Source organism: Crotalus tigris, unplaced genomic scaffold (assembly GCF_016545835.1).
Source record: "Crotalus tigris isolate CLP2741 ecotype Arizona unplaced genomic scaffold, ASM1654583v1 scf7180000017666.27876245, whole genome shotgun sequence".
Taxonomy (NCBI): domain Eukaryota; kingdom Metazoa; phylum Chordata; class Lepidosauria; order Squamata; family Viperidae; genus Crotalus; species Crotalus tigris.
Genome location: NW_024096551.1, coordinates 3,502,846 through 3,647,024, shown reverse-complemented (window position 1 = coordinate 3,647,024; position 144,179 = coordinate 3,502,846). Strand labels below are relative to the sequence as shown.

The following is a 144,179-nucleotide window of genomic DNA, read 5'->3' as shown; positions in this document are numbered from 1 at the left end:
CAGAGGTCCCCAACTTTTGAGCACCAGGGACCGATTCTGTGGAGAGAGGTTTTTCTGCAGACCAGAGTGCGTGGTTTTGTGTGCTGCCTGCATCCTGCAGATGGGGCTTTGCTTGTTTGTGCGGACCGGTTGCTGGCAAGTCGCGGTCCAGTACTGGTCCACGGACCAGGGGTTGGGAACCCCTGGTCTACAATACTTCCTAGTCAGAGCCTCAGCTCCAATTAACAAAAGTGTGCCACAACACTGCTCTCCTCCATCAATGGTCACTATCCCATAAAGCCATTTTATCCTAGGCTACAAGTCTATATGCTTTCTGCTAGTCAGCATCTGTGATTTTTTAAAAAAGTCTTACAGTTGATCTAGGGGTAGCTGATTAAATCAATTAACTTTTCTTATTTTGTATTTTCCAATTTCCCCTGAAGGTCATCACTATGTTCAACTCTTATACTCTGCAGTGGGCAATCTTTTGGTTTATGTCCAGCCTGGGTAAAATATGCTTTCTTTGCTTTCCTAGCCCAGCCTATAGTACTGTGAAGGTTTCTTCTTCTTGCCCCATATCTTTAAGTTGTAACATTAGAACCAAAGAATTATACAAATGGAAGAGATTTTCTAGTCAAGCTCTTGACCAAGGCAGGAGTTCTTATTCCAGACAAATGGTTGTCCAATTTTTTCTTGAAAACCTCCAGTGATGGAGCACCAACAACTCCAGGAAGCAAAGCTGTTCCATTGACTAAATTTTATCAGGAAATTTCTTCTCAGTTCCAGCTCCTGCCCATTGCTTTTTGTCATGCTCTCAGCTGCTTTGGAAAATAAATTGACCCTCTTCCCTATGGCAATCTTTTAAATTTTGGAAGATGGCTATCATGTCACGCCTAAGATTTCTCTTTATTAGGCTAAAATATTTACTTCCCTTAGACATTAATCATATGGTTTAGCTTCCAGACTGCTTGTTGCTCTTCTCTGCACTTTTCCTAGAACCTCAGCATCTTTTTTGTATTGTAATAACCAGAACTGGATGCAATATTCCAACTTATTGCCTTATTGCAGCATAACTATCACTTTTATGCTACCCCTTGATGTTGCTTTGAATTTCATTGGCTCATATTTAAGCAGTGATCTATCAGGACACCTAGATCATGTCACAAGTATTAAAGCCAGGTACTGCCTATTCTATACCTGTTCATTTGGCTTTCCCTGTCTCAGTGCAGATCTTACTTTTCTGAACTGTATTTTTTTGGATAGGACACTCAATTCAATTTAATGCCCAGTTGAAAAGTTAAAATAAAGTTACAAGTTTCAGCAAATACCTTTTTGTTTCTATGAAGTTGAGTCATCATTCTTTCTTAAAAAAATAGTTTATGGACCTTCAATGGGACATACAAAGAAAAGAACAACCAGTTCCTATTTTGTTTGATTCTTGTTGCATTAAAGCAATGATGGTACAGTAAGCGGGGAGAAGGAGGGAGGTAGAGAGAAAAAAAGAAACAGTTTGCATTAGTGTCAAAAATGAGAATGTGGAAATGTGATGTGAAGGCATCCATGTATGCAAAGATCTGAGAAAACAAAGGAGAGGCACAGGGACTATTGAGAAGGTTATTATATTTATGGTCCATCAAATCAACCCTGACTCCTGGTGAATATAGGGATAAATTTCCAGTTTCCTTGAAATATTTTCAGCAAAGGCTTTGCCAGGACCTTTTTCCTATAGCTGAGAGAGAATGGCTTGAATTTACAAAGTTGGTTTCCTTACTTGTGATGGGACTAGAACTCACCATATCCATGGTTCTAATGCAGCACCTTAGTTACTAGACCAAATGTGCTTTCAGTGAAGAGATAACAAAACTAATATTGGTAAGGTTTACCACGCCTGCATGGATCAAAAAGGCTAGAACAGTGATGGCGAACCTTTTAGAGACTGAGTGCCCAAACGGCAACCCAAAACCCACTTATGCATCATCGAGTGCTGGGTGGGTGTGGCCCATTGGCTAGGTGTGGCCAATTAAGTGGGTGTGACCAATTGAGTGGGTGTGGCTGCAGTGGTAAAAGCAGACTGGGTGGGACTAAAAAGTTCAATCAATCAATTCCAACTTTGCAAGATCTTTTTTTTCCCGTGAGAAGTTGAAATTGACTGATTGAACTTTTTTTTTTTTGCACATGGCGACGGAGGCCTAAAGCGAAAAGGTTTTATAAAAACCCACTGAAGGCCTAGGACTGGGGTGATGGTGCGCATGCCCACAGAGAGGGCTCTGAGTGCCACCTCTGGCACCCGTGACATAGGTTTGCCACCACTGGGCTAGAAGCAGTGAAACAACCAATAATCTTACTTACAAAAGATTACTTACAAAAAACTTAGAGAGGAAAATAACCTTCTGCTGTTTTTTTTTAAGGAAGTAAATGGAACAAGTCTTGGCTATGTTGCCTTTTTTGGAACTATTATATCAGGCTGTGTTATGTGTGTTGTGTGTATGCACACACAAATAAGGATTAATCTGCTTTTATTTTGGTTATTCAATGGAATTGGTTTTTCAGAGGAGGTCACTTTACAGTATGATTTTCTTATTGGTATCTTGTGGGTTCTTGTAATCACTGGCAGGCAGCCAAGGAATGTGATAAGTGACTTTTGTGCAGTCATCTTTCTGCGTTTTCCCCTGCTTCCCATGCCACATTTAAGTTCCCAGAGAAACCCAGGAGAGAACTTTTCTCAGAGAGCTTTTTACGATCAAGGCATATAGGCATATAAAGAGGCTGTAAATGGTAGAGGAAAACAGAGATTGGGGAAGAGAGGGTGTAGTTCAGCCTTTTTGGCCATCTCATAACAAGAAGACTCAGGCAAAATAAAGATGCACTTGACTTCTGCTGACCACATGGTATAATCAGGTGGTGACTTTTTGGCAGTGGTAACTTTTCACTGTCACCTTCTGAGTTTTTTTTTTCAACAACCTGTTACCTTGATACTCTCTGAAATCATCCCATTTAAATACTTTCCTACTTAGCTTCTGAATTTAGAAAAGGTCTACAAGATGTCATCACAGACTGAGACACAAGTTCAATAATACTGCCAAAATAATTTTAAATGGGTACCTCTTTTAGGCCAGTTCTGCTTGAGATATTGGTCTTATATTCTGGGTGTGAGAGAGGTGCTTCTCAAGTGACATGTTGATTAGCGTTTTGAAGTATTTTGATTAGCCTTCAAAATACTTCATCTACCATTAGATGGAGAAAGAAGCCCATGCTTCAGCTACATCCTTGAGTTTTGGTTGGGGAATGGGGAAAATATGACTTGTCACATGTTCTAGCAAATTTCTCAAGGATACAATGTTTGAAATGTTCCAAGAGATTTCTGAAAAGGATGTCTCATGAGAACTTTATTATTCATTTCCTATGTTTAATATTTTATTTTAATATTGTAACCGTTATCAGCACTGAGGAAATGAGCGAATAAAAAGAGTGGAAGGAACACCCCAGTATACTTGTAATATAAAAAAATACAGAGTAATCAAATCTATCACTGTAGAATAGAAAAGAAATATTGCAGAATTTAATTCTCTAATCTATTTTTCACAAAAAATTATAAATCACATTTTTAAATGAAAATTTGTCTGATTTCTCTCATCATCTTGTCATAAGGGGTTATAAATTCCTATGGAACATTATGTAAAAGAAATTGAAAGACAGTCCTTAGCTTCCATTTTTCTCCAGTCAAAGAAAGCAAACTTTTGCTTTCATATAAGCAATGAGCATACTATAGATACCTATTTATTTGTGTTTTTTTTAGTATACAAAATATATCAATTGAATAAAATTAATTTAAGGTATTTTTATTGTGCGCTATCTAAATGTATTATAGATACATTGTAGAAACATATATAGATACAATTAACTGAAATGCAGAAGACCAAGTGAAGTACATCCAATTAGGAGTAAGGCAAAAATAAAATTACTGAAGGCAGACAACCAAGTTACATTGTTTCTCACACTCCCTCTTTCTCTCCTCCTCTGCCTCTATTTTACCTCCAGGTTTAACCAGATTATTTTTGGAATACATCCAGTTTTTCTTCAGCAGCACAAATACACTCCTGATCTTTGCTTCTGCTTATCATGAGTTATTTCTGATTTTTTCTTTTAAGAAATCGTCAGAGCATTTCCTCTTCCTCCATCACTAGTTTCACCCTAAATAAATCTAAGACAAAGTCACCTCTGTCTTTAAAGACTGAAATGAGCCTTATGAATCTTCAACCTTTTTCCTTGGGGAGGTGATAGTGGGAAAATATGATCTTCATTGAATGGACTTAAAAATCAAACTGCCACAAATATTATATGGTAGTTTAAAACTCTGACACTTAACAGAGATACTGCCATTTAATTTTAAAAAATAAATCCAATGAGAATGAGAATGCTTGTTTTAACTTAATGGATTCTTTCCACTGTTTCACTTTCCAAATAAGGGGCAGGAGGGATAGTAGGCAAAAAAGCATTTTAAATCATGTAAAAACTTTTAAAAATAATTTGAAACCAATATTTTAATCCCACATTGAATTTATGATAGAATACTGTCATAATTCTTTTGAAGTGTCTTAACAGTATGAACAATTTACAATTGCACAATGCTTAAACTCTAACATGAGACACGATACATAGAATCATAGATTATCAAGCAAAAGTTAACTGGTTATCATCCAACATAGATTTCATTTTGTCCCATCCCATCTGTCCAAGTTTAGAAGTAATTAATGAAAATATGAAGGATTGCTTTTAGCAATCTCCTGCAAATCATTTTCAGCTTGATTTTAATGGCAAATCATAGCTAGAGAACAACATTCTTTGTCCAAAGAGATAGAACTATTTTGTGCTGATCCCAAAACCTTTTGCAATATAACCAGCATGTGACACAAAGACAAATAATGCATATTTTTCACATTGTTTATTCAGATGCAGGGATGAAAAATATGAGATCACCCCTGTTGTTTAAGGTGCTTAGTCAATATTTGATTAATCCAGTTGCTTACAATTACAAACGAAGTTCATTTGTTTTAGTTTAACGTTTTGTTACAGTTTTATCTCAGCTGGAACAGGATATTACTGAGTATCACAGTACATATGAACTGCAATGGAAGATGTTGATTAGAACTTCATGAAAGAATAGTTAGCACTTAAATTGCATGTGGGACTCATGATCTGTGTTACATGATCTTTGTTAAAGCTTTTAGAAAGACTGGCAAAGCAGGGTATTTTGCTCACTTACTTTTTAACTATGAGTCACCTTGTTGACATTTTAAAGAAAAATACTCATTGATATGCCCTGAAGTTCCTTTTGTTTATTTTTCAAAAAACAAAACTAACTATTATAGAGTTAATTAGAGAGCTACATATATTTAGAAATTAATTGCTTATATTGCAGATACAGATTTTTAAAAATTGTTTGGGTTTAGCTTCTTGATTTTTATAACCCAGCCCATGCTTTTTTTGGGGGGGGGGAATGGACTGAAAGTAAATGGACAAAAAATGATCTGGGCTAAATGTGGAAAAAAAGGCAATGTTCCAGAGTACTACTGTTCTGTCTTTAGCTCTTCAGGCATCTGAAGAAGACCATGAATTAAAGCAATAGCCTTATATTTAAAAAATGTACAATTGTTATTGTTGTTGTTTTTAAATAGTTGCTAAATTATTTAGAATGTATTAGAAGAAAATTTTGGTTCGTTCTGAACCAGGATCAGAACAAAAATGAAGAACATGGGCAGTTGCTTGAAACAGAGATGAAATTTATTTCTGAAAACAAAATAAAAAATGAATATTTAGTCAGCAATCAGAAATAGCCACTCTAAGCCCTTTCCAAAAAACACCTGCCTTTTAGGAATCCTTAGAAAGCATAATTGACCTGTTCTCCAGAATGGGACCTGTTCAGTTAGCATTATAGATTAAGTGGCAGTCTCATGGAAGAAAGGATATTTTATTTATGATTGGGTAAACCTCTGGCATCCTGAAAGGATTGTTTATCTGAATGGTAACAAATCAATATTAAAGACTTAAAATTTAAAGTGTGTGGATGAATTTGGATATTCCCACACTAATTCTCACGATACTATTCTGAGTTTAGTTCATTGCAACCAATACTCTAGATCCATTGTCTCATACTAGACTTGTAACTAAACTTCCACTTGTCTACCTCCATTAGTAAATCAATCCATTTTCAATTTTCAAGTTTTCCAGGGAAGAAACAGAAAACAGTTGCAGAATGAAGAGTCAATGAATAGACTGGGTCTTACTAATTCTGGTCTACAAGGAGAGTTCACCCACAAGTGTTTCAGACAGTTGCTTCTCATGAGAAAATTTCAAGACTGTAGTCTCTGGTAGGTTTAGAACTCTAGGTTATGAGGGAATAACCATCATACTCAAACCACAGTTGGTGCCTTCACAAGTCACGGGTTGATATACTTTTTTTTAAAATCACTTTTGGAAATTGCATATTATTAGTTACTGGGAATCTTTGGATTGACCACTTTGAAGAACACTGGGTGACTTTCTTTCAACCCTTAGCGAAATAAGTTTTAAATACAAGTTTAAGCACTTAAAAGTTTTTTTAAAATAAACAGCAAAGGGGTGTTTAGAATTTTGATTTTGGAAAGTTACAAATGAATTAAGAGTCCAGATGGATTTGATTTAGGAATTAATTATAAGAATAATTTCCATGGGAAAATGTTTTTGTTTTAAATTCTTTTAGAAAAAGAAATATATTTTATTATATTTTTGAATAATGGACCTAGAAGTTAATTTTTACAGTATCTGCCTCTATAGATAGACTGCATTTAAAAGATGTTATGGAAGAAGAACAAATTTTACAGGGCATGACTTGTTGTAATGAAGAGGGAAGTTATTCATTATGTATTACTTTTCTTTTTCTTTACCAAATTCTTATTTTTTTCTTTTCCATTTCCTTTTTCTGTTACGCCCCTTCTATTTTTCCTTTTTTCTTAATTTTTAGTTTATATTAGTTTTTATTGCTATAATTATTATTTTTAATATCATCACTATTACAAAACATATTCAGTTTTACAGTGTTAGTTTGCAGCATCAAAGCAGCTGACTGGTAAAACAAATCTCAAGTTAACTAAATTGTTGACTTGATAATTTTTGGTGGGGTTTTGTTTTGCTTTTTTTCCACTTACTGTTTAATTGCTGAATATTCTTTTCTGAACATTGACACTTTTTGAACAAGGATTTTTTTTAAAATTTGCTTTTCTATTGCCACCCATCTCAACAAATAGGTAGGTCACAGTTCAAAAAACACATATTTCAGTTAAAATCTTAAAACCATTTTAAAATAAAAATAGTAAAAACCATTAAAATACTTTAAAAATCATAATAATTCGAGTACATACAAAATAAGACATCTGGCCTGTTAACAATATAACCAGGAGGCGGGACCTTGTTGCATGTAGCACTCCAGACTCAGGAGCCTAGCCAGATCTTTAAAGCTTTATGGAAGGCTAACAGGTTTAGGGCCAATCTAATATCCAAAGGGAGGATGTTCCACAGAGCAGATGTTGCTGCAAAAAAGCTCATCTTTTAGTCCCTAGCAGATGACATTATTTGGCTGATGGGATCTGCAGCATGCCCATCCTATTTGATCTAATTGGATGGGTAGAAGCTCTTGGAAAAAGGTGATCCCTCAGGTACTCTGGTCCCAAGGGCTGTGCGATTGACATTTTGCCAGGGGCCAAACTGCCAAAGCCCCGGATGTACACAATGATGCCCAAGGAGATGGAGGAGCTGCGTCAGTACATTTACAAGAACTTGGCAAGAGGATTCATCCAGCTGGCACGATCACGGATTACAGCTCTGGTGCTTTTTAAGGAGAAAAAGGATGGATCCCTGCACCTGTGTGTAAACTTCCACGGCTTCAATGGGGTTTGTGTTGAGAACATGTACCCACTACTGCTAATGAAAGACCTATTGGCCAGTTTGACGAAGGGGAAGGTGTTCACAAAACTTGACTTCAGAGAAGCGTATTACAGAGTCCGAATCAAATGAGGAGACAAGTGGAAGACGGCGTTCAACTGCCCACTTGGAAGCTACCAGTTCTGGGTGATGTTGTTCAGCTTGCAGAGGGGCCCTGCAGTGTTCATGCAGCTCATCAATGAGGTATTACATAAACACCTTTACCGTGGGGTGCTTGTGTATTTGAATGATTTCTTGATCTATACCTCCAACATGACAGAATATGTCCAACTGGTAAGACAGGTGCTAGAAAAACTGCTGAGGGCATACCTGTATGTGAAACTGTGTTGGAATATTCATGAGCAGGAAGAGTCACGTGGTAACTCAGTCAGCCAATGTGAAGAAAGTGCTACTGAGTCTGTGCAAAAGGTATTGAGTTAGAAGCTGGATTTTTCTAGTCTCAGGTTTGTCTCTGTACTCTCTGTAAGAAGTCTTCATTAAGCTATGTTGCTGTAAAGAAGAATGTATGGTATTGTAAATATTTTGATATGAATATAAAAAGGTTATTTGAATCAGCTAAATGCAGTCAACTGTGAGAGTTTCTGATTTATTTTTCACCAACAGATAAATTAAAATTCTCTAACAGGTTATGGGCCCAGAGCTTACTAAGGACTGCATTGTAATTTAAAGCTGGAAGAAATTGCCTGTGTTTAGAAAGTATAAGAACAAGGCAGAATTAGCAGAATGGCTGCAATGGAATTTAAGGAAAGCTGTGTGCCTCCTTTGGGCCAGAAGAATTACATTGTGTGGTCTGCTAAAATGGAATGTTTGCTCAAAGCAAAAGAGCTGTGGTATATCATAGAAAATCCACCACAAGTGTTTGCAGCTGCTGATCAGAAAAGTCATGATCAAGCAATGGCTTATCTCATCTTGAATTTAGATGATGATCAATTTCTAAATGTTGCAAATTTAAAGACTGCAAAGGAGATTTGGTTGAAGTTGAGAACTGTGCACGTGAATGTTTATGCATGCAATTTAGTGCAATTGTCAAGAAAACTTTACAGGGCCTGTTTGCAACCAGGTGAATCTGTGGAACAGCATTTAAATAAAATGCAAAGTTTAATTTTGGACTTAGAACAACGTGGGATTAAATTCCCTGAGTCCCAGAAGATTTTATTGGTGTTGAACAGTTTAGATAAAACCTGGGACACAGTTTCTGTGATATTTGAATGTAAAGAAGAGCAAGACTTAAATTTTGAGGCTTTAAAGGCATGTTTGCTTAATGAAGAAGAAAAGCAACATTTTAGGAACAGCCATAAGGAGGTGAAATTCCTGAGGAGGGAATCCAAACTGCAAGTCTCCGGAGAAGAAACAAGCAGATGGGACCAAGTTGCATCAAAAGAGAGATTTTGCAAGCAGAGGGCTCAGCAAGAAAAGAATTGCTACATTTGTGGAGCAAACACACATCTGAAAAGGAACTGTTTGCAGAGGAACAATTTACAGCAAAGGACATTTGTGCAAGCAAAAAAGACTGATTTGCAAAAGGAACATTTTGGTATTGCAAAAGTTTGCTATAGCAACAACAGAGACAAGTGGCTAATAGATAGTGGGTCATCAAACAATTGTTAATGACTCTGAATTATTTTGCAGGTCTGTTCCAGTAGCACAAGAAGCTGTGGCTTTGGCAAATGGCCAGAAAGCAAAATCATCGGAAGAGGCGATGTAAAAATTCCATATTTGGAATCAAAGTTTACCAATGTGCTTTGTGTACCTGAGATGTTAATTTGTTAATTTAATTTGTTAAGTGTGTATAATTTAGACAAACAAGGTTTTGAGATCATTTTTGTAAATGGGAAGTGTCTCATCAAAACGAATGGAAATATTTGTGCACAAGGCATAAAGGAAGATAATCTATATGTATTGCAGGGACAAAAGGTTCAATGTTCCCATATATTTAAGAATGTTGCAGAGCATGATTCATGTGTTCATCTTCGACATAGAAGACTTGGCCATGCAAGCTTTAAGGTTTTGCAGCAAATGCAAGAGTTTGCAGAAGGGCTAAATTTGAAGGGATGCTAAACATATTTGGACTGTGCAGTATGCAAAGCATCGAAGTCAAAGGCATTCCCAGTTAGTAAATATAGCACAAGACAAACAAAAAGTGTTCTAGAGTTGGTCCATGCAGATCTGGTGGGACCTTTGCAAGCCAGTTTGGGAGGAGCAAAATATGTACTGGTAATTGTTGATGATTATAGCAGGTATTCGTTTTGCTACTTAGAAGCTGGATTTTTCCAGTCTCAGGTTTGTCTCTGTATCTCTCTGTAACAAGTCTTCATTAAACTATGTTGCTGTAAAGAAGAATGTATGATATTGCAAATATTTTGATGAATATAAAAAGGTTATTTGAATCAGCTAAATGCAGTCAACTGTGAGAGCTTCTGATATTTTTTCACCAACAGATAAATTAAAATTCTCTAACAAACTGTCCAAGTGTGAGTTCCACCAAACCTGGCTGGACTATTTAGGGTACTGGATATCGGGGGAAGGGATGGCTATGGACCCTGAAAAAGTTAGGGCCATCCTGGAATGGCAGGCACCATGGACCCACTGCCAGCTGAGTTTCCTGGGGTTCGCCAATTTTTACCAGCAGTGTCCCTGTAAGTCGGGGGGGGGGTGTCAGATGAACCATCCGTCACAGTGGGTGATTGATCACATGTTTCTCCTTGCCTTCCAGGTGGAACCCTGATAGAGGGGGCCGCCCCTCAAGCCCCTGGGCTTGCCAGTTACAGGAGGGAAGAGGGAGATGGCAATCATCGGGAAAGCCAGTGACACTGCCGAACAGCTGGGTGGTTCCCTGGCTCGGCGCTGGAACAGGGACAATGCCAAATGCCTAACCAGCCCCTCTGCTCAGCTGCCGGATAGCTGATGGAAGCAGGAAGCTCCGTCAGAGGCTGATAGTAGGGATGACATCTGGGGAGAAGCTAGGAATGGTCCTACCTGCCCTGTGGAGCTACCAAACAACTGAGCGGCGCAGAACTGACAGCTGGCAGCAAGGACTAAAACAACAGACTGGAAAGAAGAGCCAAGGGCCTGCATTACTGTCTTTCTAGGTTATTCACCGGATGCTGGCTAACTGGATAGGGGGGTGGAGCTGAGGGGAAGGACTGTATGTAAGGCACTGGGAGAAAGTCACTCTCAGTGCTGACTTTGTTTGCTATGATTAAATGCTGTTCAGATCATTCCTGTTTTGCCAGCACCCTTGTCGTCCATCACTTGTCTTCTGTGGGAACCAGGGCTGGTAAGGACGCTGACAGATAGGCAGTCATCAGCATCTTGAATTGCATTCAGAACACAGGTAACCAGTGCAGCTCACACAGGAGTGGTGTTATGTGTGCAATATGTCTGGTACTGATTATCAACTGTGTGGCTGCATTCTGCACCAGTTGAAGTTTCCAAATGGTCTTCAAAGAGTAGCTCTATGTAGAGTATGTTTCAGGAGTCTAATCTGGAAGTTACAAGGCATGTGTTACTGTGAGCAAGGTCTCCCGATCCAGGTACGGGTGCAATTGGCACACCGCCTGAAGGTGGTGCAAAGGCCTGCTCTTTGAGTAGGAGCCACAAGTTGAGGAGGACCCACAGATTGTTCACAAGGTCTGTTTGGGGCAGTGACACCCACTCCAGAACTAAAGGAAAACCAAGAAGATCCTTGGTCTCAGAGTGGGTGGGTGTTCCAAACACCCACAGCTACTCCATCTTGCAAAGATTGAGTCACAATCTGTTTTTCCCCATCCAGTCCCCAATAGCCTCAGACATTGATATAGGACATCCATGGCATCGCTCAAGGGGCTTGAGATAGAGATATAGAGCTGAATGTTGTCCGCATACAGATGATATCTCACTCTAAATCAACAGATCACCTCACCCAGTGACCTCATGTAGATGTTAAATAGAAGGGGAGAGAGAACAGAGCCTGGAGATATCCCACAAAATAGAGGCCATGTGCTAGATCTCTGTTCTTCTTCAACACTGACTGGAATCAGTCCATAAAAAGGAGGAAAACCAACACATTTTCTAATGTACCATACTCTATCTTATTAAGCAAGTATCTGGCATATATTTTTATTATTAAATTGATGGTGTTTATGGGATTGTAATTGGCTGTGGCTAATTTAAGATATTGGAATAAGCACAGTAACATTGTAACATTCCAGAAGACTTATTTTCTTGCTTATGCAACTAATAGAGCAGCAGAACTATCAACTCACATTATTCCTGAATATCTCTCCATAGATCCCATCTTGACTTGGAGACTTTTTAGGAAGAAGAACATCAATCTAGGATTCAGTCTCTGTTTCTTCCACTTTGGGCCATTAATGCTACTCAAGATTCTTGTTTAGCTACAGTCTTGAGACAAAATACAAAAAATATAGTTTACTCCATATTAATTTAGTCAAATTGAAATTTAAAACCACATTGTCTGCAAAGTACAGGCAGTTCTCAAATTACAACAGTTCATTTAATGATTGTTCAAAGTTACAATGGCACTGAATAAAGTGATTTATGACCTTTTCCCACAGATACAACCTTTGCAGCTTCCCCTTGGTCTTGTGATCAAAATTCAGAGGATTGGCAACTGACCCATATTTATGATGGTTTTGCAGTATCTGGGTTCATGTGGTTCCCTTTTGTGACCTTCTGACAAGCAAAGTTAATGGGGAAGCCAAATTCATTTAACAACCAGGTTACTAATTTAACAGGTCAGTGATTCACTTAACAACTGTGTCAAAAAGGTCATAAAATGGGGCAAAATAAATGTCTCATTTAACAACAGAAAATTTGGGCTCAATTGTGGCCATAAGTTGAGGACTACCTGTACTGCTGTTTTTATGAAATATGTGCTTTATTGAGCATATTGTCATACTATCTCCCAATAATTGATTCTGTATTTAGGTATTTTACCATATGGTCTCTAAATAAATTATTAGTCATTTCATTCTTTGGATAGAAGGGCATTGCTGTTGTTCAGTCATTTTTTTTTTACTCTTTGTAACCTGTATTTTACCACTTCTTTGCTTCTTTGAGTACTTTTGGTAATCAATGATAATATCTCACAAATTTGACTTTTCTTTTTCTTGATTGGTTTCCTTTTTTTCCAAGCATCAGCATCTTTTCCAGTCATTTTTGTTTACCCATTTTGAGTCCAAATATATATAAGTTACAGTTTCTTATTAATGTTTTCAGTGAGCAGTTTCATTTTATATGCATGTGTCAGATGAAGTCTTCGCTTTTATTATAAAAGTGGTTTTCCAAAGAATCATGATATCAATGTCTCATAATTAGGGCTTCCTGAGAAATGTTATGAATCTTGAGGGAGTTGACCTATCCAGATGTGAGGATGTCCTTTGGAAGGATATCATGTTCTCTAATGTCACAGCCTGCTCATGCTTCTCTCAAGGACAAGAGTGAGATAATACTACAATTTAAGATTATTTGGCGTGAACTTTCATTTAATATATCTTTTCTTTTTTAACCAACAAAACAAAACAAAACAAAACATAACACACATACACACGCATATACTCCTCTCTCTTTTTTTTTAACAGCAATTACATATCGGTAATCTTCTATTATTTACATTTCCCCCCTTATTTTTCTTTAGAATATTTGTCCTTATTGCCCCGTTGTTTCTTATTTACATTTTTCTTCCTTCATATTCTACTTTTTACTAAGAATAATTCATATTATTATTATTATACATTATTATACTCATATTTTCACTTTTGACCTTTCCATATTTATTCTCCTCTATTATTTCTAGTCTCTAACCAGTCATACCACTTGTTCCATGTTATATAGTACTCTGTGTCTTCATTTTCTTTTATCTCTTTTGTTAATTTGTCCATCTCAGCACAGTCCAGGATTTTTCTTATCACTTCTTCCTCTGATGGTATATTCTCACTTTTCCAGCATTGTGCATATGCTATTCTTGCTGCCGTTATTGCATGTAAAATTAAGTACCATATTTCTTTGCTATATTTCCTGTTTAAAATACCCAACAAAAAGATCTCTGGTTTCCAGTCTATTATTTCTTCGATCCATTTTCTTATTGTAGTCCAGTATTTTTTTGCAACTGGGCATGTCCACCATAAATGATAATATGTTCCATGTACTTTTTTACATTTCTAGCAAGTTGGCGAATTGTTCTGGAACATCTTGGCAAGCTTTGCTGGTGGAAGATGCTATCTATAAAACATCTTCAACTGGTTTTCCTTGAATGCCGCCAACATAGTCAATTTCTCTCAAGGACAAAAGTGAGATAATACTACAATTTAAGATTATTTGGCGTGAACTTTCATTTAATATATCTTAATTTATATATAAATTTCCTTTGGCCTGCTGGCTGAAGCTATTTTTATTCTTGACTGTTGCAGAGCACTAATATTTTAAGCAAAAAAGTGAATGGGACATGGGCCAATGTTTAACTGCATTGTCTTTTATAATATTATATTATTAAGCAATATCCAGTAACATTTACAAACAAATTGTATTTCACATTATTGTACTATAAACCCAATAGAACTTGTTTCTGGTTGTGTTTCTAATATTTTAAGAAAGCATTGCTAGAAAGTTGCTTTCTAGTTTTTGTATTTAATTATATCTGTGTATTCCTAAACAAGGTGAATTCTTCCACCCTTTTTATTTATTTGCTAGGATTTTTTTAAATCAACTTCATTACTTTATAAATAACTCACGGTGGAAAACATGCGTAATACTCCTCTGTTTTCCACAGAACAACAACCCTATGAGGTGAATTGAGCTGAGAACGAATGACTGGCTCAAAATCACCCATCTGGCTTTCATGCTTAATACAGGACTAGAACTCATAGTATTTATTCATTTATTCTGTACTGTTTTTATAGCCTGCCCAATTCAAAAGATTATGGGCAACATAACAAACAAAATGATAAAGGCAACTGTAGGGTTAAGTCAGAATAATAAAAAAACTAAGTTAACATCAATAATAAATGTACCTTCCCCCAAAATGGGCACTAATAAGTAAGGATGTATGCTATCTATTTGGCTTAAGGCAGTGATGGCGAACCTTTTAGAGATCGAGTGCTCCAAAACCGCCCCATCCCTTGGCCCGCTCCCACCCCACTCCCTTCCCTGCCTGCTCCCTCCCTGGCCCACCTGCCCCCACCCCCACCTCACAGGACCACCTGTGGTTGCTGATCGCCCAGTGGCCTTGCAGCCCCATGGCAACCACACCCTCCATCGGTGCCCTGCAGCATCATCTCCATGTGACAGGGCACGAGGGCTGAGTTTTGTCTGCCATGTGTTTGGCTGTGCTGCTCTGTGCAGGCCGTGCCTGGGGGTAACTCTCCTCCAGGGGGGGCTGCTGGTGAGGAGGGGGCCATGGGGGAGGCGGGGCTGGGGCAACAGCATGTGTGCCCACAGAGAGGGCTCTGAGTGCCGCCTCTGGCACACGTGCCATAGGTTTGCCACCACTAGCTTAAGGTATTTATAGCTAAATGTATAATTATATAAGGAATATTTATGGTAATAATAGAAATGTGTAGACGGGGATGTAAATGCATGTACACTTTTATATGCAAATGTTTCCATTCATTTTATTTTATTCATTAGGATTTAATATATTGCTTCAGTAGAACAAGACTCTAAGTGTTGTTGGCTGGGAACTTGAATGATTTCAGGTGAATGCTAGATGGTATGATACAATGAAACTAATGAATCTGAAAATTAATGCACCAGAGACAAAGGTAATTGTGTTGGACAGGAGAAATGTTAATCTTTAGAAGTTGGATTTGAATGCCTGAAGTCAAGGAGAGCAGGAGATGAATTCATATATTTTGGTTCAATAATAATTAAAAAATTGAAAATGAATTGAGAAATTTTAAGATGTATAAATGGGTGAAAAATAGAAGGTAGTAAGCAGCCTACTATGAGGAATGAATGTGTTAATAAAAATAGCACTATAAGAGAGTATACCTCTACCCACTTTGTCATTTAAAAGTGAGACTTGGATCTATCAGGAAAAATATGAAAGCAAATTGAATGCAGAGGGAAGCTAAATGAAAAATCTTCTGTTATTATAAGTACCAAGTGAGAAACACCATTTGGTAGTTTAAGTATAAGATCTGTGATTACTCTATAGGGACCCAACCCTGATACTAATATTCAGGGCTTTTTTTCTCATAGAATGCCCAGAACGGAGTTCCAGCACCTTTTTTGGATGGAACCTTGTAGGGTTGGCAAGGCACGTTGTATGACGTGTGTGAGTTCCGGCATCTTTTTTTTAATAGAAAAAAACACTCTAATATTGATTACAGCACTCTTCAGCTCCTGTATTTTCCTTCAGATCTTTGGAGTTATAGTACTAATGCATTCAGAGCACAACAGGCTGGAGTAAACTGCTTTAAAAGCTGATAGCTTTGGATATTTTTTTAACGAAATGAGATCTTTACAACTCTGACCAATAGCCTGAGGGGGGAATATAACAGAGGAGGGAAAATTATCTTCCTCCACCATGAAAGAGTTGTTTAAGCACTTTACTTTTTTTTCCTATGGAATTTTATAAAGAAATGTCCTCAAGATTTCACCTCCTTTGGGAATTATATTATGAAGCCATCTTGTTAGAAAAATTGCTATCTTCTGCTTGAAACAAGAAAGATTGTGGAAGACAATAAGGGCATTTTGTTGCTGAGGTGGAGCTCTGCAGTATTAGCCAAAACATGGTGTGAATCATGTGCTGGGTTGCCCAAAGGAACTGTTGTCTACCTCGGTTGATTGCTTTAGGACACTCCACCAAATAATTCTTTGCCATTCTTCATTCTCTCTCAGGACATTAATGGGTATAATTTTAAATCTATTTATGAAGAATGGCCACCACCTCCATCTTCCGCCTATGAATTAGCTGATGGTATCATTGATTACTCTCCATACCAGTACTCAGCATTCTCCTACTGCCCTGATGGGAAATTTACATAAAATCTGATTAGTACAGGAGGAGAGAGTAAGATCTGATGTGGCAGTAAGGTTTTGTGCAAACCTGCTCTTCTCTTGGCAGGAAGAAGCTGAGAGCTAATATTATGGGGAGATTGCAAAAAATAAATAATTGACAAGAAATTCAGTTCACTTTCTAGGTAGAAATAAATTCCAATTCTGGAAGTAGGCTTTCTGAGGAGAAATATAGGATTATTGTTTGAGGATTGGTTTTTTGGGGGGTTTTCTGAGGGAGTGCCCTTCCCCCCCTCTGTGTTAAACTCACTTTCTGCTGATCATAAAGCAAGAATAAGTCTGGATGGGAAATTTAAATTTCTCCATCCTAGCTATATTCTCTATGTATGTGAAATGGGCAGGATGATTATATTTCTGGAACTGGAGTATTAGAAGGAGAATCACTGAATTTTCATGTCATATGTTAAGGCAGTGATTCTCAACCTTTTTAATGCCGTGACCCCCAACCAGTCGTAAGTCGAGGATTACTCAACCAGTCGTAAGTCGAGGACTACTCAACTAGTGCAGCACCGTTTGCAGAATGGGACTTTTGACGGGCTCAGCAGGGCAGAGACAGCCTGGACAATTCCTATTGGCTTTTGAAAGCCAATAGAATTAGATTTTATTCAAGAGAGTCTATTCTATTGGCTTTCAAAAGCCAATAGAATAAAAGGGAGTAGCACAGATAAGGAAAAGGGGGAAAAAATGGTGGACTGCGTTGTTTGGCGACCTCCGTGAAATGGTCGTTCGACCCCAAATGGGGTCCCGACCCACAGGTTGAGAACCACTGTGTTAAGGAGTCTGGTGGCTCATGTGGTTAGGATGCTGGTTTGGATGGCAGCAAGCCCACATTCAAGACCCAAGTGCAGTTGCATGGTGGGGTGAGCTTCCATCATTTGTTCCACCTCCTTGACAGAACATTAAAGGACCCCCACTGGGCGTCACCCAGGCAACTATCTTGTCACTGGCTAATTCTTTCAACCCAGAAGCGCCTTAAATAGTGTTTCCAACATGAATGGGATATCTATGCTCAGTACACTCTATTTTCTAACATACAGAGAAGCTGAGTCTATGATTACAACATAACTGCATAACCCTACTCTTATTATAATTGGGAAATAAAGAAATAATCAATTTGATCTTCATTTTATTTCTGGCATTATAGCAAGTACATAGTGACTGGGATATGGAGATTTTAGTTTAGTGAGGCCTGGGAGGAGGCTAGTGTTCAAAGTTACGAGTTAGGATCCATTTGGAAGTAACAAAGGAAATAGAGAAAGATTATTTAAAGAAAATTTGATATTATCATTTATAGTAAGCAGAGATATGTGAGCTCATGAAATTTCAATTAAAATATGGGCTAAAGAAAAAGAATGATAGCATCACTACTTTCCTTGATGGCATTAGATCTATCATTCCTGTCCACCAAATTGTTTTCTTTCTGATACAAAATAAAAGTAATTTCATCTGGTATTTCCATCCCTATCTTGCTATTTTTGTGCACTGAAAAGTGTTAAGGTTGGAATAACCAAAGGGTGCTCTCTTTGGAACTGTCCATGCTAATGATCCCAGTATTGTTTCCAGTGACTCTGGAAAGATATGTGTCTTTTCAACATAGATATAGATGATGTAAATATTTGCCTTGTTTTTGGCAATTAATTATTTTGTTGTTTGCTAATGTTAAGCTTCTTTTTTTATATATATAAGCTGGATGTTTTGCTCTGATCTGGACACAGGCATTGACTCAGAGGGTGTTGGTTGTAAACAAATTTGGAAATTACCCGCAATATTTTTCCCAACAGATGTTGTTGAAGAATTCTAGCAAGTAGTATTCATTGCCTTAATTCCTGTTGCTTTATATATTAAGATTAAAGATGAAAGAAACAAAATACTTGGGAAGTTGTCTAAACTTAAAAAAAATCCAAATTGTACAATGTTTATGTCTGTGGTTTGCAGTTACAACAGCTATCCTCTAGCCAAAATCAGAACATAACATTATGATGATCAATTCTCAAAAAGTAAAAAAGAATTTGAAAGAGCTTTTGTCCTATATAAGATCTTCTAGTCGATCACTGGAAAATGTCTAGAAATAGAAGTGATATCTGGAAAACATTCAGCAGAAAACTGATAAATATACAGTGTCCATGTCATTAATAAGAGAATGATCAAGACTTTCTTGTGTCTAGCTTATTAATGGTGACTACCTGGACTACAGGTAATCCTGGCAACAGCATAGAAGCAATCTGCCACTGGTTCCTTTGCAACGTTATTTGATCCCCCTAGTCTAGTCTATAATCCAGGACTTTCCTGGAATAGTCCCACCCAAATACTAGTTAGGTTATACCTGCTTGTCTTTTTCAAGCCTGTGGAACAAACTGATTATCTATAAGAATTGAAAGGTAGAGTGTTTTCTGAGATCTTCATTGAGTGTTTTCTGAGATCTTCATTGATTTTCTGCATTTTCCTACAAATAAGTGGGAATGAACTGTCCCCAATCATCCGCAAATGTTCAATGCAAGCTTGCACAAAATACAGTGTTGATGGGCCTGAAGATCTTCTTTGATTCTTCTTTAGCCAGCAGGCTTGTGAATGAATTTATCCTAAATGACCTCTGCTGCTTAAAAGGAAAGTTTGTAAACATAGAATATGATTGGAAACTTCCTCTTTTTTGTTCTCTGTTTCTTTCCCCTTAAGCAAGACTGAATGAACCATCCCTGAACTTCTGTAATCACTACCCAAGCAAGTGACTGTATGAAAGATCTATGCTGAGGAGAAGGTCATACAGAATTAATGAAGTTCAAATTGCAAACATGAAAAAATAAATAAATTTGAAGGAAGAATAAATGGGTCAAAAGGAAAAGGAAGACTGATAAACTAATGGTTGGATGGAATTGATGAGAACTTCAAAAATAGAGTTGTAGATAAAAGACAATACATGAATCATATTTGGGTAGAAACAAAGAAAGAAAGGTATGGAGAGTTTTGTATTGGTGTGAACTAGATTTAATTGGGTTTTCTTTCCTTTCTTTTTTCTTATGTGCACCCTCAATAATTTTGGTTTACTTCTTCTTCTTCTTTTATGATCTATATAATGTTGCATATCACAAAAGGGAAGAATGATGAGTGGAAAGACAGTGTTGGGTTTCATTTGTAAAGTCATCTTGCATTCCATGTCTTTGAATGGCCATTTCTAGAAATTCCATGCATTGAGCCAGAGCATGACTGCAAGAAGGCATCTCATGATCCAAAAGTCTCTCATTTAGGCAGGCCACTCATGGGATGTCTCATAGGAATTCAAAAGTAATAAACGTGTGGAATTTTATTTATTAATTTATTAAACGTCTACACTACCCATCTCACCCAAGTGATTCTGGGTGGTTTACAACAGCTTATGACCTTTCTACATATTTCCTCTCTGCCATTTCCACATTCAGATTGTGATAGCAGATTATCATTTTTGTGAGTTTTGTATCCTTTCCAGAAAATAGGACTTTGAGGAAGTTTATAGAAATGTTTACATAGTTGTTATTTATAAATAGTGCAAAACTAATTAAATCTTAACATGTATACACTGTTTGTGCCATGTTTGCATAATCATGATTTTTAGGGTCCTGAAAACTAAATATGTCTACGGGTGGGTAATAAAATTAGTTCAATATTGTTTTTTTCCATCAGCTTTAAAATAAACCCCATATTTTTTCAATATCTCCTTCACCATTTTATGGCTACAACGTTATCTGCATTATTTTCATAATATAATAAAGGAGGACATGTTGCATAAAATAAATATTATTTCTTCTGGCCTGCATAAAATAAACAAATGCTATTTCTTCTGGCCTATCTCAGCTTATGTGAAAATATAAAATCTCAGCAAGGCAAACATTTACAGTATAATTTTTCAGGGGATTTTAATTTTTATATATCAGAGTATTGAGAAGGGGAAAGTTAGAGGCTAAATATCTACTTTTTTCAAGGCATTCCCCTCCCTTTTCTTTTCTTGTGTTCATAAATAATAATACATTTAGAGACTTCAGTATTAAACTCAAAGATCTAATTTATTTTCTGTATTGCAAAAAATTCAATGTACTTTGAAGTTTTTAAAACTTTCTATTTTAAAAAGTTGTTTCTTACACTCTTAAATACATTAGCTTAATATAATGGCTTTGAATATTCCTTGTTATTACAGTATTCAATAACAATACTAGTCCAATACAAATCAGCAAAGTAAAAATTACCTCAAATTACTGGGTTTCTGAACTGTTTTTATGAGGCAACAGCTATTTCTGTAACAAACTCTTAATTACCTAAAGTAACTGATAAAGTCACACTCCATGTTCAGAGATTGGAATTAATGAAATTCAGTTTTTGATTCCCCCAAAGACTTTCCCATGTTACCCTGATTCAGGGTGAGCCTGAGGGCACAGATAAACCCTCAAGTGGCCTCAACAGCTCTCAGAGAATGCTAACAACCAGATGACTATATAAAAAAATGCAATCCTTCTGTCTATCTCCAACATCCTATCAGAACTTATCCTTCCATTCTCCCCCCCATCCACTCTCAACTGTCAATATCTATTCTTCCTCCCCTTTCCCCAAGAAAAAGCACCTCCCAGACACTCCTGTGTATTTACCAAGAAAACCACAACATGGATAGAAAATATCCATGCCAGCATGTGGCAAGATGGGAAAAGAAGAAAGAAAGAAAGAAAGAAAGAAAGAAAGAAAGAAAGAAAGAAAGAAAGAAAGAAAGAAAGAAAGAAAGAAAGAAAGAAAGAAAATATATGTTTCTTGATTATTGGCTCCTCAGATCAGATGGCATTCAGCATGCTACTGAGGAAGAGCAACAGATAATTCAAACTACTCATAGTGTTTATTATCTGGATAGATTAAAGCCTGTGGAATGTCAAGTTGCAGGAAAAGAAAATCCAGAACTGCAATGATAGAATTACAGCAGGAATATAGAATATAAGAAGTGGGAAAGTTGAACATAGCGGAAGATGAAGTGACTACAAATTGACATCTTTGACATCAGCAAATAGAGATGGACTGGGATCAAATGCCTTTAGGTAGAACAGTGGTTCTCAACCTGTGGGTCGGGACCCCATTTGGGGTCGAACGACCATTTCACGGGGGTCGCCAAGCAAGGCTGTCAGCCATTTTTTCCCATTTTCTTTGGCCACGCCTCTGGCACCCAGTGATGTATAAGTGTTTGGGGGTCACCACAACATGGGGAACTGTATTATGGGGTCGTGGCATTAGAAAGGTTGAGAACCACTGAGTTAGAAGGTCATATTGTTATTACTCAGGACATAAAAGAACAGATAAATGGTATGAAGGAGTATGAGAAATAGAAGTACCAGGCTGAAGGAGGAACTAGAGCAGATGTGGAAAGTACTATCACTGGAAAGTAGTGGGGATAGGAGCACTTGGGGCTGTAACTTCAAAGCTGGGAGAGATGCTCCAACAGATCCCAGGAACAATGTCAGAGTCCTCTGTCCAGAAGAGTGCACTGCACAGAACCCTCAAACTCCCAGGCCTCTCCTACAGATCCCAAGATTGAGGGAGACACAAACCACCCGTAACGTTGAGAAGGGTGTGTGTGTGTGTGTGTGTGTGTGTGTGTGTGTGTGTGTGTGTGTGTTCTCCTTCTCTAAACTTATCTGCCATGCTTCAAAAGTTCAATTTTCCCGGAGTGGTTAGAGACTTAAGAAATTAACAACTTGTTTGTACTTTTATAAAAGATTTTCAGAAAGACATTTTTCCCCAAAGAAGTGCATTGCCTTATCAGCTGCAATATATTTGGGGGATTATAGCAAGAACTTACAAATTGAAAACCACACTCTCTAGAGGCAACAAATTCTAGCTACATATCTGACATATTTAGAATGGGTGGTGATTTCTAGGAAGCCTAATGAAGCCTAGTTTTGAATTATGATTATCATCACTAGTTGCATTTTTCTCATTGATTTCCCTATTGCATGAAGAAAGATTTTAGTCAGAAGCCTCAGGGCAACAACTGTTTTGATTTATTAATCTTATTTAACTCACTGAAAGATGTTCCAATTGAACAGTGAATTAAATTTGTTAAGCTAATACAGAGTCCTTTAAGCAGATGCTACTCATCCAACTTGGACCTTCTATCTTAATTCTAACTGCCAACATATTTTTGTTTTTTTTATCTCTTGTGTCTTTCCTGGGAACTACAACAATTCCTTTTCTCTCCCCAATAGTTTTGAATACTTAATTTTAGTTTTAGTTCCCCAAAGTCATTGTATTGTTCACTTTAACTGCTTTTAATTATTTTAACTAGTAATATTCCTGAAATCAAAAGCAGGACAACCTTAGGCCACACAGTAGTGGTTAACACAAATAAGATCTGGAAAAGCAGAGATATTGATACAAAAAGTTAGAGCAATAGTCTTTTCTATAATGTTGCATGGATGTAAGAGTTGGACACTAAGAATGACTGATCGAAGAAGGATTGATACCTTGATTATTGTAAATATTATATTGACAGCCAGAACAACCAACAGAGAAGTGTTGGATTGTATAAAACCAGACGTATCACTAGAAGCCAAAATCACAAGCCTATGTCTGATTTATTTTGGCCATGTCATGTGTGAAAATTCATTGCAGAAGTCAATGATTTTACGAATGGCTAGTGGAACAAGAAAAAAGATAAGCAAACAACACGATGCCTTGATACCTTCAAAACTGATACAAAGATGAACATCCAACAACTGAAAGAAGCTGCATTTGACAGGGTATCAGGGAGAGCACTTACCTATAAAGTTGCCAAGATACCACTGAATAGGTTTCAAATATGGTATAAACTAGGGGTGTCAAACTGCTGGCCTGCAGGCCGGACACGTCACCAGGAAACTACGCCCACCCCATTGATGGCAATGGGGAAAAAGCTCTGATACATTGTGTGACATCACGTGATGTTGCGAGTTTGACATGTCTGGTATAAACTTAGATGTCTTTCCTAGAATTGATAATCAAGGATTATTCAAGGACATTCTGAATTCTATTCCCTTGAATTTGGAAATGTGGAAGTAACTGCTAGCTCCACCAAGTAGACAAGACCAGGAAATCAACTATACAGAAAAACAAAAACTACCTTAATTGTGAGTAGCTACAATGCACTTCCTCTCTTTTTATATCTCAATAAATCAGAGAGGCATCTGCCTGAGCAATTGCTAAATATTATCTTGTTTCTTTGACCTTTAAAATCTTTCAGCCTCCTTTTCCTAGGCCATGTGTATTTCTCTCTATGTTAACAAGTGTTTTTAAGCTGAATTTGTTTCAATAGTTATTAAAGAGATTATAAATCTCATTCTTTTGTTCCACTGTAATAGTTTCTTCCTGGTCCTAAAAGGTTTCTATGCTGAATAGAAAACTGAAAACAAAAATGGATGAAAAATCTTGTTTATTAAAACTGAAAATGGAATGAATGAAATAGCAGGGACATTTTGTGCAGGAAAAAAAACCCATAACAGAATTGGATGGTATGAATTTTCCTGAATCTATCTTTTTGTGTTCTTCAATTCACTTTCTTATTGCCTCTTTGTAATGCATAACTGTTCCTTTCTCCTAGCCATCTGTTTGTCACTTATAATATTTTCATAGCAAACATACTATGGGCAGAGACAGACGAAATGCGATTTATGATTCCTCAGAAAAGCTGTCAGAAAAGTGTGCTAAAATTTGCTGTTCCAAATGCTGTGTGCTATTTTATATTAGTAAGCAGATTTGCAAACTGACTTGACTTTATACATTTAATAACAGGTAACTTAAAGAAAGTGATTGATGTATTTTTCAGGCTTCATTTCTCCTTCTTCTCCCCTAAAAAATGTTCACCAGTATAAAAAAGGAGCACTAATTTGCTCTACCTAATGTGGAATAGACTAAAAACTGGGCAGGAAGGTTTTGGCTACATCTAGCACCAAAATAACTTACCAATCTAATTTTCCTTAAAAACTAATTTTAAATTAAAATTTTACTAATATTTAAGTAAAAAATTAATTAAATTTTAAACTAATTTTTAATTAAAATTTGAATTACATTTTTATAAGGCAAAGGAAAAAATAATTTTTACATTTCTAAATCTTTAATATTTAAAAATTTCAAACAAAAATAAAACCCAAAGAATAATAAATTACACAAAAGTAGAGATATTAGAAATTCTTCTAAAAATACCCTGCTACTGAGAAAAATTTAGAATTTACAATTCTTAAAATTTTTATAAACCTATAAGATTTTTCTACATCCTTTCATAGAAACTGATCTGAGAAAGGTTATTTAAAAAAACCTCTGCATTAAACCAAATGTTAAAAAAAGAACCTGCATTGAAAGTGATGGGAGCATTTGCAACAGCAAATAACATCTGCGGAGACCATGACTGGGGAAAACACAAAGATAATAAGAGACAGTGCATTGCAATGGGGCAATCAGTACGGAGTGAAAAAAGGGGGGATGGAGGTGTGCAACTAAACAAAGTGGGTGTGGCAATAAAGCAAAAAAAGAGGGGGGGGGCGTTCCATCAAACCCCAAATTTGCAAAGAGAAAACACCCGATGACAGTTACACAAGCAAGAAATGCAAGAAAGCAATTACTGCTAATAAGAAACCGGCAACCGGGAAACAGCCTATTCCATCAGGCCAAATGACAAGATCTAGGAGCCGGGTGCAGACTCTGGCCAATCTATAAAGAGGACTCTCCTACTGACCGGCATTTTGAGCCCTGATGATGTCAGAAGTTGCTGACGAAAGCTAGGCGTTTTATTGGTTTTATTGTAATTTTATTGACATTTTACTAAATGATCCAATTGCCTACTCATTGCCCTCATGACAGGGCCACTCTTCCTGATTGCCTGTGACAGCCTTGCCTGTTCCGCCCTCACAGGGAGGGGGAGACAGCACAAGGATGACAAAGCAGGAAAATACAATGTTAGAGTGCAAAAAAGAGAGGGCGGAACAGGCAAGGCAGTCACAGGCAATCAGGAAGAGTGGCCCTGTCACGAGGGCAATGAGTAGGCAATTGGATCAGCAAGGGGATAAAAAGAACTTCCCACCCCCTAAGCCCCACTCTGAGGACGCTGGCAGAGGACCAGCGAAAGCTAAGTTGTTTTAATTCTTGTATATAACTGTTTTTATTGTTTTAAATGTGGTTTTAACAATAAATAACTGGAGTATACTCTTCCCAGAGATCGAAGATTGCATCATTGAACAATATGCTCGGGATTCGTATTTTTATAACTATTAAGGATATATATATATATATATATATATATATATATATATATATATATATATATATATATATATATATACACAGAGAGAGAGGGGGGGAGAGAGAGAGTAAAATACCAAATACAAAGCAAATAGTAGGACACAGTGGGGAGGGAAAAGGGAAAGGAAAGTGAGGGGCAGAGAAAGTGAGGGGCAGAAGGGAAAAAGAAAAAAGAGAGATTGATTTCCGACTTCCTCTGTTGCAGTAGAATGAAACATTAACATTGAGCCTCAACTTTTTACTTTTCCAGTATAACCTAGCCGTTTTTATAACAACAAATCAATCTAATCAGTAAAACCCAAAATCAAAGTTTCCTTTTTTTCCCCACCTCAAGCACAAAGTCCAGAAGCGGTCTCCATGTAGAAACAAAAGTACTTATATTCTTTTCTTTAATTAGAACAGTCAATTTAGCCATCCCTGCCAACTCCATCAGCTTCTGCAGCCATTCGTCTATAATGGGAATCAAAACATCCTTCCATTTTTTGTGCATACAATAGTCTTGCTGCCGTCAATATATATAAGATCAAAGTTCCATTTTTTCCCATTAAGACTAGAAGAAAAGTTTCTGATTTCATCTTTATTTTAAGAATTTTCTGTATTAGAATATGAATCCTATTTCATTGCTTTATTGCATGTCCACCATAAGTGGTAAAAGGTCCCTTCTTACACTTATATTTCCAACCTTCATTTGAAATATCTTTATATATTCTGGATAACTTATATGGTGTTAAAGACCAATGGTACATCATCTTATAAAAAATTCTTTTAAATTATAATTCAGTGTAAATTTTAAGCTTTTCATCCACATATTCTCCTGTTGTTCCAGTATCACATTATATCCAAAGTCATACAATGTTTTACATGTTCATATTCCAAATTCAGTTTCAATAACATTTTATAAATCTTAGCAATAATATGTTCATCACTATCACACAGCAATTCATTTTTAACAAAGTCAAACCCATAACTCTGTTTGTATAATTTGAATCTTTCTTTCAGTTGTTGATATGTAAACCAATGGCCAACATAGTCCTCTGATTCTAACTCTTCCCTCGACTTGAGGGTAGGGTCACCACATAAGTCCACCAATCCTGCTTCACAACCATTTCCTTTCTAAAAGAAGCCTCCTATAGGGATACTCAAAGAGGCAACTTTGTGGAGAATCTTGCTTTGAATTTATTCCAAACTCTTAGTATGGCACGTCTAACAAAGTGATTGTTAAAATCAACATTAACTTTAACTTTATCATACCATAAATAACCATGCCATCCAAACCCTCTAAATAAAGTAGCCTCTTATTCTGGAGGCTCACCAACTCTTTTAATCAGGCCAGGCAGCATGTGTCAAAATACAAATTAAATCTGGTAAACCCAACCCTCCTCTTTCCTTGCAATAATTTATATCTAATTCTTGGGTTTTTTTTTTCCCCTTGCCATATGAACTTGGAAATATCCCTTTGCCATTGTTTAAATGGAGCATCAGTTTCAAGTATTGGTAATGTCTGGAACAGAAAAAGCATCTTTGGTAAAACATGCATCATAATTACAGAGATCCTACCCAGTAATGATAAATGCAGTTTGTCCCATCTTGGTAGATCCTGTTTAATATCATTCCAAAGAGGCACATAGTCAAATCAAATCAAATCAACCTTTATTGTATAAGTACAACATGTGTACAATGAGATTGGCTAAGCCTCCCTTCGTGCAACCCCCGACACAATTCACAGTGACAACAACACACAATCTTATTACACCACGTGAACTTATTGCACAATGTGCCAGCCCCGCAGGTCTATCATACAAACTGTTTTTCAGCCTGTTGGTGCGGCTGGCTACGCTTCTATATCTCCTGCCCAATGGTAGGAGAGTAAAGAAGTGCTGACTGTTTATTTTCTAGGTGACAAAATATTTTGGCTACTATTTTAATGTTTCTGGCAACTCTTTCTTAATTCCATTCCATTTCTTTACTTTCATGAGAAATATCGCAAGAATACAGAAAATGTATTAATAATTGTTTTCCTACCTCCTATTTAATTTTTTCTTCAATGTTCTTACAGTTATAAATTTGGATCAGTGTTTTTTTTAAAGCAAAGTAAGCTTTCTTAATAAAACACTAAACAAATAGGCTGCCAGAAGTATATTTCACCCTGTTTTCCCTTCAGCAGCACTTTTTTTCAGTCTCTGAAATATAGAATAGTGATATGGAAGGAATCAAATTGGATATGCTTACAAGGAATGGACTTAATTGCCAAAGTTCTCTAAATTGCCTAGTTCTGGAAAAATAATAAATAAAACAATAAAGATAATAAACTAAACTACTAGACCAGTAAAAACTAGAAAACTAGACTATAGAAGTTCTGTGCAAATAATACTGTGCAAATATAAAAATAATAAATTATCCTATTTCTTTCTAGAATATCTTCATTTTCTTAATCTTATTATTTTTTTGTGCAATATTGTCCTATCCAGCATTATTGTTATCTGTAATATTGGGGTCATGATCCTAATATGAACTGGAAGGTCCCACATTATAAGTTAGTAAATGGACTTACGAATGAAATTATTATTATTAATGAAATAATCTGATTTATTATTAAACATAGTTAATATTAATATAATACAGATCAGTCCAATACTATGCAGTTGGTAAATCATGGCAAATTTAGCAAAAAGAATAGTTCAGGCTAATTGAATGTTAGTAAATCAGGTAACCATTTCAAGGTCAATGGAAGTTTAGTACATACTTCAATTCAGTGAGAGGGAGTACCAAATTCAGTTCTATTAAAGAAATCTGAAGCTAGAGTTCAGGAAAGGAGGGGATCAAAGCATAATTCACATTACAGAGTGTTCAGCTGCAGAAGGAACAAGACGAAAGAGAGAGAAAAAGGACATTCCGCCACAACAGCAATCCAACTTTGAGATTTATTTCTCTCCCCAATTAGAGAAAGCAGAGTGAGAGAGAAAAATGAATTTACATGTTGTGCATTTTAGCCATAATAATGCACTTTATCAATAAATGATAAGTGAACTGGTGACGTACACACAGACATGCTACAGGAACATGCTATTGGAGGCCTTTTTCTACAGACACCGCTTTGCCTGGAAGAGGAAAATAAAAGAGACAGAAGGTGTTCTGAAGGCAGAAAGAGGAGTGAAGGGAAAAGAGGGGTGATGCTGTCTTTGCAGCACTGAACTGCTTTAACACACAGTTGTAGTCCTCAAAGGCTGATGTTAAGATGGATTTTGCAATAGTTGGAAAAAAGGAAAAAAGAAGATGTGTATCAATAACTGCTTGTCATGCTTTTTTGCTGAGTTTTTTAAAATATACTGTTTAATATACTTTTTTAATTCACAGTTCTGCTGGAGCTGAGGACACAGGACATTCAAAGGAGGGGCATTGGTTTATTACAAGCTGACTCTTCTAAGCTATAAAGAAGACTTATCAAGGCTGTGTGGGGTACACTGGCTGGGGCTCACATCTATTTCAAATACAAGATCTGGTTTAAGATACTTCATGTCACTTCTAGTCTTTCTTTTCCCTAGACTGGCTATACCCAATTCTTGCAACCATTCTTCATGTGTTTTTGTCTCCAGGCCCTTAATCATCTTAGTTGCTCTTCTTTGCACTTTTTCCAAAGTCTCAACATCTTTTTTGTAATGTGGTGACTAAAACTGGATGCAGGTTTGATCTTATTAAGGATTTATAAAGTGGTAACAATCCTTCATGTGATTTTGTTTATACAGCCAAGGATTGTATTAGCTTTTTTGGCTGTTGCTGCACACTGCTGGCTCAGGTTTAAGTGATTGTCCACTAGGACTCCAAGGTCCCTCTCACAGTTACTGTTTTTGAGCCAGGTTTTGCCTAATCTGTATTTGTATCTTTGGTTTTCCCTGCCTAGATGTAAAACCTTGTTTTTCTCCACATTAAATTTAATGTTGTTGGATAGGGTCCATTGTTCAAGTCTGTCAAGATCTTTTTGGATCCTAAGCTTGTCTTCTGAGGTGTTGGCTATTCTTGCCAGCTTAGTATCATCTGCAAATCTGATGAGTTGCCCTTCTTTTTGATTTTGATTGTGTTTATTTTATCTGGCATTATTCCTTAATATGCTGCCATTGAGTTTCCCCAGATGCTTGTTTTATGAAGAACCATTGCCAATGAGTTGTTGGAGTATTTGGCTATTTAAACAAAGCCTGTGATAAGAATGGGAGGGGAGGGTAACAGATGTGAGAAGCAGAATGAAAGATAGCAGCATCATGACCAGCAAAGAAAGTCACAGGAAAAAAGTCCTCATCTGTCCAGCTGCCAGCAGCAGAATGGGAAGAGCGGGGGAAGAAGAGAAAATATTTTCTGAAAATGAAAGTAATTGTGTATGTGAGATTTTGTGTGGTTTTAAAGATCAAGGGAGCCTTAAAACATGTAAAAACAAAACAAAAAATAGTAACAGCCAAGCTCTACCTTTGATACGTCTGCTTTTGACTTGGATTCAGAACCATGATGCAATGGAATATGGGAAACAGGCCAAGATTGAAACTTCTCAACTGGGACAGCCAGGACCTTTCTAATGCAAATGAATTGCTGTCTTCTGAAAAGATTTATGGGATAGTGCTGATCATAAAAGAGCTGGTCTTTCTCAGATACTTTTCAGAAGATGACATTATAAGCATCCAATTAATTGGTAAGTCATTTGAAGTCATTTGCATGTTGACTTAAAAAAAGATGGTTAGCCTGATTTAGATGTCCCAATTGCTTATTGAAGTTATTGTTTCATCTGGATCCCTATCTGCTGTTTGGATATTGAGATACCTTTTTCAAAATAGAAAAATGGATTTCACATGTTCTACAGCAATGTTAATTGTTGATATTTGGAAATGATATTGAGAATTTTTATAATTGGAAACATTTGCTTAATATTGTAGAAAAATATGCAAGACAATGGAGAATTGTTTTGACACTAGAAATAGCATTGCTCTCTACTTAATATTGCAATAGTACACTCTTCTCAAATGTATATACTTATTCGATTTTAAATTAGGAACTAAGTTCTTATTCTAGCAATGTTATTTTAAGCAATATGTCATCCTTCTGCTCCCATTGTGGCTATTTTTCTTCCTTGCATCTTTCCTGAATTTTCATTCACTTATGCAGAAAAAATGTGTAAAATTTTGAAATGATTTTATTTTAAAAAATACTCATAGCTGATATTATTAATCCAAGCTAAGCAAATTCACTTATTTCTTTGAGTAATTTAATCTGTAATTCTATGCACATATATGTAAAAACATACCTCATTAAAATCAATGCTTTTTAACTTCCAGATTTGCATAGGATTATGATTAAAAATAAGTATTTGTTTGCTGGGACAAATGAATATTATTAAAATGTTTTAATACATGTTTGCTTCTGTTACAAATATGCAAAAATGAAGTTTCACTAATTTAAAATTTTGCATCTCTATGTTTTGGGGAATGCTTCAAAGGATCTGTAGATTTTTCTGAAAAAACAACAACCCTGCAATCTTGCACGTGTTTATTTAGAATTAAGACCCATTAGAGTTAATAAAATATATTACAAGTAAAAATATGTTACAAACTGAGTATAATAATAATCAAACTGAAAAAGGTCTTTACAAGGAGTGATGCATGAAGAATTTGGTATTTGCAAAGTCTGAAATAATATGACTGATTTGCCCCATGTTTCAAATGAATGACCAAACTATTAAGCAATTATTTTCTGCTTGTTGAATTGCTTTAAGTTTTGCAATCCTCTTTTCAGTTTAAAAAAATATCAAAATGTGTTTAATGAGGTGGATTTAAAAAGTGGATATATTTATCTCAAATCCATCATTAAAAATATATTCAGATATAAATACACATATATTCATTTATACATTCAATGTATAAATATGAAATTATTTATCCTAGAATTATTTCTTCAGTTTTAAACGTGTTCATTAATGAGGAAATGAGATAGACCAGGATTAGTAATGCATGCATGAAACACTTGATAAAGATGCTATATAAGATGATTCATGCATCTCTAGTCAACGTAGTATTTTTTTTCTTTTACTCTGTTTTGGAAGTGCAAGGATTTGATCAAACATCAAACTTGCAATAAAATTAACAGAGGATTTAGCTGAATGACCCATTCAAGTCAGTGTTCATCCATCTTCCTGGAAAAAAGGAAGGAAGGAAGGAAGGAAGGAAGGAAGGAAGGAAGGGAGGGAGGGAGGGAGGGAGGGAGGGAGGGAGGGAGGGAGGGAGGGAGATGTTCTGATGTTATCTGCCAGCCATTATCAATGAAACTCAATGAGGAAGCAGCCAGGAAGTCAGGAATTGCTCCCACTGCTTTTTTGCCCACCCATCTGTTTCTCTGTTTAGGTAAACAAATCGTTCTGGAATGATTAGCCAACAAATCCCAGGTTTCCAGTCCATTCTAGTTTTTAGACTTAGGTATTATTTAGTCACCATATCTTAAAGATTATCAATAAATCTACCCTCAATCAATTATTAATAGCACTTTTTACGGATCTGATATCTGTTCTGATTTTGGTATCCCAAAATTTCATTGGATGTCCAAAATATTGTTGCTTATCTCCACTTAATGGCATATGCTTATTTTTAGTCAAGTTTATTTGATCATCTTTTTTTCTCCCTAATTAAGAAGAATAATCATTCAAAAAATGTTTCATTTTTTCTTTGAAGGAGAAATTATTTGATTGCCTGATCATTCAGACTGCTATTTCCTATTTTTTTTCCAGCTTTATGATATGCTTCTGGAATTGGGGCAAGCAGAAATATACATAGTTTTCCAATGTAGTTGATATTTTTTCTCTTCTCTTTGCTCCTTTTTGCTTCTTTTCTCTTCTCTTATCATCTATATTTGCTCTTAGAGCTCGTGTCTTTTAAAAAATAAATTCAGAACCAACCACATTTATTTAGGAATGTGAAACCAGGAGAAATAAAAATAATAAATCACACCTTTGTTTTGACTAGGCCATAAAACTACGTTATTTTTTATTTTACTTTCCTCTCTCTATATATATTATAGGTAGAATAGGTACATGCTTTCTCTTCTTATAGTTTGACTGATCATCCACTGTTGGAGTTATTATTTTCTGTCTAACAAATAAAGCAGAACTGAATTCTATGATGCTTTCCAAATGTTATACATTTCATCAAATATGTGACTGAGACTTTCACCACAACTAGTCTTAGGTTTACCACAGCAATAGATATTAGAACATAGTCATGAAGCACAATATCAGGTAACCATGTCACTTAGCAATAATAATCCTGTCAATTCTTGTTGCTGTTCTTAAGCAGGAACAGTGTAGGTCATTAGCAATAGCAATAGCAATAGCACTTAGACTTATATGCCCTATAGTGCTTTACAGCACTTCCTCAGCACGGTTTATTGCCCTCAACAATGTGGGTCCTTATTTAACTGATTTTGGAAGGATGGAAAATTGAATCAATCTTGAGCTTGTCAGGATCAAACTCCAGGCTGTGGACAGAGTTAGCCTGTAATATTGCATTGCAGCCACTGCAGCACCAGGGCTCATAAGTGAAGACCTCATCTGACTCTGACTTTTGACTTCTTGCTGGCTTCCCCTTGACTTTGCTTGTGGGAAGCTGACAGAGAATGTAAAAAAATCATGATCATATGACTACAGGAATGTTACAATGGCTAGAACTATGAGAACCCATCAGAAGTACCATTCATTTAGCACCATTATAACTAGGTAGCTTAGCCAGAGGCCTAAAACCTTGGATTATACAGATATGCCTCTTCTGCAATTTGCCTTCCCTTCCAATGACTTTTTCACTGATATTGTAATCCACAAGCCATCCTCCATCATATATTAGTGAATAAGTTGACGATTAGCTATAGTTTCAATGGCTCCTTCTCCACAGGGGCAGAACCTTAGCTCATATGGTATTTTTTGTATTGGCCCTCTAAAACAGCTGTGGAAAGTGCATTGCAGCACACTAAGGTAATGCCCGTTGGATTTTTGGGACATTTATTTGTTAAAGGGGCTTTAAAAAGTTCTACAATGGTGTTCTGTGATAGTAAATTTGCAAAATTCATTAAAATATTTGTTTGGGTTGAAGAAATTAACTTCTTTTTGCAAAAATTATTTCTTTCTTCAGAAAAAAAATTAATTAAAATTACATTTGTAAAAATTGTATAATAATAATAATAATAGTAAAGTTGGAAGGGACCTTGGAGATCATCTAGTCCAACCCCCTGCTCGGGCAGGAAACCCTACACCATTTCGGACAAATGGCTGTCCAGTCTCTTCTTAAAAACTTCCAGTGTTGGAGCATTTACTGCTTCTGGAGGCAAGCTGTTCCACTGATTAATTGTTCTCACTGTCAGGAAGTTTCTCCTTAGTTCTAGGTTGCTTCTCTCCTTGATTAGTTTCCACCCGTTGCTTCTTGTCCTGCCTTCAGGTGCTTTGGAAAATAGCTTAATTCCCTCTTCTTTATGGCAGCCCCTGAGATATTGGAATACTGCTATCATGTCCCCTCTTGTCCTTCTCTTGTTAAAATAAATTATGGACAACACATAATGATTTTTGAACTTTAAAGAACTGAATATGAAATAAATGTCTTAGAATCAGGAGATAAAAACAAAGGGAGTTGACAAAGAAAAATAAAAAACATGCTACAGAATGCAGTTTCTCATCATTAAACAGCATATTTGCACAGTTGGGATCTTCCCCATAAAATTGCTTCTGCCGAGGTAAAAGGTCATTGGAAAGGTTTGCAGCCCTGAATTTTTAAAGCTTGAGAAATGCAGAAATAACTGGAGATCTATCATCATGATATACTGTAACACAAAGAGCAGGCAATGTGCTCTTTTTATGTTAGGAAGCAATAACAGAAAGAATGCAACTAATACGAACATTTGTGACTTGTTCACAGCCACTCAAATTTTTGTTGCAACAGAATGGAAATTGGATTTTGCTATTGGCTTTTAGTTTCAAAGAAAATCTAAAAGTCTGGTATACAAGAAAAATCACACACATCTGCAGGAGACTGCACTTTAATAATCAAGTAATGATTCTAAAGGGAACAATTAGAAATGACTTTCAAACTGAAATAAATATGCTTATATAAAACGCCTGCTTGATATATAGTTTTTGAAAGGGGAGGAAGGAATATAACAGATTAACTAGGTCAAAAGAATGTTAGGATAACTAGTGTTTAAGCAGAGCAAGAGTGGGGGAAATAGATGATACGTTTTCACTGATATGAATTATAGGGGAAATTCTATTTCCCCCATGTTGCCATAAATAAATTCCTTTGGCTTTTGAAGATGGGACATGAGAAAGCTCAGTTTTCCTAAATTCTATCAGGTTTTCTATTCTAAGCAGGATAAAGTCATCTATTAATTATAATTCATAAGGTTAAAACAATGAGTAGCAGAAGTAGTGATAACTCACAAATTACAAACAATAGAACAAGCCTGTAGTCCTAATAAAATGGTATGGAAAAAGAAGGATTATGAAAAAAAGATCTCCTCCAGATTTTTTTATGGAATAGAGGAGAGGGAAAATGTTGATAGTTCCAAGACTGGCTGAACAGCAAAGTGAAGTTGCTGTCCTGAAATCAAGAGGTATAGCACTCGGTACTGGCAATGCTACTTTTACCCAGGAAGCAGAAAATCTTATTAGTGTCTCCCCTATTCCCTTGCAATGGGAAACCATGACACTTGACATGTTTCACTTAGTGTCTGTTTCACTTAACCTCTTGGTAAGGCTTTCAAATAGATAAAGTAGGATCAGCGACCATTACTGCTAAAGACAAATTTCCTTCCGTAAGGCGTAGAAGGGAGAAGGTTTGTTTTATAACTATTTTACTACAATCAAAGAGTTGTAATTAATGCCTTTTGTACTCTTAGTGATTGCATGACTCAAATCTTGTATCCACAAATATTTCACTGAACAATAAAACAACCTAATTGCTGCCATATTTTCAAATAACCTCTTTCCCAGCAACCCAATTAAAATATTAGGCTCTTTAAGGGAAGAGATTAAATTACATTTTTTTCTGGTGTTCATTTTTATTGTTCTATTTGTTAAAAAGATTTATTATATTAAAAGTCAGAAAAGTGAAGGAAAATTTTAAATGGATCCAGATATAGTTCAGGAACAAAAGAACTGCATAGTTAGTTTTGGACACTTCAAAACCTTATTTTCACCACGTTGGACTATATGACAGTTGGGTTATGTATTTCATGGGAATTTCCAAAATAGCTTCTGGTTCACAGAAAAGTATACTGTATAAGGCTTTTGAGGGGAAAGTAATCAAAATCTGCAAAATAGCAAGTGCATGATGCTGCACTTATCATTTTGCAAATTTTGCCCACTTGCTGCAAATGATCTGGGAGTTTACTTTTAAAGAAGCCATACAATTGCCACTAGTGAAGTTTGTATCACTAGAGTTGTGTAAAATGGCTGTTTTGATTCTAATTCTTATGCCTGTTTCATGTTAATGGGAAATAACTTGCATTCTAGGATGTTCAACCATCAGCTTCTTGAGACCTTATTCTACTGAATAAGTTTTGCCTGCCAAAAGCCATTCCATTCCTGTTCTCATTTCAGGGACAGACCAAGGTATAAAGATGAAATTAAACCTCTCCTTTGATTTTGCAACTGAGACAGGCTATCAACAATGTAGTCATGAGTGACTATTAAAGCTAATTTGCAATGCAATGCTTTTCAAAGTTGGACTTATTCATCCTGAATGGTTCTGAATTATTGGTCATAGTGGTTGAGGAACTGAAATGCAATACATCTAGCAGGCATCATGCTAGGGACCAATATAGGAAGGCTTTGATCAGCCGAAGGAGATATTTAATTTGAAGAGCTAAGAAAAATAACATATTGTTGATGTTATCATTGTTACTTTGTTCTTATTTGTATTTCTAGATTTATTCATTGATCAACTATCACAATCTGAAAATGCTTCTGACTTTGCTCCTTGTTATTCTTGGGATCCAGACTTCTAAAACACAGCATCCTGGTATTTTATTTTCCTTTTGAAAATGCCTCACAACTTGCTAATGCAGCTTGTCCTGTATATGCATTAGTCAATTAAAGGGCACAGTTCTTCGCAGCATTTGGGTGGATACTGGCATATTAAAATTAAAAATATTATTAAAAATATTGACTGCTTTTGACATTGTCACTTTCTTTGTCAAAATGCATAGGTTTGATTTTGAAAGAGAAAAATTTTATGCAAGTAGAAAAACAAAGAAGCCTCAGTTGTATATTAAGTAAATAGAGCCAAGATGTAAGGATAGGAGTATGATGGATTATGTACAATGATTTATAAATATGGGTTATTTTTATACTGTTCTTTAATTGCACCCATGCAGTTTACAATAATATTTTATATATTAACTCTTGTTTTATTTTTGTTGTAGCCTCTGAATCTGTAGATGTTGTCCTCCTGATTGACAGCTCTAATGTCCTCGGCAGACAAGGTTTTGTCTTATTAAAAAATTCTGTGAATAAAATGATCAACAATCTTCCAATAGGGCCAAATAAATATCGCCTTGCACTTGCCCAATACAGCGATGATGTACATGTTGAATTTCAGCTGGATGAGTTCAGAGGAAAAAGCCCTATCCTGAACCATGTTAAAAAGATATTTTCATTCCAGGGTGGGCCTTTAAGGACTGGAAATGCCATACAAAAGATCCACAAGACTCTTTTCAAGGCACCAAGAAGAGACAGACACCAGGTTTTGATTGTTACAACTTCAGGGGTATCAGAAGATGATGTGGAAGGACCTGCCACATTAATGAGGGAGGATGGGATAAAAATAATTGCTTTAGGAATGCTAAATGCATCTAAGCAAGAGCTGCAGTCAATGGCCACACATCCATTCAGTTACCATTCTAATACACTAAAAGATCTCCAAAAGTTTTCCTCAAATATATTGTCTATCATTGAATCAGCTATAGCAACAAATGAGAGCTTAATGATCACCACAACTACCCCAACTACAACTTATGCTTATAGCATACCCATAAAAGGTAAAAGAAATAATACAGTATATTATCACAAATATTGATTATTATGTTAACCATGAAGCTTTTTGGACAGGGGTTTTAAAATATCATTTGAAGTACCCTAGAGGAATTACAGTTTTTTTTTAAAACAACAACAACAACAACAACCTGGGCTTGTGTAGGCAAAATTATAGCTCTCCAAAACCTAATTTGAACTTTGCTTCATATTTTGTCCATGCATGTCCGTGAACAGTTGCTATATTGTACGCAATATTTGAGAACATGTAATATATAGATTAAAATGTACTAGTTTCTTGCCAAATTGTAACTCCTAATGAAAGAAGTAGTTTTATTCATTGAGAAAGGGGTATCATGCAAGTTCATTTATCACTTGAGAGATTAGCAGGATTGCACTGTTGAAGAAACACAACCTTGGAGAAGCCAAGTGGTTGATAGCTCAGTTTCTCAATCTTGGCCACTCTTAGAACCCCCATTCTATTCCTAGAATTCCCCAGCCAGTCCGAAAAACATTGGTTTACAGCACAACTGTATTATTCATCGCATGGCATTCTGGAATTGGAGTAAATTACTTGCCATTGCAGTGTCTAGGATCCATGATTCCTAGATAAATCTCCCAGAACAAAATGGTGATGTAGTATGATACGCATTGAAGAGCCTACAGAGGAAGATTTTCTTTCTTTTCTATTACCGAACTTCTTCCTCTAAATTTAGTTTTTCAAATAGGAAGGGAGAATCTTAAAATGATTCTATTTTCCTAATTGTGATACTGCTTTCAATAAATCCTGCATGTATATTTTGCAGAAGGATTACTTTGTGAATAATCATTGTCAGTTAGATTTTTTTCTCCTTGCATTATAGTCACGAAAAACTCCCTTAGGATGGTTCTATAAGGCTAGAATATCAGGAATTTGATTTTTCTCCATTATTTTCATTTACACACAAACTAACATACACACACACAAACACACACCTTATACAAGTTTATTGAATTCTATTTTCCCTCCCTTGGCTCCGACCTGCATTTTTTCTAGTCCAAAGATCCTTAGAGGCTGTTTTTCCTATCTCGTATCCTACTGTCCACTTCAGTCCTGATCAGCAGTAGGAAATTCTGAGGACCACATTATAATTTTCCTGGGATAGCCTGGGATAGCCCATTCTTAGGGGGCAAATTAATAACTGCTACAGGAGATTTGATGCAAAAAAACTACTATAATGGATATGTTTGATCATAAAAGTCCACTTTTGTAAAAGCACATTTATGGAAGTTGTACTTTAGTTGCTCAGAAATATTTCCTATTGTCTTAGTTTTGTTTTATGATTCACATAATTTTAAAGACAAAGATTTGGACTATAGATGCTTCAAATTTTAATTTTCTAATGTTCAAAGAGTATCCTCATAAAACCTAGAGGAATTTCTGGTTAAAAAGAAAAGCTGGAGCTACAGGCTTTGCTAATGTTTATAAAATTAGAAGAATTTTTAATACATTGGTGAGCTACCCTAGAAACTCTAGCAAATGCCAAATGGAAAGCTTGCAAAAAAGAAAGAAACTGTTAAGAAAAAAGGCTTAATAATAATATGGTGCATTCTTTTTTGTTGCAGTTGCGGATTGTTCTTATGACTTAATTGCCGATGTTGTATTTGTGGTGGATGAAGCTGTTTCACCTGAAAATAGTGAACATATTATATCTTTCTTACAAAATGTAACAGCCTCTCTTGACGTGCAGAAAAGCTGCATCAGAATTGGTCTTGTGACATACAGCAATGAGCCTCGTGTACTTTCTCAACTGAACACAGAAACAAACATAAAGAATCTTATATTGAAAATCAAGAGCTTTTCTCCCAGGGAAGGAAAATCTAAATTAGGTGCTGCCTTAAACTTTACCAGGGAAATAATTTTTACTGAAAGTGCTGGAAGCAGAAGGACAGAAGGTGTGAAACAAATAGCTACCATCATCACCCACAGACCCGCTGAGGATAGTGTAACAGAAGCATCAAGTCTCCTTTTGCAGAAAGATGTAACGGTATTTGCCATAAGCGTTGAAGGGGCTAATATCACACAGTTAGGGGGAGTAGTATCCTATCCCCCAACAAGGAATATTATAAAAGTTGACCATTTTTCAAACCTGGCAGATGAGTCAAAAGTTTTTGAGAGCAAACTGTCCCAGCACGTTCGTATGTTTTTTGCCCAAGGTGAAAGTATAGAAGGGTTCCGATCAGGTAATGTCTTTGACGAAATGCATGTCATCTAGTTAAATCAGCTGAAACTATTTGAATGCTTGTTTTGCTTTGTCTTGTTTTTAAATCACTCAACTCTTGCCTTTTCTCTCATGTTTCTGACACATTCTGAAATATCAACGTCCCTTGCAATTGGGCGATTAAAATTCAAATAAATGTGTTTGTTTTTTTAAAGCACCAGGCTAGAAAGTGGAAAACCTTGAATTCCCATCTTAATCATGAAAGCCAGCTGGGTGGCTTTGGGCCAGACACTCTCTCTCAGCCCTCCGATCTTTTATTTTTGTTATCTGTTATTGATTAACTGGATGGAAGATATTTTCATTTACGTTGTTTTCAGTTTTGCTTTTAGTTTTTTTATTGTGTATAATTAAATTTCTCTATATCTTGTAAATCATCAAAAATGTTTTTAGATTGCAATGGGATTCAAAAGCAATAATAAATGAATGAATAATACCAGTAGTATGAGGGCCCAAATCAGAGGTTCCACTTGAAATCTTAACAATAACACCCATATTCTTCAGAGATATCACTTAACTATATTCTCTGGCATTCCTTCTAACCTGCAAATTCCAATGTAGTGGAGAGGGTGCTCTCTAATAAGACCTCCACCATTTGTGGTCGACTCACGCCTTTCCTGGCTCCTTCAGGGGTCTGCAATGTGTTTGACTAACTGATTTGGGAGGAAGATGCATGCCACCTCATCCTATTAGACTTCTCAGCAGCTTTGTATGTCATTGGGTATGATATCCTTCTGAACTATCTACAATATTTGGAGGCTGCGGAAACCTATTTTGCTGAGACCCATTTGTTCCTCAATGCAAGGTTTCAATCAGTAGCTGCTGGGGAGAATAAGCTATTTATGTACCTCTGATCTGTCTAACATTTGTTTATTCATGCAGGATGCATAGAAACAGAAAAAGCTGATATTTACTTTCTTGTTGATGGTTCATCAAGCATCAGTCTCCCCAATTTTGCTAACATGAAGACATTCCTAAAGGAAGTGATTAAGCTATTTACTATAGGACCTAATCATGTTCGATTTGGAGTTGTTCAGTTTGGAACGTCTTACCAAACAGAATTTGAACTTGATAAGTATATGAAAATCAGCCCTTTAGAAAAAGCCATTAATAATATAATCCAAATGGGAGTAGACACGTACACTGGAGCTGCTATACGATCTATGCAACCATTATTTGAAAAAGCAAAAAAACAGCGAGATGGCAAAATCCCTTGTTATCTCATTGTACTGACAGATGGAGAAGCACATGATAACGTGCTGGAACCTTCTAAAATGCTAAGAAAATCAGGTGTCAATATTTATGCTATTGGTGTGAAACCTGCTAATATCACACAGTTAAATGAGATTGCAGACTCAGGATCAAAGGTTTACTATGTGGAACAGTTTGACTCCTTGAAAACTATAAAAAATGAAATTGTTCAAGACATATGCTCTAAAAAAGGTAAGAAGCATCCACTACTCCTTTAAATAAAATCTGTTATGTTCTGTTATGTAGAGTCCTTGGTGTTTTCTAAACTTGATTGTTTGCTTGCAGACATTTCATTATGTGATTAGGCAATATCATCAGTACTAGTGAGTGTAGGTTGGTCCCTATATAATAGTTTGTCCTATCTTGTTGAAATTATATGGTTGAGTCTGTCCATGTGTTGTGAAATGTTTTCATTGTGTCTTCTGACTGCTAGTTGAGGTTCATGAACACACTATGCTTGTCTACTGCCTGCTTGTCCTGCATAACGGCTGTTACAGTCCTTACTATAATGTTGTAGATAACCATTAACTCTATAGGTAGTATAGAGAGATATTTTCTGTTCAGCACTTGGACTCCAGGGGACCAGACTTGTTAGGAAGATGCTGCATTTGTAAAGTTAAAGGCTTTCTTCCACTCCAAATGCACCGCTGTTTTATCTTTTCCCAGTTGAACTCTGAAATGAGAAGATCATCTAGAAAAAAATAAACCATAATAGCTATAAAATACTCAATTTTAGCCGGATGAACTTTGGTTGACTTCAATATTCTGAACTTTCAATGACTGATAGCAAAGGGAAGAAATTAGGAGGAGAATGCTAAGGAAAAATTAGTCCTATTGCAATTTATAGTCTGGCAGCTGATATTAATTCAGTGTTATAAACCCAGACAGAAAATCTTTGAAAAATTTTTGTTTTATGTTATGTCTGTTACAAATTTTTGAAAAGATTTGAGCTGACCTTTGGGATGTGGGAGAACATTGAGGACCGAAGATGGCATTCTCCTGCATTCCTCTTTGATTAACTATTAATTGCTTTGCTGTTGAAAATATGCTTTTCTCTAGATTCATAAAAATTCAGTGATTTAACCCAAATAATTATTCTTTTCCCCCATATAGCCTGTGAGGAAATGAAAGCTGATGTCATGTTCTTAGTGGACAGCTCTGGAAGTATAAGCGAACAGGATTTTGAGAAAATGAAGAAGTTCATGAAAGAATTAGTAGATAAGTGTAGTGTTGGTCTACATGAAGTACAAGTTGGCGTTGTTCAATTCAGTAGCATCAGTCAAGAAGAGTTACCACTCAGCTCATCAAAAGACCACATTATTAATACTATTGGGAAAATGGAGCAAATGAAACAGAACACTTATACAGGAAGAGCTCTGCAATTTGTTTCTGATTATTTCAAACCTTCCAAAGGAGCACGGTCTTCTGTCAACAAAATTCTGATCCTCCTCACAGACGGGCAAGCACACGATAATGTAAGAGAACCAGCCAGTGCTCTAAGAAAAGAAGGTGTCATTATTTATTCCATTGGGATTGGTGGTGCCAATGTTACACAACTAGAAGAGATCAGTGGAACACAAACCAAGATGTTTTACTTGCAAGATTATGATCGTCTGAAAATCATAGAGAAAGACATCATATTTGGCATATGCACTCCGTATAAGCCAATGGGTTAGTATTCAGTCTTTTGCTCTTGGGCATTTATATGAATGGGCTACTTGGTTGGGTGAATAAAAATAACATGGGCTTTATATATTTCTGAAGAAAACTAAAATGATACTGTAAAAAAGCAGAAAATTTAGTATGATGTTTGCTTTAATAGTGGACAAAATTTGTAGGCAGATTTATATTCTGTATACCTGCCAGATTTTATGAAAATGCTACCTTAAATGATGAATTCCTGGGGTCCCTTCTCAAAAGATCAAAATGCACTTTTTTAAAAAAAATGTGTTTTGGAATAAAGATGATATATCCTTAAAAAGGAGAGCTAGTCTGATTTAGTGGTTAAGACATAAGATCAGAAACCAGGAAACTGTGACTTCTAGTCCCATTTTTAGACCCAAAAAAGCCAGCTAGGTAACTTTGGCCCAATCACTCTGCCTCTGATAAGGTCAGGTTTAGGCACAAGCTGGTTGGTCAATTCCTATCACAACCCAATGGGTCAGATCATTTGTTGATCTGAAAACAAAACAAAACAAAAAGACTCTTGCACTTAGAGAAAACATTAGATCCATTTCTGGTCCACTTCTAAAGATAAATTAACTCAGGGCTTCATTTTGGCCCATCCTATTGCTAAAATATTCCACTTTCATAAAATTTGTTAAACTCTCTCTAAATATTGCTAGCAATTGAAATTTCTGATGTAAGGAAAAAAATAAACAATGAAGTACTTATGAAGTAAATATTTTAATAATGTTTCTTTAATTTAATGTGATTTTAATTCACATTAAATCAACATTATATTAATTCATATTTATTTTTTGCTCTGGCTCATTTTTCTGATATTGCAACATCTATGTATTCTGAAGTTGTACATCCTTGCTGAAGTCAAGAATTGGTGGATGCAGGAAGATGTTTTCGTCACATGCATAATTTGAATCAGTTTTCTATTTGTCTCTGCTTGTGTCCATTTTTCCCCTTGTAAATCTCAGGATTTACTTAACTTTGATGTTAATAAATAGAAGTATTTGGTTAGATTATTTTTCTAAGATTAAGTGGAGATGTAACAACCAGTTACCTGATTCAAATACCTGAACAACCGGATGCAGACCTGGGCCTCTGAGACCTAGAATGGACTTCTGGAAGTGGCATCCACGCACTTCCGTCAGGCCTCTAGCCTCTAAGGCCTAGAACAGACTTCTGGAAGCAGTGTGCATTTAGCTGTTTCTCTGAACTCAACAAAATTTAGCTACTGGTTCTGCCAAACTGGTGCGAATTGGTTGAATCTCATCACTGCCTAAAGCAGTGGTTTTCAACCTTTTTAATGCCGTGACCCCAAACCGGTCGTAAGTCGAGGACTACTCAACCGGTCGTAAGTCGAGGACTAATCAACTGGTGCAGCACCGTTTACAGAATGGGACTTCTGGCGAGCTCAGCAGGCCAGAGACAGCCTGGACAATTCCTATTGGCTTTTGAAAGCCAATAGAATTAGACTATTCAAGAGAGTCTATTCTATTGGCTTTCAAAAGCCAATAGAATAAAAGGGAGTAGCACAGCTAAGGAAAAGGGGGAAAAATGGAGGACTGCGTTGTTTGGCGACCCCCGTGAAATGGTCGTTCGACCCCAAATGGGGTCCTGACCCACAGGTTGAGAACCACTGACCTAAAGGGAAGGATTTCATGAAGACTGTTGCAGCAGGGGTTTCAAGAATTATAAGCTGGAGGGCCAAATACACATTTGGGTCCCAAGAAAAGTAAATGACAACAACCTAGACCATTGTGAATACACAGTTTCTTCCAACTCCCAGAGGCAAACAACAACAACAACAAACAAATTACCCCGAAACTGGGCTGATCAAATACTAGGATTTTGCCAAGCCAAAAGCATGTGTGCACATCAGACAGTTGGTCTATGATTAATTTATAATAAAATCCTGACATTTAGTAATTATCCTTCTTCTTCTCTCTCCCCTGAGTATATAAGTGAAAAGTTATTTTATTGACCGCTACATACTAATAATTGATTCACAATCTAACCCAAAGAGAAGATAAATAAAAACTGTCTTTACCTGTTCACTTAAGGACTGCAATACATCATGATAATTGTCAAATGGTGGATAAACTGTTTAATATGAGAGGGAACATGGCTGAGTGAATTTTCTTTGCAGTGATCTTGGGATACAAATGTTCATGCCATTCTTATAATAAAATAATAGAAAATGGAAACTCAGTTAATTTAATGTAATTTTTAAAGTATAGCAACAAAAAAGCCCCTGATTGAAAATACATTACAGTAGAGCAGTTTTTTTCCCAATAATCCCTAGTCTGGATATTGTTTTTTTTTTCAAATAGAATTAAAGAAAATATTATCAAAAAAAACTCTTGAAAATTTCATTTGATATTTATCTTATGATGAACCCCACTGTTTCAGTAAAAATGCATATAGAAATGCATGTTAACTTTATAAAACAATCAGATTCTTTCTCAAATAAATGAAGTATTAGCACATCAACAAGGTAACCTACTTATAATAAACATAGCATTAATGAGAATTCACATACTTTTTGTTTATAAAGGAACATGAACGTAGGAGTAAAGATATGTGGCAATATGATTTTTTTAAAATGATGCTTTTATTTTGTCTTGTTTGCTTTACAGAATGCAAAAGGGTAAACCGTTTAGATCTGGTTTTTGTAATTGATAGTTCTACCAGTATTGGTGGAACTAACTACGCTCTTGTGCAAAACTTCATAATTGGCATTGTGAATAAATCTTATGTAGATATAGATCATGTTCAGTTTGGAGCAATAAAGTATTCTGATAATCCAGAAATTATGTTCAAGCTAAATACATATAGTGAAAAATCAGATATCATTCAATTTATTCAGAATGATGTACTTTTAAAAGGAAATACATACACAGCAAAAGCTCTTCAGCTCTCAAAAAGTCTTTTAACTAAAGAGAATGGCAGCCGCCTACACCAAGGTGTCCCTCAAGTTCTTATGGTCATAACTGATGGAGAATCTCATGATAGGGCAAAACTTGATAGCATTTCAAATGAACTCAGAAAGAAAGGAACTATTATTTATGCCATTGGAATAAAAGACGCAAAACCTGAGGAACTTGAAATCATGGCTGGATCAAAAAGTAACTGGTTCTACATGTCATCATTTGAGGGACTGAAAAACATATCCACGGACTTGTCAAACCAATTGTGTATTGATTCAAGACGAGGTAATATATTGTCTATTTTTTCCTGATATATATGGTGTGTTTTTCTAAGTAAATAACTATCTAATAGCTGTAATTTATTTATTTGTTTCTTTATATCCCACCTTTATTATTATTATTATAAACACTCAAGATAGCGAATGTACAATACAGAGTAGTAAGACATTGCAAGATATTGGTTAAGAGAACCAGTCTGATGTAATGTTTAAGGGACCAGACTAGAAACTAGGAGACTATGAATTCTGGTCCTGCCTTGGCACAAAGCCAGATGGGTGACCCTGAGCTAGTCATTTTCTCTCATTTCTAGGAAGGACATGACAGTAAATCCTTTCTGAAAAGCTTGGCAAGAAAACAATTGCCAGGGGTCAACACTGACTCAAAGGTGTGGGTGCATACACACACACACACACACACACACACACACAAATATTGGGCTAAATCTGCATGAGGTAATATTTTAAGCTTGCCAATTCCAAATGTGAATAGTCAATCCGCAAGCTTTTATCCAAGATGCTACTTCCAATTACATTAAAGTGAGAGTCTTTCAGTGCAAGATGTCCCAGATCCTGCTCCTGGCCCAGTGACCACTATTTACGTATGCTGTGACAAAAGGTTAAGCACTGGCATCATGCATTAATTCTTTATATCTGTATCAGTTATTGCTATGAAAATTAAATAAATATGATAATAATAATAATAATAATAATAATAATAATAATAATAATAATAATAATAATAATAGTTGGAAGGGACCTTGGAGGTCATTGAGTCCAACTCCCTGCTCGGGCAGGAAACGCTACACCATCTTAAAATAACTATGGGTGGCTTACAGCCAATAAAACAGTATAAAACAATGTAACAGTATGTAAACCAACAGCAATAAAAATAAAAATAGAAAAACTTGGCCCTGCAGCCCTACTTCTCAAAGCACCAACATTCTCATTTTATCCTCATATCACCGTATCCCAATTGCCTGGGGGAAGAGCCAGGTTTTAAGTACTCTCTGGAAAGATAGAGGGAGAGGGCCTGTTGGATCTCAGGGGAGAGGATGTTCCATAGTGCAGGGCCTAAAGCAGAAAATGCATGCTTCCAAGTTCCCGCAAGATGTCAGTATTTAAGGGAAGGGATCCTATTCACTCTGGTGGAATGGATGGAGAGAGGGGGTCTTGCAGATAACCTGGCCCCACGCCATGTAGGGATTTAAAGGTAATAACCAGCATTTTGAATTGTACCCAGAAGAAAAATGGGAGCCAGTGCAGCTTATGGGTGACTCTAGGAACATCCAACACTACATTCTGGACCAGTTGTAACTTCCATGTCATGTTCAATGGCAGCCCCATGAAGAGTGCATTTTAAAGGCAAAGAATTTCATATTTTTAGATTTCTATACTTATCCATAAAATAATCTGAGAGCAGAAAAAGGGGGCCTTAAACTTAAAGGTATTGAGATGAAGACAATTCAAATGTTTCCATAATTGTCCAAGACATGTTTCAGTTTGAAATCTGTTTTATTCTATTGCCATTTATTACTATATGTTGATGCCATCTATATTAATTTACTTGAAGATAAAGGCAACAGGAAGCTTGCAAACTTGTCCTTTTTCTCAAAAAGTGGGAAAAATTAATCTTTTGCAATAAAAATGTAAATTCTTTGCAGTCCTAATTCAGATAGATGAGCTACATGCTTAGTTTCAAATAAATAAAACACAAGAGGGACGACTGCATACTGATTACAAAACATCATGATATATGCCAGACAGACCCCCCCCCCCCCAAAAAAAAAAGGAAATGGAGCTGCCACAATATGGGCAAAATTCTGCAGGCTTATAGATTCTTAAGGTGATCTACTGGCTGGTCTCTTTTAAAAGAAATTGTGCAAATTGAGATTCATATTCTCTTTAACCTGTCCTATGTGGTTCCTTTTGTTCTTTTGGTGCAATATTGAAGCAGAATATCATGTTTTTTATTGGATTCCTTTTGTAGAATGTGACATTGAAGCAGAACTTGTTTTCCTAACTGATTCCCGAAGTATTCCGGACAAAGAACTGAAGAATGTAAAGGATTTTGTGATAAACTTGCTTAAGTCAGTTATTAATAAAGACAATATTCTAGTTGGCATGGCCCAATTCAGTAATACACTTCAAGAAGTATTCCAGCTTGGCGCTTATCAAAACCTACCAGAACTATATAGTAAAATCACTAATATGTCACTGATCACAGGAAGTTCCACATTGATTGGACATGCCCTCAAAGAAGTCAAAACCTTTTTCAAAACCAGCAAACAAAGAGTAGCTCGAAATATTAACCAAAAATTGTTCATATTCACTGATGGAAGATCAGATGATGAGTTTCCTCAAGCAGCAAAAGATCTAAGAGATGAAGGTGTGGAAATCCATGCAGTTGCAGTAGGAAGTGTGACTGATGCAAACCTTCTGCAGATTACCAACTCTCCGAGCAGAAAATATAAGGTTGACCATTACAGTGATCTAAAAACTCTTGTAAATAACATAAATAAGGAAATTTGTAAAGAAACTACTGAAGCAAGTAAGTTCCATTCAGTTAAAATAAATGCTTGGTTACTAACATCGTAATGGATTTTAGTTGCTAATATTTGTTTCTTGTCACCTACTAATTGTAACCATCTCTTTTGTTATTTGGTTTGTTGGACAAAATCCAGAAGTCCATGTGATTAATTCTCTGCCTGCAAAAAGGACCTTGTCCTTTTCTGATTTCCTTTTCAAAGCATTCCAGACTGCAGAGTGAAAGAGTAGATAAGGCAAACAGATCTCGTTAAGGAGAAGTAAAAAATTTATTTTGCACCCATACACATTTCTCATGCCTAATGTAACTAAATAGATAAGATGCATTTTTTCAATGTTTCAATGAATATATTATTTATATTCTAATCATTTTTCCTATTACAGTCAAGCCAATTATACTCCATTGCGTGATTTGAGAATACTTTGAAGCTAATAGATTTTCTAGGGATAAATTTTAAAATCATCTAAGTAAAATAACAATGCCAGCATTAAATTAAAGTAAAATTCACAAACTATTGAGAAATCAGTTGTGAAATATCAGTAAGAAGAAAAATCTGTGGGGCTTAAACTCAATAACATCATTTCTATACTCAATAACATCATCAGCACTGATAATGTTACACAGTTTGGTAATAAAACACTGCAGGAAAACCACCAAGCTCAAAGAGCGCCAAGGACCCCACAGTTCAACCGTGTCTTATTTCAGAATACTTCATTCCACTGATATCAAATATAAGGAACTTTGTGGGTAGGATTATAAAGTTAAGATAAATTATTTCTAATTATTTCCTTAGATCCGCTTTTGATCATGCTTATTAACCAAGTTCTTGAAATCTGCTGTTTTTAATTATTCTCAAAAATATACTTGTATGATTAACATATAATCATCAGCTGAATGTGTTTAACTATAACATATATAGATAAGGTGACCAACCATCCTCCTTTAGGGAGGACAGTCCTCCTTTTGTAAGTTCTGTCCTCTCTTGAAAAGTGTCCTCCTACATGTCCTCCTTTTTGATATTTGAAGACTAATTTGCAGGGCTTTTTTTTCCCCTCATAGAATGCATAGAACAGCATTCCGGCACCTTTTTTGATGTTTTTTTTTCAACTTTTGCATGAGCTGTGCTACTCCCATTATTGGCTTTCGAAAGCCAATAAGAATTGCTGCTGAGCGCGCCAAAAACACCCGGCTGGCAAACTTTGCACATGCAAGTTGTCTGCATTATTGTTGCAATGAATAAAATGTTTCTTTTATTTACGATATTTTTTTCTTCAATTTATTTGTGTCCTCCTTTTCATTGTAAAAAAGTTGGTCACCTTAATATAGAGTGCTTATGAGTTACATGCAATTTTAGTAACTTCAGTATTCTAAGAGAAAACACAGCAACATTTTTGGGGGTGGCTTTTCTTAGAAAGGAATACTCCAAACTGCAGATGCAAAATTTTCCCAAAGGGGAAAAAACTTCAGTAAACCCAGAAAACTATACATTTGTTTTGGAACTGTGTGAAAAGTAGATTAAATAGAAATAATGTAGACATTTATGTAGGTATTTTCTATGACTGGATTCACATGACATGCTAATGTGATTTAATTGGCTTTTGATTAATTAGCCCAAGCATTAATTTGTATCATTTTACATTGTGTGAAGACAAGTATAATTTATTAATAAACCATTAAAACAAACAATGATTTAGGAAATTATGTAACCATAGAGGTGACATGTAATTTATACTAATATTACCTAATATAAATTTTATATCTGTAGTCTAAAGAAAGGAGGAAGGGAGGGTTGGATGGTATCAAATGATTCTGTTATATGTATATAGCTCAGTTTAAAGCAGGGGTGTCAAACTGCCGGCCCGCAGGCTGGTTGCATCATATGGAGGCCATGTCCACCCCAGCTCCAGCAATGCAACAAGGTGAGTTTGACACCCGTGGTTTAAAGCATCTCATTTGGTTTAACTTTTTATACTGTTTCAATATGATGATGGCCAAAACATTTTAAGTCATTGTATATTTAAATTTACATGTAGCTGTCTATGTGCAATCTCTCTATAGATGCTTATCTAGATCAGGGCTTTTCAACCAGTGGTACGTGTACCACCTGTGGTACTTTGCCTTGTGGCAGGTGGTACGTGACTGTTAGCCAAGTGTAGCAGGGGAGAGGAATAAGCCGAAGCAACCCAAGCCTGAGGGAGAGGCAGCTGCAGCTGCAGCTGCAGGACTGTCTGGGCTCGGCAGAAGCCTCAGGAGCCAGCAGGGCTTCAGCTGGAGACAGGAGCTGGCAGGGCTCCAGCTGATTGGCACTTCCGGAAGCAGCCAGAGCTGGAGGTGAACTGAAGAAAAAGGGGGGAGGAGAGGAGAGGCTATAAAAGGAGGTGGTTTGGGCGGGAAAGGGAAAAAAAGAAACAGGGAAAGAGAAGGAGAGGTCAGCTGGCAGGAGAGGAAACAGGGACAGAGAAGAAGAAGATGCTGTTGCTGGAAGAAAAGGTCCCCTTGTTTGTTTTCTCCAGCCAGGAGAATGCAATCAGCACTGATGAAATGAAAAGCTGTCATGTCAGAAAGGAGGTGGGTTTATTTAGTTCTGGATCAGCTGGCAGTTTCATTGGGTTACCATAAGGATTTTTATACAGTTTTTACAGCGTTTTGTAATTCAGAGGCTCCTTTGTGTGCTTTGGTTATTGGAATATTTTAGTCTGTATTTTAGGCTAGGAATGAGTGTAATGTGTTGACTTCCATAGGTTTAATCCCTTTAAACAAATCTAATTAGTTTTACCCCCTTATCTTGAATCTGTCTATGGCTTTTAGAAAGTTTTCTTTGAAGGTAAACAGGCTTAATTTAAGGCTAAAGCTTTTTGCATTTGCCAGAGCCTTTCAGTCTCTAGTTACAACATTGTGACATGTGACATGCCTGAGGCAGCTTAAAGAAAACACACACATCCTGGAGTTTATGTGTTTCTTTATTTTGTTAGCCTTTCTTGCTTTGTACTTGATTCCTGTGTCTTTAAGGGTGCAGGGAAGGGATGGGGGGTGCATTCTTACTACATTGTGGAAGGAGAGCTCAGAAGGGCTGACCAGTTAGCTTAGGGGTCTACAAACTTAGCAACTTTAAGACCTGTGAATTTCAACTCCCAGAATTCCTCAACTAGCCATGAGGGCTGAGGAATTCTGGGAGCTGAAGTCCACAAGTCTTAAAAGTGCCAAGTTTCAAGACCCCTGAGCTAGCTGGTAATGGTGCATATTAATAAACATGGATAAATTAATCATACATTTGTCAGTGCAAAGGGAAAGTGATTCAGCAAAGGAACAGCCACCAAAGAAATTAAAATTTCAACACAATTTCTACCATATTAGAAGGATTCAACAATTTCAGTTATCCATTCTGTGTCCATGTCACTGCTCCATGTGTTATGAGCCAACTGCTCCATGTGTTATTATTATTTTTAAACAAATATCCACCATTGTATGAATTGGATGCACGGATCCTCAGTTATATGTGCTTCTATGCCAGGGGTTTCAAACTCGCAACATCACATGACATGTCGTGATGTATCACGACTTTTTCCCCATTGCTGGCAATGGGGTGGGTGCAGTTTCGATGTGACGTATCTAGCCCACGGGCCAGCAGTTTGACGCCCCTGTTCAATGCAATCTTTTAATTACATTTTTTCCCCTTTTAAAGTCACAGTTATGCATATCTAAAAATTAGTTCCATTGCTATATCAAACACGGGGGGGGGGGGAGAGACTGGAAATGTTTATTCCTGATTATGTTTAGCTACCTGAATTATTCTGCAATATTTATATTTGGTACATGTGTCCAACTGTTCACAGGAATGTGAACAGGAATAATTTATAATAACCCAAGAAGCAGATATTAAAAAGTTATTGCTAATAATCACTGTTTCAAACAGCCACCAAAGAAATTAAAACGGGTACTTTTTCCTCTTTTTTCTACAGTTTGTAACATTTTATTAGATTATAGAATAAAATACAAAAATACAAAAGCAAATAGTAGGACACGGTGGGGAGGAAAAAGGGGGGGAAGTGAGGGGGAGAAGGGAAAAAGAACAGACTTCCTTTGTTGCAGTAGAAGGAAGCATTAACATTGAACCTCAACTTTTTATTTTTCTATAATATTATAAATTAGCCATTTCTATAACAAATGAATCTAATCAGTAAAATCCAAAATCCCCCCCCCCTTTTTTTTTTTTAGTCATCAAGTTTTTGACACCTTGCTAAGCACTGGTGGTAGCATACTAAAAAGCAGAGACATCACCCTGCCAACAAAAGTGCGTATAGTCCAGGCCATGGTTTTCCCAGTTGCAATGTATGGCTGTGAAAGTTGGACCATAAGAAAGGCTGAGCGCCAAAGAATTGAGGCCTTTGAACTATGGTACTGGAGAAAACTCCTGCGAGTCCCTTGGACTGCAAGGCGTTCAAACCAGTCAGTCCTAGAAGAGATCAACCCCGACTGCTCTTTAGAAGGGAAGATCCTGAAGTTGAAACTCAAATACTTTGGCCACCTAATGAGAAGGAAGGACTCATTGGAGAAGGGCCTAATGCTGGGAAAGATTGAGGGCAATAGAAGAAGGGGACGACAGAGAATGAGATGGTTGGATGGAGTCACTGAAGCAGTAGGTGTGAACTTAAATGGACTCCAGAAAATGGTAGAGGACAGGAAGACCTGGAGGAACGTTGTCCATGGGGTCGCAATGGGTCGGACACGACTTCACAATTAACAACAACAACAAAGCACTGGTGGTACTCAAATATTTTCTGTGAAAAGGTTGAAAAGCCCTGGTCTAGATAACCCCTCAAGAAATAAAAGGCAATCAGTTCTATTACAGTGTTAAGTGTTGTCAGAATCTGCTTGAATTTAACAAATTTGTTTTTATTACTTTCTGATATTTTGCCTTTGTGTTCATCCAAACAGCATGTTTTGTAGATGTTATTATTGGATTTGATATGTCATCTCAGAAACCAGGGGACAATTTATTCAGTAAGCAACAACATTTGGAGATTCATCTTCCTGATATTATAAAAGGCCTAACGTCTTTAAGCAGTACAAATTGCTCTAAGGATAAAAAAGCACAATTCAGTGTGACTATTTCAGTAGAAAACACAGATAAATCTTTCCAGAAAAAAATTCATCATGTTGATGACACAAATATAGTAAAAGAACTCAGAAACATTGTGCTCAATAGGCCATCTCAGCTCAACATCGACTTCTTGGACAGTATTTGGAATTTAGTTAAAAATGTGACTGACATAAAAAATCGAAATACGGTAATTTATTTTCATGTTAATAGTTTCTATTAAAATATTGCATTATATCAGATATCAACATTATTTAAGTTCGTATAATTTAAGTTTATTTAATTAATAATTTCATACTCTCTTAAAATTGCATTACATAAATCAAAGTAGAGGAATTGTAATCATTTTGATATCCTGTATATTGCATTTTCTGGTTGCAATGACCCTTAGCTAGACATTTGATTAAAAATTTTTGAGAAAATTGGAACATTTATAGAACAGCCGTTAATAAATTCAGCTCGTTTATGTTTTACAGGTTGAATGAAATTTATTAATTTATTAATTTTTTATTGTTTTCTGTAAACTTTACTATAGTGAGGTAATGAACAGTTAAAAGAATATATATTGCTAGATTGAATCTGGGTCAATCACCGGGACTAGTTTAATCTAAGATCGATCTTGCATTATCCTGAGACACATATACAGTATTTGTCTTCATTTGTGGGAATATATATTTTTTGTATCATCAGTGTTAAAAATGCAAGAAATTCCCATTGGCTGAAAATATTATATGCCAATCGATTTTCTTGAACAATCCTTTAATTAAAGTTGATTTTGCTCACTTTTGATCTCCATTTTAATTAATTCAAAAACTATTTATGGATATTTCAAAGGAACTATCTCTCTTTAATATTATAAATGGCTTTATATACACTCAACCTGTGCATTGGTTTGATAATTATTTCTTCTTATCTATTATGTTTTTTCTATTTCCAATATTTCGTTTAAATAATTTTCAACAGAAGAAACATGTTTTCTTGACATCCTTATCAATGATGGTTTATCTAAGTACATCTACACTTCTCCAAATGTATACATTTCTCTTTAAAGCTCATCAAACTATTTAATGAATGAATTTGTGTTATACCATATGGTTCTTGTTTTGGTTCCCTTGGTCTATGTCCCTATTTTAATTTCATTGTTCTTAACCTTTTTTAGGTATTACTTCTTTTCTCAGATGGCTTGGATGATAATATAATAACGCTTGGACAAAAATCTGAAGAATTTAGAATACAAGGTAATCAGAAAATCAAATGTAATACTTCAGCTCAAATGGATGTTTTACATTATTATTCCAAAATTCTTCCTTGTTCAAATTCAGGTTTGCAAGTTCTCATCTGTCCTTCCTTGGTTAGCCTAAAATAACTTTATCTAGAAAATATTTCAGGGAACTAAAAATATTTAAACAGTTGAAAGAAGAAATTGTTTTACATTTTAAGACAAAAGGTGAAGTAATTCTTTGGTAATAAGGAATGGTAACAAATTCTAATGAAGGATTTTCATCTGATGAACAGCATTGTAAAAGATCTTGTTCTTGTCCTATCTAGCAAAAAGATTTTACAATTTGAACACAATTTCTACCATATTAGAAGGATTCAAAAATTTCAGTTATCCATTCTGTGTCCATGTCACTACTCCATGTGTTATTATTTTTAAACAAATATCCACCATTGTATGAATTTTGGATGCACAGATCCTCAGTTATATGTGCTTCTATGCCAGGGGTTTCAAACTCGCAACATCACTTGACATGTCGTGATGTATCACGGCTTTTTCCCCATTGCCGGCAATGGGGTGGGCGCAGTTTCGATGTGACGCATCCAGCCCACGGGCCAGCAGTTTGACGCCCCTGTTCATTGCAATCTTTTAATTAATTTTTTTGCCCCTTTTAAAGTCACAGTTATGCATATCTAAAAATTAGTTCCATTGCTATATCAAACATGGGGGGGAGAGACTGGAAATGTTTATTCCTGATTATGTTTAGCTACCTGAATTATTCTGCAATATTTATATTTGGTACATGTGTCCAACTGTTCACAGGAATGTGAAAAGGAATAATTTATAATAACCCAAGAAGCAGATAATAAAATGTTATTGCTAATAATCACTGTTTTAAATAGGACTAGATGGACTCATAACTGTTGCCCTGGAAGGAACCAAATATATTGATCAACTTCAGCATATTGAGTTTGGAAAGGGATTTGGATATAACACTCAATTATCAATTGACACAGAAAATGTGGCCAAAAGGATCGTTCAGTACATGGTAAGTTCATAAGAGAGAACCAATGGATTAGATTTCGAGACCTAAAGGATCCTTTCTTTTCTTGAGTAGCATGACATGATTACAAGAAGCATCCACAGAAGAGGGCAAGGGAGAGCAAATGGCAAAGGGAACTTTGCTTTTGCAAAATTGCAAATACTGCAACTTTTATAATGTGTGTCATGAAACTGCATCATATCTTCTGCACATCTGGCAAAACTATGGGCAAGAAACAAGAAGCTTACTTTGGCCACCTCTTACAAAGAAAACCTTTATAAAATGTTCTGTAGATGGCATCTCCCACCCATAAGATTAGCTAAAATGTGTTCCAATGTCTCCTCTAAATGTTGGAAATGTAATCTGACAATTGGAACATACTATCACATGTGGTGGGAGTGCACACAAGCTCGTGATTTTTGGAATAGGATCAAAGAATGGTTGGAAGAAATATTAGAGCAAGCGGTAGAGCCAAAACCAGAACTTTTCCTATTAGGTATAATCACACAAAAGTACGACAAAGGCGTTCTTTATTTAATGTTACACATTCTAACGGCTTCCAGACTGGTTTTTGCTCAAAATTGGAGGAATAAGAGAGTTCCAACGGAATAAGAGATCCTGTGTAAAATCCTTTCATGTACTGAGATGGACAGGCTTACAATGATTATGAAGGACAAGACAGAACTCAAATACTTCGAAATCTGGGACAAATTTTACCGTTGGTATGAATTAAGGAGAACTGCTCGGATCTCAAGTTAATAATAGGATTGAAATGTATATATAATTGTATATTTAATTGTATTACATAGAAGGATGAGGCTTATATAGAGGTTAAGAATGGTGTATTATCTTTTTGTACCACGAGAAACAAACTATTTGAAATACTTACTCGGGAATGTCACACTTGCCATTTTTGTTTTAATTGTATTACAAATAAAAAACTTTTAAATAAAAAAAAGAAAAAGAAACTGCATCATATCTATATAGATGAATGTTGCTTTTGTCATTTTGGTGAAAGCCTTGGATGCTGTAGATCTCTCTAAGAATCAACATAAAAGCAACAATTATAACACTCATAAGTAATTATAACAAACCAAATTTTCTAAAGATAAAATCATAATTTCTTCTCTTCAAGGACCAAATTGCTGAGCGAAAGTGCTGCTGCATATTGTGTAGATGTGAGGGGGAAGAAGGACCCCGCGGAGAAAGACGAGAAAAGGGGCCCAGGGTAAATATATTATGAATCACTTAATTCTGATCCCAGTATGACAAAGACTTGCACTGACAACTTCACTTCAATTAAAAATTTAAGATTGTGGAAAATTAATAGGATAGGCAAAAATAAAAATAATAAAAAGAGTATAACACTAGCAACTTGGGACTAGTGAAGTAGTACTACAGTTTTATTGTTAGGTATTGATATATAAACAACACAGAGAGAGAGAGAGAGAGACATACACAGACACACACACACACACACACACACACATTTCTTCACATTTATTTCTTTACATTTATTCCCTCATAATAAAATAAATGTGCAAGAGCATTAATGGGAGTGTCAAAAAACCCCCCAAAATTGTGTCTCTAACAAAAGTCCATCATGTTAAGTGTAGAGGGTAATGCTAGCAGCTTTCTCTTCATCACAGACCATTAGCATATCCTGTTTGCCATTTTGGAATAAAGATTTTCACTTGAATACATCAATTATTTCAATATTTACAATTTTAATTTGTATTTTCAGGGTACAACTGGTTTTGCGGGACATCCAGGATATCCCGGAGATGATGGAGAGCAGGTAAATTGTTTGAATTAATTCCTCATCATGTGGGGTAAGTACATATTTGATCAGTTACATAATATGTGATTTGATTTTCTGTTTCAGGGTCCCAGGGGAATCCCTGGAATTCAGGGAAAGAAAGGTGATATAGGTCAATGTGGCAGTAGGGGACGAAAAGTAAGAATTTACCCATCCTTTCCTTTTGATCTTTTGTTTTGTTTTTCTTTTAATATGTGTGTGTTGTATTAGTTTTATGATTTAATGCATAGTTATTTAAATCTTTCAGGGTCAACGAGGACTGCACGGAGAAACGGTATAGTAAGAAAATATTTAATGTGTGCAAAAATTTAATTACTGTAGTTTAACAAGTTAATTTCTAGTCTAAGGCATTAGATCATTATGGTGAGAAAGACAGAAAGGTCTGGGTCCAAAAACAAAATATGAAATTCTGGCATGCATAATATTAAAAAACTCAAAATATGTTAGGAAATGAAATTCAGGTGAAGGTGACAGGTAAAAAACAAATGTAATAACTGACAATCTTTCACTAGTCATGGTCGCCTTCTGAAACTCACATATATTTAACTTCTACCGGTATTATTATGTTGGATAATAAACAAGTGAATACTGAGCTGATACTAACTGGTCTCATTCTCTCAGGGAGAGGATGGGGCTGATGGAGTTGATGCAATTCATGGGGAAGAGGTAAATAAAAGTTATTTCTTATTTTCTTCTGTGTCAGGGGTGTATATGTGTCCATATATGCGTGTGAGTGTTTATTTTCACTCAGTGATATATGTATACATGCATGTAAACACATAAATACACAAACTTATTTTATTTTTTAGGGATCACTTGGATTTCCAGGACTAAAAGGCGAAAAGGGAGACCCCGGAGAAATGGTAATATTTAGAAATCTTATTTTGTATTAAGAGGGAATTAAGCTATTTTCCAAAGCACCTGAAGGCAGGACAAGAAGCAACGGGTGGAAACTAATCAAGGAGAGAAGCAACCTAGAACTAAGGAGAAACTTCCTGACAGTGAGAACAATTAATCAGTGGAACAGCTTGCCTCCAGAAGCAGTAAATGCTCCAACACTGGGAGTTTTTAAGAAGAGACTGGACAGCCATTTGTCCGAAATAGCGTAGGGTTTCCTGCCCGAGCAGGGGGTTGGACTAGATGACCTCCAAGGTCCCTTCCAACTTTACTACTATTACTATTACTATCTCTGGTGTATTCATTGGTACTTGAAAAACTCTAGTGCGTGCCACTAAGGCAGTGGTTCTCAACCTTTTTAATGCCGCAACCCCCAACCAGTCAGAAGTTGAGGACTACCCAACCGGTTGTAAGTCGAGGACTACCCAACCGGACGTAAGTCGAAGACTTTCCCTGCCCGGAAGCGCCACGCATGTGTGGTGCCACCCCCTGCGCTGGCCGAAGCATAAATGGCAAGCGGCAGAGACGGCGCAGGCCGACCACTGCCTGGACCACCAGCTGGCCCAGCCCAAGGGAGGTAAGGCACCCGCTGGGCCCCACGCACGCCAGCAACCCTCCCTGCGCCCGCCGGCCTCCTACTCCCACCCCTGGCCCTCTTTTACTTACATTTTTAGTAGTTGCTCAGCAGGGAGGGGTGGAAACTTCCAGACAGCTCGCCTTCGCTGCAGACAACTTGCAGCACCATTTGCAGAATGGGACTTTTGGTGGGCTCAGCAGGGCAGAGACAGCCTGGACAATTCCTATTGGCTTTTGAAAGCCAATAGACTTAGATTCTATTCAAGAGAATCTATTCTATTGGCTTTCAAAAGCCAATAGAATAAAAGGGAGTAGCACAGCTAAGAAAAAGGGGGAAAAATGGCGGACTGCATTGTTTGGCGACCCCCGTGAAATGGTCGTTCAACCCCAAATGGGGTCCCGACCCACAGGTTGAGAACCGCTGCACTAAGGCAATCAATTTGTATAACTTTTCAGAAGCTCAATGGTTTGTCCCTGCCAAAATCTTTCTTTCAGATGAGGTTTCAGTGTTTCTCAACCTTGACAATTTTAAGGCACATGGATTTCAACTCCCAGAGTTCCATAGCCAGCAATGTTGGCTGTGGAATTCTGGGAGTTGAAGTCCACGTGCCCTAAAATTGTCGAGGTTGAGAAACACTGGGTTAGATGCTTTTCTTGATTCTCCATGAGATACTTTCCTGGGGCACTAAATAATATTAAAATGGTGGGTGCAACTAGACAATCAACGCCATACTCCTTTTGATCCATGTTAAAAAGGGTTTTGATAATCAATTGTGTCCAATATTTTGACCCTGCTAACTACTTAGTGGATACTGCTGCCAGCTATCTTTCTCTCCAGCTTTGTATTTTCTCAGCTTTGTTTTCTGAAGTGGTAAAAGAAGAGGAGGCAGGGTCAAGAATGAGCATGGGAGTAGATGAATCTGGACTAAATACCAAAATGAGTGAGCAATACGAAAGAAGTGTCTTGAAGTACTGTTGTCATGTAGAGAGAGTAAAGATTGAATTGCAAAGAACTACATAGAGAAAGAGTAAAAGGGTCTGAGGAGGGGAAGACTGAGCTTTGTTGTGACTGAATGGAGTTGATGTGATCCTAAAAAAGAGAAATGTGAATAATTTGAAAACAAGAAGCAGTGTTTGAAGAATTGAATGAGCATAGTTAAAATAAGGAAAAATTGTAAGAGTCAAATGGAAATATCTATCAGGTGGTATGATTTTAAGCTAGATTCCTTTCATTGTTGTTTTTTATTTTGTGTCTTTCATTTCTTTCAGTCATTTTTAAATTTTATTTTGTAAGCCTTTTATTTTTATAAGAAAATAGCATGATGGAAGTACTTATGGTGTATTTTTTCTATGCAAATGGCTAGCTGCTCAGAGATATATTCTTTGTTCAGCTATAGGAGAAGTGAGCTGTGGAGAGTGGACAGAGAATTCCATCGATTTGTCAGTTTGGGATCAGTCAGCATCCAGGTTTTGCTGACATCTGCTGATGCTGCAGACAGAACAATGCAAGACACAACTCAAGATAGTCGTTATCCCCAAACTGTTTGATTTTGAAGGTGCTAAATAGTAGCAGCTTGGAGACATTTGTAAAGAAAGGCCTTTAATTTTACTATAAAATTGTGCATTTATATATGATGCCTGAATATTTATGGGATATTGTGGACCTGTTCTCCATGGAAACACAGGCTGGTTGTTTTAGAGGTGTTTCATCAACAGACAAAGGAATGCATTCTAGAAATGGATCCAAAGTGGCTTGGATCTGCTGGGTTTAAATCCTCTTTTTTTTCGTCAAGAAATGATCATAAAAACAGGAAACCAAATTTAAACATCTCCAAAGCTGACAATTATTTTCTTTTCCACTGAAGCCAGAAAGCTGATTACTAAAAGAGGGGAAAACATCAATTACTAGAACAGTGGTTCTCAACCTTTTTAATGCCGCGACCCCCAACCGGTCGTAAGTCAAGGACTACTCAACCGGTCGTAAGTCGAGGACTACTCAACTGGTGCAGCACCATTTGCAGAATGGGACTTTTGGCGGGCTCAGCAGGGCAGAGACAGCCTGGACAATTCCTATTGGCTTTTGAAAGCCAATAGAATTAGACTCTATTCAAGAGAGTCTATTCTATTGGCTTTCAAAAGCCAATAGAATAAAAGGGAGTAGCACAGCTAAGGAAAAGGGGGAAAAATGGAGGACTGTGTTGTTTGGCGACCCCCATGAAATGTCGTTCGACCCCAAATGGGGTCCCAACCCACAGGTTGAGAACCACTGTACTAGAAGATAGATCTGGTTTTGGAAGTGGTGATTCTTCGATTCTGGATGTTTATAGAATAATTCTGCATTCCTTTAATTTTTCATATACTGCTTTTTGCACCAAACATCAGAACACAAGCATAAAGTTAAGCATGAAAAGTGCAAGAAAAAAACAAACTGATACAATCATGTTATAGTATGGCGTTGTTATTATTAAAGTGAAATGCTTTCTCAACATAAAAGCACTTGTAATTCAATCTAACATGAATTTTGAGACAAATAAACTTAAGTATCATACATCTTTAGGGCAATACAGGACCCAAAGGGCCTCCTGGTGACTTGGGACCAAAAGGCTTCCAAGGAGATCATGTAAGTTTATTTTCAAAAATATAATGTGTACATGGAATATATTGTACTGCATTGCATTATACATGTTTATGTGTGATTGTTTTATTTGACTGCAGATAATTATTTAGAACTAGAAAAATCTTAGCATCCATGAATGTAATAAGCAAGAGTGTCTAAAGCAGTAGAGGGGGTGTCAAAAAAAATCAGGATAGCAACTGTGATTCCATAATCAATACTCTCTATATTTTACACACACACACACACACACACCATTTTTATATTTTGCTTCTGCTGTAGACACTTCTGGGTGATAGATCTTGTTCAATGTATAACAGGCTATGTGGCTTGGGAATCCAAGATCATGCTACAAATATTGAAGCATGCCACAGAAATAAATTACCTAAACTAGAGATCTGGCATGTGTGTTGGAAGTTCTGCAAGTGGTTCCTAAGGTTTTTGGAGGGTGGACCCAAAACTCTGTAGTACCTACCTGACAAAAACTAGGAACATGGTTCTGAAAAATATACTGCAGGAACTAAATGAAAGAATTGTCTTCATTATCTAAAGCAGTGCTTCTCAACTTTAGCCATTTTAAAATGTGTGGACTCACAGAATTCCTCAGCTACCTGCTCAGTGGGGGATTCTGCAAGTTGAAGAAGACCATTTTAAAATGGTCAAGGTTGAGAAACACTGATTTAATAGGTTTACCATATCTGCAAAGATAAAAATCCTCTCCTTGAAACTACAAATATGAAAAAGAGGACAAATGGGATAATTACTAACCCTGGCTATCTCTTAAGTCCTTGATTTGTCATCAATGAATTAAACAGGCATTATCTGCCAAAAGTTGTCTCCCCAGGATCTAAATCAGCCAAGGAGATTAAATATTTTTTTCAGAACTGTATTGTTGTTATAGCATTATGTAATTGGAACTGCAAATAAGATGTGCATAGAAAAAGACATACTTGCCAATTATTATCATACTTTATTTCTAGATCTCACACTCTTAGAGAAGAATGGGGCTTCAAAGGTGCAGCTGCAATGGATATGTCACTTTTGTTGACTTTTTGGCCCCACAGAGTCCCTGCTGCCTAGACTAATATGACTAGATTACCTATTATGTGATAAATCTTATGAATGGATATACTGGTTGTTTAAATTTGATAATCTTGGAGGTAATTTCCTAATCAGATGGCTATCATATTTATTTCACAGGGTGAATCTGGACAAGACAATAACATAAGAGGAGCAAAAGGCTTCAAAGGGCTGTCAGGAAGGATGGTAATTTTATACATTCATAGTCAAACCACAGTCAGGTCTTATCAGAAGATATTGAAGAATGTAACCACCATAGATAACTTGTGTCTTCAAAGTAGAATGGGTTAAGGCAAAACATTTGCCTAGTCTTTTTGGGCAAAGCCTTCAAAAGATGGGGAACAAAGACATCTTTCAAATAGTTGAAACTGCTGCTTCACTTTAAATGTGAAGATAGCATTTGAAGTAGCTGCGGGAAACGAGGTCCAGGCAGAAGAAGAACATTGTGGCTTCAAAACCTAAGGGACTGGTTTGAACAAAACTCAGCAGCACTTTTTTGTGTGGCTGCTGATAAAAACAGGATCACCAACATGATCACCAACGTCCGATAATAAATATGGCACAAGAAGAAGAAGTGGGAAAGATACTTCAAAGCTTTAAAGCTGCTTTAATGAAGAGAAGGGCTTCACTCTAGTCTTACATGATGCAAAGCATCTGTTGTGAAAGCCTTGCACAGCCTAGACAAAATGTCTAGGCAAAAAAGAAGGGTGAATTATTTATTTCACAGAATTTAGTATGACCAAAGAAAGAATTTAGGCACTTGACATCTTGTTGAACTGGGATGGAGTAGAAAGATCCTAAAATCCTATCATCACACATTAATATCATAAAAAGAAACCTGGTTCCCACATTTTAAGTAAGACTTGAATTTTGGTGACCTTCAAATTCCCTTCATTCCCATGATGCTGTTAGCCTTACGAAAAAAGAAAAAAGTTGCAATAAAAGTTTTTTTTCTATTGAGGCTAACTGCAACCTAGTGATAACACCCAAGGAGGAAATAGTCAAACCATACTGGAAACTGAAAGGCATGTTACTAATAATTTATTTATTAAAAATCAATTATGCTTTCTATTTTTTCTGGCAGCTTAATTCCAGGTGACAACAATAAAATATGAGTTAAAAAAGGAACAATGTTTTATCTGAAGGGGGCTATTAAACTATATAAAAGATTAAACTATTTTTAGTACAATCTTCTTCTTCTTCTTCTTCTTCTTCTTCTTCTTCTTCTTCTTCTTCTTCTTCTTCTTCTTCTTCTTCTTCTTCTTCTTCTTCTTCTTCTTCTTCTTCTTCTTCTTCTTCTTCTGCCATATCTGTTTTCAGACATTGGCAATCATGTTGGCGATCCTGTTTTTATCAGCAGCTGCACGAAAAAGTGCTGCTGAGTTTTGTTCAAACCAGTCCCTTAGATTTTGAAGCCACAACGTTCTTCTTCTGCCCGGACCTCGTTTGCGTTCAATCTTTCCCTGCAGGATTAAATGGAGTATGCCATATTTTTCTGGGTGTCGCATCAGATGTCCAAAATATTCTAATTTTCGTTTTTTAATTGTTTTGATGATTTCCCTTGGCTTTCCCAGGCAGCTTATCACCTCCTCATTTTTGATCTTGTCAACCCAGCTTATACGTAACAGCCACCTGTAAATCCAATTTCAAATGCTTCTAGTCTCTTCAGGTGGCCTTCTGTCAGAGACTAACTCTCTACTCCACAGAGCAGGATAGAAAAAATATAGCATCTGACAAGCCTGATTTTCAATCTTAGGCTTATGTCGTGACTGCAGAAGACCTTTTTCATTTTGAAGAATGCTGTTTGAGCTTTCTCTATCCTTGTCTTTACTTCAATATTATGCTAGTGTTTTCATTTTGAAGAATGCTGTTCGAGCTTTTTCTACCCTTGTCTTTACTTCAATATTATGCTAGTGTTTGATAATAATAGTAATTACAGATTGGCTTAACAGTTAGCTTTCTCTGATCCTACTTTTTATGAGTTTCATAAATGTAAGTGCTAAGTTGTCCCTCCCATCTACTATGTAACTACCTTTTTATATCTGACCTAGTAGAAATGAATAGCACAAAATTGGAAATGTTACAGTATTTGGTGCTTGTAGAAAAAATATCAATTAACATAAATATTAATACTCTATTTAGGGAGAAAGAGGATTGAGAGGTTCAGATGGCTCAGCAGGATCCCCAGGAAATAAGGTGGGACCCTTTATCTTAACTATCTACTTATCCTAGGATGGGACAGAAAATTATGTCCACACAGAATTTGTTCTCTAATAGTCTATAATACAACATTTCTCAATCTTTGCCACTTTAAGATCTGTCAACTTCAACTCCCAGCATGGCCGGCCTAGGAATTTGGGGAATTGAAGTCTATGCATCTGAAAGAAGCCAAGATTGAGAAACATATCTGGCTAATGCTTCTGCTCTTAGTCACTGCAGTCAGCAGACTTCCTGCAGGGGTTCTCAACCTTGGCAACTTTAAGACTTGTGGACTTCAACTCCCAGAATTCCTCAGCCAGCAAAGGAATTCTGGGAGTTGAAGTCCACAAGTCTTAAAGTTGCCAAGGTTGAGAACCCCTGCATAATGGCCAAGGAATTTAAGAGATTCTTCGGGATTAGATATAGACTAGGTCAACCTAAAGAAGGAAATACTGTAACACTGTAAGAACACCTTTAACCTGTCTGATGAAGTAAAGATCATGAGGAGATGAAAGAAAAAAGATGCTGGTTGCTTGCCACAGATGGTAATTCCTACAGATAAGTTATTGTTGCCTTTCCCCATTAAAAAAAGAATACAAAAACTCCAGACTAGACTAGAAGAAATCATAACTTCAGGCTCACTGAAGGAGAATCTTATTTTTCTACTTATTATGTACACATTATCAACCAGAAAAAGAAAGGATTAAAAGCAATGTCTCTACTCACCTGCATCAAAATGACACATCTGTCTATAAACATGTTGGAATGCTCACTGTCAAATATATTTTAAACTAATATTTGCTTTTTTTCTTTGTGGCTTTTTTTTAGCAGCTGGAGGAAAAATTCCTTGTTGAATTCTGTTAATTACCACTGAGTCACACACACACACAAAAAATTCTGCTACAAGATATGGAGACATATGGAGTCTTCCTCAGAACATTCCATTTTTAATGCAAATCTGCCAAAATAGTTTTCAGCACATCTGTTCTGCTACTGTAGATTGGGAAAGTCTGGATTTTTGTTTACTGTTCTTTTGGCACATCAAAATCATGTTCTCATTCACTGGTAGATAAGGGTTGTCCAACAGAAATTCTACATAAATAGGCAGAGAATGCTGCTTTGTTTTTGTATATAGCACAATGGGTAGAAAACACTTTGTTCAGGAAACCCTAAAGAATCCAAAACCTTTTGTTCAGAAAGATTAGAAGAAAGAAATGAATAGGACTTTTTTAACACTTGGCCCTATCTCCATTTGGAGAGCGAGGGAAATCAGAAGAACTGTGAGTGTCATGAATCCAAAGCCATTTCCTGAAGCTTGTAGGATTGCTAATTAATCCATGTCCTTTTTACATTCTCCAGTTTCTGTTTCTGTTCTATTACAACAATAGAGAAGAAGTTCCAGTACCACTTATAGGTGCTAAATGTCTTACTAGTAAAGCCAATGCTATCAACAAATATTTAGAAGTGGAGGATTCCAAAGTATTGTGTTATCTTTTAGAATATGTGACTCTGGGCTGCTTATAACAATTAAAAACAAATTTAAAAATATAAATAAAAAACATACATCATTCTATGTTATAAACCTCAATTCAGCATAAACATAATCACAGTCAGCAAGTGAATATATTCTATGTAGTACATTCGTAGAAAAGATCCATTACTACTGTTTGGCCCCCAGGTATGATGGGAAAATCATGTCTTCAGACCTTCCTAGAAGAGAGAAGGGCAGGGGGAGAATTTAAGTTCTGGGCAAATTATGATCCAAAGAACAGAAAAAGTTCTCTTCCTGAGTTCTGTTATATGACACTGGAATGGAAAGTACTTGATGTGCCAATAACCAGGAAAATAAAATGTAAATGTTTTTTAATCGTAGTACAAAATTAAGAAGAGAATATACATGGCTCAGGTTTCAATTGAAGATTTTTTGGTATCCTCTGAGCTTCCTTGTTGTTAACAGACATTTCATTACCCAACAGAATTAAGATTTGTCAATAAAAATGACACCTTCTATTTCAGGGAGCTGAGGGAAGCACAGGATCTCTAGGCCCAAAGGTAGGTTTTTTTTCTTAATTTCACATATTTACAATTAGTCTGATGTGAGGACTTTGTTACTGAAAAAATTTAAGTCAATAAAAGGGATGGAAGCAATTTGATGGGAAATCAAGATACATAGTTGTGTCTGAGTGAACTAGAGAGCGGTTGATAAAAACTTAATAAAATGAGAAAAATCCATTAAGTTTGTCCAAACAATAACGAAAAGAAGGGTTTTTGGAATTTCTTCTAAATGGATCTTGTTCCAATCAACATGAGTGTTAAGAAATTAGGTCAATCTGATTTCTCTCTTCCCCCCCCCCCCATCTTCTGCTTAAGACAACTTCCTCATTGCCTTTCCCAAGGCTCTGGCCCTTCATAATGAAGTATGTCATGACTGATAGATTATATGCTTACAAATCATTGTCCCTAGGGAATATTATCACAATCTCATGTTTCAGGTCTTCTAACAAAGCAGTTCTAACAATTGAATCATTTCACTTAGTGGAAAAGGCCATAGTGTATCCAAATTCCTTTGGCCAGATTTTCAAGATTCCTATCCTGGCTGCAATTCCTCATGATAAGTGAGCTGCATCAGGCATGAGATCTACTTCTGTTTCTGTCTGCTTCCAATCCTTTCTTACTCACAGATTTGGGAGGACTAATTATCATATCACTGTCCAAATCAAATGCTCATTAGAATAGGAAATCTGCATGTATCCCCCATATCTTCTTTCAGCACTTTTCTCCATGCCTTGCAAATTACTTTTTTTTTTTTTTTTTAGTTCAAATCATTTGTTTCACAAGACAGAGTTGTGGTCAAATGCAACTCCTTTAATGCAGCTCTGTCCACCTTTGTGCTCTTCCAGATAATTGGAACAACAGAATTCTAAAACTAATAAAAAAAAAATTATATTGTAGTAAAGTTGATGTTCAAGAACTATATCTTTTTACAGGGAGAGAAAGGAAACCCTGGTTCAAATGGTTTGCAAGGAGATCAAGGAGTTCAAGGTTCCCAGGTAGATATTAGTGTATGTACTATATGTACTCATGTTCATGTGTGAAAAAAAAAGACAATGACATTAGAGTACACATAATTTGCAATTAAACTAATTAACTGATGAGACTCAATCAGATAGTACTAAGTGATAGAAGCCTTCTGTTACATCAGTGGTTCTTAACCTTCCTAATGCCGCAACCCTTTAATACAGTTCCTCATGTTGTGATGACCCCCAACCCCCCTTCCAGCTGGCTGAGGAGGGGGGCAGGAAGGCCGCTCTGCCCAGCCTGGTTGGAGAAGCTCCATTTCTCTCCCTCTTTCTCTCTCTCTTTCCTCTCTCTCTTTCTCTCTTTCCTCTCTTTCTCTTTCTCTTTCCTCTCTCTCTTCTCTCTCTTTCCTCTTTCTCTCTTTTCTCCCTCTTTCTCTTTCTCTCTTTCCTCTTTTCCTGTTTCTCTCTTTCCTTTTTCTCTTTCCTCTCTCTTTCTCTTTCCTCTCTTTTCTCTTTCTCTTTCCTCTCTCTCTTCTCTCTATCCCTTTCCTCTCTCTTTCCCTCTTTCCTCTTTTTCTCTTTCCTCTCCCACTTTCTCTCTTTCCTCTCTCTCTTTCCTCTTTTCCTGTTTCTCTCTTTCCTCTCTTTCTTTCTCTTTCCTCTCTCTCTTCTCTTTCTCTCTTGATCCCTCTTTCCTCTCTCTTTCACTCTTTCTCTTTCTCTCCTCTTTTCCTGTTTCTCTCTTTCCTCTCTCTTTCTCTTTCCTCTCTTTTCTCTTTCTCTTTCCTCTCTCTCTTCTCTCTATCCCTTTCCTCTCTCTTTCCCTCTTTCCTCTTTTTCTCTTTCCTCTCCCACTTTCTCTCTTTCCTCTCTCTCTTTCTCTTTCCTCTCTCTCTTCTCTTTCTCTCTTGATCCCTCTTTTCTCTCTCTTTCCCTCTTTCTCTTTCTCTCCTCTTTTCCTGTTTCTCTCTTTCCTCTCTCTTTCTCTTTCCTCTCTTTCTCTTTCCTCTCTCTTCTCTTTCTCTCTCTTTCCTCTCTCTCTTCTCTATCCCTCTTTCCTCTTTTTCTCTTTCTTCTCCCCATTTCTCTCTTTCCTCTCTCTTTCCTCTCTCTTTCCCTCTTTCCTCTTTTTCTCTTTCTTCTTCCTGTTTCTCTCTTTCCTCTCTCTTTCTCTCTCTCTTTTTCTTTCTTTCCTCTCTTTTCTCTCTTTCCTCTCTTTCTCTTTCTCTTTCCTCTCTCTTTTTCTCTCTCTCTCTTTCCTCTCTTTTTCTCTGTTTTCTCCCTTTCTCTTTCTCTCTTTCCTCTCTCTTTTCCTCTGTTTCTCTCTCTTTCCTCTCTCTCTTATGGCAGCATCGTCGGGGGGCCCCGTTGCCCCCGGCCTGGCCTCCATTGCGTCCTCAGCTGAATGGGTGGGAAGGGGGAGCAGGACGGGAGGCAGTGGCTCCAGCGGCGGCCACTGTTGCATCGTCAGGGGTCCCTGACACCCCCGGCCCGGCCACTGCCCCCACCAGCCGCTCTGCCAGCCCAGCTGCTCCCCCAGGCACCCCTTTTGCCCCGGCCTGCCTTGAGGGCAACAGGAGGAAGGAGAGGAGAAGGGCGAGAAAATCGCTGCCACCGCCCCAACTGGGAGCCGCAGTAGGGGCTGTTGCTGTGTGGCCTGCCAGCTCCTCTGCCACCCCGGCTGCTCCCCCCCCAGCTGCTCCCCCCCAGGCACCCCTTTTGCCCTGGTGCTCACCCAAGCCGCCTTAGGGGCAGTAGGAGGAAGAAGAGGAGGAGGAAGAGGATGGCAAGGAAGCCGCCACCCGCACTGGGCCCCAGGAGGTGGCTTTCCTCTCCTACCTTTGCTGAATCTCCTTCTTCCTTCCCGGCAGCCTGGACTCCGGTGTGCCTTCCTGGCCAGCGGGTCCAATGGTCAGGCTGGCTAGGGATTGCAGGGGCTGATCTCCCATGGGCTCCGGCTTGCGGGAGGGCTGGCCCGCTCAGCGGAGCCTCCAGCGGGCTGCTCCCAGCAGGGATCCCGGGGCTTCCCTGGGCGGCTCCAAGGCCACGAGGCACAGGGTGTGCTTCTTCCAGGGGGTGGGGCACCTGGGCGCAGGGCCAATCATGAGCCCTGCAGGAGGTAAGTCTGCCTGAGAGAGAGAGAGAGAGAGAGAGAGAGAGAGAGAGAGAGAAGGGAAGCAAAAGTGCCTCTCTCTCTCTCTCTCTCTCTGCAAATGGCGGAGGAGGCCGTGCGGAGATGGATGCAGAATGGTGTCTCAGTTCCTTTGGAAATATGTGTTTACCAATGGTCTTAGGCGACCCCTGTGAAAGGGTCATTCGACTCCCAAAAGGGTCGCAACCCACAGGTTGAGAACCGCTGTGTTAGATCCTAGAAGTTACACTGTGTGACATAACAGAACAAACTGTTTACATATTATCTCTAGGCTACGTACAGTACAAGTGCAAGCCTTTTTATCATGTAAATCATATCATAATTTGTATTACACACTGCTCTTTTTTAAAATGACATCTGGATCAGTGATCCTTATAAAGCTTGACTTGATACTATCGCTTTTGCCACCATACAAATTTTACCTTTTCACAAAAAACTGAACCTCTAATTAGCAAGGATTTTGTATGCCTTATACAGTCTTATTTTGTAGACATTTTTAAAATTGATATGCAGTATATATCTGTTCATTAATTTGATTCATTAAAATATTAAAATAGGAAGAAGTATGTAAACTATGTATTTTATAACATTTACTAATTATTTTTATTACTATGTTTTTGTTTTGTTTTCTCCTCAGGGAACAACTGGTGTTCTTGGTGTGAAAGGAGAAAAAGGACAATCAGGAAACTATGGCCGTCTAGTACATAAAACTTTCAATTTTCTTGACTTTCATTTTTAATGCAGCATTTCTCAAATGGGGATCTGGCAACTGAAAATGCTAGCTGGGGGATCTGGGAATTGAATCTACTCATCTTCTAAGTTTAGCTAGCTTATTTTTATCTTTAAGGTTCTTACAGGCTTCTCTGGGATTGTTTAAGAATTATATTCTTATAGCATTATCTATAATGTTACATGGGTTTTTTCCCCTTGAAGATTAGACTGTTTTTTAAAATCAAAAATTTTATCAATATTTCTGTACTGTAGATCCCATTATTTAGCAAGATTAAGCAACACCTTTAGTATACATCTTCTTCTCCTTCTCTTTCTCTACCTCCTCCTCATCCTCCTGGTGCACACAAGCCCAGCGTGTTGCTCTTTGCTATTGTTTGGCTAGCACAGAGTAGTGGCTAGAGAAAAGGGGCATTGCTAGTACATCTTCATTGGATAACTAACAGAAATATATGCAAGAATAAACTGCCATGCTAAAAGCTCTACCACCTAAAATGGCCCAAACTAACATAGTTTTTACCTTTTTAAATGCAAGGTAAAACATAATCGTAACAAGACACACAGCAAAAAGGGAATGCATACGAAAACATCAAAGCTCAACAGAGTCATCCCAAGCACCACAGAGTCTTTACCATTTAAATATTACCAGAATTTGAAGAGTAACAACACATAAGAGCATGCAAAGGACACACATGCAAAAGTTCACTGGAAATGATCATAAATAAAGGGCAGTTACTAATCATCCAACATGTGGTCATATGACCATGGGGGGAGGGCCATTGGGACTTCGTAACTGGGTCATAAGTACCTTTGAGGGAGTCCATCATAAGTTTAAATGGTCATAAGTGACCGGTCATAAGTTGAGGACTACCTGTATGAACACTGCAGTTTTTGTTGTGCATTAAAGCAGTTCATCTTTTTCCCAGGCTTCTGCATGAGCTTAAAAAAAAATTTGATGTTTAAGGAGTTGATTCATTGGATAACTGTTTTCAAGCTTATGTAGAAATCTGAAAAAAAAAAGATAGCTTGCTTTAATAAACAGTAGAGAGATTCTATTCTTGTGTAAGTCCTAAAACACTTCTGAGATATTGTGGAAGCATGCACAGCCCTACAGCTGTATAGAGACTGTTTGATGTGGTAGAACTTGTGCATAATGTATAAAATGAAGGAAGGAAGAAACCTGTACCTTGAAGCAGGGGTCCCCAATCCCCAGTCCGTGGACCGGTACCAAGCTGTGGCATGTCAGCAACTGGTCCGCACAAACAAGCAACGCCCCATCTGTGGGATGCAAGCAGCACATAAAACCACGCACTCTCTAGTCCATGGAAAAACCTTTCTCCACGGAATTGGTCCTGGTGCCCAAAAGGTTGGGGACCTCTGCCTTAAAGGGACCAAGAGCTGAAAAGAAATGTCCTTGAAAATGAGAAGGGGAAACATTAGAAGGTAACCCAGCCAAAGCTATCCCAAGGCTGACTTGGGAGTTGTAATTCACAATTTGACAAGGAACAGAATGGAGACTATATGAAGGTTCAAGGGATATTCTGTTCACTTTACAGATGAGAGTTTTTATCAACATTAAACATTGATACAATTTTTGTTTTGTTTACAGGGAGATGTTGGAGATGAAGGACCTAAAGGGAATCAAGGGAAACCTGGATCCAGAGGGAATAAGGTTGGGCTCCAATTTCTGTTAGTGAATTTTTCTATACAAAGTATAAAATGTATCTATGATGTAGATCAGCTTTTCCTTCTTTGATTGTTTCCAGATGAGCTAAGACTGATTGATCATATACCATAAAATTTGTGTTGTGACTCTCAATACAGATTTTATTCCAACTACCCTATATAATGTGCTCAAGCAGAAGATGTTGGGAATTGGAGTCCTAAAATGGTGTTGAAGACATCAAATATAGAAAACTAAAAATGTTTACATTCAGTTTCTTCAAGATTTATCCCCCCCCCCCACTTCCAAACACATACTTTGGCCTTTAGAGTTTATTTGGTGTAATGGATTGTGAATGCTGAACTCCAGACATAAACCATCTGGTGATGCTTTTCTCATCACTGATGGAAAAATGGATCAGTTGATGTTTAACTATTTTGATAGAAATGCAGCTCATTAAGATAGAGGCAACTACACTTCATGTCAATCATGATCAAAAGCAACTGAAACAATAAAAACAGCATACCTAGGAATCCCCCAGATGTTATAAGCTTGGGTTAAGTTGTAAGCCAACACTGTTAATGTGAACTATGAGGGTATTTTGTCAATACTAAAATAGAGCCAGTAGCTTAGTATTTACAAAGTGATAAACAGTAAGAAAAATATCCCCCAAATATCTGATCTTGATTTTATATTTAAAATATTGGCACTAGATGGTTGCAGCATCATGTATTATTTTAAAATTATCCATACCTCTATTTATGTTTATCACACCTATTTGTTTCTCACATGTACTTACTTATTTTGGAAAAACAGGGAGAATCTGGAGAACCTGGAAAGAAAGGAGAAAAAGGTTCCCTTGGCCAGCAAGGAATAAGGGTTTGTTCTTCATTTTCATTATCTTCTTGTAAATGTTTGATTGAAAAAAAAAACAAACAAATTGCCAAAGGATTTAAAAGGGATGTTAAAATGGCCCATAATAATTTTTGTGTTTTGGGATTCAAGGCATTGAAGCACGACACATCATAAAACAAGTTTCTTTTATTTCACCTTAACTCCACTCCAAGCAAGTGCAAAATGGGCACACAGGCCTTTTATAGTTTTCCAATCCCCAGGCAGTCCAGCCAATAGGGATCCTTCTTTCTTCGCGCCTTACGCATGCGCAGCAGTCCAGCGCCAGCCAGTCTGGTCCCGGGCAGCTTTTAGGTTGCCCAGGACCATTTGCAACATTTCTGGGCCTGCTGAATTTCCTCATCAGGCCCAGGACACGACAGTAATATATAGAGGCATTCAGTAATAGACACGTTTTCCTACACAAATACTGTACTAGTTGAGCTCAATAACTTTAAAATCTAAATAGGTTTAGTCCTAAAATGTTTGAAAACCTTGCATATCAGTTTTCAGTCCCTTTTAAAATTTGACTGACTTGGACTTTAATTGATCGAGATTCATAAAAGCCCAAAGAAAAGATATCAGACTCTAAGATGAATGGAGCCAATAAGCTTCAGGGCAAAAAACTGGGTTACTTATCTGGAGTAAAACCCTGGAAACAATGGGAAGAAGGGATTTCCTTTATTTATATGGATTTTCAAACTCTGTAAATTCATTGTGGATCATGAATGAAATAGTTTGAATCCCCTTCTGCTGGAATAAAAGTACCGTTTGGGTTGAGAGAGAAATAAGCATAGCCCTCATTTTAATATTCCAGTTGTGCACTTTTCTAGACCAAGAGGCCTTTCAGACAATCACTCATATCCTCTTCACCTTTCAAGGGCAATCTGTTTTACATGGGGGCTACCTTTGAAATCTACTCAAAAGGAACAGCTACTCCAGTCCACCTGGTGGCATGGACAGGGTAATGCCTCACATTATGCTTATGTGTCATCCCTGTTTTGTGATTCGCATGGGTTGTCATTTGGCTTTTGAGTGCAGATTTAGGTGCTGGTTATCACTTTTAAAGCCCTGAATAGTACTATAGGGCCTAGCTATATGAAGGACCATCAATCTCCAATAGTTTCTCTGTGCCAGTGAGATCAAGAAGAATGGGAGACCCCAAATCCCCACAATCAAATCTATGATCACTTTAACATATAATTGGCTGCTCATAGATTACTCTGAAGTAATTTTTGCAGCTGCAATCCTAATTCTTTCTTTTGTTTATATTACAATCTTTGCTGATTCTGCAGAAATGTAAGTTGCACTAACACACGGCATAAAAAGAGATAATTTGTTCTTGGTAACTTTGACTTCTGTTTTGATGAAAAGCTATTGTAAGATGTATTACAAACAATAGCATAATTCTAGGTCAGTGATGGCGAACCTTTTAGAGACCGAGTGCCCAAAAACTGCCCCCCGCCCCTGCTCCACCTCCCACCTGCAGGGCCACACACGGCCTCCATGGCCCACCGCAGCAAATCACCCAGGCAGCCCTGCAGTGCCATGGCAGCCACGTCCTCTGCCCATACCCCGCAGCATCATCTGCACGCTAGGGGGTATGAGGGGGTAGTCTTGTCCCTGCTGCCCGGCTATGTCCTTGGCTGCGCTGGTCTGTGCGGGCCGCGCCCAGGGGCAGCTCTCCTCCAGGGGGGCTTCTGGTGAGGAGGGGGCCACAGGGGAGGCGGGGCTGGGGCAACGGTGCGCATGCCCACAGAGAGGGCTCCGAGTGCCGCCTCTGGCACATGTGCCATAGGTTTGCCACCACTGGTCTCGATGCTGCATATTAAAAAGTTACAAATGCAGTGAGTTGAAGAAAATATAAAATATATCTTTATCTGTTCTAGGGAGAAGAAGGAACTGTTGGTTTTGGCAATATAGGAAGGAAAGGAAGAAAGGTAATCATATCCGATTAATTATTAATTTGGGCTTGGGTTCTTTTGAGAACATAGCACAATTCACAATTTAAACAAAGAAAACCACAGGGAAAAACTTACAAACTAAACTATGCTTCTCTGAGATGGATAACCACCTGAATCTCACTTTAACGGATTGATTGTATCATATCAAGATATATGGGGGAAGGGGTCTTGGGAGGAATGAGCAAAGAATATTAGGAGTATATCGTAGGTGTCACCCAAGGTTTGAGAGTCATCCCAGTCATCCAGTTAAAGCAAGCTAGCACGTATATTGAGCAACAGCCATACATCATATGGCGTAGATGGATGGTCATTTTAATGACAATGGCAAAGAAATCATTTTGTATTCTATGGAAGAAGGCACTAACATGGATAATATCCCACTGATTTAATATTTTAACATTGTAGCTCCTGTTTAGTTGTGCCCTGATTAGTAATTATTTCCCCAACGTGCTCAGTTTCTCAATTTTGCTAAATAAACTAGGTTTCCTTAAGTAAATGAATTTTGTGTTACTTCTAGAAGGTAATTATAGGATATCTGTTTTCATTATAGGGTATAGATGGATTACCTGGTGACTTTGGAGAGCAGGCAAGTCTATACATATATCCCACAATTGCATTTCTTACAATATTTTGAACTGGTTGTACATACACAAATTTCTAAAGCAATTGCCATAAGGGATGGGATAATACTAATTCATGGAGAATATCCAATAGTGGCTTTCAGTAATGCTCAGTTTGTATGTTAGCCTTTTCCCCTTATTTTTGTGGTTCCCAAATGATTATACACTCTTCAGTTTTAAAACCATTCAATAAACTTTGAGAATCACATCTGTGTCTTGCAAGACATAAGGTAAATTAGATACAGTAATATAGATGCATATTAATAGTACAATTGTTATACTTTTTCTATTTGGTGGTTCTTTGTGTATATGTTAGAAGTCAACTGCACAACCATCCCACAGAAAGATAAAAAAAGAGAAAATTATAAAACCTGTTTCATCATATTGCTTTGCAAACTGCATAATTTACATTCTTGGATTCCTTCTTTTCATCTGTTTTTACACAAAAGGAAGAAATAGCCCAACCTATCAAAAGCAGCACTGAGGAAAATAGAACAAGTATTTAAATAAAAATAGGCAAGGAATTAGTAAGAGAATACCTACCTACCCTGGATGATTCCAAATCACCTGGGCCAGATGATTATATCCAAGGGTATTGAAGGAGCTGCCAAATGTAATTTTGGAGCTACTGAGTGTAATTTTTCAAAGCTCATGTAGCACAGGAAAAATACCAGAGGATAGAAAAGAGTTGACGTGGTTCTAATCTACAAAAAGGGGAGAAATGAATCCAGAAAACTATAGGCTAATCTGGTTGACATCAATATCTGGAAAAATCCTGGAAAAGGTAAGAGGAGGATTTGTGGGCACCTAAAAACAAACAATGATTACTATGACTGTGAAGTTTCTTTTTCTCGTATAAGTGTATATATGTGGGTATGCATAATGGTATTTTTTGAGAACTGAATGCAACAAAATTTCATTTTTAATGTATGCTGATTACATGCTGTGTACATTCAAAGTGACAATAAAGTTTCTATTCTATTCTATTCTATTCTATTCTATTCTATTCTATTCTATTCTATTCTATTCTATTCTATTCCATTCCATTCCATTCCATTCCATTCCATTCCATTCTATTCTATTCTATTCTATTCTATTCTATTCTATTCTACACAAACAAGCTCATTACTAAGAGCCAGCATGGGTTTGTTAAAAACAGATCATGCCAGATAGATCTTGTTGCCTTTTTTTTTGATAAAGTAAATTAATGGGTCAGTGAAATGGTGTGACATGGGACAGGGGTCCCCAACCCCCAGTCCATGGACCAGTACTGGCCCGCAGCATGCCAACAACTGGTCCACACAAACAAGGAAAGCCCCATCCACAGGTTGCAGGCAGCACACAAAACCACACCCCCTCCGGTCCACGGAAAAACCTCTCCATGTAACCAGTCCCGAACCTTTTGGGATAGGATACTTGAACTTCAGCAAAGTGTTTGACCAAATATACCACAATCTACTTCTTGGTAAGATAGAACAATGTGGGATAGACAGTATCATCACCATAAGGATATGCAACTGGCTGACCAGCCATATTCAGAATGTAGTCCTCAATGGAACTACATCTACAAGAAGGGAAGCATGCAGTGGGGTGATACAAAAAAAAATTGTTGAAACCTAGGAAAGTGTGCAGAGAAAGATGATAAAGGTTCTGAATGCTAAATCATATGACAAACGGTTGAGAGAGCTAAGTACGTCTAGCCTGTTGAAGAGAAGGATTAAGGGTGAGATGATAACTGTCTTCCAGTACTTGATGGATTGTCACAAAGAAGAGGGTTTAACTTATTCTGTAGGACACCAAAGGGCAGGACAAGAAGTAATGGGTGGAACATTATTAAAGAGAAATCCAGCCTAGAAATAAAGGAGAAATTTTATGACAATGAAACAAATAATCAATGGAATAGCTTTTCTCTTGGGGTTGTAGGTGCTCCATCATTGGAGGTTTTCAAAAATAGACTGGACAACTAGAATGTTATAAGACTCCTGCCTTGAACAGGGTTTGGACTAAAAGATCTCCAAGGTTCCTTCCAATTCTATGATTCTATGTTTCTATGTCATAGTTTTCTTTTTGTAGTTTGCTTATCATCTCTTCAAATCTATAATTCCAATTATTTAGTTTAATTCTTTGTAACTTTAGTTAAAACAGATAATTCTGCCTATCAGAATAAGCAGCAGTATACTGTGTTTTTGTATTGTTATATATTATATATTTTATATACATTTTATAAACTTTGCTTTATATTCCATTTGGCAGGGGAAAACTGGAGATATGGGCAATCCTGGAAAAAGTGGACTAAAAGGGAAAAGTGGAAGAATGGTATTGTGAAACAAGCTATACAAAAACTATTTTAGTGTTTGTGGTTTTACCTGCTGTATTTTTAATTCTCATTGAGTTGTCAAAATTTCCTGGAAGCATGGCTGCCTGACATCACATTTCTAAAACCAACAATATACTTGTAGTTATGATTCATTTGATGGCTTGAAGTAACTGCCATTCATTTCAACATTGCAACATAAAATAATAATCAAACTTCAAATACACAAGAATATGACATATCCAGTTATAAAAATTCCACAGAAATCCTCATGGAGAATCATGCATTGCTTTATTAGTGTTTTGGAATCTATGTTGACAGTACAGCTTGGATTTTGTCTTATAATAACACTGAGATCTTTCAGCAGGATCTCTGTCAATATAATGTAAATGGATATGAAAGGTGATACTCAGAGTCACCTGTGACTTCTTCAGATGCTCTGTTGTGTTCTATATATCTGAAATCTTACTAGATATCCAAACTTTGTGAAATTAGTTTGTCCATTTAGACTGTAACTTCTCAAGCAATTACTGATTGCCATAGAAAACAGCAGTGATATGTGAACAAAATGTATTTGATGGAAATTTTGCAATACTTATCACATACAGGCTCTGTCAGGGCTACTTTACCTTGGCTGCAGCCTCTATTTGTATAAGCAGAGAACTTTCAGCATTGTTCTTTACTAGCAAAAATTGGTTATGGCCAAGAAAATTCTAGAGCTATGATGTCAAAGAGAAGTGGGCAATGGGAAAATTGTTTTTTCTGGATAATAATACATACTGTGCAACTCTTGTAAAGCATTTCGTTCTTAATATTTTTTTACTATGCTGTTCTTTCCCACATTTGCTGCTGAAAGGCCACTGCCTCAAAATCTTGTTGGCAATCTATAAGTGTGCAGTCTTTTATATTGCTCCTGAAACAAATCAGCTTTTGTTTCTCAGGGTACTCCAGGATTAATTGGCAATGGTGGCGAACTAGGAACATGGGGTTATCCTGGACATCTGGTATGTAATTAATTAATTGAAGCTGTGCTATTGTACTTATATGCGTGTCAACTTTATGTAGAAGACAGCTGGGATTTAACATGCACATTTTTTTAATTCCATCCCTTCCCCTCCCCAGAAGATACCAAATTATCTGAGTGATCTATCAAATACAGCCAAAATGAAGCATCTAGATCTAATAGGCCTTCAATGGATTTCTGTTTAGATGTGAATTGTTTATTTCAATTATTTCAGCTAGATAAAGTCTTAATATGTTATAATAAAGTTTTTAAGGGTCCACAAAACCCTTGATCATGGTCTTGAAAGGACAATCAATTTAAGTGCATTTATTTTGATCTTCTGAAGGTAAGTTTCATTTATTTATTAATCCTTTATTGTCAAAGTACAACATGTGTACAATGAGATTGGCTGAGTCTCCCTTCGTGCACCCCCCCCCGTCACAACTCACAATGACAACAAACATACAATCTTATTGCACCATATGAACTTATTGCACAACGCACCAGCCCCGCAAGTCTATCATACATGGGGTTATTTTCACATACAGATCAAGCTGATTAATCCTTGATTGCAACTATGTTTTTTTCTATAAGTTTTTATTGATTTTTTAATACAATTCAAATATGCTTATTCAACAAACGTGTTGTCTGAGTTTATCATTTACTAATACAAATTAAATTCCTGATTCCTAATACATTTCTCCAGCCATTGATAAAATAAATCACAAGTTTGAAAATATTCTGTTTCTTCTTTTTCTTCCAACCTCAGAGTAAGTCTGTCCATTTCCACACAGTACAGTATTTTTTATTATTATTTCTTCCTCTGATGGTATTTCTTCATTTTTCCAATATTGTGCGAATATAATTCTTGCCGCTGTTATCACATGCAAAATCAAATATAAACTTTGTTTATCAAGCTTTTCTGGCAATATACCCAATTTAAAAAGTTCAGGTTTAAAATCTACATGTTTTCCCAACATCTTTTCTTGCCAAGTATGTATTTTTTTTCCAATATCTCTTTGCTTTTACACATGTCCTGCATACATAATAAGTACCTGGTTTATAATTACATATAATTTATCTGACATAATTACAACATTTATCTGACATATTTTTAAACATTTTTGCTAATCTTTCTGATGGCAAGTGCCATCTATAAAACATTTTGTATAGATTTTCTTTGTATGTCCATATTTTCTCAAGACTGACTAGATTTAGATGTACGAATGCTTCCATTGTTGAAAGCCATCATGGAATTTTCAAATATATTTTACATTTTATTTTTTCCCATGTTAATAACAACAACAACAACAACAACCCACTGCTCAGGCAGGTAACCTTATATCATTTCAGACAAATGGCTGTCCAGTTTCTTCTTAAAAACTTCCAGTGTTGGAGCATTCACCGCTTCTGGAGGCAGGTTGTTCCACTGGTTAATTGTTCTAACTGTCAGGAAGTTTCTCCTTAGTTCTAGGTTGCTTCTCTCCTTGATTAGTTTGCATCCGTTGCTAATCCATTTCTAATATGATGGTTTTGCAAATATTTATGATTTTTATTTTTCCCATACCATAAGAAAGCATGCCAACCAAGTTGTAAGTCATGTCCCTCCAAATACAACAATCTTTTATTTCTAAGAGTTATCCAGTCTTTATAGGTATTGTTTGGAATAAAAACAATATTTTTGGTAATATATTCATTTTCCCTGTAACGATTCTTCCTAACATCGACAATTGCAGATTTTTCCATTTTTCCAAGTCAAGTTTTATTTGATTTAGTAGCTTTATGTAGTTATCTTCTTTTATTGTTGAACATCTTGCTGTCAGGTATATTCCCAAGTATTTAACCTTTTTAACTATTTGATTTTCTGCCAATTGTTTTTCTTTTTGTTTATCTGTGAGATTTTTAACTATTACTTTAGTTTTTTCTCTATTTATCTTCATTCCTGCTATCTCTCCAAACTGTTCTATCTTTTCCAATAATTTAGGAATCATCTCTAAAGGTTCCTCTAGAATAAATACCATGTCATCTGCAAATGCTTGCAATTTATATGTTTCACCTTTTATTTCCAGTCCTTTAATTTCTGAGTCCTGTCTAATGTTTCTATTTAAAACTTCCAAAGTTAAAATAAATAACAATGGGGATAGTAGACATTCTTGCCTTGTGCCTTTTCTTATATTGAAATTCTCTGCTCTGCCTGAGCAGGAGGTTGGACTTGATGATCTCCAAGGTCCCTTCCAACTTTATTGTTGTTGTTGTTGTTGTTGTTGTAAAATTGTTTCAATGGATCCCTGACTGCTGGACTAGATGTTCCAGAAGAAGGTGCAGAAGAGGGGGGTTTTTGGTTTTGTTTTTTTTTGGTAATTTTTTGTAATTGAGCAAGTTTTGTACACCCACAGGCAGGAGAAAAAAGAAAAGAAAAAAAAGTCAACTGATTTAGGCTATAATCCAATCATAAAAAAGGCCAACTGCTTTAAGCTAATCCAAGTATTCCAATCAATTCAAAAATATAAAAAATATCTGTCTCCAAATAATTTCCATAATAGTTATATCCAAGGTCAGAAGATATCATTGTAGAAAGCCTTTTGTAGTATAAAGTCACACAAAGTTATTTTTGTTTATAACAGGTGTTAACCCAAGGTCAGCAATTTCTCTGATTTTTTTTGTATTATTGTAGTATCTTCTTCTCACCACTAGATGTCCTCATTTAACTGTAATGTCTATATCCAGGTCTAAAAGGATTTTAAAACTGCTTTCTCACAGAAAATAAATAGAAAATTTTTCCCATATCATAAAGGTTAACAAAGTTTCTTTAAATCAGTCCCAATTTCATTTTCTGTATGTTCTTTTATATTCCTTAACTTTGTTCCACCATCTAAGAATTTTCACCATTTTTAACTCCCTTCTTCCCAGGTCTTCTTGGGGTCTTTGCTTTTGGAAATTGTCCAATCCAGGGATTTATATTTCTAAGTCCATAGGGAAAGGAAATAGAAAATAGTCTCACCCAAATCTCAGCATGTTGTTAACAATCAGCTGTTTAGTGGCATGCATTGGCTTGCCACATTCTTTGCTTTCTTTCCTGGTTATCTACGACTTAGGCTGCGTATTTATCAGCAACCTTTCTCCTGCCTGTTTGAAGAGTTTTTTTTTTTTGTTTGATTGGGCCAACCACCATCAACTCCAAGCTTCCAAGGCTTCCCTTCCTCCTCCTCACCTTTCCTGGGCAACTTTCTGACCCCTTGGGGTCACCAGATGGAGCGAAATTGGACTAGGAAACTGGAGCTCGTTTTTTTTTTTTTTTCATCCATGCCGTCATGACACCAACGGGAAGCTCTCTAGTGTCCCAGCAGATGGCCTTCAGAGGCAGTCATACTGCCACCCAGATTAATAGCCATTGATCTCCAGGACTATGGTGATTTGGCTCTTTTTTTAAAATCAGACTGGTAATCAGTATCATATCTCATGGTAGCAAGTTCCCAAATTTAATTATATGTTGTGTAAAAAAAAAAAAAAAACCTTTTGTCTGTTCCTGATTCCTCCAGGATTCAATGTCATTAGGCAACCTCTGGTTCTTGTTCTACAGTAACATACTGGATCAATTTGTAATTTATGGCTAAAGCACAATGAGGGTAAGGTAAGGTAGAGTTGTTTGGGCTTAATGCAATGCACACATATAGTTATTTTTGTCTATAATTTGCAGTTTATGCATAACAATGTGTGTATAAACCAGATTGCAATGATTGCTTAAAAAAATCTATGTAATTAAATTTGTTTGTTGTAATGTTTTGTCTTTAGCCATAGGGATTTCCTAACTTTTTAACTATAACGACATAAACTATAATGAAGAGATCATTCTAGATAGCAACATCCTATCATTCATTGTGGGCCTTCTTTTGATTAGTATATCTGCTACAATTTTTAGCATTAAATATGTGCCCATATTATTAAGGTGACCAACCGTCCTCCTTTAGGGAGGACAGTCCTCCTTTTTTAAGTTCTGTCCTCCCTCGAAAAGCGTCCTCCTTCATGTCCTCCTTTTTGATATTTGAAGACTAATCTGCAGGGCTTTTTTTCCCCCTCATAGAAAGCTCAGAATGGCGTTCCGGCACCTTTTTTGATGTTTTTTTTTCAACTTTTGCATGAGCTGTGCTACTCCCACTATTGGCTTTCAAAAGCCAATAGGAATTGCTGCTGAGCGCGCCAAAACACCCGGCTGGCAGACTTTGCGCATGCAAGTTGTCTGTATTATTGTTGCAATGAATAAAATGTTTCTTTTATTTACGATATTTTTTTCTTCAATTTATTTGTATCCTCCTTTTCATTGTAAAAATGTTGGTCACCTTAATATTATGTCTGCTGTAAGGCTAAGAATGCTAATTGTGATTAGGTCATAACAATATACCTTTTCACTGGGGGATATTTTAAAATTGACACTCATTAGAATGAATCATTGTTAATTTTATGTCAGAGCAGATATCCTTTATTGGGATTTAAAGGACTTGGAGAAAGACCACATAGATTAATTTTATGGGAGGCCTGACTTCATTTTTGAAGTCAGTGAAAATCACCCACTGAAAATAAGTTAATTTGGACAACATGGTATTAAGAGGCTCATTTTTAAATTTTAAATCAAGAGGCCTCTGAAATGTGAATGGGGTTACATGCAAACAGTAAGTTTCCTATCGCTAGGGCTCACTGAAGAAAACAAGGAAGGATCTTCATAGTTGGTACTGCAGAGTGTAAGAAATTTGCTGGCCACTCCTAAACTTTTCTTGTGGAAATGTCAAAAGATTTCTTCTGCCTCCAGCCTAGGTAACTTAGTTATATATAGTAATTATATCAGTACAGAAGCATCTTGCTCTATGATATAAAAATCTTAAACTTGCAGAGGAAGCTATAAATTATTTTGCAAAGCTCTAATTCTAATTTTATTCTTCTAGGGTCCAAAAGGAGCAAAGGGCCAGCCCTTCTATTCAGTATGTATTACTAAGATGTATTGATTATATTTTTTCATCATACATTTATTTCTACACCAAGATACCCACTGGCTTCCATTAAAATAAAGATGTTCCACTGAGTCCTTTTCTGGTGTGAATGTTAACATACGTGCAGACATCAAACTTATATGTTGATCAGATGGATATCTGCAGGATGCTACATAATTGGAGTAGTATTATGAGTGGTTAGTGAGAATCTGAAATCTGATCGCCTCCTATCTAACAAGTTCAAAATATATTGGAATGGTGATTCGTATAAATCCTTGGCAAAAAATTCATAGTGGCTTGATGTTGCTGCCGCAGGACATATAGAATGTGCCAACTTTGGAACATTGCATTAAACCATCAATACACATTCTTTTTATCTAATAATATTTTTACGTTTCATTTTTTCAGCCCTGTGAACTTATTGAATACATACAGAAACACAGCCGTAAGTGTCTCCACTTGATCTTTAGTATTAAATGACAGAAATATCAACCAAGAGCACAAATCAGGAAGAAGAGAGAATATGATATATAACAAAATACTGATTTAATTTAATCATCTATAATGGGAACAGTGAGGCTCTTAGCTCTAATTAATTGAATTTTATTTATTTAAAATATATGTATGTATACTGCTTCTCATTAAAAATGGTTACAGGATTGGCTAAGAATCAGATCATGTTGTTTGATTCTTATGGGATTATAATAGCATAAGAACAAAACAATAGAACAAGCATAGGTGATGTAACCAAAGCTACATCATTAATCTCTTAACTGAGGAGATCAGAATAATTTTTTATGTACCACTAAAAGGCTACGTTAGCAATAGTGGAGAATATCTGTGGCTTGGGTGTAGGATGAAGGTTTGTTCAGATGTGGGTGTGTCAAGTGACAAACTCCGTTGAAAATGTTACCTAGCCTAGTAACAAAACATTCAGAAACCAGCCCACAAGCTTGGAGAATGAAACTTCAGCCTTAGGTTATGTTGGATTACATTCCTTTGACTGGCTTAGAAACTATGTTAACTGTCTACTACTTTCCTACTTAGAAGAGATTGTACCACTAGTCAGTCAGTCAGGAACACATTATCTCTTTGGTCAAAAATATGAAAAGCATGGCTGTTTACTTATGAGAGTGCTAGCAAATGGTTAAGACAGTGTGGTCAAACCCAGTGTGATGATGTGTGAAAAATTCAAATGTTTACACAAAAGAAATAACACTACCAAGATGACCAGCTTCCTTTTTTACACCCTATTCCTTGCTGAGGCAGTTATAGGATACCTATAAGCATTAATAAGAACATCTTATAAGAGGATCTCCTCTCTTTAAGAATTTTCAATATCGTATTGCTTGAAATAATATTTTCCTTTCTTTCTTCTATTTAGCCTGCTGGACAGGTGAGTATTTTTCCAACAGTTAATTCTCGTTCTGTTCTGTATGAAAAAATAATGACCTCAGGCAGTATTCTATATTAGTGTTAGTACTGATTAATTTGGCCTGTGAAGCTTCATCGCCTTTTTTCTATCACTTTGCTATTTTGCCACATACAGCCCTTGCTCCATGGTTAATAGCAGGATAAGAACAGGCACTTGAAGCAAGATCATTGGAGAGTTAGATTCAGATAAAGGATGAGGCCACTTCAGAATGCATGTCTTCCAAAGGATGCAGCTCTTTTATTAATGTAGGCTAGGTGCTTTGCTTGTTCCTCTTTTAAATGCTTTGTACCATTATAATATGCATATATGTCACAATTCTGGTTTTTTATGTTTTGTTGTCCTGTCCACTTTTATAACCCCCCAAAATATTGCCTTCAAATGTTGTTGATTGCTGTCCTTAGGCTAGACATGATTATTTTAATAGATATGATCTATTTGCCTTCTAGAAATACCAAAATGTCCAGCACATCCTACAGAATTAGTATTTGCCTTTGATATATCTCAAGATACCAATTCTGAGATATTTGAAGAAATGAGAAAGACTGTCATTGATATTGTGAACCAAACAAACATCAGAGAGAGCAATTGTCCTGTGGGAGCCAGAGTGGCTGTTGTGTCCTACAGCTCCAAAACCAACTACCTGATCCGCTTTACAGATTTCCAAAGCAAGACCAAGTTGTTGCAGGAGCTCAATAGACTTTCTTTCCAGAGAACAACCAACAGACGGGACATTGGTGGATCCATGAGGTTTGTTGCCAGGCATCTCTTCAAGCGAACTCTCCAAGGTGCTAATGTGAGGAAAGTTGCTGTCTTCTTCAGCAATGGAGAGTCCGACCATCCTAACTCAATTGGCACAGCAGTCCTAGAATTCACTGCCCTGGGTATCCAGCCAGCAGTCATTTCTTTTAAAAACATCCCTGAAATTACCCAAGCTTTTGAGGTGAGAAACTTGACCTTTTTTTTTTTTTTTTGGTTATCAGAAGCATCCTCTCAAGAAATTTAGCATATGCTCTATGGAGCTTGATATAATATTTAAGCATTACAGATCAAAATACCATAAATAGAGGCCTTTTCATTGGTATATCCCTCTTATTCTGCCTTGCAGATTTGTGCTGTTCAATAAATATATTTTATTGATTCCATCTACTCCTCCTACGGAGGGTATTCAGGAGTTCTAGATAGCCAATGGATGGTAGTCACTCACCCATTGGTGGTATCATCCTGGTTTTGTTGTGGTTATGCCTTTACCGAGTTTCCTTTTCACTGTGAGAAAAGAGGCATAAAACAATATCTAGATTCTGTATGGGGAAGGATGAAGCTATTCTTCGGAGCTGCTGGGGAGGAAGAGGGGATATGGCCCAATCAGCACAATGCTTTAGTTGCTAGAAGGATGGGAAAATAAAGCAACAAAACAAGGTGAGGATTTCTACATCACAGTTCCAGAAGACCCAGTGCAGAAATTGTTTTTGCAAAATATTAATTCAAAATAATTAATTAGCTGAGCCTAGTGATGTCAGTTGGACAAAGGGAGACAATATAGATATAAAATTGAAATTACCTCCACCTATAGAAGGATACTGAAATGAAGACTAAATAGCCTAACATTATCTTGCCTGGCTAATTTACCACTACCCACATCTTCTTCCCAGACTAGAATTTTGCACCAAGGTTTCTACTCTTGAAATCCAAAACTGGGATATAAGTTTACTTGTCTTACCAGCATGGCACTATGGCACAATACCAAAAGACAATGTATCATATCTATATCAAGAAGTTGTTGTGGATAAATATGGAAAGCTGTCCTTATCTTTTAGAATTATACTGTATATTTCATGTGCAACAGACATGTTTTGCCCATGTATTGCAACTTTTTTACACTTAATTAGTTGTGGTTTAAGGACATCTTCCTTATGATGAAAAGAATATATTTTTATGAAATCCCAGCTGTCAAGCATCAATTCTTATCAAACATTGTCCTGCAAGCTGTCATGGGATTTAGCAACGATGCAGATAGAATCAGGCATCTTACCATCTGTTTGCCAAGCTATATTTTTATTTTCCATTATTTTAGATGGACAGCACAGGATTGTTTCAAGTTATCCATCTCCATCAGAAGAGTGATTATCTTTCAGTCTTAGAACGACTTCAATTGTGCGTAATTTGCTATGGTAAGAGCACAGGAAAATTGCAAAGTAATCAGATCTCAATTTCAGTAATTTTCTATAATTAAAATGTTTATGTATTATTTGTAGACAAATGCAAACCAGATGAATCTTGCTTCAGAACTCCACCTTTCGAACCTGAGGCTTATATGGATGCTACATTCATTCTGGAAAATTCTAGGAAAATAAGCACTACTGGATTTGAAGAACTAAAACATTTCCTAAGTAGATCATTGGACAGCTTTGACATTTCTGCAAATCCAAACACCTCTTTGATAGGTGATCGGATAGCTGTTGTGAGTCATGCTCCACCGAATTTCCAATTCCAAAGACAAGAGCTTCCAGTAAAAGTTGAGTTTGACTTGGTGACATATGAAAGCAAAAGACAAATGAAAAGGCATATTGAAAAGTTTGTTCAGAAACTAAATGGAGAAGTAGCACTTGGTCATGCCTTGGAGTGGACAATCAATAATATCTTTTCAGAAGGACCCAACCAGAGAGAGAAAAGGGCTATTTTTGTCGTATCTGTAGGAGAAACAAGTCATTGGGATAAGGAAGTACTGAGAGATGCAGCCCTAAGAGCCAAATGCGAAGGCTATGCTGTATTTGTGCTTTCGATAGGGCCTGAGTATGATTACATAGAACTTATGGAACTGGCAAGCCTTCCCTTGGAACATCACATGGTACAACTTGGCAGAATCCACAAAGCTGAACTTGAGTATGCAGTCAAATTTCTGAAGCCATTAATACATCTGCTCAAGAGTAAGTTGCATGATAGTTGATTGCTTTGTAGAGAACTCAAAACAAAAAAAGGAAAGAAAAGAAAAGAAATACTGACAGAGAAGGGTGTTTTTGTTTCTATTGAATAAGCAGGACTGGCATGAACTTTCTCTTTAGGGAGATGCTTAAATCTTTTAGAAAATGAAATGATACTTCATTAAAAGTCTTTTTCAGTTGTGTAGTGGTAGAGATGAAAGCAATGTTTGTGTCAAGTCTTTTGAAAATATTTTAGCTAAATCAGCTAAAATATTTGGGCGAGGTTCAGATCAGAACTAGAAAGACTGAAAGAATCTTGAAAGAAAGATTGATATGAAGGTTAATGAAATTAAAAGATGCAAGGACAAAGCATGGGTTTGGATTCTTTGGACTGAATTGCAAAATTAGCTGAGTTGCTAAACCAGTAACTTTGTGTTCAGATCAACTGAAATAAGAAGAACCAGGTTATTACTGCCTCATGTTTTTATATTTCTGTCAGAAAAGTAAAGAAAAACCATTACATCAGGGAAAGACAGTAGCTCATACTTAGCCCAGGTTTTCTGCAGGTAGATAAAGGTCTTCAGGAAAACAAAAAGAAAAAAAAAAGTTTGCTATATATATTTTTTAAAAAAACTTCATTGTGGCTTTTGGGCCAGAGAACACAACTAAATATATTAACCAGTAATTATTAATAAAATCTTTTAAAAAGTTGATTTTTCCAACCTGCAACATTTATTAAATTTAAATAGTTAATCATCCTCTTCTAAATAATATTTTTGAGCTAATGAAATCAAGAAAAGTAACCACAATAATTTAGGATAGGAAACTAGAGACAATAAATCAGAACTAGATAGGGAAAAAAAACCTACCCAATGACCTTTGCGTCCCAGAATATGCTGAAACTTTGACAACTGGTTTTGGCCCAATTGTAAGTATTAGCCTTGATTTGAAGGCAAATCATGAATTTATCATGATATTCAGTGTTCCCATATTCTACCCTGCACACCTAGAAACAGAACCAAATATATTCATGCGCATCTATTCCATCCCAGAGAAACAGCCCTTCTCTTCTTTGAAATTCATAGTTCAGCCATACGTTGCACAATCTTTTAATTACAGGTAGTCTTTGACTTATGACCACAATGGAGGCCAAAATTTCCATTGCTAAGCAAGACAGTTGTTAAGTGAGTCATGCCCCGTTTTGCAATTCCCCCCCCCCGCCATAGTTGATAAGCAAGTTAAAACTATTGTTAAATTAAACATTTGGTTGTTGTGAATCTGGCTTCCCCCACTGATTTTGCTTGCTGGAAGCCAGCTGGGAAGGTTATAATTGGTGATCATATGACCCTGGGACAGTACAAGTCTCATAGATAAATGCAAATTGTCAAGTGCCCAAATTTTGATCAAATTACCATGAGGATACTACAGCAGTGTGAAAAACTGATCATAAGTCGCCTTTTTTAGTGCTGTTGTAACTTTGAACTGTAAGTCGAAGACTACCTGCATATGGTTGACAAGGTCAAAGAAATCAATAAAACATATTAGAACTATAAGGGAAAGAAAAAAATTCTCACCAACTAACTGATGTCATTTCAAATGGCATTTAATTTATGGTGAGTTATATTGGTCAATAAAAGAATACATACTTTGCAAAAAAAGTAAAAAAAATCCAAACAATCTCAAAGAACAAAGACTAAGTGTTGAGTTAGAGATTATATCTGAGATTTTAGAGAACTACTGTGTTTTGAAAATACATGATAGTGGGGTAAGTAAACCAGTAGGCTACAATTTATATCAAGAGAGAAACTGAAAATAGTAAAACCTTACTCTAGCACAATTTTCTCACATGTGAAAATAAATATTACTCACTTGCCATAATGATACGATTTGCCTTAATAGGTAAAATACACAGCTATCCACATCCAGAGCTCAAGAGCATATGTGCAACAATCAGTCGTCAAAAACCAAGGTATATTTCATGGCACCATTGATCTATGTGAATTTCCTTGCCTCAATGATCCGTTGAGAGGTATTGTGTATTCCTGTCTCAAACCCTCATAAGAAATCTTCTTTAGTTCAATTGTCTCAATAGTCTTGCTAGAACTCAATTGTTCTAGCAAGACTATTTTTCTACCCAAACTTTTCACTCAGTTCCTTTGGACTCTCTAGGAATTGGCTTGTATGAGTAAGAATTAGTTTCTTGTTCTTCCAAATTTCTATTTCAGTTGAATGTAAATAGTAACTGCACTGAACTAAAGCTTTTATTGGACAGTGGCAGAAATAGTGGGCTCTGAAATAAAAGATAGATGAATGGCATAGTTATTCTATCCTGAAGGAAATGGCATTCTATCCTGTCATGGCTCCTGTGCTTTTGAAAGCTTGTGAAACCACCTTGTATGAAAATAGCATGTTAAAATGTTCACTTATCCTTCAGATTTGACTCCAGGCTACGTACACACTTCACTTGTTTTCCAACCATCCCATCAAGTTGCAAGCAAAAATATAAAAGCTCACTGAAGCAAGGCAGCTAGCAATCCAATATGGAAACAGCAAGAACCATACTAGTCACTATGGCTGGCAGTAAGCTTCACTTTTAGCCTGTATATGTTGCTCCAATGAGATTGGCCCACTCCTCTTGTTCTGTCAGAAGGGGCCTGCTGCTATCAGCCAAGGAATTTCAGCTGCCAGGGTACAGGAGAAGTGTCCTTTATGTCATGGCACCTGCCCTGTGGAAGTGAAATCCATCCCCACCTTCTGGCCTTCTGGAAAGGCTTGGGACCCCAGTAGAAGTGCATTAGGCTGGAGATGGTTGGTGCGGTGATGGAGAAGACACTTTCCCATCACTTTGTACGACTCCTTGGTCTTTTAGTCTGTTTTTAACTTTTGGAATTTTAATTTGTTTTATATTTGTAATTGTTTTTATATTTATATGTTTTACTGTTTTGTAAGCCACACAGGGTCATTTTGGATAGCAAGATGGGCAGCATATAAATGTAATAATAAATAAAACATAAACATAAAAAATAAGTTGGAACAATAGATGGCCAGTACCTCTGCCTACAATGCCATCACTTGCTTATATTGCAGGAGACAAGAGAAAAGAAATATGAAAAATATAATTGATTGCTATTGAAGTATTGGAAATTGTTTATGCAACAGCAGCAATTCTAACATGATACCTCTTGGTTTTATTTAACAACATATACTTGCTAGAAACTAAAACATGTCTCCAAGTTCCATCAATGTTTTCTTTTGTTGAGAATGAAAGTTCTGGTCTACTTTTGGGTGCTTCTCTCAGGTGCTTTAGAAATTCTTTAGGAACTCTTTACAAAAGAGAATAAAAATTCTGTCATGCTATCTAGCTTTGAGTTTTAATTAAAGCGTAGAAAGCAAGGAACTGGAGACATCAGAGTAAAATTACTAAAAACCCACTTTTTAGTAATAAATTTTCCTCCCCCTCCATTGTTTAATTGCATTATAAAATATGAAAAATTATATATACAGATACTAGCCAAATACATTTATATTTGTATTGTAGAAACTAGAAATGATTAAGGCTGTGACAATTTAGATAAACTAAACTAAAGATAAGAAAAAAGTTTAAATAAATGTTAAATATGATTTCAAAAATATTAATGAACATTAATATTTAATGTTTAAACTGTTTAAACTGTGCAATTAATGCTAAGTATGATGTTGATAAACAGTTGCAAAATGCTTTGAATTATTTCATGAGAAAACTTTCAGTATTTGAATTTATACTTAATACTGAAGTTTCCACTGTATTTCTAGTTATTGTTTTGTTAAACAATAAATATTTAAAAAGAGTGTTAAAAAAGAGAAAAACAAGAACCAAAAAACCTCAAAAGTATCTTTTTGGGAAAAAAAATAGATAAGTACAAACATAGACATTTAAATCTCCTTAAAAACCATACTGTAAGTACTTGTATTTGCCTTGCTGTGCAATGTGTTGTGTATACGTAAGATATTATTGCTAAATTTGGTTAAACCTATCTTACTATCTACTTTGTTCCAGGCAGATCCTTTTTGCTTCTTTTTTGCTTTGTTTTGTATATTGTATTACCGTAAATTCCGGCGTATAAGACAACTTCCGCGAGCGCTGAAATCGGCGCCAAAGACAGGGGTCGTCTTATACGCCGAGTCGTCTTATACGCCGGAAATACTGGTAGTTTCCGGCGTATAAGACGATGTTCTAGGAATGCGGCCCGGCTATAAAGACGGGGGTCGTCTTATACGCCGGGTCGCCTAATACGGCGGCATATACGGTAGTTTTACTATTCTCCAAGTTTAAATTTTTAATCAGTTATTGTTAGCCTAGCCATAAAATTCAGTACAATCCTTTCTTGAGAATTCAGCTATTTCTTATTTCACCAATTTTTAATATTTTTTCTCCAGACTAAGAATGATATAGACTTTTTTTAATGACACACTTGAGAAAATATTTAATGATTTTTTTTAAAAGTAGCACTTTTATGTATTGCATTAAAATCTTTGCCAATACATTGACCCTAGTCTCTATTACATTATTCTATTCGCAGCACTCCATTTGATAAGACTCCATCAAATAAAATTCACTTAATTGATGAGAATGGCTCTGCTTTTCCAGAATACCCGCAAAGTGATTCTTTATTTCCTGAAAATATAGCCAATAATGCTCATCCGTCTGTTGTAAGTAGATTTTCACAAAATAACACCTTTTGTACATTGCCCAGTTATATTATTTGAGTTAGTCAGTTATGTAACTACATAAATTAAGATATAAACATTGCAAACATGTACTTTTAAAAAAAAACAACACCTGGAATTATTTTATCCCTTGTTGTTGATTTCTTCCCCCATCCACCATTACACATCTATATGTAAAGAATGCTAAATATTACTTGGATTGGGCCATATACAGTAGCTGTATAATTAATAATATATAAAGATATTTGGATAGTTAATATTCAAAATATGATGAAAGGGGCAAACTTTTGGCCTCAAAGCACCTTATCATACTTCCAGCTGGACTATATGCAGAAGGTATAAATTACAAGTTACAATTTGACCACCATGTGGAAGTCAGAGCAGATACAAAACCTTCACGCTCATTTCCAAGTTTGGCATTTGGTTCTCTTTCTTTCCTCCCAACTGGTTCATTTGTGCAAAGTGCATAAGCTTGTGAGCAGTGCAGCTATTCATGCCATGGAGAGGTAAGATGACTGTCTGAACAATCCCAGTCAGACTTGCAGTTAATTTGATACAAATAGTCTGGTATCTCCTGGATGTTTAAGATTCCAGCTTCTGTCTTACCAGCCAGCATGGCCAGGGTAAAGAGACTATAGATCAAGAAATGGGATTAGCATCAAATTGTTTGTTACTGAATTAGATGGGTACCGTTCATAGACCTATGGCTGACTTAAATGCAAATGTAGCTTTAAGTATCAATGCTATTGATTGATATCAATCAAGTATGCTCAACTGTAATGAAAATTATATAATCCATATGGCAATTTTCAATCTTAATCTTTTTGAGATTAAACATATTTTGGTAACAACTTTTGGAGATCACTGAAAAATGGATTTAAATATGAGCCAGCAGTGTGCTGCAGCTGCCAAAAAAGCCAACACAGTACTGGGCTGCATTAACAGAGGGATAGAATTAAGATCACATGAAGTATTAATACCACTTTACAATGCCTTGGTAAGACCACACTTGGAATACTGCATCCAGTTTTGGTCACCACGATGTAAAAAAGATGTTGAGACTCTAGAAAGAGTACAGAGAAGAGCAACAAAGATGATTAGGGGACTGGAGGCTAAAACATATAAGGAACGGTTGCTGAAATTGATATGTCTAGTTTAACAAAGAGAAGGATGAGGGAGGACATGATAGTAGTGTTCCAATATCTCAGGGGCTGCCACAAGGAAGAGGGAGTCAAGCTATTCTCCAAGGCGCCTGAAGGTAGGACAAGAAGCAACGGATGGAAACTGATCAAGGAGAGAAGCAACCTAGAACTAAGGAGAAACTTCCTGACAGTTAGAACAATTAACCAGTGGAACAACCTGCCTCCAGAAGTGGTGAATTCTCCAATACTGGAAGTCTTTAAGAAGAGACTGGACAGCCATTTGTCCGAAATGGTGTAGGGTTTCCTGTCTGAGCAAGGGATTGGACTCGAAGACCTTCAAGGTCCCTTCCAACTTTATTATTATTATTGTTGTTGTTGTTGTTATTATTTGGGGTAATGGACATGTGTACCTCTGGGGCTTTGAGTTTTATATCTTTTCTTAATCCAATGGCCTCTAGCCACTTAATAGGATTGGCATTGATCAAGGATTTATGGGAGCTATAAATCATATTTTAGGATGTCTTGTGGGAAAAGTTGATTATTCTTTTATAGCAATATAAGAAATTACATTTTTCATCAGTAAACCTTTTTTCCTTTCGTTTTCAGATGTTTGAAAATTAATGAAGTATTCAGATCTACAATTAAATTAAGTGAATCAACTATGTTGAATGTTGTCAAATATTTTACGTTAATTTTACTAATCTACTACATTATTTCTTTGGAAATCTGAAAAAGCAAACCAACTGATGTCAGAACAGCAGAAAAAAATTCTAAAAGAATTGAAGAAAAATTGAGAAAGAGCAACATGATTGTACTAACAAGGCAGACTAAAGGCTAATAAGAAGAAAAGATTTTCATTTGTGAATCTACATCCTCAGTTTTAGTTTTCTTATTGAAATGGGAAGATCATAAAATTTAAGTGAGGAATTTTGGACAGAAAAGGCTTTAAACACAATAATTGCACATTGCCAATAAAATATTTTTAAGTGGGAACTTATTTTATATTCAGTGCTATAATATGGTATGCAGAATCTGTTCCAGTTCATATATGTTGTTTGAGTACAAGGTGACTAGGAATAAAGTCCTGACATCTCAATCTTGCCTGGATATTTTTTTCTACAAAATACTTAATGTCCCAATTTATTATTTTCTAATGTCCTTAGCTATTGTACTGAAACAATAGAAGACTGTTTTGCTATGTACTGCTAAATTAGAACAATTAATTGTATAAAATTATGAAATATTTTAAGCAACAGTTATTGTGGTTACGTAATTTGTGATAGGTGCATTAATTTTTCAATCTGAATTTAAATTGTCAGAAAATAAGGAAACACAAACAAATTGTGTATACCTAACAAAAAAACAGACATGTTGAATTATAATGCTTAAACTCTGCATTTTTGAAGCTCTCTTTCATCCTGTGTCTAGCTACTGTATAAACTTAAAATGAGCCACAAACAGATGCATGGATATGAGAGGACAGTTCTTGAAACTGAACAGATATAACAACATTTAAAACTTTAGCTATTTTGATCACTTCGGTAATCTTTCTGTAATAAAATATAGATGACAATAGCTATTAAGTGAATCACCACAACTTTTTGTCTAGACAGACATCTATAAAACTGTTTTTCTGGAAAATTGCCCAAAGAACTTTTGCAGCCTCTTGCTACTTTAAGTTATGGTGGTACCAACAAAAGTAGTTTTCTCAAAATTAAACCTTGTATACTATACTTATTGGGACTTCCAGGTCATTACTTTGTACCTCTCTATAGAGAGGTAAGACCTATTAGGTTGGTCTAGCCCAAGTGACTAATGGACCCAGATGGGTTTCAGAAGGAACTGGGGTTTATAACTGCAGATCTGATGCATAGTTCTGCTGAGCTTCTGGTTATCACTTGGAATAAGAGGTGAAAGAGCTCTAGATAGGATTATATTCATTCAATCTCTTCTAACTCATAAACCTCTTTGTCCACTGTGGTATATGGGGGAATTGGGAGGGATGAAATGGATAGACGTCTAGAGTGCCACTGGTGGATGACAAGGGACAAAATTCAATCGAATATAAGAAATAGCTGCTACTAAAGACTACTTGGTGGCAGAGCCTAAGTAATGCAGATAATAGGCCAGCAATCCCCTTTAAGGTGAGCCATCCCTCCTGGGAAAGGAGAAGGCAGAAGTCTATCTGAAGAGAAGTGCTACTGAATTTGCTGATTTTCTAGAAGGCAAAATTGTTTGGATTTGTTCCCAGTTAGATGCTGGCATGGTTGCTAGCCCAGTGGAGGCATCTGGGGCAGATTTAGCCTCTTCTTAAGAAGCCATTGCTAGACTCCACCCTATTAGATAATTTTTGCCTTGTGCCCTATCTTCTCTTTTGGAGGAAGGTTGTTGAAAAAGTGGCTGTGCAGCAGCTCCAGAGGTCTCTGGATGAAATTAATTATCTAGACCCTCTCTAGTCAGGTTCAAGCCTGGTTCTGGGACAGAAACAGCATTGGTCACACTTTTAGATGAACTCTGGTGTGAGCAGGATAGTAGTAGTGTGTCCATCCTCACTCTATTTGACTTCTCACTGGCTTTTGATACCATCAGTCATGGTATCCTTCTGGAGAAGCTTCAGGGGTTGGGAGTGGGGGAGTTCTGTGTTGCCTTGGTTCACTTCCTTCCTCTGCAATTACTTTCAGTATTGATAGGAAGCAAGAAATCCAAACCCTTGTCCCCTGCTATATGAGTCCTGCAGGGCTTGGTACTTTCTCTGCTTCTGTTTAACATTTACATGAAGCCCTTAGTTGAGATCATCTGCCACCATGGGCTGAGACATCATCAATATGCTGAAGACACCCAGCTATGCTTTGTCTCAGGGTGAGTTAAGTGCATAATTTGGGCGGGGGGGGGGGGTCTCTGGGTTTACAACTCCAGCTCAAGGAGCAGGTGGCACTCTTGACCAAGAAGTCCTTCATGCAAATGTGGTTTGTGCACCAGTTATGCCCTTTCCTGGACCCAACAATCTCTGCTCACAGTCACTTATGCCCTAGTCACTTTCCTGCCTTGACTATTGCACTGCACTCTACATGGGACTGCTCCTGAAAAGTATCAGGAAGTTTCAAAATGCATTGACTACATGTTTTTATGCTGGTCTAGATGTACATGTGACGTTTATCTTGTGGGAGCTGCATAGGCTGCCAATATGCTCCCAGCTCCAATTCAAGATGCTGGTTACCTTAAAGCCCTACATGGCATGGGATTAGGTTATTTGAAGGATCCCAGTCACATCTACCCAACCCACTAGAGTAGGGAGGTGGGAAATGTTACGTGTCCCCTATCCTAAAAAGTACATCTAGTGGGATCAGAAAAAAGGGCCTTCTCCATGGTTGCTCCCTCCCAGAAATTTCATCCCTGCAGAGATAAGACTGGCCCCCAATTTGACACTCTTTCACAAGGTCCTGAACACCTGGTTTTGCAATGGGCTGGGGAACAGAGTGAGTTGGAGTCCATCAGCTGGCTTATTTGATTGATTGTTGATGCTGGGGGGAGGGGATGTTATTGCTTTTTATTGTTTTTTATATTATATTTTATCTGTAATATATCCAGGGTCACTGAGAGGGAGTTGGGAGGCCATATAAATTTTATTAAATAAATAAACTTCTAGTGATATAATATAAAGGTTAATGCCTAAGGAACCAAATGGAACCTTTAGGTATCCAATTAAGTATCCTATACGAAATAATAAATAAAAAACTAGTCACTCAAGTTTTAATGTATTATGAAAACAATTGTAAGCCATAGGCAACACTGCCAACCAAGTACAACTTTTAGGTTACACATCTTGGGATAGCAGGAACATCACATTTTGGGCCTCTTCTCCCTTAAAATTTTGAGACATTGTAAAACTGTTCCAATTCTATATGTGGAGAATACCATGATTGTAATTATTATTGGAAGTTCTTCAAAAACTGAAAACTAACAAAGTTATTTTCTCTCTCACCCCTATGCCCCCAACACATACATTCCAGATATTTAGCAGTGAAAGGCAGCCAAAGCACAAAGCCATTTCCCTCCTCAAATAATATAGAAACTTGACTGAAATAGGTCCAAATAAGCTTCTCATTCTTAAGGAATTCATTTTCTTTGTTTCATTTTCATATATTTAGAAATCAAAAAGTATTCAGCTTGACAGCAATATTGAAAAAATAAATTGCAAATGTTCTGTGCCATCGTAATATTTATATAAAAGAAATAAGGTGCAATGTGCAAAAAAAAAAAAAAACCTGAATAGAGACTAGAACTGAGAGTTTCATTCAGATTCTCATACTTGGATATAGAATACTATTCATATTAAACTTTAACTCTGACACAGAAAAGTGATCCAAACTCTTTATTTTCCAACGTTACGCATACAGAGTTTGAATATACAGAAACAAAAGTGCAATAATTTTGTATTATCACTCTCTCACTTGGCCTATAAAAAAAGTCAGCTTACATAAATATTGTTGATGCAGCTTAATACATTTTTTCATGTTTATAAACAATTTCTAAAGCCTTTCAAAGAATAGCATTGTTAGATGTTAAATACAATTTCTTCACTTCAATTTCTTTTGCTTGGCAGTTTGAGAAAATGCTACATAAATCATTCCACATAAATATAATGGCAGGTTCCAAGAGGCCAATAGTATCACTGTTGACAAGAGAGCCACTACTTACTTTCATGAGCACCATTGTCCCTTGTGCTATAGAAACAATTCCTCAAAGAAAATTAATCCTACGCTAAGTCTTTATTACAATTATTTACATATATAAATCAGTGTAAACTTTACTTCCATACTTTGACAATACCATCTCGTGATGCAGTAACTATAAATCCTTGAGTGGTCTGGAAAGTGGCAATGTCTGTGATGATGTCATGGTGCCCAATTGGTAAAGATTCAGGACTTCTTCGAGGGGTTTCATCTGTAGGTCCCATCTTGTGCTTGTTTTGAATTTCCTGATGAAGACAAAACCATGAAATACAGTGCCAAGCTATAAAAATTTGTTTTTAACATAAGATTTCCCATATTAAATCAGTTTGTTAATTATTTTAAAACTAGGAAATTTGTTACATATTCCGCACCACTAAATGTGTTTACTTGTTATAGATTTGGTGCCTTGGTGCTCTCTGAGCGTAAGCTGTTTTCTTGTTCATAAAAACAGCCAAGGTTTGTAATGAAATGTCTGCAAGAAAAGTTCTATGCTAGAGAAATTAAATGAATTTTACAAATAAGTATAACAATGTGTAGAAATTGGATGAGTTGGATAAAAGCCATAACTAATGTACCTGAACAACTTCTGTGCCTTCAATTATCTTTCTATAGTATGATACTGATGGAGAACTAGAACTTCCAGCAACAATATATGATCTCTCAGGGTAAGCTAAATCCCAGAATCTGCAAGAAACAAATAAACAAAACAAAAACAAAAAAACCCTCAAAAGCAGTAATTTAAATAAGCCGTTAAGTTCTGCATCTAGTGTCTACAACATGCTTGTTACCTCATGTTTAGCTATTACTAGTTATCAAATCCCATTATTTAAAAAAATGTGAATTGTGAATATTTAATCATGCATATATTTCCAAGACCAGCAGTTTGATCCTAACCATGTTTACTCAAAAGCAAAATATATGTCCAAAAACCACATAAGTAAATAAGTTTGATTCATTATGCTCAATAATTACATCAAGCTCAATAATTATTTCTATCCCTATCTGAGTCTGTTATTATTACTCAGATTTACTCACTTTCTTTAATTACCAAAAATATGTAAATCGATATTGTTTTCTATTTATTATCCAAATATGACTTAAAAAATTAAACTGATTTTTAAAAATACTGGAAAGAATTAGGGCTATTACTAGATAAAAACTGGTTAATTAGTGAAGTTATAGCCAACTGATACAAACATGGTTTCTCATGGAAATATTATTTTAAGCAGATAGAGAAATAGTGCATCCATATCATCCCATAATAATAAATGCTCAGTTTTCTGGATATATGAAAGCTAAGTAGTGCTTATAGGTATAACATGGCATAACTTGAAAAAGGAAAGGAAAAGAAAGATGGAAATGCTCCCAGCCTAGCTACAGAACAGCAATTTAACAAGTAAGGGTAATATACAACCAACCTCAGCTGTTATAGATGCCAATAAGAAACTACCAGAGTAAAGAACATGGGAAATGTAGGAAGAATATTTGTCACTAAAGAATAGTTACAAAATAATAGTATATGTCTGTCAGTGCCTTTGAGAAGTACACAGTCAATGAAAATTGATAGGATTGTTCATTTAATTCAAATTTTAATTTATGCTTGCACCACTTTTCAGCAATGCCAGACTGAATAAGATAACCGATGGACTGTATAATTATTATTTAATTTGCCAGATATTCATCTTTAATGAATATTTACCTTATCTTCATGTCTGAACCTGCAGTCAATAATATAGGATTTCCATCTGCTGGACTACAATATATTCCATGAACACTATGAGACGAAGGCTAATAAACAGAAAGATATATTAAATATATAGGCCTTGGGGTTAAAATATTTAAAGAAAGGTTTAAAAAATTAAATAGTATTACACGATTAACACATTACACTTGAATACACCCATTTGCAGCATGAAATATATTTGTTAAAAATCATATTATAGATGTGATTATTTAACATTTTAAAAGTGCACTACCAGCACTGAAAAAGAGTTTCTCCAGATGATTTCAAATTGTCTTGTATAAAAGGAAGACACTTTATGATACTTTTTCTCCCAAGCTATTTGGTTTTTATAGGTAAACATTAGCATTTTGAATTATATCACAAAATGCATAGGAACCCAACAAAAAAATGGTGAATGTGTTTTGTATGTTTCTCCACTGTTAAAAGCATTAGTATTGATCTGATTTATCTCTTTTAAAATCAGTAATCTACACTCTGAAATGTTTTACCCCAAATTCAGAAGGCAAACCTGTAATTCTGAAAGAGGAGGAGCACTGCTAGCCCACAATGTGAACCGTCGATCACCTGTTTCCATATCCCACATGGAGACTTCATTATTGCCTTGAACAGCTATATAAAATAACAAACAGCAGTTATAATCTGATAGCACGGCCTGATTGTATACTGACATTTTTGGTTTCTTCCTACATTTCACTGTTGCCATCTGTTCTGTTGCCTTCCTATTCTACTGTTGCCACCTATAGATCTTTAGTGAGCCACTATACCTATTAATCCTCATTTCTTATTATAATCCAGATTCAAGGAGAGGTTTTTTGCCGTTTACCTGAATTACAGCCAGTCTCATCTCAAACAAATGCTCTCTGAATAAACCCATGAACTATTATCCTCAGCAACTTGTCTATGTTGTAATGTAATGTAAGTAAGATGCTATGCTATGCTATGCTATGCTATGCTATGCTATGCTATTCCAGTTACCTAACGTAATCTTAAATTTTGCAGGCATTTGGATATTTAAAGATGATTAACTATACCTGCAATCACCCATGACTGGGAAAGGGGATGCATAAGTAGCCGTCTGATCCGTGCTCTAGAAGGATGGGAATGGCTGGAAATTGGCAACTGGAATCTCATATCCCAACATGCCATGGTCCCACTGCTTGTACCTTCCAAAGAAAAATGTAAACAGATCAGTAATATAATGCATTTTAAGCAATGTCTTCCAAGCTCTAGCACTGATGTCCATATGAAATTTAAAGACACATTTTCTTTTTATTATTTATTTATAACTATTTATATCATTTGCAAAGAAAATTAAACTACAGGTACTCCTTGATTTACAATGACAATTGGGATAGAAATTTTATGTGACTAGACCTGATTTTATGCCATTTTTATGGCAGTTATTAAGCAAATTATTTGGTCCTAAGTCCAAATCAGTGTTTTCCTTTGCTGGAGAAAAGCAAAAAAAAAAAAAAAAAAAAAACAACACTGGAAAATATCAAAAATTACAGTCAACTATTATAACTAGTTGTAAATATAAGCTGGCTGGCAATGTGACAGCAGGGGGCAGTGCTGTGGCATTTTATGATAGGTGGAATACTTTATAGGCTGTAAATCAGTTTTCCAAGGCTGTCATAACTCCGGAAGTTATGACCAGTTATAAGATGAGGACTATATATTTAACTTGCTCTTGTAACATTATCTCTTGCACAAGAAATAGTGGGAGTTGAACCCAGATTGATTCAATTACCCGAGAACCATTATATATGGATTATCCTCTGTACTCTGTACATGTGGTAAAGGGCAATTTTATTTACACATTAATAAATAATATAATGATTAAAAGAAAGCAACACTTACCAATGCAGAGCCAGCATTGATGTATATCAACAGCAAACGAGGTTATAAGCCCCAAGCGTAAATCATGTTTTAATGTCCAGGCATTATTACAGGACCTCAGATCCCATCCCACTAACGAACCATTCACAGTGGCATATGCCAGCACAGACTGGGCTCCTGAATTGAAATGATGCATGTCTACCACACAGCCATCATCTTTTTGATCTAAAAACCTAAATAAAATAAAAAGAACTAGCCATTATTCACTGAAATTTATCATGGCTTACACCCTTGAAAAAATATTTCCTATAGCTTTTATTTATACAGGTAGCTCTTGGCCCATGATTATAATGAAGCCTGTCCATTATAATCACACATGGTGATGGTTGTTAAGCAAGACAGCATTGCCTGATGACTTCTATGCCCTATTTTCCCTAATACAGTTGTTAAATGAATATATGCGTCATTACGTGGAGCACAGGAAACCTCAGGCATGAGGGAGGCCTAGTGCTGGGCCAGTCCTGCCTGCTTTGGGTTTCCCAAGGCCTCCTGAGAAACCCCATATTGCTTCCCACTCTTTGGGGCCCCACAGCCCTATGGCAGGTCATAAAGGCTAATGACTGAGGCAGCATTGCAGCAGACTTAACTTTGAAACAGGGTTGTGAGTTCTTTTAGGGGAGAGTCCATCATAAGTTCAAATGGCCACTCATTAACTGGTCTTTAAGCAAGTACTAGTTTTGAAGTAGCAGACAGTTTGCAAGCTCAAATTCTGAATTTCTTATCTTTAATAAATATTAGTTTAGCTCATTCTGAAGTACTAAGTCTTGGGAGAAAGCAACCTCGATGAGTGGATGGACATAAACAACATGTTCTCTTAAAGCACAAAGCCACTAATTTTCTTACCAGGCACAATAACATTAACAGGCACCGCCCATAGCTCTATGTTCAAGAGAGTAAGACAGCTAGAATTCTGAGATATTGGAACACACTGGCTCAATTCATAATGGAGGCAGAATTTAGTTTTAAAAATTGTGAATGTTTAAATGAAGTAACTTCCAAAAATCCTGTCACAGTTTTTCCCAATCTGGACATCCTCCAGAAGATGTTAGCGTCACAGGTCTTGCTGAGATATTCTGAAGAGTGAAAACCACACAGTGGTTGGGAAGGCTGGTCTATAATATCAGGGAGAAACATGATAACCCATCTTGTATCCTTTATATGCTAACTTTATATTTGCAAGGAATAACCATAGCAGATAATCAATAGGAAACAAGAAAATTTGCACATAAATATACCTGTTTTGTATTGGATGAATCTTAGGTGATTTGGGGAGTTTTGAAGCTTCAATCCCAAAAAGTTGGATGGACCCGTTATCTGAAGCTATAGCCAAATAATGAGAACCCTGGCAAAAAGTAAGCGTTGTCACACGTCCCCCAATCCGAGAATATGTTAAAATTGATCTGTTATAAGTAATTGGGGAAAAAAACCAAAATTACAATGAAATTCCTCATGCTCCATACTCCACTGAGAAAGTGAGAACATGCTGAACTACATACATTTCACTTATTATAATGTCTGGCACAGAATATGCCCTTCTGTGAAGATAACAAGGCTCTCTGTTAAGCTATCATTATTTCCCTCACAACACTATTATCCCCAGAATTTCCAGGCAAAAGAAACAACAAATTGGAACATGTATCTAATTTATGTACACAAAGTAGTTCTTTGATAGAGATAAGGGCAACCTTGCCTGGAAAATGAAGATTAATAGATTTTATTTTTTAATTGATTGAAAAGATAGGCATCCAAAATAAAAAGAGAATTGTTTATATTAGATCAGGGCAATAGGTACATCATTATTATCCAAAACTGAATTCTACTTCCTGCTCTAATGGTCAGTGCTGCTTTGAAAGAAAATCTGACTTCAAAGCTTTGAAACTAAAGTTACATACACCTGCTGGGCACAGCTCTGGAAAAAAATTAGCATATTTTACATACCTTTGTAGCACTTCTCGAAAATAATGGGCTAGTTGTGACAGCTTAAAAAAGAGTATTATTCCCTCTCAGGAGGAAGAACCTTTTGGACAGGTTCTTTAATACTGAGCCTTTCAACTGTTTTCAATACTTTCTTAAACAAAATTGAATGATAATTGAAGTCAATTAGATTTCAATCAATTATATGCATGACTTAATCAAGAGCTTTATCCTAGGCAATTAAATAGTTAGTGAGACTAAGACCAAAAAAATCAAAGAAAGTAACATTAGCTCTATTCAGGTATTACAAAACCTAGAAAGCTCAATATGCAAGCAATAGTAAGAAGTCCTGCTCTCTATAATATTGTGCATGTGTCATTATTTAAAGATAAGTACCTGCATGCACAGCTCAGATAGTTACCCTGAGGTCTGTATGAAATCATCTGTGAATTGACTGCACCAGTTTGAAATCTTATGAGAGCCAATGTGTGTGCAACTGTAAGCATAAAGGTCTCCACAATCCTATAGGCGTTCAAGATATAGAGAAAAAACACTTCCCTTAAATGATATAGACGTAGTTCTCGACTGTAACTGAGCATGGAATTATGATCGTAAATTATGCTGGTTGTTAAATGAATCTTGTGACTGACCTGATTTTATGTCATTTTTTGTTAAGTGAATGAGGCAGTTGTTAAATAAGACTATTGTTCGCAATGGACATTTTGCTAGAAACTGGAAGTAAATGTTGGTTTCCATCAGAAAAAATCATAAATTGTGATGATGTGACCATAGGATGCCACAAATAGCAGTATATATAGGCTGGTTGCTGAGTGCCCAAAATGCATTCACATGACCGGGGGTGGGGCATCACAACTTGGAATCTGGGTCTTAAGCACCTTTTGGGAGGTTCATTGTAACTTAGAATTCAGAGGTGGAGCACCTTTTTTTTTTTTTTTTTGCAGAAACTCCATTCAAATTACATCTGTATCTTCACTATTAATATAAGCTTTAAGAACATGAATGTTCTAAAGACATCAGAGCACTGAGGTAGCTATTACTGTAGTTGGAACGAACGGAGGCACTAATATTAGTGTTTGTTATATCATTATCATCACTATTCTTTCATACTTATTTATAATTATTGTATTTTTGCATTGTAGTACTGTATTTCCTTGTTTGTAAGTCATTTAGAATTGAATTGAAGTGGTATAAAATCTTCATAAATAAACCAGTATTTGAATTTCTATCCCTATAATTATGTAATTATCTACAGTGCAGAAAACCGCAGTATCTCAAATTGACCCAATGAGGCAGGACTATGTACAGTATGATCATATTAAAAAATTAAAATGTTTTAGTCCCACATATGAAAAAAGACGTTTTCTCAAATATTGTAAGCATGCTTCTCCCTGCTGATCCCTAACCACATTTTCTATTCATTTTTCTATGCTTTTTAACTTCACAAGCTATGTGGTAGATTCTCCTAAAATTAAATCTGCATCTCTAAATATTATAGATTACCTAGTAGTAGTTGTTTTGCCTTCCATTTTATGACTGTCCCAAATTTTCACTGTTCCATCATTTGAGCACGTAGCAAAAATTGAATGTTCATCAGAGACTCTAATACGATTCACTGCAGACTTATGCTCATGCAGATGAGCAACCAGAAGCCCTTTGGGATGCCAGCCTAAAGCCAGAGTAAAATGCATTTCATTTATTCAACAAAAGTATGAACGATTCTATTCAACAAAAGTATGAAGGATTCTTGCTTGCTTGCTTTTTCTCGATGTCATATAGGCATTATAAAACACATTAACTGGGTAGGTGACGTAAAATGCAAATATTAGTAACTACACATATAACTATGTATTACTTAACCCCGTTTCTCTGACACTGGAACTTATTAGGTAGAGACTCAATCACCAATGCATATAGTTCTTAAAAGCAAATACTGAAATAATATAGTCAGTGGAATTATTGATAAGGTCGTAAGACAAATCAATTTCCTTTCCTTCCCCTTCCCTTATTCCATTCCATTCCATTTAATCTAAACATGGCAATACATCAAAGTAACATGAAGAACAAAACAATTTTAAGTACATAAGAACAAATGAATGAGGGAGGCATTCTGTATCAAAATAGAATATTTCTATATTGCATATGAAGCATCTGACTTAGAATTAGGCTAAAATTCTCTGCAGCTCTAATTGGACCATGGAATGCAGCAGAACTTCCTTCAACTGGTGAACTACTTATTCAGAATTCCTTGTTTATGTCATACAGTTGTGGGTCTTTACATTGATGGGAGAAAGTTGTGAACTCTTCAGAATATCCATAACTCCATCATACTGGTAGTCCTCATTTAGTAACTGCCCCAGAAGCAACTGCCTCAGTTATGACGAAATATAATTTTGCAATCAATGCCCACAAGTTGTCTTGTGCCTGACCCATTTTTTCCTCTCCCCTCCTCAGAGTGAAGAGATTACCTAAATAAGCTGTCTTCCTGAGCATTTTTTATCCATAGTGCAGCACATCCTTAAAGAATGCTACAAGTTAAAAGGTCAGGTCTGTGACTTTAGTAAGTTCACATTAACAAGATCCTAGTCAATTTCATAGTAAAGGCTTTTTTTTTTTTTTTGCCTTCTAAACAAGCTTACGAACCTTCTAAGCAAGCAGCTGGCTCTAGCACATACTTTTCAGTATGTAATTCCCCCACTGTGTGCCTGCTAACTCACTTATTGTAGTCTCTTCCTGTCCAATGAATGTAAATACAAACATCAATTCTCTTGCTAATTATCCCAGCACCATCCCAAAAGGCCTCGAAGGAGCAGGCAAAAAGGGTAATAAGATTTGCCATTTTACCTGGCTTCCTTGTGACAAAGTTTGCCTATTCCACAAACTTTCCCTATTATTTAGATTTCCAGGCTATTTGGGGGTCATTTCCTTTTGATGCTGTAAAGCAAAGAAAAGCTGAAGAAAATTGTAAAAGCACAGTTACACACACATGATTTTCGTTTAGCAATTGCTTTGTTTAACCAGCAAATTGCCAGTCCCAATTGTGGTCACTAAACAAGGACTACCTGTACTGGGTCATGTAATTTGATATAAATTTCACCCAAGTCCTGTTCATATATAAACTAACAACACACATTATATAATGCATGTATTATAGCTCCATTAGAGCTATAATGGAACCAAGGTTCATTGTTCATTGATATTCATTGTTGGAATAAATATATGTAGTAATACTTCTTTTAATGATTTTTAGCCAAAAATTTTCTGTAACTGTTGATCAACCTCTCATATTCGCTTGGAGATATTTTGGTTCATTCCTTTTTGTAACTGTTTCAACTCATGGATGTTTTGGAGCTAACCTGCAGGAACTACCTCCTTTATAATAGGTCATGTTACAAGCTTTTCTTCAGCCATTTTATTGTAGACTTATTTGTATTTTTAAGGTTGTTCTTGTTTTGCACTACCCACAGTGTTTAAAATTTCACCTCATGGACAATATTCTCCTGTAAAATTTCCTGTGAAATCAAAATTATTTGATCCCTCAAAGAATGTAAGCCATCTGAGTCCTGAGGCTTCAAAGCAACCTCAGCCTATTATGTTCTACCACTATACTTCATAGTTATGATGTTCTTTTTTTTGTAATTCAGTATTTTATTTTTCTCAAATAACATTTTTATTAATGCCAAAAAGTTCCACTTTCATCTATCCATAGAACACTGTTGCAGTAGCTTATCAAATCATCTAGGTGATCTCAGGGAAACCTGAAACAGGCGGCATATAATTTCTTTTCTTGTATTTTCCCATTCACAATACTTTTATGGCAGATTCACAGACATTGACAAGAAAGACCCGCGAACACTTTGTCATTGACCTGACTTCCTTTGCAACCTTCTGGAGATTGCATACCTTGTCTTTGGAATAATTTTTGTTGGGTGACCATTACTGGAAAGAATAATAATAATACTGCATGTTCTTTACTTGTACATTTTCTGCCCTTCTGTAATTTAGTGAAGGCCCAAGTCTTTGGCAAAAGTTTTATTGCCCTTCCTATTTGTAAGAGCATTGGAAATTGTTTTTCTGCATCACCCACTTAACTGGAACATTTCATTTTCACAAACATGTCTCATGAAGTGCAGATTCTCATGGTAGCAATCAACATAAGCAGGATTCCTAAAAGTCACATGATTATAATCTCATTATCGAAACATCTGATTTAACTGATGACCTTGAGAGTTGAATAACTTAAGGCTTCATATAATTTTTCTCACAAGGAAGTAAATGTGTTCAATAAGGACATGATGCAGTCTATTGTTCAGGATATTGTTTACTTAACTAGAATAACTTTAATAGGGCTCATTATGTCAAATACTGCAGGACATTGGTAGTTCTATAGAATTCACAAACTTTCCCTCATCACTGTAAGTCCACCATTTTCTCATATTCTGTAATTTTCTTCTATACTTGCAAGGATATTCTCATTCTCAACAGAAATAACATTTATAGACTCCTCACTTTCTCCTTCCTCCATTAGTATTAATGACCAAGTTCTTAGATACAGAAATTTCATGTTGACAATGTAGCACATATGGCAGACAAACTATAGCAATTTTATCTTGACAAAAATGATTCTATTCAGAACGGTTCCTGCACCAACAAAAGCAGCTTACACATTTGAAAACTAATATAAAATAAGAATTATAAATTTCTGACACATTCTGCTTTTGAACAACTTTTCTAATAATATATAAAATAATTAAAATAATTATTTTATCATTAAAAATAATTTAGCCAATAAATGTTACAATTTATACTGTGTATCTTTAATTTTCTAAGGCCATTCATACTTTGCATATGGTTTTCTTCTTGGAATATCAGAAGTTTCATATGAATTAATATGAGCTTAAGATATATCAGTTGAAAAGTAAAAGTATTAACATGTCTCGAGCTGTCTTGCGCCACAAATGAAAATTTCTCTATAAAGATGTCATAATGTTAAAATCATTACTGAATGAAGAAAACCTGGATAAACACTGTTTCTAAGAATACATTTTAGTGCAAGGAACATTGTTAATATTCATTTAACTCATTGCAAAATGGCAATTAATAAAATTTTATGTCACCTAGACCAGGGTTCGTCAACCTTGGCAACTTTAAGACTTGTGGACTTCAACTCCCAGAATTCCTCAGCCAGCAAAGCTGGGAGTTGAAGTCCACAAATCTTAAAGTTGCCAGGGTTGATGACCCCTGACCTAGACTTTTGGTTCTCTATAGCTGACAATCGTTTTCATATTTTTTTGAGATTTATTGTAGATTGATTTAATCTTATAATATATTTTGAGGTTTTCTTATGATAAAATGGCATACAATTAATTTTTAAGCCAATGTTCTTATGCAGAAAATGTATTCAGTAATTCAAAAATATCCATATAAGCATGTCAGATGTAATTATCAAGGTCAATACTCTGCCATGCGCTTTTTGATACTTAATATATCAGGACTAGAAAATACATAGGGGTAACTATATTATATTATAAAACATAACCTTGTTCAAAAAGTTCAGATCTTGGTTTAAAAAGAAAGGAAAAGGCATCTGAGAACAGGACATCATAAATATGGACATGAGAAACAGGAAAATATGGCTATTGCTTCTGGGCTAAAATAATAGCCATATTTTCATATTTCAAAAAAATACAGCAAAGTACTAACTTTGGTGTATTAAAGACTGGTGGATGAGATTAAATAGTCTGAAAATCTCATATCTTCTAGGCCAGTGGTGGCAAACCTATGGCACGCGTGCCAGAGGTGGCACACGGAGCCCTCTATGTCGGCACGCCCCATCGCCCCAGCACATGTGGTCTCTAAAAGTTCACCATCACTGGCCTAAGGCCAGCCAGCCTGGAGTCGCCATTGGGGAGCCCACCATCCCACCCACCAGAGACTCCCTGGATCTCCCCCAACCCTGCCCGGTTCCCACAGGTGTCCCTCCCCATAAGCAACATCAAGGTGGCCACGCTCACCCCAGCCATGCCCATCCAATCTGCCATGACTACTGCAGCCACACCCATCCAGTGGCCACACTCACCCAGTCTGCCAAGCCCACTGTAGCTGCACCCACAGAGTGGGCCACACCCCCTCGGCACCCGGCGATACATAAGTGGGTTTTGGGTTGCAGTTTGGGCACTCGGTCTCTAAAAGGTTCGCCATTACTGTTCTAGGCAAATGCTTACACAACATCAGTTACAGCTAGAATAAGCAAGTGACATTTTATCATTTTAAACTTTATTGGAAAGAACATAAGAAATACAATTTCTATTTTCCAAAATCTGCTGCTACCTCAGCAGGAGGACTAAAATCCCATGTTGTGTTACCTTCATAGTTTTTCTAATGTTTAAGAGTACAGTGGTTTACCTGGGGGTGGTGGCTTTGTCTCCCATTCTGCATTCTCCATCATCTGTTTTGCAATTCTTTCTGCATTGCATTGTTCACGCTTCTGCTGTATTAGCTGTTGAAGTTCAGTTTTACAAGTAGTAATGCGCAGTTGGTATGTAGAGGGTGAAACTACACTGCTTATAACTTGTATAGTTGGTTTTCTGACTTGGATAGCTTGTCCATCTGCTGCCTGAAAACCATGCATAAGTCACTTTGGATAATGACATGATATATATATTCAGAAAACTGAGATAACGTCTAAGCTTTTGCATTAGAAATATGATTACATGATGTTTCATCATTTCAATTGGGCTCAAACTGCCAGTACATGAGCCCATTACTTCTGTTCTTTAAAAAATATGACATAAGGCAAGGGCAAATTGCAGACCTGCTTGCTGGGAAACCAGCAAGCTAGAATTCCAAGTTCCTACATTAGTAGTAAAAAAAAAATTGCATCACACTATCTAGGTTCATTATTTACAATGACTGATATGAAGATCCAAGCATAAACAATCAAGAATGAGCATCAAGCCTTACTTTGTATGAAGTGACATTTAGAAATGCATTTGCTTATGTTCAATGAACAATGGCAAGTTTTCTTGAAAAAAATGTTTATCATCACAGTAACTGAGAAAATGTGCTCTGATGTTCACCAAGTAGCCAAGGAAAAAATATTTTAATGGTGAAAGACCTAGGACTGGTTATACTATGTTTTCCCGAAAGTAAGATCCAGACTTATTTTCTTTTGGGCTCTGAAATAAGCACTAGGGCTTACTTTTGGGGTAGGGCGTATTATTTTCACGTACAGAAGGCAGAAAGCATGGGGGCCAATAGGAGTTGGAGTGCTGCTACCGCCAGCCCCGCCCTCTCCATCCCACTGTCTGCTTGCCTGCAGCTGCAACCAACCAAGCCCTTGGTGAGACCCGGCTTCTGCCGGCCCTACTGCTGCTGGGACATTTCTCAGCTGTATTAGGTGCCGTGTGGCCACTGAATGGCTGCCCATGCTGCTTCTGCCTCATGGGGGCTCTTTACCCTCCTGGCCGTACTGCTCTTGGCTGTGGGGCAAGTTGGTCCAGATCTTCCATTCGACCTCCGCAGTGCGGCCAGGAGGCCAAAGAGCCCCAGCGAGGCCAGAAGTGGCATGGGCAGCCGATTGGTGCCCGCCGTGGCTGATAAGTGTCCCAGGAGTAGAAGGGTCAGCAGGCAGGGTGGGCAGAGACAAGGGCGTGTTGAGAGCTTGGCCCGCAGGTGCTGCTAGAACAGCAGCAAAGCTGCAACCAGAACCAAGGTTAGACAGGGCAGTGGCAGTTTGCGCAGCAACTGCATAGCCTGTGCAGTGATCCAGTTCTGCTGCCGCCCATCAGTCTGGCTAAAGAGCAGCCTGGTCCAGGCACCACTGGCCCCCAGTGCAGCAGGTGCAGCAGCCTGGCCTTGGCATCGGTCAGGTGGCAGCAGCAGCAGCTTCTGAAATGAATTCAGGGAAGAACAGACTTACTTTCTTCCCTTTTAGGCCCTTCTGCGTTCCCTTAAGAGCCAAGCGGCAACTGCTTGGGGAAAAGGTAAGGGGAGTGGTGAAGAAATCTTCCTCCCTCCTCAGTAGGCACTCCCAGTGCTCCACATGCCCCATCTGGTTGACGACCCTACTGCAGCTAGGGCTTACTTTTGGGGTAGGGTTTATATTAGGCCCACCCCCAAAAAGCATGCTAGGGCTTACTTTCGAGGGAGGGCCTTTTTTCAGGGAAACAGGGTATGTTATATATGTGAAAGGCCTAGGTGTTTTATACTACACACACACACACACACACACACACAAACACACACAAACACACTTGGCATTTACCCTCCTTATACTTTAACATGAGGTAGAAAAAGATTCTTAGACATTAAAACGAATTTTAAGGTTGAAACATAAAATTAATTGAAATATTCCATCAAATACCTGTGGAGAAGATGATAAATGTGCACAAATGCCAGCGGAGGATTCCGATCGGAGAGGTTTTCCAGTTTGGATAGCTTCCTGGTCAGAGGCTTGGACATAGCCTTTGCTAAGGGGTTGCTGTATGCTAGAAGGTTCCAAAGAGCCAAACATACTCTTCCATTCTTCATTTACATTTGAATCTTGTTTTACATGTTTTCTAGCTAAAATCAGCAAGTCCCAAAAGAAGGATTATCATGAGACTGAACATGATGTATAGCAAAAAATCCAGAACGGTCAGGATCATTGCAGAATAAACAGATCACAGACTTACCCAGCATGATTTATTTTGACCAGATGTTAAAGGTAAAGAGGCCAGTGCTGGATCAAGTAAATCAGTGGCTAAGTAAGAATTTGGGCAAAAATTTCAGCCTAACATTAAGTAACTCTGAAACATTCATCTTAATTCCCAAAAGTGCTTCATGTTTATAAAGCAGTTAAACCATATAGAAGTCGGACTATTTAATTTGTATTCAAAATGGACTTAGCTTCACCATAATGGTATATTATTAACACCAGATAATAATAATAATAATAATAATAATAATAATAATAATAATAATAATAATAGTAGTAGTAGTAAAGTTGGAAGGGACCTTGAAGGTCATCTAGTCCAACCCCCTGCTCAGGCAGGAAACCCTACACCATTTCGGACAAATGGCTGTCCAGTCTCTTCTTAAAAACTTCCAGTGTTTGAGCATTTACTGCTTCTGGAGGCAGGCTGTTCCACTGATTAATTGTTCTCACTGTCAGGAAGTTTCTCCTTAGTTCTAGGTTGCTTCTCTCCTTGATTAGTTTCCACCCGTTGCTTCTTGTCCTGCCTTCAGGTGCTTTGGAAAATAGCTTGATTCCCTCTTCTTTATGGAAGCCCCTGAGATATTGGAATACTGCTATCATGTCCCCCCTTGTCCTTCTCTTCGTTAAACTGGACATACCCAATTCTAGCAACCGTTCCTTATATGCTCAGTTATATGCTCAGTGTCTCAGACAGCAAGGTGTGGGAAATTATTAATTTTAAAGATTGCTTTTCACTTAATGAGACACATGTAGAAGTAGCATATATGGAGTTATTTACAGGTAGTTCTCAACTTACAACACTTCAGTGACCATTCAAACTTACAACAGCACTGAAAAAAGTTACTTATAACCATTTTTCACACTTAAGACCATTGCAGCATCCCCATGGTCATGTGATCAAAATTCAGACACTTGGGAACTGACTCATATTTATGACCACTGCTGTGTCCTGGGGTTATGCAAACACCTTTTGTGACCTTCTGACAAGCAAAGTCAATGGGGAAGCCAGATTTACTTAACAACCGTGTTACTAACTTAACAACTGCAGTGATTAACAACTATGGCAAGAAATATTGTAAAATGAGGCAAAATTCATTTAACAAATGTTTCATTTATCAAAATAAATTCTGGGCTCAATTATGGTCATAAGTCGCAGACTATCTTTATATACCAAGGTAGAATTACCTTGAAAAGATAAGGTAGGGCAAGCCATGACAGAGATGCTCATTCAACAGACTGCCCCTAGTCCTTTGAGTAGTATTTTCAGGAAGCAGTAAAGATAAATGGTAGAAACACCTACTTTTGGCAGTCCAATGACTAAATCTAAATCCCAGGTACACTAATGGCTAAGGAAAATTTCCACATGTAAATTAGTAAAAAGATGTGAACTATGAAACTATACTAACCACGTTTATCATCAGAGTCCTGCTTAGTTTTGATAAGATCAACCTGTCTCCCAATTATTCCCAAAGCTGCCAAGTCGATTACGCCTTTTTGAATGCTGTCATGAAGATGGCTCTGATCCACTACGTTGGCCTTGGCTTTATTGGACTTTAACATGAAGTCTCGTAAGGCAAGCAGCTTGTCTTCTTCTTCCTCAGTCATCCCCTATTTCCAAAACATAGAGTGTTAAAATTATCATGACTGGAGAAAAACAGGTGAGAATTCCAGGTTATACATAATGTGGCAACGAAAATCAAAGTGAATCTTAGTGTCTTTTAAAAATCAAGAAGTAAGTAATATGTTAATAAATCCTTTGCTAAATACAAAAGCAAGGCAAAAGACAAAAATAAGTTGCCTTCTAGCAATCAAAATAATTTAAGACATGGATTACCTTGCTCAACCACACAATGTAAATTATTATTTTGGTAATCCAACATATCCAACAGAACTGTCAAAAAGATTATAATCTCTAAGTATGGTAGGTTCAATAAAATTATTTTTATTCATTAACAGAAACTAACACATTATATTTTATTTATACAAGCAGGTCATTTAATATATTTAATACTTCTATGCAACTGACACAAGAATTTTCTAACATATCAACCTTAAGAAAATTATCAACTACAAAATTTAAATCAGCAGATTAAATATAAAAACATATTTCAAGACAGTCTGGATGGGTTCTTCCTCTGTAAGCAAAGTTTCTTTTTTCCTAAGAGCAATTTCTATTATTTAATACAGGTACAATATTTTAGAGGTCATTACTGAAGAACTGGAAAAATAACTAGTGGTATGTCACAACATAAATTCCAAAGTGGCTTTTGTGAAAACAATGACAAGTGCCACCAATCTATCTGGATGTTGCATAGTTATTGCCATGATTCATATCCTTGTATGACCGTAGATTGCACCTGGTTTTACTATTATTATACCGAAAAATATTTACTTGAGAAAGTAGCTTCTTTAGCAGTTGTGCAATTGCAGGATCTTCAGGAGGTGGACAGTCAGAAAGAGTCCCACTTCTCTTTTTCTGACGAAGCTGTAGAGTTCTGAAAAGGCTTCCTATATCCTTTGATCTTAGAACATAATCAAATATAGAACGGCTTACAGGCTCCTTGAGAACACTCAGGAGAACAATTTCTTTATCTATCTGAAGTTGAGGAGAGAAAACAAGGAAAACATCGAGTTCCATTAGGAAAAAAACATAGGGATTTAATTTTTTAAAGAAAGTTTTCTTCTTTCCATAGAGATCTAGTACAATGGCAGATTTTGAAAGAGGAAGTTTAAAAATTCACTTCCAGTGAATGGTTTCAAATACTGTTTTAGATTAACTGTTGTCTTCCATTTTACAGCACTCTTTCTATTTAAAATGCCATGGAATTATTTTTTCCTTTGAAAAGTCTTGTGAATCATAAACAACTGTTGGTTTCATTTAAAAAAGAGAAAGTGAATGTCATTGGCTGCATGTGGTCACAATTTTAATTATCAGCTTCTAATTCTTCCACCACCACCACAAAAAAAAAAATGGTTAGTAATACAGAAATGGAGAAATGTAGTAAGTTGCAACAACAGCTACCGGTAGTACTACTGCCATTGAAGAAAAGGTATGCAATTTCACTGCAGCTATACTAGCTATGACCACTCTTTCTAAACAGATCTAAACAGATCTCACAAAAGGAAGATGTAAAGCAAATTTTAAGATCTTTTATAGAGTGCATTGCTATGAATGATAGTAATATGCGCTTGGTTTATTACCTGTATTATTGGCTGGGTGATGAAGGGGTGCAAGTAAGGCATAAGTTTGCAATAAACATCAGCAATATTCAAATGCTGTGCTACAACAGTGATAAATCCTACTGCTCCATAACGTATCCAGAGATTAGGATGGCACAAAAATGGAGCTAAAAGGAATGTTAATTTTAATTAATATTATAGGATTAGAGACATAATTCAAATTCCAGACAAAAAACGTATATAATTTCTTACACACATGTATGTAACAATTCCAACTCAAACTGCAAATAAATGAACCCAGTGGAAGAAAGTTTCTATTATTCATCTATCATCCCTTCATAATTATAATTTTAGGAGGGGGCAGAATATTCCATTAAGTATTTAATTCCTTTCTGGTTTGTAATATGTCTGATTTTATTCCAAACTGCTTAATATCCACCAACTGAAAATTCATTGCAAAAGTCATCACATAATGTTCTACCTGTAGGTAGATACTTCAGCTGGACTGCTTTCAAATCTGCTTTTAATCTGGGAAATAGAATGGGCTTTCTGGCTATACCTATTGATGGTGGATTTGGGGGTGCTTCCAGATGGATGGTTCTTAGCACTACCATGAAAAGATATCATACAGTTTTATGCCTTTTCCTATACTATTGGTGAGTAAAGAGGTTAAAGCAGTAGGATTGTGTAGGAAGGCTGTAATTTTATGAATGTAAAATGCTATCAATGACTAATCAAAGTTATTTGGAAAGGATTTCAGTATATTTGAATGAGTAGGATAATTTAATATTGCAAATATGTCAACTGATAATTAGATAAAGCTATTTTAATCTAGTAGAATCTTTCCTAACTATCTGGATGTGTTCACACTACAGTTGCAAGAACTCCATTTTCTGGAAGCCGCTTGGGTGATATTAAATTAGGGAGACTGACTATATACCATTGATTAAATTACATGCCATACAAAGACTTTTGAAACTGGCGGGGAAGGAGCTGACTTACCAATATCATACACAAACTCATATATATGAGGTTTCTGCAGAAGCCCTAATTGGCACATACAGGTAAGGGCATTGAGAGCTTTATATATTACAAATTCTTCAACATCACTGAGTCCTTGTTGAAGCAAAGGCTTTAGAATGGAAGAACTTTGCCAGCCAACATAAGCAGCCACACCTAAAATCCAGGTAGATTTAAAAGATATAAATTATAATTCCTAAAAGATTAAATACTTTTACAAACTAAATTCAACATATATTGGAAGACAATTCATCTGATTTTGAAAAAGAATGAAATCAAACGTCATTTTAAAACCAGCAGCTGTTTTCTATAGATTTCTCATATTCTTTTTCAGAATTTGTTGGCACTGTTTTAGTGCTTAATGGAAGACATCAGGGATGGGAAGCCCAGGACCATTCACATGTAACTGAGTTTCAGTTCTCAGCATCCTTCATTATTGGCTGGAATATAAATATAATTTAGCAAGGACCATGCTTCCCTAAACTGTGGCATTAATTTTAAGTGTAAGATGGAGGACTAATTATCAGTGCTAAATATGCAAACATAATATATTTCTGATTATCATATGCTGAAGGTAGACAACATGGGATGATTCATAGCTGTATGTCAGTGGTTCTCAACCTTTTTAATGCCGTGACCCCCAACCGGTCGTAAGTCGAGGACTACTCAACCGGTCGTAAATCGAGGACTACTCAACTGGTGCAGCACCGTTTGCAGAATGGGACTTTTGGCGGGCTCAGCAGGGCAGAGACAGCCTGGACAATTCCTATTGGCTTTTGAAAGCCAATAGAATTAGACTCTATTCAAGAGAGTCTATTCTATTGGCTTTCAAAAGCCAATAGAATAAAAGGGAGTAGCACAGCTAAGGAAAAGGGGGGGGGGGGAAATGGCAGACTGCGTTGTTTGGCGATCCCCGTGAAATGGTCATTCGACCCCAAATGGGGTCCTGACCCACAGGTTGAGAACCACTGCTGTATGTCTATACCATTCTGGGTAGTCCTCAACTTAAGATCGCTTTTTCAATGACTGTCCAAAATTACAATTGCACTTTTCTGTTGGGTTTAACCTGTTAACTCTTTTTGCAGTAGATAAGATAGGTCAAATTAGTTGAATAAATAGAACTGTAGAAATTTATAAATTGTAAGCCTGTTTTGCAATGGGAGGAAATTATTATTGTTGAAATATATTCATAATATTCAACTGGGGAGGGGTAATTTATGTGTATGTTTTTTTTATGAACATTTCTATGTTTTTGTCTTATTTCATTTTTTTTTTGTTTTGTTTTGTTTGTATTTTAAATTTGGAAATAAAATAAAAAATTCTTTTAAAAAATTACGATGGCACTAAATAATTTGCAACTGCAATTTTAGCTATCAAGCATCCCTAATGTTACGCGATCACGTTCCAAGTGCTTATTCATGATTATGATACTGCAGTAAGCCACAGTCCTATGATCACCATTTGAGACATTCCCACCTAGATTCCTACAAGAAAAGTCAATGCAAGCAAGCAGGAAAGGTTGAAAATCTGTTCTTTTCCTCCCTAGGAGCCCTATTACAACAGCAAGATCTTGCAGTACTCCCACCTGAACTCTGTAGCATATCCACATACCTGCAAGCAACCTCCCCACCCCACCTGTGGCCCTCATCAGCCTGCCTGTGTTCTTTAGTGGTCTGCCCCACGACCGTCTCTGGCTGACCCATGACACTCCCATACTCCTTTTTGGGACGCTCGCCTCTTCCAGCTTAATGATTTAATGACTCATGAGGTTGTGATGTTTTGACAGCCATTGCTAAGTGATATGGTCACAATATGTTCTGCTTCATGACTACATTGCTTACTGGAGTAATCCCAGTCCCAACTGTCATTATAACCTCAGTACTACCTATACCAGGAGTAGGCAACCTTGGCTCTTTTATGACGCATGGACTTCTGGGAGTTGAAGTCCACGAGTCATAAAAGAACCAAGGTTGCCTATCCCTGACCTATACAATATTCATGGTGCATCTGACTGGTCATCTTGTGAGAGACTTTACTGACTAGTGGTACATAAATACAAGTTGGTTCACGTGATTTAAGTCTGTAGCTATTCACATTAAAGGGATTTGTTTACATATAAAACTGTTTAATTCATCTGTTAATAAAACCATTCCTCCTATAATATAATGGATATATTATTTCTGTTGCTAAGAACTTACCCACGATACTGTCAAAAAATGCTCCCCGTAAATGCCAATCATTCTTATCATTGAGAAAAGTGATCATATGGGAGAGAAGTACATCATTGGCTTTTTGTCGTCCAAAAAAAACACAAAGACGTGTGATCCCATTCTCCATTAAAGTCTGTTTAACAATGTTTTCTGGATCACTTAATAAAGTGACCACTTTTTGCTGAATCATTTCATGCAAGGCCTGAAGCTCTGCAAGAGTAACATAGAAACAGATCAGATAAAATGTAGAATAGACGTTCACTCTCATTCAATGCAATATATTATTTTTGTTCAGTAATCTCTTCTTTTATCTTTGCTGGATTGTTAACATTTATGAAAATGTAACAAATTATGTATTTTAACAAATTATGTCATGACATCATGAGTGACAAATGCAACATACTATGTTACAAGAGAAAAAGTCTAATAGAGTCTGATCTACAATCCACCTCTTTTAAAATTGTATCATAATATATGATAAATAAAAGAGGGAGCAGGACTTCAAAGCTAAGGGGAAATTTACATATCAATTAATATGGCATTCTCTCACATATTTTGAACATGAGCTATAGCAATACTTTATAACATTTGGCTATCAGACCATCAAAAACCCAAGATCAAGTCACTAATTATTTTGCTCACAGCACGTAGTCTATATGAGCTGCAACATACACAGCTCCTACACTGCTATCACCTTAAAACAATTTAATTACAGAAGAAATAGGAAACCTCTAAAAGATCGGGCACCACAGTTCAGCTTTTCAACCTTTGGAGAATCTCAGAAACATATGTTATGATATGGTGATGTTATTGGTTGGGACATAGTTGAAATGTATCAGCTCATTTTGGGGCATTCTAAGAATGGGAATCGAGAATGAGAGATCTCTGGGAAGCAACTCTTTAAATCTTCTGAAAATTATGAAAAAGGGCCCAAAACCATGCCCTGGAATTCAAGGAGTCAGTCTCCAAAAAATCTATAGGGAATCGGGTTAGGAAGGGTGGAATAATGGAAAGTAGGTTTAAAAAGAACATGAGTGGCTAGAGAGGGGAAAAAATTATGCTCCAACTTCCATTCAATTCAAAAATCCTTCCAAGTTAGCACTCATCTTGCATCAGATAATAATATCAGTTATGTAGGCTTAAAGCAAAGCATTTAAAGTCTATGCTATTGCTCAAGGTGGAACTGGTGTAACATTTATTTAAATGCTGTAGATCAGGGGTCTTCAAACTTGGCCCTTTTATGACTTGTGGACTTCAACTATCAGAATTCCTCAGCCAGCGTGCCTGGCTGAGGAATTCTGGGAGTTGAAGTCCACAAGTCATAAAAGGGCTAGGTTTCAAGATCCCTGGTGTAGATTATGATAAAATAGCATAATTTCCCCCAAAAAAGGGGGGGGAATTCTTGGTATCTTTTTGGAATCAGGAAACATTCTGCCAGATATAGTGAAATTGCAACTTCCATAATTCCTAGCCAGCATATCTTGAAAGTTCTAGTCTGGGAAAGACTACATTAAAAAAGCATGAAAAACAGAAATTGTATCCTGTAGATGTTTATCTGGAAATTATATAGATGATACTTAAGGTAAGTCAGTATAAGAAATACATTACCAGTATCATAATTTTCACTAGGATGCATTGCATCATCTGTTTCTTCACTGTTTGGTTCATTTTCCATGTTCAGAGTTTTCAACTGGACTAGCTCCAAAAACCTCAGAGCAGTTTCAGCCAACAATGCTATGTTCTCTGCAAAAATGAAAAGAAAAAACAGTGTCACAGAATAAATATAACCGGAACTATATTAATCTTAGTCATAGAAGTCTCACTAATGCCTTCCAAACACTCTAAAACAGTGGTTCTCAACCTGTGGGTCGGGACCCCATTTGGGGTCAAACGACCATTTCACGGGGGTCGCCAAACAACACAGTCCGCCATTTTTTCCGCTTTTCCTTAGCTCTGCTACTCCCTTTTATTCTATTGGCTTTTGAAAGCCAATAGAATAGACTCTCTTGAATAGAGTCTAATTCTATTGACTTTCAAAAGCCAATAGGAATTGTCCAGGCTGCCTCTGCCCTGCTGAGCCCGCCAAAAGTCCCATTCTGCAAATGGTGCTGCAAGTTGTCTGCAGCGAAGGCAGAAGGGAGGGAAATTTCCACCCCTCCCTGCTGAGCAGCTACTAAAAATGTAAGTAAAAGAGGGCCAGGGATGGGAGGTGGGAGGCCGGCGGGCACAGGGAGGGTTGCTGGCGTGCGTGGGGCCCGGCGGGTGCCTTATCTCCCTTGGGCTGGGCCAGCTGGCAGCCTAGCCGATGGTCACCCTGCACTGTCGCTGCCCCTTGCCAGCTACGCCTCGGCCGGCGCAGGGGGTGGCACCACGCATGCACAGCACTCCCGGGCAGGGAAAGTCCTCGACTTACGACTGGTTGGGTAGTCCTCGACTTACGACCGGTTGGGGGTGACGGCATTAAAAAGGTTGAGAACCACTGCTCTAAAATAACTTTCATTCAAAAAGTACATTTTTTTAGGTAACTTGCAAAGATGCCTCTCTCTATATTTATAATTGGGCTTGTTCACCTAAAAACTCTGAATGGTTCTTGGATGATCATCCAAAGAAAACTGGAAAATGAACTAAGATTTTTTTCTCAATCCTATAAAGTAATTATTACATTCTTAAAATACAAACATAACAATATACATTTCAGGAAAAAGTTGGTAGTGCACTGAATATGGACACTAATGTTTCCAAGGGTAATTTTAATTATCCTTCCAGACTCCCTCTCCAGGCTACAAGAAAAAGACTAATTTGTAGTATCATATTTATTGTTAAGGGTGCCTCCTGGTCCCATATAAGCATTCTCAAGGAATATCAATAGAAATACCATAAGTTTATTTTTTTGTCTCATTAAAAAAAAATAAGCTGGTAATGGAAATGTAATGTCCCATTAGGTTATATAGGTAGCAGAGAGCCGTCTTATACAACCCATATTGGGTAAATAAGGCTTGAAAATAGTCACAATCACTATGGGAGGAGTTGTATGACTCCATACATATCCTGGAGAGACATTCTGTGTGAGAAACTAGAACATTATCTTAAAAGTTTCAGGGCATCCACCAACTTGATTATGTAGAGATACCTATACAAAATGGTATTGAATAATACAGAAAATCAAGAAACATTCTTGCTATGAAAGTTGTATCCAATTACCAATCTTGATTTTTAATAACTTAAAGTCTCATATAAAGAAATAAAATTCAGTATCTAAATCACACTTACATATAATTAGCTGCCATCTTTATTATTTACAAGAAAAACAAATAACAGATGAACAAATGAGTCCTAGTAATTTTTCATCTTATCTCACAGCCCACACTCACTTCTTACCAGCATAAGCTAGTCTGACAATAGTTGCTTCATCCTGGGCCAGGTGTGCAATACCCGGCAAGATGTACTCTGGGTAGATATTGGTATCATTCCGTGGAACTTCTTTAACCAAAGTCAGAACTTTAGTGAGTGTCCTAACAGCTTCTGCCCTCACTCTGGGCACAGAGTCATTGCTGAAGTGCAAGAGATAAGGGGTGATACGATCCAGTAGGATTTCTACGCTTAACTTAGGTGTCAACTGAAGAATCAACTCCAAGGCAGCCAGTTTTGAATCACAGTATTTCAGGGTCTGCAGGCACGAAGTTATCACCGACACCAAGATGACTAATCCATTTTCCTTTGTCTCTCCCTCAGCCTTTTCTGTCTGATCATGCCCACAGAGATTGTGGATTATATTGTCCAGGTCTTTACGGATAACAAGGATGCGCTCATCAGCAGATACAAAGGTTTCCTTGGCAAATTGTGCCATATATGGCTGAAGGAAAGTGTAGAATATTTCTGGAAATGCATTGTTACGTTGTTGCTTCAAGTAATCTTCAGCTGCTAAACGCTTTTCAGGTTCACACTGGATCATTTGAATAACCTTCAGGAAAAAAACAGAAAAAAAGAGATCAAGATAGCAGAGTGAAGAGGGACGATTCAGAAAGAATGCTGTTAAATAAGTACAGAAAAATGGAGTAAGCCACCATAAAGGGAGTAGAATTATTTACCAATTCTCTAATACTTCGATCTTCAATTTTACTCAGGGCCTGTTCAGGGGAAAAGAGGCCATTTCTATATGCCAAAAGCTGTGACAAATCAAAGAGAGGCACACCTTCTGTAAACAGCTCAGCTATTACACAACCTGGGGGGAGGAAAGAACATAAGGAGCAGACAATTATGAATTATTTATTTATATTTATTATTTCTAAACCACATTTATTGGCTTCGATGATCATAACAAAATCAGCTATGTTTTCTAACTTCTAGATCTGGCCTATCTACAATATGCTATTAGCATTCTTTAACCCTATAATTACAAGTATGGAAAGCTTTAATTTTTAACTCAATGCTATCTAAAACCACCTGCTTTGGACAGCTCTATTCTAGATTGCTAGTAAAAATATCACATACCAGGCTGTTGTTTAACATGAAAAAAAATCATTCCATATTTGCATGCCAAGATCCTGATTAGATGAAAACCCATATGCTCTATTAATTTGTGTTCATTTGTTAAAAATATGAAAGAGCATTCTTCACATATACAACATAGCTGCAATGCGATCATATTGATCTATCCATCATGCGGACTCACATTTCTGAGACAGTGTAAAAAACAAAAAGGATCAGCTTTCTCCACCTCCTTAATAATTCTCATGTGTTTAGTAGCCTAATTGTACAGTATTAGTCTGCATCTTGCAGCTAGCAAAGAGGAGGCAGTGAGATTTATGGAAGATTAAACTTGGAGTAAGGAATTAAGTTTCTATTTATCCTAAGCCAAAACAGTGGAGTTTTGCCAAAACATCTAGAAGCCATCAAGGCAACCGCCGCTATTATAACTTTTAAAAGAAACAGAAACCCTACCTCGTTGAAATGAGAGAAAAAAAAGTATTACTCATATTGGGTTTTTTTTTTCCTGGTATCCTAAGAAATCCAGAAAAGATCAAACAAACAGAAAAAACAAAAAAATGGATTCTCTTTCCACAGCTATTAAAAATAGTGGCTCAAAACAAAGTAAAAGATGTAGATTTGGCTTTTCAAATTGATAGACAGGTATATGCAGCTTCTAATAATAGATTTCCCAATAGTTGGTTGCAGCAAAATCATTTAAACATATTTGGAAGCTCACTTTAAAGAAAGGTTGGACCCTGAATATATGGGAAGTGCAATGATCAAATATTTGTCATGATGATATATATATATAGTATATATAGATTATATATAGTAAGCAGGGTTGAGCAACATTTTTGATTCAATTTGAAACATTGTCTACAACAGGGGTGTCAAACTCGCAACATCACATGATGTGTGGTGATGTATCACTTTTTTCCATTGCCAGCAATGATGTGGGTGCGGTTTTGCCATGACACATCCGGCCCACGGGGTGGCAGTTTGACACCCTTGGTCTACAACTTTTTAAAGTATCCATTGTTTTTCTTGGAGCCCTGGAGCAACTGCAAAGGGCAGTTGTTTGATATCAGGAAATGAATTAAGTGTATTTATTAATTTAAACAAATTAATTATTATATTTACTGCTTTCTTGGGTCATCCATGCCTTGATCATCTTCTGTCTGGGTTACTGCAACACGCTATACAAGGAACTGATCTTAAAGGCCACTTGGAAACTTCAGCAGGTCTGGAATGAAGCGATGGGCATAATAATGGGGCCTCTAGGGTTGCCCATATAACTCCTCTATTATTATAATGAAAGGTTTCTGTTTTTTAATGTTTTATATTTTAACTGGTTGTGCTTTACAGTTTTTAAAATGATTTTATATCTTTTTAAAAAAATTTAAATCTTTCAGATTTAATAAATAAATACCTCAGTCACTTACAATAAGAAACAATAAAATACAAAATAAGCAATGTTTAAACAAAGTTTAATAAAAATAAAAAGTGGGGACATAATTACAGGAAGTGCCCAAAAGTTGTTATAATAAGGACCTTCCAAATTTTGAGGAGGAAAAACTTTCTACAGCCAAAGAACTTCATCACAAAGACCCTCTGATAAGAAACTACTAGATGACACTCAGCAACTTACAGTATATAGCAGGATCTTCCATCATGCTATTGGGTATTTATCTCTATAATGATAAAGGTATGTTAATATATATTTTGCCCCATAATCATTTAAAGGTTGGTATGTTAGAACACTAACTTGGAACTTGGCCTCAATTGACAGCCAATGCTATCGCATCATCAAAAGTGAAATATATGAATCACCAGTTGCCCTTCTCAATAACCAGGCAGCTGAAGTTTGAATGTCCTGAAAATTCAGGACCAACTATAAAGCAAGTCCCACCTATAATTGTTGAAAAATATTATATTTGAATTGCCATTCATTTGAAGCATCTTTTTCTGTTTTCCTAGCATACAAATATACAGACACTATTTTTATTCAGCATATTTTACAACTCTAGATTAACTATAGAAATATCAAAAAAAGTTTCCTTGGGACAATATGATTTCAAAACACAGATGGCCACAAACTCACAACTATTTGCCTCCCGTGTGTCAAAACTAACTGCTTGCAGAATACTAAAATTCTGGAGAAAGCAAGGCTTGATCTTTCATAGCTAACGGCTTTCTAGGTATTGCTATTTATTTACAAAAACAGTAAGAACTTCCCGATATTCTTCTATATACGTATATTCTGAAGTAGTGTATCACATTCACCCCAAAAACAAACCTAGCTTTATTATTTCCAAGGAAGCTTTAAGGTAACCAGCTAGATAAATTGTTGCAGAATTCAACCTGGGTTGGTCACCAGGACCAAAGGTTCAGTTTTCAGAGCTTTCTGACTCGTGCTGGAGTCTATCCTCAGGAAACATCTCTCTACCAAAATGTGCTTTGGGCTATTCTATGCACAGTATTTATACAATGTCTGGTTACATGTAGCTTTTTATTTGTTGATTGGGGTGTTGATGGCCAGCTATTAAGTCGCTGGCTGTTATTTTCTTGTGCTGCCAAGTCCTCTGCTCCCAAGTACTTGATAAACTGGTGGTAAATCCTGTTGACTGACAAGGGGCGGGGCGCATTTCCCAGGCCTCAACCATTTCTCTATTTTTGTACCTGCTCAGCCAACAATTTTAGTGGCTGTGAAATTGAATGTATGTCCTTGTTCATTGCAATGTGAGGCTACCAATGACTTTGGAGCCCCACATTTGACCATTTGGTTGTGTTCTTGCAATCTGGTGGTTAGTTTCCTCCCTGTCTGTCCTACAAAGTCAAAGGGCAATCCGTGCATGGGATCTGGTAGATTACATTAGAAGTTTCTCCTACCTCCAAGCAATCTTTGCAATACATGATCTATCCTCATGTCATCTTGCAATCTCAGAAGCTATCAAAATGTTTTTGATGTATGGCAGAGTGTGCCATATAGTTAGTCTTATATCTTCTTTCTTCTAATAAATATAACAACCATTTCGGAAGCAGTAGAATGCAGCCTCCGAGATCTGCAAGTCAGTCAACAAGAGTGCTTTATTTATCACCAGCTTATCACGTCCTTAGGAGCCAAGGACTTGGCAGCACAAAGAAACAATAGCCAATAACTTAACAGCTGGCCATCAATAAAAAGCCACACACAACCAGGCACCACATAAATACTACACATATAATAGACCAAAGTACACATTCTGGTAGAGTTCCTTGAGGATGGGCTCCAGCACAAGTCCAAATGTTGAAAGACTAAACCTCTGGTCCTGTTGACTGACCCAGACTGGATCCTGCAACATTATCCTGGGACACATATTATTTGTCTTCATTCGTTAGATAAACTGAATTAATCACATGATGGCCAGATGATTTAGAGTGATTCTCAAGCTTCGTAACTTTAAGATAGGTGGACTTCAGTTTCCACAATTCCTCAGCCAGCATGGGTTCAAGTTGCCACAATTGAGAAACATTGCTTTAGAGTAAAGATCCCCCAAATTCCAGTATTGTGTGCTGGCTAGGTCTTCTGGGAGTTGAAGTCCACATATCTTAAGGTTACCAAGTTTGAGAAACACTGATTTAGGGTAATAGTTGATCCCAAATTTACACTTCCCTAGCTTCTTCCAGAAATCAGAGCATACTTTTCAATACTAATTTTCAAAATTGAAGTGTTTACTACTCATTTTCTATGAAGGCAAAGCACAGATTATCCTTAACTATTATCACTTTGAAATACCTGCAGAAAATATATCCATTGCACGTTTCAATTCCCCTCTGCTGCGCTGATTACTGTTGACCAAATCAACCAGGGGAGTAGAAGGATCTCGTATATTCTCCAATTCTGTGGCAAACATACTGCCATCAACAAAGCGCTCTGGAGCAATGTAACATGTTCTCCTTCTCGAAGTATCAAAGAAATAATTGAAATCAGCAGGATTGTCTTCAGGGAGGTAGGTTGGTTTAAAGCTTGCAAAATCTGTTAAAAGGACCCAGTTCCAGCTGGTCACCATCACATTTTCAGTTTTGATGTCTCCATGCCGGACTCCAGACCTGTGTGCTTGATCTACTGCAGTCAAAATCTGGAAAGCAATCCATCTCTTTTCAATGTTGTTTAGGAATGGCCGGGTACTAATTCGATCATAAAGATTATCTCGCACATACTGTCTGAACAACATGGCTGCTTTTTCAGATAATGTGGCTTTCTGAAAAGGAAGACAATTTTGTGCAGAATGCAATCGTATTTTCAGTTCCTCCAATTCCTGCTTGTAACTAGTTAATGGCAAAGTTGGATCCTGAATGGCAAACACTTTGACAACCACTAAACCTTCTCGATGTTTAGCTCGGGCAACTTTAAAAAAACGAGTGCTGCCCAATCTTTTGTCATATTCAAAATCATGGATGTCTGAGAAATAGCTGTCAACAGAAAGTATCTGAGAGGGGGCAATGCCAGCCAGCTGATTCCCCATTGCAACTTCTTCACTTTAATATTACTATGCCACCTAAAAAACACAAAGTTATTTTATCACTTTGACTGATATTGTTCTCAACCTAGGATATTTATGCACTTCTCCCATTCAAATTATTAACAGAGTTGCTCTATAGTTTATAATAAAATATAATAAGTTTAGTAATTTTTTTCATTTATATGATTAATTTAACTAAAACTTATAACTCTATAAAACTATTGATTAAAATATCTTTTTACCCTTCAGAACTCAAAGCAGTTTCTCAGTAGCCAAATTTTTCACAAAAAATCCACTTTATTTATATGTTTTTGTGGGCCCTTATATTAATTTCTGTTATTACAGTTTTTCTTTCCTGATATCTACTTATATAAATCAATGATTACAACAGAAACCCAATTTATTTTACAACATATTTATACATTTTTAAATCATGGTAATTATTAAAAATATTCCCAAGGATCTAAGTGGTTTATTAAACCTTATCGTTTTTTACAAGAAGCAAACAAAACTATATTGTAATTTATTAAAACAATTACATTATTTATAAAACAATAGACGGATTCTTTTATGGGCCAGATTATGCTATTGTCTGGTATGACATTGCAGAATATCTATAGTGATTAAAGTTATGAAATTTAAAAGGTGTATTATTGCTAATAAAGCTTGTAAATGGCACTCATCTGACCTTAAGTTGAGGCCTGGTCACAAAGTCACTTTTTCAATGCTGTCATAACACTGAATGGTCACTAAACAGGACACTCATTAACTGAGGACTACCTGTATATTTATTCTCCTTCTCCTGAAGTGGTGAAAATATTTCCTAATATTAGAACAGAGGTCCCCAACTTTTCCAGCACCAGGGACTGGTCCCATGGAGAGAGATCTTCTGCGGGCCGGAAGGGGTGTGGGTTTCATGTTACTGCCTGAATCCCGCAGATGGGGCTTTGCTTGTTTGCACAGACCAGTTACTGGCATGCCGCGGCCTGGTGCCAGTCCACGGACTGGGGGTTGGGGACCCGTCTTGGAACATTAACCCTAAAAACTTATCATAGTAGAGATGGAGCAAGAATGACCTAATATCAGCTGAATCCAGAGCATCTTGTCTACCACAGTGGCCCTGGGAATAATTGTACCTTTATATTAAACTGATGTTACAACTTCTTTTTGCTGAACTAAAAAGAAGGGGAAAACAAAGTATAACAAATAGAAACTTCTTGCCCTATCAACAGACACTTCTTGCCCTATCAACAGGCTTTGCAAAAAGTGAATTGAAATGAACAGACAAAATAATCATGCAATTAATCTTAACTTAATTCAATTAACTTCTTACAGATCTAACCTAATGTTTTCTAAATTGCTTCTCCTGTTACATTGAAATGTACAATATTTGTGTATATGTTGTAGATACTATACAGAAATTCACAACTATACTGCATACATACATATAATTTTTCAAAAATAAATGTAAGCTACAGGTAATTATAAACTATTATTTCTATGTACTAAATATTTTTTCTGCAATTAAAAAGGAAGTAGTCATGTTGACTTTAAATAACAATTCGTGATATAGTTTTAATTATTTAAAAGTTTCAGATGTTTTACTTATTTACATGTAGTCCTCGACTTATAGCCATTCATTTAGTGACCATTCAAAGTTACAATGGCATTGAAAAAAGTGCTTATGACCATTTTTCACACTTACAACCATTGAAGCATCCCCCATGGTTACATGATCAAAACTCAGACACTTGGCAACAGGCTTATATTTATGATGGTTGGAGTGTCCCAGGGTCATGTAAACACCTTTTGTGACCTTCTGACAAGTAAAGTCTATGGGGAAGCCAGATTCATTTAACAACTATGTTACTAACGTAACAAAGGTAGTGATTCCCTTAACCACTATGTCAAGTAGTTACAAAATGGAGCAAAACTCACTTAACTATTCTGTTACTTAACAAGATATATTTTGGCTCAATTGTGGATGTAAATCAAGGACTTTATGTATTACACTTATATCTTGCCTTTATTTTTTTACAACTCAATGTGGCATACATATTGTTCCTACCTATTTCTTGTGGGCTCAAATGATAATATTACATAAACAATAAATATTATTGCTAATATAAACTACAGCCAATTACCTTAACAATTACCACAAAAAGCTTACACTTACTATACCTAAGAGACTACATTCTATATCTACTGTATGTATTGTTATAATTTTTCTGACTTTCAGTAATCCAAATGGCAAGTCCATCCAGAGTCATTGGTAGTCAGGCAGCCTATAAAAGGTATAAATAAAGCTATAAAGCTATTCTTCCTCCAAATTTAAATTTCTGATATTTTTTTAAGTTGCACTTTATACTTTAGCCCTTTGTTATAGTTTTTTTTCAGACATTGTCCCTAATGATATTTATATACATATATTTTTGCACAATCTGTCTATTTGCTTAGCAGTTTGCTATTTAGTAGGTAAACACTTTGATTTTTTTGATGACAAAATAATTTTATATTCCTGTTAGTTTTAATATTAAAATTCCTTAGTACTGTATCTGCATTTATAGCATTACAATGAATTATTTTATTTACTTCCACTGATTTTAGAAAACATTATGCAATAACTGCAGAAAATGCTAGTCAGTGATCATAATAGTAAACTTAACTGAGAAAGAAGATTTTCTGAAGCGGTAACACCAGAATAACTGCTTGTCTCTCCTCCAGTATTATCTTCTGGGCCAGTACTGTAATGTACAACTCTATCCAGCTTCTTTCTGAAATTTATTGTCAAATATAAACTTCATATCTTACTGTCCCGTATTAGGTTTCCCATATTAGGTCTTTTCATATGCTGAATTACATTTCTCCAACCTGCATGGACATTCTTCAGGAAGAATGAACAAAGAAACATTTTGTACTTTTTCATATTCCTATAAAGGTCATTTACACCATATACACCATTAAGGTATAGAAAGAGTTGAACTATAAAGTGGTTTATCTAGTTCTGGCATAACAGTTTATCAATCCAGCTGTTTTTGAGAATGATGATGATTAAACAAATGATTGTACTTGTGACAAGTTAAAACTAACTTGGCTTGTCAAAATTAATTTGTCTGCTTTTCCCTTCATTCCTACAAAAATTCACTGCCTATCATCTCCTCTTCCCCCCACCCACCCACAATCGGATGATTCTGATCGTTTTCAGGCCATAGATCTCTGCCTTTAGCAGTCCCTTATTGCCATCAAACAACAATCCCTTGAGGTAGCTTGACTGGGATCTACTGCCTTCGCTGGTTCCTCGTTAGGTTTCAGTAGCTAAGGGCAGACTTGAGCTTGGACTTCCCAAGCCCTTTTACTCACCACAAGGTACTCGCTTGTAGGGGGAGTTCAAACAACAGAGAAGCGCAAGAATCTTCGAAAATATTGCGAACTAGAGGCATTCTTCCAAAGAAAGCAAGTGGAAAGCCCCAAGTTGAGGGGTGTGTTTTTTTCTCCACCCAGCCTCCCGCCTGATGCTATAGGACTACCTGCCCGCATGGTCAGGGACGCCCGGGTATTCTTTGCTGGCTGCCGAAGACGCGCGACCGTAGTCCGATTCACCTTCTGCCAAGCTGCCCTTAATGCCCCACAAGCGGGCATCCACCAGCTTCCATACTACAGATGGACCAAGTCCGGAGAAAGCTAGCCCGTATTTTCAGCCGCCCCCTCCTTCCACGACTCACCCCCTTTGTCGCCAAAACTAGAGGGGGCCCGACCCGGGGAACCCAGGCCAACAGGGCCCAGAGCGATTTTCAGCTTCTTTGCTTACACGGAACCGGTAAACATTACACAAAAGGAAGGAGGAGGTGGCGTCGTGAGCTCACATCCTGACGGGGCTGAAAAGACGTAACCTGGGAGGCTGGCTGGTTGTTTGAACGCCGGCCTCGCCTCTGGGGGCTGGGTTAAGAGAGCTAGCGAAGAAGCTGCGCGGAAGGTGAGGGATAGCTTAGACAGATAGGGTCGGCAGGGTTTGGAAGAGGAGCTGCAGGAGTACAGAAATGCCTGCGTTTTAATTCTCACAAGAACCCTGCGTGAGAGGGACGCCTCCGAGGCTGTTACTGGTTCGCTGCCCTCGAAGGAGCTTCCTACCAATTTGGGATTCAATCCTTGGTCCAAGAGATGGGTTAACTTATGGATTCGTCGTGCTCGCTCACTCACCTGTCTTTACACTCTGTCTTTATACTATGCCTATTTAGTCCGTATAGCTGAAGATATTTGCTAACTGCTTTCCCCCCAAGCTATATTTTGAGATCTTCGTCTGCTCAAAGAGGACCAACTTTCACTGGTGACACTCACTAACTGTGGGGGATTCCAGTTTGTGTACCTAAGCTTATTTATGGAATTTATACTCCAGCCATTTGCACACAGTTCAGACAACTAGTAAGGTATAACCATGCTCAATAACAAAATCATTAATGAATCATACTAACAATACTTTACAAAATATAGGGCCAAGAAGGAATCTTGAATCACAAATACTCTATGAAAGAGCTAGGTATAATGTTTTTCCAAAATATTAAAAGTGGTGAGCAGTGGAAGGGGTCATGCTGAAAAAAACTGCTTTAAGGAAGCAAGGACCAAAGTATTCTTAAATAAGGTGACCGACTTTATTACAATGAGAAGGACACAAATAAATTGAAGAAAAAAAATGTCGTAAATAAAAGAAACATTTTATTCATTGCAACAATAATACAGAATACACTATAATATGATAAATGCATAATAAAAACATTTGTAACAATAACATTTTATATTGTAATTATGCTTACATGCCTATTTATTATTTAAATGAGTACTTTTCCATTGAATGAATATTTTTTGTCAATGTATCATCTAACAATATATTGGAAATATCTGAACAAGAAATATCCTTCATATTGAATTTTATGGCAAGTGCTAGAGTATCAACATTCAATCTCGATTTCTCACTTTTCCAAAAATCAATAGCAATTGAAAAAACCCTTTCAACTGCTGCATTAGTTCCAGGGCAGCACAACATAAATTGAACAAGAATAAATAAATTTTCATATGGAATATGTTCATTTTTGAAATGGCTGAATTTTCCACTCATCTTTTATCAATTTCAGTTTGTTTATTTTCCCATTGTATTAATTTTTCAGAATTTAAAAATACATTCAGTCTTCTAATTTCTTCAAAGAGACAATTGTCGTCTATTTTAATGTCTGGCATTTCTTTAGATAAAAATTCAATACAAGGTTCAATATCTGTCCAATATACTTGTGATGAAGTAAAAAAAAACCATTGAAAACTTATTTCCTGTGATGTTTGTTTCAGACCATTCTTCGATATATTGAAAACATGTTTAATAAAAATTCTGCACTTCTTTGATAAACTTTTCCGTTATGCCTGGATTTGATTCCTCTAAGTCTGACAATTTTCTTTTTATAACTAAAGGAAGAAATTTTTCTTCAAATCGAGTTTTATATTGAAGGATATAAAGTCATTCAAAATAAGACTAACTTCTGTAGCTGAAATGTGTTCACCTTCTATCTTTTGAATCATTTTGTGAAAAATAAATGCTTGATTATGTACAAAATACATTAATATCTCAGATATTTCATTATTGAAAAACGATTCCAGGATTTTAGGACATTTGTCTAAACTTAAAAAATATGAACGGAGAGGTTCAAATAATTGTAGAACACGCTTTATAGCAGATGTTAGAGCAGCGGTTCTCAACCTGTGGGTCGCAACCCCTTTAGAGGTCGAACGATCTTTTCACAGGGATTGCCTAAGACCATCGAAAAATGGTCGTAGGAACCTGTCTCACTTTCAACTCCCCCTAAATTCTTCATTCAGGCAGGCTTCAAGCTAGCTACTGGATGCCTATTCGCACTTTTTTTCTTTTTTTATTTTTTAATACACATTTTATTGTTTTTTTTAAATTTTAACATCGAAGTGCTCAGGAAAACATGATGAAAGGGTGATAAATCATAGCAAAACAAGTCATATATATAAAAAAAACTAAAATTAATATCTTAAAAAAAGAAAAAAAATTCCCCCCTCTATTTCCTCACATGATATAACAAATTTAGTTTAATCTATTTCTTCTTAAAATTCAATCAATCCACGGAAGCATCCCTACTATTACATCTACATAAATCACTCCTGCTTTTAAGCTCCACTAATTTCAATTAAAATATTCCAATTAATCTTAAACAAACATATTAATAAAATTTCGGCCGCTTCACTGAGAGAGCTCTGGGAGGAGATATATAACTGGGTATCATCAACATACTGATGAAACCTCACCCCGTGCTGTCTGATGATCTCACCCAGCGGCTTCATATAAATGTTAAATAGGAGGGGGGAGAGGACCGACCCCTGCGGCACACCGCATTCAAGGGGCCTCGGGGTTGACCTCTGCCCTCCCACCAGTACCGATTGCGACCGGCCAGAGAGGTAGGAGGAGAACCACCGTAAAACGGTGCCTCCCACTCCCACCCCTTCAAGTCGTCGCAAAAGGATACCATGATCGAAGGTATCAAAAGCCGCTGAGAGATCAAGTAGCACCAAGACAGAGGAATAACCCCTGTCTCGGGCCCGCCAAAGATCATCCATCAGCGCGACCAAAGCGGTTTCTGTGCTGAAGCCAGGCCTGAAGCCAGATTGAAAAGGGTCTAGATAATCCGCTTCATCCAGAGACCGTCGGAGCTGGAGCGCCACCACTCTCTCTACAACCTTCTCCAAAAAGGGGAGATTGGAGACTGGACGGAAGTTATTTAAGTCAGCCGGGTCCAGGGTAGGCTCCTTGAGAAGGGGCCTCACAACCGCCTCCTTCAAGGATTGCGGGAAAGACCCCTCCCTCAACAAAGCGTTGATCAATACCTGGAGCAGCTGAGACCAACCAGGAAGGACACGGGTCCAATAAACAAATGGAGGCGCTCATTGCTCCCACCGCTCTGTTAATATCCTCAGCGGTCACAGACTCAAATTCATCCCATAAAACTGAGCTAAGACCTGCCCCATCTCAGAAGGCCCTGCCCAATCGGAGTCTAGGTCTGTCTGAATCTGAGCGATTTTGTCTGATAGGAATTGCACAAATTCCTCCGCTCTACCCTGTAAGGGCTCCCCGGCTTCCCGAACGTTAAGTAGGGAACGGGTCACCCTAAACAGGGCGATGGGGTGAGATTCTGCAGACGCAATAAGTGCGGAAAAATGCGAACATTTTGCCGCTCGTATCGCCACTAAATAAGTCCTAATATAGGCTCTTAGAAGTGTCCGGTCGGATTCGGAGTTACTAGCCCTCCAGCGTCGCTCTAGACATCTCTTCTGACGCTTCATCTCCCGTAGCTCCTTGGTAAACCAAGGTGCCCTCCGGGATCCACAATCACGGAGAGGTCGCAAAGGCGCAATCAGGTCTAACGTCCCTGATGCCGCCTTATTCCAAGCAGCGACCAAGGACTCAGCCGGTTCGTGGAGGAGGGAATCAGGAAAACCCCCAAGCGCTATTTGGAACCCCTCTGGGTCCATTAAATGCCTGGGGCGGAACCACCTAATCGGTTCCGCCTCCCTGCGGTGGGGGAGTAGGACCGAGAAATCTAACCTCAACAGGAAGCGATCCGACCATGACAAGGGAGAAGTAACTATACCCCTTAAATCGAAATCACGTCTCCACTGCCCTGAGAGGAATACCAAGTCGAGCGTGTGTCCTCCCCTATGGGTCGGACCCTGAATTATCTGGGTCAGGGCCATGCTTGTCATGGAAGCCATGAACTCCTGAGCCACACCAGAGGATTTGCCGAGTGATGGCAGATTGAAATCCCCCAGCACCATAAGCCTGGGGAATTCCACCGCCAACCCGGCTACCCCCTCCAGCAGCTCAGGCAGGGCTGTTGTCACATAGCTGGGAGGCAGGTATGTCAACAACAAGCCCGACTGAACCCTTGAATCCAACCTCAAGAGAAGGGACTCACACCCAACAACCTCTGGGGCTGGGATCCTGCGAGGTCTCAAGGATTCTCGGACAAGAATCGCTATTCCCCCACCCCTTCCCTGGAGTTGCGGTTGGTGCATTATCTGAAACCCATCTGGGCACATCTCTGAGAGAAGAACACCTCCCTCTTGGCCCAGCCAGGTCTCAGTAATACATGCCAGGTCGGCCTCCTCATCTAGTATCAAGTCCCGGATGAGGGGGGCTTTATTAATAACCGACCTGGTATTAAGAAGCAGCAACCTGAGGCCAGGGTCCTGAACACCCCCCTCTCCAGGTATTGGAGAAGAGTCCAAGGGGTCGGAACAGGTAATCACTTTAATGCAGCGAGTCCTTGTTCCCCGAAGATGGCCCACCCCTTGGCTCCCGCCATATCTACCTCTCCCTACAATAACCGGGATGTTCCGGCCTACCTCCACCCCCGAAAACTCCCCACCCACCCCGCAGGTCTCCTCCCACCATCCACCCCTCCCGGCAGGCCACATCTCACATTCAAATCGAGCCGGGAAGTACATCCGCCCCCCCCCTCCACTTCTGTTTACACACTCAGCAGAGGGGGCACCAGTTCTCGTTCCCAGCTCCATCACTTACACCCATACATACCCTAATACAATAAAACTAAAAAGAAAATTAAAAAACAATCAAACAGTCAACATATACTGGCTAAGAGGTTCTAGGAATCGAAGTCCAAAAGTCACAAGGGGCCAGCCCCCGCCCCCCGGCAGTGGCAGCAGCGACAACGGGATGGCGCCAGGCAGGCCCCCCGTGGTGCGTGGCGGCCCCACTGGTCTCGCAGGGCCGGACTGACGAGCATGACCACACAGTGAAGGGGTGTAGCCCGCCTGAGGCCACGGAGAGAGAATGGCCTGCTTTTTCTCCTCCTCCCTCTACACTCTTCCTCTGGCAGTGGCGGTCCTCACACGAGCTTCCAGCTGGGCGGTGCCGGCGCGGCAATGGCTGCTGGCTGTCTCCGGCCGGTGCAGCAATGGCGGCTGGCTGGCTCCGTCTCCGGGCCTCTCCTTTCCGCCGGTCTTCCAGCTCCAGGGCTCTCCTTTCTCTCTGGGGCTCTCCTTTCCACCGGTCCTCCAGCTTGGCGGTTTGCTCCTGATGCCGGCGCAGCAATGGCTGCTGGCTGGTTCCAGCCGGCACGGCAATGGCGGCTGGCTGGCTCCGTCTCCGGAGCTCTCCTTTCCACCGGTCTTCAAGCTCCGGGGCTCTCCTTTCTCTCCCGGGCATTAGTACAAATGGTGAGCAGTGTCCCCTGCCGCCCGGGTGAAGGCGACCAACAACGGCAAAGGCGGCAACTGCTGAAGCTCCTCCGACGCAGTGTTGTTGCTGCTGCACATTATTCATTGAATCCCTTTGAGTGACTGCATGTTTGAATCTCAAACTTGTCACCCACATTTTAGCCTAGAATTGTGTATGAAGTGTAGGAAAAAACTAATGAATTGGCTTACTGGTATAATTTATATCATGTTCATGTTAAGCCATAGTATCATTTTTATGTTTTGAAGATTTTGAAACAGAGCACTTTATAGAGTGCATTGGTGTAAGGGTAATTTACTTGCAGTCAATTGGTGAAATAAAAGAGTAACGTTATAGGTGGAAAGCTAAAAGTATAAAAGAAAAAAGTAAATTATCGTTGTAAAGGTAAAAAGAGAAAGGAAGAAAAAAAATTGTGTGTGTGTGAAAGGTTCACTTTTATATTCAGGAGAAAATTTATTGCAAATTGCTAATATATACATGTTCAATATACTATGTATTCCAACCTATTACTATGATTCTGATAAAATTATAATTGTTCATATCTTGATTTACTACAAGGTGCTATTTATTTACTTACTTACTAAATTTATTTGCCGCCTATCTCACTGTGGGACTACTCTAGGTAGCTTACAACAATAAAAAAATGAAAAAATGAGTATAAACCAGTGCTTTTGTTGTAAAAAAAAAAAAAAAGGTCCGGAACTCACACACATCATACAATCTGCCTTGCCTACCCTACAAAGTTCCATCCAAAAAAAGGTGCCGGAACTCTGTTCTGGGCGTTCTATGACAAAAAAAGCCCTGGTATAAAAGAATAGAAGTAAAATAATAGAACAATAAAATAAACAATGAAAAAGAAAACAGCAAGAATATATCAATACGATAATGAAAATATCTGTGAGTGAAGAGTAGCGAGCACAATGGGGGGAGGTGATATCTGCCATAAATCCAGCAGCCACCTCCAATGTGGAGCTCCCCCATTTGGTCCTCAGACCAACAGCACAGCCAGGTCTTCTGGCTCTTATGCAAAGATAGGGGAATGTGGGCAAATCTTACCTTTGAAGGTAAGGTCTTCCAAAGGGCAGCACTGCAACAGAGAAGGCTCTTCTTCTGGATCCTGATACTTGGAATTGCCATGTTTTAATGAAAAATCATCTGTTGGTAAGAGTGCTGTCTTCTGATTTCTTTTTTAATTTCAAATAATCTATAAATGCATGATATAATTTAAAGCAAAAATGTAACTAATTATTTGATGTTCTTATAAGCTGCATATGCACAAACTAGCCCAGAAGACTGAGGTAAAAAAGTGATACCTTTATACTGGCCATCCATCAGTGAATGGCAGTATTTTCCAAACTAATTTTTATAACAGTGAATAGAAGTGAAAACTTGTAGTTTTAATTTTCATCACAAGATGGCTCTATTTTCATGGACACGATCACTTAATGTATCACTGTATGCTTAACCTGTATCACTGTATGTGTACATAACATGTTAATATATTAATTTAAAAAATAAAAAAATGCTAGCATGTACTTTAAAGTACAGCTATCTAAAATCAGGAGGAGTACATGAAATTATAATTATTTTCAAATGGCACATGGCAGAACATTCTTAAATGCTAGCATGTACACTTTTTAAATGAACTTAAAAATCTAGCAAAAATACTGGGGTCTGGATCACTGAGTGTGAAAATTAGTGAAATGTGAATGGTTTATTATTTGAAGTTTTTTTTTCTTTTCAGCTCTTTACAGTATTTCTTTTTTTCTTCTTTGTTTATAAATTCTGCGTGTGTTTGATTTTTTAAAATAGTTTTATTGTTCTAATTTTAAACTCTATTTGCCACTCAGAGTCACTTTACAAGGAGGCAGCCATGTTAAACTACTGTATCAAAGAGATATATTTTTCAGTTGCAGTTGTTTATAACATGGCTGTAGATCCCCTTGTGCAAAAGCATCTTCATTTATCAATTTCCTTATTACTTCAAAATATTTAGATTATTGATTTCTCCATATAAGTCCTTATATCTGGATATTTTTGTTCATTCCATTTCAGGAAGATTCTAGATTACATCCCTTCCAAATGGTTACATTGTACTATTTTCCATATTGTCCTAACTTTATGACAGTTTTTCAAATGTTGAGATGTTAATCAAAACCATGACATCAGCCTACATTCCTGGCCATCCTGTTATTACATGCTTGCAATTTATCATTTCTATTTTTATTCAGCTATATTACAATTATTTCTGCATTTTAGTTTCTCTTTTTGCATATTCAAAATTTGAATTTCTTGCTATAACCTGAGCCAATTGTGGAGGTAGTGAAACATTCAGTGCTCTCCAAGGGCACTTTCTACAAGCATCAGTGCCAAAAGCACTAGCTTTAGTTCAGTAACTGCCACAGCAGCTGTGCAAATGAATCTCCCTCAGGCATTCTTATGGAATAGTTTCAATTCTTGCAAATTTGATTAGGAGGGTGATGATCTGCAGTAATGAGAAACAGTCTTTTAGAGCAGTTATCTTCTTTTCTGACTCTACTACACATCCATTTATGTAGCTAGTTAGAAAGCTAAATTTAACAAGAAAGTGATAGCATCTAAAAGTGCAGGCTTATTCTTAAAAGTCACCAAAACTGAGTAAATATAAACAATGAGTGGGAGAGAAATCTGGGTATGGATAGTTCAGGTGCTGGATATGTAAAAAGGGAATGCTGTTTTAGACACTAAGAAACAGTGTTACCACATAGAAGGTAGGTCAGGTCTAAAAAGCAGAAATTCATAAGGACAATCTTTTCAGGTTTACTTGAGAGCCTGGTCTGCAAAAGCACATTCATCACTTGAGATATTTAACTGAATTTCATTAGCAGATTCTACTTCAAAGTAAAAAAAAAAATGCTCTAGGTCTAGAACATTCTTTCCCTTTAGATATATCAGCATTGCCCAAAGTATTGGCACCTTTTCATTTTCCGCCCAAATAATCCCAAATTATGGTGTAATAAATTGAAAGTGACGCAAGTAAATATAATTTGACATTCTTTATTCCACGGTCCATAGAGCAGACATTTTGCTTTTGTTCTATGGCTTATGATATTCTTGTAAAAAATAAAACAAATGAAAATATCATGGACATATTTATTGGTATTCCTTAGAAACCATAATTTCTTATTGGATTATTGGATTTTAGTAATATCTCAAACAGACTATTTACATGTGGTCTTTTCTAAAAGACCACTTAATGATAATGGTAATTATAAAGTTGGAAGTGACCTTGGAGGTCTTCTAGTCCAACCTCCTGCTCACACAGGAAACCCTATACCATGTCAGACAAATGGTTGTCCAGTCTCTTCTTAAAAACTTCCAGTGCTGGAGCATTCAAGCTTCTGGAGGCAGGTTGTTCCACTGATTAATTGTTCTAACTGTCAGGAAATTTCTCCTTAGTTCTAGGTTGCTTCTCTCTTTGATTAGTTCCCATGCATTGCTTCTTGTCCTGCCTTCAGGTGTTTTGGAGAATAGCTTGACTCCCTCTTCTTTGTGGCAGCCCCTGAGATATTGTAACACTGCTATCATGTCACCCCTCGTCCTTCTCTTCATTAAACTAGACATACCCAATTCCAGCAACTGTTCCTTATATGTTTTAATCTCCAGTCCCCTAATCATCTTTGTTGCTCTTCTCTGTACAATTTCAACATCTTTTTTACATTGTGTGACCAAAACTGGATTCCAAGTGTGGCCTTACCAAGACATTATAAAGTGGTATTAACACTTCACGTGATCTTGATTCTATCCCTCTGTTAATGCAGCCTAGCAGTGTATTGGCTTTTTTTGGCAGCTGCAGCACACTGTTGGCTCATATTTAAGTGATTGTCCACTAGGACTCCAAGATCCCTCTCACAGTTGCTACTATTGAGTAAGATACCACCTATACTGTACCTGTGCATTTGCTTTTTCTTGCCTAAATATAGAACCTTGGTTTTTTTCACTATTGAATTTCATTTTGTTAAATCGCGCCCAATGTTCGAGTCTGTCAAGATCCTTCTGTATCTTAAACCTATCTTCTGGAGTGTTGGCTATTCCTGCCAGCTTGGTGTCATTTGCAAATTTGATAAGTTCCCCATCTATCCCCTCATCCAAATCATTGATGAATATATTGAAGAGCACTGGGCCCAGAACAAAGCCCGGGGCACCCACTACACACTTCCGCCCATGTAGATGCAGTTCCATTGAGGACCACACACTGAATACGGCCGGTCAGCCAGCTATGAATCCATCTGATGATGATGCTGTTTAACCAATATTTTTCTATCTTATCAAGTACTAAGTTGTGGTCTTCTTTATCAAATGCCTTACTGAAGTCCAAGTAAATTATATCCACAGCATTCCTCTGGTCCACTAATTTTGTCCCCTGGTCAAAAAACGCAATAAGATTTATCTGGCATGATCTGTTTTTGACAAACCCATGTTGGCTTTTGGTAATGACTTTGTTTGCCTCTAGGTGTTCACTGATTCGTTGCTTGATTATCTTTTCCAAAATCTTCCCAGGAATTGAGGTCAGGCTGATGGGTCTGTAGTTTCCTGGATCCATTTTGTTTCCTTTTTTGAAGATGGGAATTACATTAGCTCTTTTCCAGTCCTTTGGTAGTTCCCCAGTTCTCCAGGATCTTTGAAAGATATAGTTCAATGGTTCTGAAATCACATCTGCCAGTTCCTTTTTTAGAACCTTAGGGTGTAATCCATCTGGTCCTGGTGATTTGAACTCATCTAGGGTGGACAGGTGCTCACTTGCCATTTTATTGTCTATCTTAACTTGTGTTTGTAATTTGTTTTTTACGGTACTGTTTTTGATAGGTTGGATTGTTTTTTCCCTTTGTGTAAAGACAGATGCAAAAAAACGAGTTGAGTAGTTCTACTTTCTTCCGGTTGCTTGTCATCTTCTTGCCACTTTCTCCCACTAGTGGACCAATCATTTCCTTAACTTTTTTCCTGTTCTTTACATATTGAAAAACATTTACTTGTTCAATGACTATTTGAATTTCAAGTTGCACTGAACAAGTAGATTTACGACTGGTCCTTGAAGTTCCAGCTGTTGCAGCATGCCACAGTCATGTGGTCGCCATTTGCCAGTTTCTTACAAGTCAATGGGGAAGCCAGCAGGAGGTCGTAAAAGGCTAGCACCTGATGTCCTCTTTTAAAGACCCATGATAATTTGCTTAACCATAGTAATC

The 144,179-nt window shown here is 37.0% G+C and overlaps 2 protein-coding genes across 5 annotated transcripts; one reads left to right on the top strand and one right to left on the bottom strand.

Moving 5' to 3' along the window:
* Window positions 1-30,579: 30,579 nt before the first annotated feature.
* On the top strand, window positions 30,580-96,889 carry LOC120304995 (collagen alpha-6(VI) chain-like). Its single transcript, XM_039336237.1, has 38 exons — window positions 30,580-30,922; window positions 37,184-37,277; window positions 37,681-38,295; window positions 39,893-40,510; window positions 41,428-41,988; window positions 42,910-43,467; window positions 46,113-46,688; window positions 48,669-49,229; window positions 54,162-54,514; window positions 55,484-55,562; window positions 56,446-56,591; window positions 57,721-57,813; window positions 58,330-58,383; window positions 58,471-58,542; window positions 58,652-58,678; window positions 59,026-59,070; window positions 59,214-59,267; window positions 62,435-62,497; window positions 63,692-63,757; window positions 65,714-65,767; window positions 67,787-67,822; window positions 68,758-68,820; window positions 71,580-71,642; window positions 73,281-73,343; window positions 74,151-74,213; window positions 76,115-76,165; window positions 76,740-76,775; window positions 79,063-79,125; window positions 80,065-80,127; window positions 85,064-85,099; window positions 85,517-85,553; window positions 86,493-86,504; window positions 86,990-87,483; window positions 88,615-88,711; window positions 88,796-89,467; window positions 91,361-91,430; window positions 94,021-94,150; window positions 95,917-96,889. The coding sequence occupies exons 2-38, from the start codon at window positions 37,217-37,219 to the stop codon at window positions 95,929-95,931; spliced, it is 6,720 nt and encodes a 2,239-aa protein (XP_039192171.1). The 5' UTR covers window positions 30,580-30,922; window positions 37,184-37,216; the 3' UTR covers window positions 95,932-96,889.
* A 2,777-nt stretch (window positions 96,890-99,666) lies between these two features.
* Window positions 99,667-133,561, bottom strand: PIK3R4 (phosphoinositide-3-kinase regulatory subunit 4). 4 transcript variants are annotated; one of them, XM_039336232.1, is made up of 21 exons: window positions 133,421-133,561; window positions 132,365-132,582; window positions 128,972-129,734; window positions 124,815-124,948; window positions 124,105-124,687; window positions 122,335-122,469; window positions 120,715-120,936; window positions 118,499-118,672; window positions 117,518-117,663; window positions 116,709-116,912; window positions 115,723-115,924; window positions 113,984-114,183; window positions 112,024-112,234; window positions 107,122-107,287; window positions 104,922-105,086; window positions 103,648-103,859; window positions 102,819-102,950; window positions 102,296-102,396; window positions 101,743-101,831; window positions 100,619-100,727; window positions 99,667-100,288 (listed from the first exon to the last, which is right to left on the bottom strand). In XM_039336232.1, exons 3-21 carry the CDS (start codon window positions 129,699-129,701, stop codon window positions 100,118-100,120), a joined length of 4,086 nt encoding a protein of 1,361 aa, XP_039192166.1. In that variant the 5' UTR covers window positions 129,702-129,734; window positions 132,365-132,582; window positions 133,421-133,561; the 3' UTR covers window positions 99,667-100,117. The 4 variants fall into 4 exon arrangements, with proteins under 4 accessions (XP_039192166.1, XP_039192167.1, XP_039192168.1 ...); XM_039336233.1 differs by having other exon boundaries at window positions 132,364-132,472; window positions 133,421-133,546; XM_039336234.1 differs by lacking the exon at window positions 133,421-133,561 and adding an exon at window positions 133,226-133,395 and having other exon boundaries at window positions 132,364-132,472.
* Between the last annotated feature and the right edge of the window lie 10,618 nt (window positions 133,562-144,179).

Coding starts and splice junctions, on each gene's coding strand:
- PIK3R4 (XM_039336232.1), bottom strand. CDS start 129,701: ATGGGGAATCAGCTGGCTGGCATTGCCCCCTCTCAGATACTTTCTGTT. Junction 124,949..128,971: donor AATGGATATATTTTCTGCAG/GTATTTCAAAGT, acceptor TCCTCCCCCCAG/GTTGTGTAATAGCTGAGCTG. Junction 116,913..117,517: donor TCACCCAGCCAATAATACAG/GTAATAAACCAA, acceptor CCTCAACTTCAG/ATAGATAAAGAAATTGTTCT.
- LOC120304995 (XM_039336237.1), top strand. CDS start 37,217: ATGCTTCTGACTTTGCTCCTTGTTATTCTTGGGATCCAGACTTCTAAA. Junction 59,071..59,213: donor ATGCAATTCATGGGGAAGAG/GTAAATAAAAGT, acceptor TTTATTTTTTAG/GGATCACTTGGATTTCCAGG. Junction 91,431..94,020: donor ATCAGTCGTCAAAAACCAAG/GTATATTTCATG, acceptor TTCTATTCGCAG/CACTCCATTTGATAAGACTC.